At 32.6% G+C, this 144,179-nt stretch overlaps 8 protein-coding genes and 1 non-coding gene across 16 annotated transcripts; 6 read left to right on the top strand and 3 right to left on the bottom strand.

Annotated features, from left to right (window-relative positions):
• Positions 1-19,845: 19,845 nt before the first annotated feature.
• Positions 19,846-41,847, top strand: Cpr56F (Cuticular protein 56F). The gene is made up of 2 exons (XM_073990545.1): positions 19,846-19,966; positions 40,349-41,847. The coding sequence occupies exons 1-2, from the start codon at positions 19,961-19,963 to the stop codon at positions 40,970-40,972; spliced, it is 630 nt and encodes a 209-aa protein (XP_073846646.1). The 5' UTR covers positions 19,846-19,960; the 3' UTR covers positions 40,973-41,847.
• A 27,395-nt stretch (positions 41,848-69,242) lies between these two features.
• Positions 69,243-70,476, top strand: LOC141406414 (uncharacterized). Its single transcript, XM_073991773.1, has 2 exons — positions 69,243-69,309; positions 69,369-70,476. Exons 1-2 carry the CDS (start codon positions 69,298-69,300, stop codon positions 70,215-70,217), a joined length of 861 nt encoding a protein of 286 aa, XP_073847874.1. The 5' UTR covers positions 69,243-69,297; the 3' UTR covers positions 70,218-70,476.
• Positions 70,477-81,805: 11,329 nt separating this feature from the next.
• On the top strand, positions 81,806-97,389 carry LOC141405811 (VWFA and cache domain-containing protein CG16868). Of its 6 annotated transcripts, XM_073990544.1 has the most exons (7): positions 81,835-81,990; positions 85,684-85,910; positions 85,989-86,381; positions 86,446-87,661; positions 91,379-91,636; positions 91,699-93,732; positions 95,767-97,389. In XM_073990544.1, exons 2-7 carry the CDS (start codon positions 85,824-85,826, stop codon positions 96,576-96,578), a joined length of 4,800 nt encoding a protein of 1,599 aa, XP_073846645.1. In that variant the 5' UTR covers positions 81,835-81,990; positions 85,684-85,823; the 3' UTR covers positions 96,579-97,389. The 6 variants fall into 6 exon arrangements, with proteins under 6 accessions (XP_073846638.1, XP_073846639.1, XP_073846645.1 ...); XM_073990537.1 differs by having other exon boundaries at positions 81,806-81,990; positions 85,684-86,381; XM_073990538.1 differs by having other exon boundaries at positions 81,808-82,051; positions 85,684-86,381.
• Positions 97,390-105,393: 8,004 nt separating this feature from the next.
• Mpcp1 (Mitochondrial phosphate carrier protein 1) lies at positions 105,394-111,399 on the top strand. The gene is made up of 5 exons (XM_073990536.1): positions 105,394-105,632; positions 109,836-110,009; positions 110,070-110,646; positions 110,708-110,898; positions 110,960-111,399. Exons 2-5 carry the CDS (start codon positions 109,868-109,870, stop codon positions 111,118-111,120), a joined length of 1,071 nt encoding a protein of 356 aa, XP_073846637.1. The 5' UTR covers positions 105,394-105,632; positions 109,836-109,867; the 3' UTR covers positions 111,121-111,399.
• A 4,753-nt stretch (positions 111,400-116,152) lies between these two features.
• LOC141405808 (ATP-dependent RNA helicase DDX24) lies at positions 116,153-120,661 on the top strand. The gene is made up of 10 exons (XM_073990532.1): positions 116,153-116,512; positions 116,567-117,115; positions 117,890-118,337; positions 118,582-118,905; positions 118,963-119,082; positions 119,142-119,458; positions 119,516-119,651; positions 119,959-120,142; positions 120,220-120,348; positions 120,421-120,661. The coding sequence occupies exons 1-10, from the start codon at positions 116,327-116,329 to the stop codon at positions 120,575-120,577; spliced, it is 2,550 nt and encodes an 849-aa protein (XP_073846633.1). The 5' UTR covers positions 116,153-116,326; the 3' UTR covers positions 120,578-120,661.
• Positions 120,148-133,335, bottom strand: LOC141405809 (sister chromatid cohesion protein DCC1). 3 transcript variants are annotated; one of them, XM_073990533.1, is made up of 6 exons: positions 123,965-124,123; positions 123,423-123,504; positions 121,586-122,476; positions 120,812-120,975; positions 120,639-120,739; positions 120,148-120,503 (listed from the first exon to the last, which is right to left on the bottom strand). In XM_073990533.1, exons 1-5 carry the CDS (start codon positions 124,006-124,008, stop codon positions 120,640-120,642), a joined length of 1,281 nt encoding a protein of 426 aa, XP_073846634.1. In that variant the 5' UTR covers positions 124,009-124,123; the 3' UTR covers positions 120,148-120,503; position 120,639. The 3 variants fall into 3 exon arrangements, with proteins under 3 accessions (XP_073846634.1, XP_073846636.1, XP_073846635.1); XM_073990535.1 differs by lacking the exons at positions 123,423-123,504; positions 123,965-124,123 and adding an exon at positions 133,109-133,335 and having other exon boundaries at positions 120,353-120,503; XM_073990534.1 differs by lacking the exons at positions 120,148-120,503; positions 123,423-123,504; positions 123,965-124,123 and adding an exon at positions 122,533-122,633 and having other exon boundaries at positions 120,575-120,739.
• Positions 124,239-131,309, top strand: sced (scrambled). The gene is made up of 3 exons (XM_073990530.1): positions 124,239-124,907; positions 126,835-128,512; positions 130,062-131,309. The coding sequence occupies exons 1-3, from the start codon at positions 124,483-124,485 to the stop codon at positions 130,890-130,892; spliced, it is 2,934 nt and encodes a 977-aa protein (XP_073846631.1). The 5' UTR covers positions 124,239-124,482; the 3' UTR covers positions 130,893-131,309.
• On the bottom strand, positions 126,439-126,560 carry LOC141387867 (small nucleolar RNA SNORA11). The gene has a single exon (XR_012408682.1). It is a non-coding gene; the product is annotated as a small nucleolar RNA SNORA11 (small nucleolar RNA).
• A 7,533-nt stretch (positions 133,336-140,868) lies between the features above and the next one.
• On the bottom strand, positions 140,869-141,416 carry LOC141406556 (acyl-coenzyme A thioesterase 13-like). Its single transcript, XM_073992216.1, has one exon. It carries the CDS (start codon positions 141,376-141,378, stop codon positions 140,947-140,949), a length of 432 nt encoding a protein of 143 aa, XP_073848317.1. The 5' UTR covers positions 141,379-141,416; the 3' UTR covers positions 140,869-140,946.
• Positions 141,417-144,179: the final 2,763 nt, after the last annotated feature.

Below are 144,179 nucleotides of genomic sequence, written 5' to 3'. Positions count from 1 at the left end.
TTTTTGGGCAAACACCACAATGACACAAAATATATGGTTGCTCCAATATACAAAGGTATATTTTTATAAATTTATTTTGCTTTCAGATCAGGCATGCTTTAACAATACTCCTTTTCTTCGTTTGTGTTGTTTTGAGTACAGTGTTCCAAGATATGAAATAGATACTCTGGCCTTCCTATCTAAAGTAGATCCCATTATCCTACCCAACTTTGCCAAGCACTTAGTCTGAGATGGAAAAGGTCCTTAACTATTAAAATTGTTCTCTTCTGTCTACTTTCAGCAAAGCAATCAATGAACTATACGTCTACAATTTAGTAATCCACTCCACTTCACCTCTAAACCAACGTGCAATGACCAACCTTACTTTATAAACCTCATCATAATCTTACCACACCATAATTTCTTACAGGATGAACACAATGGACCAATGAACGCAATTAATCAATCCCACGGCAGCGGGTTCTCTCGTACCGAATTGACCCTAAACCACAGTGTTTCGGCCAAGCGCTGCCAACCCAACATTAAACCTATGCTGCTACAACAACAACAACATGAACGCAATGGACCGAGTGAAGCCGTCACCTATAATATTAGATGTCGACGCATTAGTTTGGGGCGATTTTAACATCTTAAGGAGCGGGTCTCGTTTCTGATTCTTGGGATTGTGCTGAGCAAGTATGAGACCATACATCTACGGTGAAAGTCGACTTTCCAGATTTTGACTTCAATAACTAGATGTCGTTTTGTAGGCCAAAATTCAATATTACTCTTAATGTATTTGTTCCTCCATTATAGGATTTTGAATTTTACAAAGTCAAAATTACAATGATCTTTGGATGAATGAAATCGATGAAAAATTATAAAAGTTAGAAGTCAATCATTAAAAGTGCTACTGAAATAAGGTGAATTAATACTAGTCATACGCTAGGGGGTACCATAAATAAAATAATTTTTATGAATCATACGCCGGTGGTGATACAATTTTAGAATTTTATATATATATATATATGAAAATAAAACAAGTAAAAAAGTATCAGTCGGCTTTGCCGACAGATATATACCCTCAGCCTGTGCAAATTGAAACACTTTTTTCACAAAAAACTTATGTATTTAGGGGATTTCAAAATTTTGGTCCTATGAACCGACAAAAATGTTGATTAGGATTAGAGTTCAAAAATTTTGCGGAAAACGTACTTAAAGGAATGGACCGACATAGACCATGGGGGTGCCATAGGGGGTTTTTACACCCTTCGGGCTGTTTTCTCAAGAAGTATGGACTTGCCCCTGAAATAACTTTTACCATCGTAATTGAGGCAGCGAATGTAAGTTGCTTCAACAAAAATCAAAGTGATTCAATAGCACGTCTTAAAGTGAACTTATCCAAAAGTTTGTGTGGGAGGTACGAGATGGAGTGGACAAATATAGTCCATATTCGAACCTGATTTATATCTGGTAGATATTATGAGAATGTGTAAAGTATGGACCATATCACATCAAGAGTTATCGTGCGCACAATTTTTCCGAATATTTTTGAACTTTTGTGGGGTAGGTACCTGAAGGAGTGGACCGATATGGCTTATCTACGAACTTAAACTAAGTTTGGAAACAATATTACGAAGGCCAAATTTTGGCCGGAATGGGCATTTCTGTTTGAGAATTATCTTGCGCTTCCACCCATAAACATGGTGTCATAGGGTTTGTTTTTCAACTTTCAGGCTATTTTTCAGGAAGTATGGACTTGCCCCTGAGGAAACTTGTACCTTCGTATAGGGGACAGTGAATACAAGATGTTACAACAAAAACCAAGGCGATTCGTGAGCAGGTCCTAAACTGAACTTTTCCGAAATTTTGTGTGGGAGGTACTCGAAGGAGTTTACCGATTGAGTCCATATTGGAACCTCATCTAAGTCTGGTAGAAATTTCATAATGTGCGAAGTAATGACCAAATCGGTAACTTCCTTCAAGAGTTATCTGACGCACAAATTTTCCGAACATTTTTGAACTTTTGTGGGGGAGGTACCGGAAGGAGTGGACCGATATAATCCATCTTTGAACTTGAACTAAGTTTGGACAAAATATTACGAAAGCCAAATTTTGGACCGAATCGGCAGATCCGTTCGAGGGTTATCTTGCGCTCCAACCATTACACACGGTGTTATAGGGCTTTTTGTAACTTTCAGGCTATTTCCTCAGGAAGTATGGACTTGCCCCTAGTGAAACTTACAGCGTCGTATAGAGGAGAGCGAATACAATTTGCGCAAACAAAAATCAAAGCGATTCGAGACCAGGTCCTAAACTGAACTTTTCCGAAATTTTGTGTGGGAGGTACCCGAAGGTGTGGACCGATTGAGTCCATATTGAAACCTCATCTAAGTTTGGTAGAAATTACACGATGTGCAAAGTATGGACCAAATCGGTTATTCCCTACAAGAGTTATCGTGCGCACAAGTTTTGAGACAATTTTTGAACATTTGTGGGGGAGGTACCTGAACGAGTGGACCTATATGGCCCATCTTCGAACTTAAATCGAATCTGGACAAAATAATTCGATACCCAAAATTTGAACCGAATCGATTGATCCGTTCGAGAGTTATCGTGCGCACCAGCCAGCCAGACAGACAGACAGACGGACAGACAGACAGACAGACGGACGGACATTGCTAGATCTACTCAAAATTGTCTGAAACGGATATCGTACAAACATACTTGGGGTCTAAAACCATTATTGCGATGAGGCACATTTTTGGTCGTATCAAAGTGTAAATACCCTCTTTAGCCTAAAGGCTGAGGGTATAAAAATCTTTAAAAAAATTGACGTTTATGGGCCTCTGAATATACTTTAAATTTTTTTTAAAAAAATTGACGTTTATGGGCCTCTGAATATACTTTAAATTTTTTTTAAAAAAATTGACGTTTATGGGCCTCTGAATATACTTTAAATTTTTTTTAAAAAATCTACGTTTATGGGCCTCTGAATATACTTTAATTTTTTTTTAAAAAATCCACGTTTATGGGCCTCTGAATATACTTTAACAAATCTTTAAAAAATCCACGTTTATGGGCCTCTGAATATACTTTAAAATTCTTTAAAAAATCCACGTTTATAGGCCTCTGCATATACTTTGAAAATTCTTAAAAAAAATCCAAGTTTACGGGCCTCTGAATATACTTTAAAAATTCTTTAAAAAACCCACGTTTATGGGCCTATGAGTATACTTTAAAAATTCTTTAAAAAATCCACGTTTATGAGCCTCTGAATATACTTTAAAAATTCTTTAAAAAATCCACGTTTATGGGCCTCTGAATATACTTTAAAAATTCTTTAAAAAAATTCACGTTTATGGGCCTCTGAATATACTTTGAAAATTCTTTACAAAAAATTTACGTTTGAAAAATCCTCTAAATATGCTTTAAAATTTTTTTAAAAAATTCACGTTTATGGGTCTCTGAATATACTTTAAGATGTGAATACCTTTGTTTAATAGGTCTTCTTTAATAGAAGACCTGGAGGTCTTCTTGAATAGAACGCTGAAAAGGCTTCCTCATACAAGTCTTGAAGATTTGGAGATCTTTTTCAAAACTAACTAAAAAATCGTGGATATATTTTTCAAATATATAATCTTTTTTACATTTTTTAAAATTTGAAAAAAAAAATCAAAATTGGGGATTTTTTTAAAGAATAATTTGTCAAAAATCGTGAATTTTTTCAAGAATATTTTTTCAAAAATCGTGCATTTGGTTAACGAATATTTTTCCGAAATCGTAAATTTTTTAAAGAATATTTTTTTAAAAATCGTGGAAGTTTTATAGAATATTTTTTCAGAAATCGTGAATTTTTAAAGAATATTTTTTCAATAATCGTGGATTTTTTAAAGAATACTTTTTCCATAATCGTGGATTTTTTAAAGAATATTTTTTCAATAATCGTGGATTTTTTAAAGAACATTTTTCAATAATCGTGGATTTTTTAAAGAATATTTTTTCAAAAATCGTGAATTTTTTAAAGAAATTTTTTCAATAATTGTGTTTTTTTTTTTAATAATTTTTCAATAATCGTGAATTTTTAAAGAATATTTTTTCAAAAATCGTTGATTTCTTAAAGAATATTTTTTTCAAAAATCGTTGATTTCTTAAAGAATATTTTTTTCAAAAATCGTAGATTTTTTGAAGTATACTTTTTTTAAAAACGTGGATTTTTTAAAGAATATTTTTTTGAAAATTCTTGGATTTTTTAAAGAATATTTTTTTCAAAAAACGTGGATTTTTAAAGAATGTTTTTTTCAAAAAACGTGGATTTTTTAAAGAATATTTTTTTAAAAAATTGTGGATTTTTTACAGAATATTTTTTCAATAATAGTAGATTTCTTTAAGAATATTTTTTCAGAAATCGTGGATATTTTAAAGAATATTTTTTCAGAAATCGTGGATTTTTTCAAGGATATTTTTTAAAAATCGTAGATTTTTTAAGGGTTATTTTTTAAAAATCGTAGATTTTTTAAAATTTTTAAGAATAATTTTTCAAAAATCGTGGATGTTTTACGGAATATCTTTTTTTCATATTTTTCAAAAATAGTAATTTTTTAAGAAATTGTGGATATTTTAAAGAATAATTTTTCAAAAATCGTGGATTTTTTAAAGAACAATTTCCAAAAGTCGTAGATTTTTTTAAGATTATTTTTTTTTTCAAAAATCGTGAATTTTTAGAAGAATATTATTTTAAAAAAATATTGGATTTTTTAACGATAATTCGTAAATTTTTTAAAGATTTTTTTTAAATCTTTGAGTTTTTAGAGGATATTTTTTTCACAAATCGTGGATTTTTTAAAGAATATTTTTTTCAATAATTGTGTTTTTTTAAATATTTTTTCCACTATATTGAATTGTTTAAAGAACATGTTTTTTTCAAAAATCTTTGATTTCTTAAAGAATAATTTTTTCAATAATTGTGCTTTTTTTTAATATTTTTCCACAATATTGATTTTTTAAAGAATATTTTTTTAAAAATCGTGGATTTTTTAGAATATTTTTTTTAAAAATCGTGGATTTTTTAAAGAATATTTTATTCAAAAATCGTGGATTTTTTAAAGAATATTTTTGCAAAAATCGTGGATTTTTTAAAGAATATTTTTTCAAAAATCGTGGATTTTTTAAAGAATATTTTTTCAAAAATCGTGGATTTTTTAAAGAATATTTTTTCAAAAATCGTGGATTTTTTAAAGAATATTTTTTCAAAAATCGTGGATTTTTTAAAGAATATTTTTTCAAAAATCGTGGATTTTTTAAAGAATATTTTTTCAAAAATCGTGGATTTTTTAAAGAATATTTTTTCAAAAATCGTGGATTTTTTAAAGAATATTTTTTCAAAAATCGTGGATTTTTTAAAGAATATTTTTTCAAAAATCGTGGATTTTTTAAAGAATATTTTTTCAAAAATCGTGGATTTTTTAAAGAATAATTTTTCAAAAATCGTGGATTTTTTAAAGAATAATTTTTCAAAAATCGTGGATTTTTTAAAGAATAATTTTTCAAAAATCGTGGATTTTTTAAAGAATAATTTTTCAAAAATCGTGGATTTTTTAAAGAATAATTTTTCAAAAATCGTGGATTTTTTAAAATAATTTTTCAAAAATCGTGGATTTTTAAATAATATTTTTTCCATATTTTTCAAAAATCGTGGATTTTTTAAAATAATTTTTCAAAAATCGTGGATTTTTAAATAATATTTTTTCCATATTTTTCAAAAATAGAGAATTTTTTAAGAATATTTTTCTAAAATTGTGGATATTTTAAAGAATATTTGAATTTTTTAAGGAATATTTTTTTAAATTATGTATTTTTTAATGAATGTTTTTCAAAAATCGTAAATTTTTTAGAGAACAATTTCCAAAAGTCGTAGATTTTTTAAAGAGTATTTTTTACAAAATCGTAAATTTTTTAAGGAATATTTTAAAAAAATGGTGGATTTTTAAAGAATATTTTTTCAAAAATCTTGGATTTTTTAAGGAATATTTTTTCTATAATCGTGGATTTTTTAAAGAATATTTTTGTTTAAATCGTGGATTTTTTAAAGAATATTTTTGTTTAAATCGTGGATTTTTTAAAGAATATTTTTGTTTAAATCGTGGATTTTTTAAAGAATATTTTTGTTTAAATCGTGGATTTTTTAAAGAATATTTTTGTTTAAATCGTGGATTTTTTAAAGAATATTTTTGTTTAAATCGTGGATTTTTTAAAGAATATTTTTGTTTAAATCGTGGATTTTTTAAAGAATATTTTTGTTTAAATCGTGGATTTTTTAAAGAATATTTTTGTTTAAATCGTGGATTTTTTAAAGAATATTTTTGTTTAAATCGTGGATTTTTTAAAGAATATTTTTGTTTAAATCGTGGATTTTTTAAAGAATATTTTTGTTTAAATCGTGGATTTTTTAAAGAATATTTTTGTTTAAATCGTGGATTTTTTAAAGAATATTTTTGTTTAAATCGTGGATTTTTTAAAGAATATTTTTGTTTAAATCGTGGATTTTTTAAAGAATATTTTTGTTTAAATCGTGGATTTTTTAAAGAATATTTTTGTTTAAATCGTGGATTTTTTAAAGAATATTTTTGTTTAAATCGTGGATTTTTTAAAGAATATTTTTGTTTAAATCGTGGATTTTTTAAAGAATATTTTTGTTTAAATCGTGGATTTTTTAAAGAATATTTTTGTTTAAATCGTGGATTTTTTAAAGAATATTTTTGTTAATATCGTGGATTTTTTAAAGAATATTTTTGTTTAAATCGTGGATTTTTTAAAGAATATTTTTGTTTAAATCGTGGATTTTTTAAAGAATATTTTTGTTTAAATCGTGGATTTTTTAAAGAATATTTTTGTTTAAATCGTGGATTTTTTAGAGAATATTTTTGTTTAAATCGTGGATTTTTTAAAGAATATTTTTGTTTAAATCGTGGATTTTTTAGAGAATATTTTTTCAAAATCGTGGATTTTTTAAAGAATATTTTTTCAAAATCGTGGATTTTTTAAAGAATATTTTTTCAAAATCGTAGATTTTTTAAAGAATATTTTTGTTTAAATCGTGGATTTTTAAACAATATTTTTGTTTAAATCGTGGATTTTTTAAACAATATTTTTGTTTAAATCGTGGATTTTTTAAAGAATATTTTTTCAAATCGTGGATTTTTTAAAGAATATTTTTGTTTAAATCGTGGATTTTTTAGAGAATATTTTTTCAAAATCGTGGATTTTTTAAAGAATATTTTTTCAAAATCGTGGATTTTTTAAAAGAATATTTTTTCAAAAATCGTGGATTTTTTAAAGAATATTTTTTTCAAAAATCTTGGATTTTTTAAAGAATATTTTTTTAAAAATCGTGGAAATTTTAAAGAATATTTTTTTTCTAAAATCGTGGATTTTTAAAGAATATTTTTTCCAAAATCGTGAATTTTTTAAAGAATATTTTTTCAAAAATCGTGGATTTTTTAAAGAATATTTTTTCAAAAATCGTGGATTTTTTAAAGAATATTTTTTCAAAAATCGTGGATTGTTTGAAGAATATTTTTTCAAAAATCGTGGATTTTTAAATAATATTTTTTCAAAAATCGTGATTTTTTTAAAGACTATTTTTTCAAAAATCGTGATTTTTTTAAAGAATATTTTTTCAAAAATCGTGAATTTTTTAAAGAATATTTTTACAAAAATCGTGGATTTTTAAAGAATATTTTTTCAAAAATCGTGGATTTTTTAAAGAATATATTTTTCAAAAATCGTGGATTTTTAAAGAATATTTTTTCAAAAATCGTGGATTGTTTGAAGAATATTTTTTCAAAAATCGTGGATTTTTAAAGAATATTTTTTCAAAAATCGTGGATTTTTTAAAGGAAAATTTTTCAAAAACCTTGGATTTTTTTAAAGAATATATGTTCCAAAATCGTGGATTTTTTAAAGGAATATTTTTCAAAAATCGTGGATTTTTTAAAGGAATATTTTTCAAAAATCGTGGATTTTTTAAAGGAATATTTTTCAAAAATCGTGGATTTTTTAAAGGAATATTTTTCAAAAATCGTGGATTTTTTAAAGGAATATTTTTCAAAAATCGTGGATTTTTTAAAGGAATATTTTTCAAAAATCGTGGATTTTTTAAAGGAATATTTTTCAAAAATCGTGGATTTTTTAAAGGAATATTTTTCAAAAATCGTGGATTTTTTAAAGAATATTTTTCAATAATTGTGTTTTTTAAATATTTTTTCCATAATCGTGAATTTTTTAGAGAATATTTTTTTCAAAAATCTTTGATTTCTTAAAGAATATTTTTTTCAAAAATCGTGGATTTTCTGAAGAATATTTTTTCAAAAATCGTGGGTTTTTTTAAAGAATATTTTTTTCAAAAATCGTGAATTTTTTGAACAATCGTGATTTTTTTCAAAAATCTTGGATTTTTTAAAGAACAATTTCCAAAAGTCGTGGATTTTGGAAGAATTTTTTTTTCAGAAATCGTGGATTTTTTAACGAATATTTTTTCATAAATCGTGGATTTTTTAAAGAATATGTTTTTCAAAGATCGTGAATTTTTTAAAGAATTGTTTTCAAAAATCGTGGACTTTTTGAAGATAATTTTTAATAATCGAAGATTTTTAAAGAATAATTTTTCAATAATCGTGGATTTTTTAAAGAATATTTGTTCCAAAATCGTGGATTTTTAAAAGAATATTTTTTCAATAATAGTGTTTTTTAAATATTTTTTCCATAACCATGAATTTTTTTGAGAATATTTTTTTCAAAAATCGTTGATTTAAAAATCGTGGATTTTTTTGAATATTATTTTTTCAAAAATCGTGGATTTTTTAAAGAATATTTTCTTTTCAAAAATCGTGAATTTTTTAAAGAATATTTTTTTCAAAAATCGTGGATTTTCTGAAGATTATTTTTTAATAATCGTAGATTTTTTAAAGAATATTTTTTCAATAATCGTGGATTTTTTTAAAAATTTTTTTTTTCCAAAATCGTGGATTTTTTAAAGAATATTTTTTTCAAAAATCGAGAAATCGTGGATATTTTAAAGAATATTTTTTCAAAAATCGAGAAATCGTGGATATTTTAAAGAATATTTTTTCAAAAATCGAGAAATCGTGGATATTTTAAAGAATATTTTTTCAAAAATCGAGAAATCGTGGATATTTTAAAGAATGTTTTTTAAAAATTTGAAGAATGTTTTCCATCGTGGATTTGTTGTAGAATATTTTTTTAAAAGTTGTTGATTTTTAAAGAATATTTTTCAAAAACTTTGAATTTTTATAAGTAAATTTAAAAAAAGAATCAAATCAGTCTCAATTTTGGTAAATTTAAGAATTTTAATAATTTTTTAATAATTTGGATTTTTGGAATGGGTACATTCCAGTCCTGTCCACCTATAGTCCCTTTTAATTTGTTTTCATTACCCTATGAGGAAAGAAATGTTTTGGACAGACAGTATTACGATTTTTTTCACTTTTGAAAAGGTTTTCTGTTTATTGCTTAGTATCTGAGGATCGTATACTGGTTATCATCCAAATTTGTTTCCTCTCAATTCCGCCCATATTTACTTGTCACTTTTAAACACTTTCGTCCCTCACAGTTACATATGTCTAATTGGTCTCCGGAATATAGCGAATACTTTTTTATAAACAAATAACTTCCCATAATTATATTTTAATTTTTCACATTCGCACGAATAAAAATTTCAACCTATATGACTGTTAAAGCTTTCATTCACATTTAAAGACCATAAATTGTATTCCCTTTTACATAAAGGACAAAAGACTTAAGACACAAACTCGTAGTTTGAAAAAAATACACACGAAAAAAACATCCTAAACCACTTCATTGAAACCAAACATCATCCGTTACGATTTCTTCCGTTTAATGTGCGGCGAATGAATGAAGATGCGTGCCATGATTTGCATTATGCGAAGCGGTATTTCAACGAACCACAACAAATACCATTCATAAAAAAAACAAATATTGTCCTCTATAAAAAATCTAGCTGAGAATAAGCAACGCTCTCCTTTCATTTTCAATACAATTCAAATACTTAAAATGCTCTTGAATTTTGAAAAAAAAAACCAACAACACCAATTGTTTACGTCATAGCGAACAAATCTCAGAGATCACACTCCAAAGAGATGATGAACCAACACAACGGACCAAACAAGAAAAGCAAAAGTGCTGCAGCAGCAAATGCTCCTCCAACGGCAACAACAATTAACCATAAATGTTTAACTGAACTAATTCCTCTCACCTGTAATGGGGATTTTTTCTCAATAAAAATTAAAACTCCTACTCTCTTGGAATATTAACTCCCACACCCCCACTTTATTGAGATGAGAGACTATTAACCTCTCAACGAACAAAGGTGAGAATTATTAATTTAATTAAAACCAAAACAACAACAAAAACCGAAAGGGAAAACAAAAAACTCCAGAGTAGGGAAGGTGTTACAACCAGGTTGGTTGTAAGAACTGTTGACATGGTGGGCCTGTGTTGTTGTAGGTTTTTATTTGAAAGGCATAAAAGAGTTTCTTATTTTTTGAGACAAAACGGTTATTGCAGTTACTGAAAAAAAAAACACACAACGAAACACAAGTAACGAGAGCACCATCGTCATCATCATCGCCTTCTTCCACCAGCCACAGCCACCATCAATGGCCAATGGCAACTGTAAAATCTCATCATGCCTCAATGTTTGTTATTGTTTTTGGTCTTTGTTATTGTTGTTCGACAGACAAAAAATCAAACCAAATGGTAGTCAGCAATAATGTTGGTACACATGTTTTATGTTATAGTGATGTTTAAATTACTCCCGCATTGCTCATTTGTTTTATTAAGTCGCGGTTCATTTTTTTGTTTGTCGGAATAGATGGTTGTTTTTGTGTGTGTGTGAGTTCCCTAAGGGGGGAATTTATACGAGGTTAGGTTGGGGAATTTTATTATAAGGGGAGGAAAAATTAAATGAAAATTTTGTACATTATTCTTGGAAAAATATTCTTCAAAAAATCCAGGACTTTTGAGAAAATATTCTTTAAAAATCCAGGGTTTTTGAAAAAAAAAATATTCTTTAAAAATCCAGGGTTTTTGAAAAAAAATATTCTTTAAAAATCCAGAATATTCTTTAAAAAATCCACGATTTAAACAAAAATATTCTTTAAAAAATCCACGATTTAAACAAAAATATTCTTTAAAAAATCCACGATTTAAACAAAAATATTCTTTAAAAAATCCACGATTTAACCAAAAATATTCTTTAAAAAATCCACGATTTAAACAAAAATATTCTTTAAAAAATCCACGATTTAAACAAAAATATTCTTTAAAAAATCCACGATTTAAACAAAAATATTCTTTAAAAAATCCACGATTTAAACAAAAATATTCTTTAAAAAATCCACGATTTAAACAAAAATATTCTTTAAAAAATCCACGATTTAAACAAAAATATTCTTTAAAAAATCCACGATTTAAACAAAAATATTCTTTAAAAAATCCACGATTTAAACAAAAATATTCTTTAAAAAATCCACGATTTAAACAAAAATATTCTTTAAAAAATCCACGATTTAAACAAAAATATTATTTAAAAAATCCACGATTTAAACAAAAATATTCTTTAAAAAATCCACGATTTAAACAAAAATATTCTTTAAAAAATCCACGATTTAAACAAAAATATTCTTTAAAAAATCCACGATTTAAACAAAAATATTCTTTAAAAAATCCACGATTTAAACAAAAATATTCTTTAAAAAATCCACGATTTAAACAAAAATATTCTTTAAAAAATCCACGATTTAAACAAAAATATTCTTTAAAAAATCCACGATTTAAACAAAAATATTCTTTAAAAAATCCACGATTTAAACAAAAATATTCTTTAAAAAATCCACGATTTAAACAAAAATATTCTTTAAAAAATCCACGATTTAAACAAAAATATTCTTTAAAAAATCCACGATTTAAACAAAAATATTCTTTAAAAAATCCACGATTTAAACAAAAATATTCTTTAAAAAATCCACGATTTAAACAAAAATATTCTTTAAAAAATCCACGATTTAAACAAAAATATTCTTTAAAAAATCCACGATTTAAACAAAAATATTCTTTAAAAAATCCACGATTTAAACAAAAATATTCTTTAAAAAATCCACGATTTAAACAAAAATATTCTTTAAAAAATCCACGATTTAAACAAAAATATTCTTTAAAAAATCCACGATTTAAACAAAAATATTCTTTAAAAAATCCACGATTTAAACAAAAATATTCTTTAAAAAATCCACGATTTAAACAAAAATATTCTTTAAAAAATCCACGATTTAAACAAAAATATTCTTTAAAAAATCCACGATTTAAACAAAAATATTCTTTAAAAAATCCACGATTTAAACAAAAATATTCTTTAAAAAATCCACGATTTAAACAAAAATATTCTTTAAAAAATCCACGATTTAAACAAAAATATTCTTTAAAAAATCCACGATTTAAACAAAAATATTCTTTAAAAAATCCACGATTTAAACAAAAATATTCTTTAAAAAATCCACGATTTAAACAAAAATATTCTTTAAAAAATCCACGATTTAAACAAAAATATTCTTTAAAAAATCCACGATTTAAACAAAAATATTCTTTAAAAAATCCACGATTTAAACAAAAATATTCTTTAAAAAATCCACGATTTAAACAAAAATATTCTTTAAAAAATCCACGATTTAAACAAAAATATTCTTTAAAAAATCCACGATTTAAACAAAAATATTCTTTAAAAAATCCACGATTTAAACAAAAATATTCTTTAAAAAATCCACGATTTAAACAAAAATATTCTTTAAAAAATCCACGATTTAAACAAAAATATTCTTTAAAAAATCCACGATTTAAACAAAAATATTCTTTAAAAAATCCACGATTTAAACAAAAATATTCTTTAAAAAATCCACGATTTAAACAAAAATATTCTTTAAAAAATCCACGATTTAAACAAAAATATTCTTTAAAAAATCCACGATTTAAACAAAAATATTCTTTAAAAAATCCACGATTTAAACAAAAATATTCTTTAAAAAATCCACGATTTAAACAAAAATATTCTTTAAAAAATCCACGATTTAAACAAAAATATTCTTTAAAAAATCCACGATTTAAACAAAAATATTCTTTAAAAAATCCACGATTTAAACAAAAATATTCTTTAAAAAATCCACGATTTAAACAAAAATATTCTTTAAAAAATCCACGATTTAAACAAAAATATTCTTTAAAAAATCCACGATTTAAACAAAAATATTCTTTAAAAAATCCACGATTTAAACAAAAATATTCTTTAAAAAATCCACGATTTAAACAAAAATATTCTTTAAAAAATCCACGATTTAAACAAAAATATTCTTTAAAAAATCCACGATTTAAACAAAAATATTCTTTAAAAAATCCACGATTTAAACAAAAATATTCTTTAAAAAATCCACGATTTAAACAAAAATATTCTTTAAAAAATCCACGATTTAAACAAAAATATTCTTTAAAAAATCCACGATTTAAACAAAAATATTCTTTAAAAAATCCACGATTTAAACAAAAATATTCTTTAAAAAATCCACGATTTAAACAAAAATATTCTTTAAAAAATCCACGATTTAAACAAAAATATTCTTTAAAAAATCCACGATTTAAACAAAAATATTCTTTAAAAAATCCACGATTTAAACAAAAATATTCTTTAAAAAATCCACGATTTAAACAAAAATATTCTTTAAAAAATCCACGATTTAAACAAAAATATTCTTTAAAAAATCCACGATTTAAACAAAAATATTCTTTAAAAAATCCACGATTTAAACAAAAATATTCTTTAAAAAATCCACGATTTAAACAAAAATATTCTTTAAAAAATCCACGATTTAAACAAAAATATTCTTTAAAAAATCCACGATTTAAACAAAAATATTCTTTAAAAAATCCACGATTTAAACAAAAATATTCTTTAAAAAATCCACGATTTAAACAAAAATATTCTTTAAAAAATCCACGATTTAAACAAAAATATTCTTTAAAAAATCCACGATTTAAACAAAAATATTCTTTAAAAAATCCACGATTTAAACAAAAATATTCTTTAAAAAATCCACGATTTAAACAAAAATATTCTTTAAAAAATCCACGATTTAAACAAAAATATTCTTTAAAAAATCCACGATTTAAACAAAAATATTCTTTAAAAAATCCACGATTTAAACAAAAATATTCTTTAAAAAATCCACGATTTAAACAAAAATATTCTTTAAAAAATCCACGATTTAAACAAAAATATTCTTTAAAAAATCCACGATTTAAACAAAAATATTCTTTAAAAAATCCACGATTTAAACAAAAATATTCTTTAAAAAATCCACGATTTAAACAAAAATATTCTTTAAAAAATCCACGATTTAAACAAAAATATTCTTTAAAAAATCCACGATTTAAACAAAAATATTCTTTAAAAAATCCACGATTTAAACAAAAATATTCTTTAAAAAATCCACGATTTAAACAAAAATATTCTTTAAAAAATCCACGATTTAAACAAAAATATTCTTTAAAAAATCCACGATTTAAACAAAAATATTCTTTAAAAAATCCACGATTTAAACAAAAATATTCTTTAAAAAATCCACGATTTAAACAAAAATATTCTTTAAAAAATCCACGATTTAAACAAAAATATTCTTTAAAAAATCCACGATTTAAACAAAAATATTCTTTAAAAAATCCACGATTTAAACAAAAATATTCTTTAAAAAATCCACGATTTAAACAAAAATATTCTTTAAAAAATCCACGATTTAAACAAAAATATTCTTTAAAAAATCCACGATTTAAACAAAAATATTCTTTAAAAAATCCACGATTTAAACAAAAATATTCTTTAAAAAATCCACGATTTAAACAAAAATATTCTTTAAAAAATCCACGATTTAAACAAAAATATTCTTTAAAAAATCCACGATTTAAACAAAAATATTCTTTAAAAAATCCACGATTTAAACAAAAATATTCTTTAAAAAATCCACGATTTAAACAAAAATATTCTTTAAAAAATCCACGATTTAAACAAAAATATTCTTTAAAAAATCCACGATTTAAACAAAAATATTCTTTAAAAAATCCACGATTTAAACAAAAATATTCTTTAAAAAATCCACGATTTAAACAAAAATATTCTTTAAAAAATCCACGATTTAAACAAAAATATTCTTTAAAAAATCCACGATTTAAACAAAAATATTCTTTAAAAAAATCCACGATTTAAACAAAAATATTCTTTAAAAAATCCACGATTTAAACAAAAATATTCTTTAAAAAATCCACGATTTAAACAAAAATATTCTTTAAAAAATCCACGATTTAAACAAAAATATTCTTTAAAAAATCCACGATTTAAACAAAAATATTCTTTAAAAAATCCACGATTTAAACAAAAATATTCTTTAAAAAATCCACGATTTAAACAAAAATATTCTTTAAAAAATCCACGATTTAAACAAAAATATTCTTTAAAAAATCCACGATTTAAACAAAAATATTCTTTAAAAAATCCACGATTTAAACAAAAATATTCTTTAAAAAATCCACGATTTAAACAAAAATATTCTTTAAAAAATCCACGATTTAAACAAAAATATTCTTTAAAAAATCCACGATTTAAACAAAAATATTCTTTAAAAAATCCACGATTTAAACAAAAATATTCTTTAAAAAATCCACGATTTAAACAAAAATATTCTTTAAAAAATCCACGATTTAAACAAAAATATTCTTTAAAAAATCCACGATTTAAACAAAAATATTCTTTAAAAAATCCACGATTTAAACAAAAATATTCTTTAAAAAATCCACGATTTAAACAAAAATATTCTTTAAAAAATCCACGATTTAAACAAAAATATTCTTTAAAAAATCCACGATTTAAACAAAAATATTCTTTAAAAAATCCACGATTTAAACAAAAATATTCTTTAAAAAATCCACGATTTAAACAAAAATATTCTTTAAAAAATCCACGATTTAAACAAAAATATTCTTTAAAAAATCCACGATTTAAACAAAAATATTCTTTAAAAAATCCACGATTTAAACAAAAATATTCTTTAAAAAATCCACGATTTAAACAAAAATATTCTTTAAAAAATCCACGATTTAAACAAAAATATTCTTTAAAAAATCCACGATTTAAACAAAAATATTCTTTAAAAAATCCACGATTTAAACAAAAATATTCTTTAAAAAATCCACGATTTAAACAAAAATATTCTTTAAAAAATCCACGATTTAAACAAAAATATTCTTTAAAAAATCCACGATTTAAACAAAAATATTCTTTAAAAAATCCACGATTTAAACAAAAATATTCTTTAAAAAATCCACGATTTAAACAAAAATATTCTTTAAAGAAATCCACGATTTAAACAAAAATATTCTTTAAAAAATCCACGATTTAAACAAAAATATTCTTTAAAGAAATCCACGATTTAAACAAAAATATTCTTTAAAAAATCCACGAGTTAAACAAAAATATTCTTTAAAAAATCCACGAGTTAAACAAAAATATTCTTTAAAAAATCCACGATTTAAACAAAAATATTCTTTAAAAAATCCACGATTTAAACAAAAATATTCTTTAAAAAATCCACGTTTATGGAAAAAATATTCTTTAAAAAATCCACGATTTTTGGAAAAATATTCTTTAAAAAATCCACGTTTATGGAAAAAATATTCTTTAAAAAATCCACGATTTTTGGAAAAATATTCCTTAAAAAATCCACGTTTGTGGAAAAAATATTCTTTAAAAAATCCACGTTTGTGGAAAAAATATTCTTTAAAAAAATCCACGTTTGTGGAAAAAATATTCTTTAAAAAATCCACGTTTGTGGAAAAAATATTCTTTAAAAAAATCCACGTTTGTGGAAAAAATATTCTTTAAAAAATCCACGTTTATGGAAAAAATATTCTTTAAAAAATCCACGTTTATGGAAAAAATATTCTTTAAAAAATCCACGATTTAAACAAAAATATTCTTTAAAAAATCCACGTTTATGGAAAAAATATTGTTTAAAAAATCCACGTTTATGGAAAAATATTGTTTAAAAAATCCACGTTTATGGAAAACATATTCTTTAAAAAATCCACATTTATGGAAAAAATATTCTTTAAAAAATCCACGTTTATGGAAAAAATATTCTTTAAAAAATCCACGTTTATGGAAAAAATATTCTTTAAAAAATCCACGTTTATGGAAAAAATATTCTTTAAAAAATCCAGGTTTATGGAAAAAATATTGTTTAAAAAATCCACGTTTATGGAAAAAATATTGTTTAAAAAATCCACATTTATGGAAAAAATATTCTTTAAAAAATCCACGTTTATGGAAAAAATATTGTTTAAAAAATCCACGTTTATGGAAAAAATATTCTTTAAAAAATCCACGTTTGTGGAAAAAATATTCTTTAAAAAATCCACGTTTGTGGAAAAAAAATTCTTTAAAAAATCCACGTTTGTGGAAAAAATATTCTTTAAAAAATCCACGTTTGTGGAAAAAATATTCTTTAAAAAATCCACGTGTGTGGAAAAAATATGCTTTAAAAAATCCACGTTATTGGAAAAAATATTCTTTAAAAAATCCACGTTTGTGGAAAAAAATATTCTTTAAAAAATCCACGTTATTGGAAAAAATATTCTTTAAAAAATCCACGTTTGTGGAAAAAAATATTCTTTAAAAAATCCACGTTATTGGAAAAAATATTCTTTAAAAAATCCACGTTTGTGGAAAAAATATTCTTTAAAAAATCCACGTTTTTGGAAAAAATATTCTTTAAAAAATCCACGTTTGTGGAAAAAATATTCTTTAAAAAATCCACGTTATTGGAAAAAATATTCTTTAAAAAAATCACGATTTTTGGACAAATATTCTTTAAAAAATCCACGTTTATGGAAAAAATATTCTTTAAAAAATCCACGTTTATGGAAAAAATATTCTTTAAAAAATCCACGTTTATGGAAAAAATATTCTTTAAAAAATCCACGTTTATGGGAAAAATATTCTTTAAAAAATCCACGTTTATGGAAAAAATATTCTATAAAAAATCCACGTTTATGGAAAAAATATTCTTTAAAAAATCCACGTTTATGGAAAAAATATTCTTTAAAAAATCCACGTTTATGGAAAAAATATTCTTTAAAAAATCCACGTTTATGGAAAAAATATTCTTTAAAAAATCCACGTTTATGGAAGAAATATTCTTTAAAAAATCCACGTTTATGGAAAAAATATTCTTTAAAAAAATCACGATTTTTGGAAAAATATTCTTAAAAAATCCAGTTTTTGGAAAAATATTCTTTAAAAAATCCACGATTTTTGCAAAAAATATTCTTTAAAAGATCCACGTTTATGGAAAAAATATTCTTTAAAAAATCCACGTTAAGGGAAAAAATATTCTTTAAAAAATCCCCGTTTATGGAAAAAATATTCTTTAAAAAATCCCCGTTTATTGAAAAAATATTCTTTAAAAAATCCACGTTAAGGGAAAAAATATTCTTTAAAAAATCCCCGTTTATGGAAAAAATATTCTTTAAAAAATCCACGTTTATGGAAAAAATATTGTTTAAAAAATCCACGTTTATGGAAAAAATATTGTTTAAAAAATCCACGTTTATGGAAAAAATATTTTTTAAAAAATCCACGTTTATGGAAAAAATATTGTTTAAAAAATCCCCGTTTATGGAAAAAATATTCTTTAAAAAAACCACGTTTATGGAAAAAATATTGTTTAAAAACTCCACGTTTATGGAAAAAATATTGTTTAAAAACTCCACGTTTATGGAAAAAATATTGTTTAAAAAATCCACGTTTATGGAAAAAATATTCTTTAAAAAATCCACGTTTCTGAAAAAAAAATATTCTTTAAAAAATCCACGTTTATGGAAAAAATATTCTTAAAAATCCACGATTTTTGCAAAATTTTATTGAAATATCAAAAGTTTTTGTAGAAATATTCCTTGAAAAATCAACAATTTGTTTTAAAAAAAAAATTTACTAAAAAACACATTCCTTAAAAAATCCAGATGGTCTGGATGGTAAAATATTTGGAATCGTATTGTTTCTTTCTTTTATTTTTAGACGCGTATTTTAGATTAAAATAATTCCAAAAAGGGCTTCTCCCATTTGACCCAACTTTGACCAAAGCTGAAATAAAACTAAACACCATGCACGTTAAAGACCAAGCAGTGATTCTCCAATTCTTTCCTCCAAGGCATCAATATTAAGTGAGTATTTGCCTGCATCGTCGTACTCACAATGATTTACTTTAATATTATGGATGCTATTGTTGCCAGCAATTTGACTCTACTTTGAGAGTTTTGAAACAAACAGAAAATAAAGTTCTCTTTGCAATACAAAATAAAAAAACACAAAAAAAAAACATTATTCGAATTTGGCGCGAATTTTTGGTCATTAAGTTTTTGTTACTATTTTGTGGTTGCCAACGTTGTTGTTGCTTGCTGTTGTTATTACAATAACAAATACTAGACAAAAATGTGATGGTTTTCTTCTTCTTCGTCAGCATAACTGAATGCTTGCTATAATGTTGAGTGCTTAAAGCATATCTATGAGTGAGTGTGTGTTTGTATGTTTGCATCCAACAACATAAGTGTATACGTAATAAGTACGTTCATCTTCTCTGATGATGGTGATGATGTTGTGTTTCAGTTTCTGCTTTTCTTAACATTAGAGTTTTACTCGATTCAAATATAAATAGCAGCCTACAAAATTGTTACAGTATCAAATCCCATTCAACCTTCTTCACAAGAAGTACCAGAAACCAAAAAAAACTAAAACACTTTAAACTCCTTTTTTGTGTGTGATCCTTAAAACCTAAGCTTTGAATATACAACAATGAAGGTATATCAATTTTAATAATTTATTATAAAAAAAAAACAAAATAGAAAAAAGAACTTTATAAAACTCTATAAAAAGGACATCAAAAATAATTGTGAACAAAGAAAACTAAAACTACAAAAATAGTGTCAAAAAAGTCTTGAAAAATATCGTGTGAATTTGTCACAAAACAATGTTTGTGCCTTAAGTCTTTTGTTCCATAGTGCTAATTGCTCCCCTGCAAAATTTGTGTCTTAAATCGTTTCATTTGATATTGCAAAAGAGCTCAAATGGTTTGAATTTGTTTCTTAAGTCTTTTCCATAGTGATGAGTGGTAGTGTTAGTTGCAAAGAGAGAAAGTGTGAAAGAAAGTATAAGAGAAAAAGTATTTATGTCCATTGAAATGAAAGCGATTGAGACCTGTGGCATTTCCCGTGCTTGTTTCTTAAGTTTTTTGTTTATTTCCTTTAATTTCTCTACAATCATAACTTGTTGTAAAGAGAAAAAAATATGAGAGCAACAGGTGTGAGAGTGAAAGTAATTGAGTATCTTGCATTGCCAAATGTCTGTTTCCTAAGTCTTATTCATTTCCATTAGTTTCTCCTTAATAATTACCTATGGTGAGAACATGTGTGAGAAAGAGCAATAGCAATGAGAGTGAAAGTATTTCAGACCCCTTTCACTATCAGCACTTGTTTCCTAAGTCTTTTAGTTATTACAGTTAGTTACTCTTCATGGGTTATTTGTTGATTTTAATTCAAAGAGAGAGATATCATAGGAGAAAGAGGAAAGTATTTAATTGCAATCTCTTGACATATTTGTGCTTGTTTCTTAAGTCTTTTGATTTATTTGATTTAACTGCCTAGAACTGGTTATTTTGTTAAGAAAATTAAAATAAAATTTAAAAAATTATAAAAAATCAGAAAGAAATATTTAAAAATTACAAAATTTTAAAATTCTAATATAAATAAAAATAATAAATTTTTAAATAACAATTACAATTGTAAAAAAAATTGAAAAAAATCAGAATAAATATTTAATGATTACAAATATTTAATTTAATTAAAATGTTAATGTTTTGCAAAAATGAGTTAAATCAAACTTAATTAAATTTTTAAAGATTTAATTCTTCTTCGTTCTTTCTTTTTTTCTAAAATAGTAGAAATAACTTTTCTTCATAGTAAATCGTAAAATCGTAGATTTTTTAAATATTTTTTTAAATGTCGTGGATTTTTTAAGCAATGTTTTTTCAAAAATCGTGGCTTTCTTACAGCATATTTTTTCAAAAATCGTGGATTTTTTAAAGAATATTTTTGTTTAAATCGTGGATTTTTTAAAGAATATTTTTGTTTAAATCGTGGATTTTTTAAAGAATATTTTTGTTTAAATCGTGGATTTTTTAAAGAATATTTTTGTTTAAATCGTGGATTTTTTAAAGAATATTTTTTCAAAAATCGTGGATTTTTTAAAGGATAATTTTACAAAAATCGTGGATTTTTTAAAGAGTATTTTTACAAAAATCGTGGATTTTTTAAAGAGTATTTTTACAAAAATCGTGGATTTTTTAAAGAGTATTTTTACAAAAATCGTGGATTTTTTAAAGTATATTTGTACAAAAATCGTGGATTTTTTAAAGTATATTTGTACAAAAATCGTGGCTTTTTTTAAAGAATATTTTTTTCAAAAATCGTAGATTTTTTAAAGAGTATTTTTGTTTAAATCGTGGATTTTTTAAAGAATATTTTTGTTTAAATCGTGGATTTTTTTAAAAGAATATTTTTTCAAAAATCGTGGATTTTTTAAAAAGAATATTTTTCAAAAATCGTGGATTTTTTAAAGAATATTTTTGTTTAAATCATGGATTTTTTAAAGAATATTTTTGTTTAAATCGTGGATTTTTTAAAGAATATTTTTGTTTAAATCGTGGATTTTTAAAGATTATTTTTGTTTAAATCGTGGATTTTTAAAGATTATTTTTGTTTAAATCGTGGATTTTTTAAAGAATATTTTTGTTTAAATCGTGGATTTTTTAAAGAATATTTTTGTTTAAAACGTGGATTTTTTAAAGAATATTTTTAAAATAATCGTGGATTTTTTAAAGAATATTTTTAAAATAATCGTGGATTTTTTACAGAATATTTTTACAAAAATCGTGACTTTTTTAAAGATTTTTTTTAAATTTTTACAAAAATCGTGGATTTTTTAAAGAATATTTTTTCAAAAATCTTGGATTTTTTAAAGAATATTTTTTCACAAATCGTGGACTTTTTAAAGAATATTTTTTCAAAAGTCTTGGATTTTTTAAAGAATATTTTTTTTGAAAAATCGTGGATTTTTTAAACAATATTATTTGAAAAATCGTGGATTTTTAAAGAATATTTTTTAAAATCGTGGATTTTCTTGAAGAATATTCTTTAAAAAATCGTGGATATTTTTCGAGAATTTTTTTTGAATATTTTTCAAACATTTTTATTTAAATTTTATTTCAATTTTATTTCAAAAACCTTCTTTTTTTTAATGTACAATTTTATTCCAAATTCGCTGATTTTTTAAAAAATATTTTTTCAAAATCGTGAATTGTTGAAGAATATTTTTTTGAAAATCGTGGATGTTTAAGAATATTCTTTCAAAAATCTTAAATTTTTAAACATTTTTAAAAAAATATTTTGCTCAAGAATTTAACTTTTTTTAATATTTTTTCAAATATACATTTTTATGATTTTTTTAAATCTTACGTTTTTTAAGAATATTTTTTTTTCGAAAGTTGTGAACTTTTTAAGAATTATTTTTTTACGTCGAAAATTTCAATATTTTTTGTGATATTTTTAAAGAATATTTGTCACAAAAATCGACGATTTTTTAAAAAACGTTTTTCAAAAATCGTGAATTTTTGTAAGAATTTTTTCATATATCGTGTATATTTTTTTTTAAATCATGATATTTTAAATTTTTTTCATACTTTTAATTTAATTACAATTTTATTTAAGAAAACCATCCAATCAATGCCAAAAAAATTTTACTTTTCCTCTTTGTAACAAATAGTAATAAAAATATCTCTTTTCGTGATTTTTTAATATTTTTCAATCTTTTTCTCATTTCAATTTTATTTTAAAAATCTTGAATTTTTTTAAAAAAAATATTATTTCAAAATCGCGGATTTTTAAATTTTTTTTAAATAATATTTTTTGAGAATCGTGTATGTTTAAAGAATATTCTTTCAAAAATCTTACAGTTTTTAAACATTTAAAAAAAATATTTATTTCAAGAATTTAAAATTGTTTAATATTTTTTTTTTTCAAAAATCATACATTTTTATGATTTTTTTTAAATCGTACATTTTTTAAGATCTTTTTTTTTTGAAGATTGTGAACTTTTTAAAAAATATTTTTCTTATATCGAAAATTTCAATATTTTTTGCTATATTTTTAAAGAGTAGTTGTCACAAAAATCGATGATTTTTTAAATAACGTTTTTCAAAAATAGTGAAATTTTTAAAGAATATTTTTCCAAAATTTTTGGATCTTTCACAGAATATTTTTTGTTTTTCAAAAAATCGTGAATTTTTTTTAAGAATATTTTTTTTCAAATATCTTGTATTTTTAACAATTTTTTTTAAATCATGATTTTTTAAATTTTTGCATAATTTTAATTTAATTAAAATTTTAGTCAACCCAAAAAAACCCATCTTAACACTGCCAAAAAAATTTACCTTTCCTTTTGCAACAAATCGTAATAAAAATATCTCTGTCGCCTCCGATATATCATATTTATTATGATTTATTTCCCCCCAACACCTTGACACAAAATAGTTAATATTTGTTAACTTTTCCTTGATTCTATCATTTTTGGAAGTGAAACAAAATAAATCACCCTTACTCTCCATTAGAGTTGTTTAATGTGTCAATTATAAATCACACGAAGACTAAAAGGAAACAATCTCCTAGCCTTTCTACAATTTCTTCCTTTGTTGTTTCTCTTTTCTTCCTCTACTGTTACACCTTTTTATTGAAGTCATTCATTCAATTTTGTGTTTGTTATTGTTTACTTTATTAACTTCATTTTTTCGCTGTGTGATCTCTAATGCCATTATAAATTATGATGGCTGGCGTCTAAGGTTGCCTTTTGTTATGCGCCAGCAATTCATTCAGTCATCCATTCAATTTGTTTAGCCATCCATTGTGGGTTAATAATAGAATCGTGACTTGAGTTTGCGTACACCAAATTGGGCGTAATTTAAGCGGTTCAAACATTTTGGCTTGTTACAGTAACAAGTTAAATTTTGCAAGTAGTTAATTCAAAATTGTTCAAGGAAATAAATGCACACATTTATATAAATATGGAGCAATTGCAACAAAAATAAATTAAATTTAATGACTTTTTAAGGAATATCGTAACCTAATTGAAGAGATTTTAGGATATATTTTAAAATATAAAATAGTTTATTAAAAGATAATGTATGAAATCTCCATCACTGTATCTCTTCTATTTTCCTTCAATATCACATTGTAATGTTTATGTCTTAAGTCTTTTGTTCAAAGAGAAAATGAGCCATTGAATTCCCACAGAGAGAGTGGAGAAATTTCTATTAAATTTCAAAAATCGTGTGATTTTGAAGATGGGTTTTTTCAAAAATGTTGAATTTTCTAAGGAATATTTTTTTAAAAATCTTAACTTTTTTAGAAAATATTTTTTTCAAAAATCCTGAATTTTTACAGACCATTTTTTCAAAAATTGTGGATTTTTTTTTAAAGATTTTTTTTCAAAAATCGTGGATTTTTAAATAATATTTTTTTAAATATCGTGGATTTTTTAAATAATATTTTTTTAAATATCGTGGATTTTTTAAATAATATTTTTTTTAAATATCGTGGATTTTTTAAATAATATTTGTTTAAATATCGTGGACTTTTCAATATTTTTTTTAATATCGTGGACTTTTTAAATATTTTTTTAAATATCGTGGAGTTTTTAAATATTTTTTTTTTTAAATATCGTGGACTTTTTAAATATTTTTTTTTAAATATCGTGGACTTTTTAAATATTTTTTTTTAAAATCGTTGATTTTTTAAAAAAAGGTTTTTTTTCAAAAATCTTGGATTTTTTAAAAAAAGGTTTTTTTTCAAAAATCTTGGATTTTTTAAAAAAAGGTTTTTTTTCAAAAATCTTGGATTTTTTAAAGAATATTTTTCTAAAAATCGTGGATTTTTAAAAAAAATATTTTTTCAAATCTTGGATTTTTTAAAGAATTTTTTTTCAAATCTTGGATTTTATATTTTATATTTTTTAAATCATGGATTTTTTAAAGAATATTTTTCTAAAAAATCGTGGACAATTTAAAGAAATTTTTTGAAATAAATGGTTTTTTAAATAACATGTTTTCAAAAATCGTGGATTTTTTAAAGAATATTTTTTAAAAAGTCGTTAGTATCAAGTTTATTTCTTAAGTCTTTCCTTTGGAGCTCTTGTGAGAGAGAGAATTATTATTTGATTTGTATAACAGTTCAGTTCACACAACCTGTGAGAGCATGATAATATTGATGACGGCCTTATATTTGGGTTTGTGTCTTAAGTCGTTTGTTTGAAATTGCTTTGTTTACTGGATTAATGGTATGAGCAATAGGAGAGAGAGAGAGAGAGAGAGTGAGTGTTAGGACGTAAGTATAATTTCCATTGTAATGTTTGTGTTCTTTTGTTCTTTTAAAGGGGATTCTCACTATGGTGAGAGTAAATAATGCAATGTGAGAGTGAGTGAGGCCTATTAATAATTAATGTTTAATAATTAATAGACCTCAGTCACTCTCATATTGCATTATTTACTCTCAACATAATAAGAATTCCCTTTACAAGAACAAAAGACTTAAGACACAAACATTGCAGTGTGATTTCTCACTACGTGAATTAATAATTAATATCATATGGGGAGAAATCACAAAGTTTTAATGCTTGTGTCGTAAATCTTTTGTATAATTTTTATTGGTTTATGATAAAAATTAGAAAAAAGTAATATTTTATATGGAAGATTGCAAAGAAAAAATGTTTCTTTACACAAAAAAATTCAATGCGTTTTAAATGACATAATGGGAATATAAATAACAAAAAAAAAATTAAATAAATAAAAAATAATATTTTATATGGAAGATTGCAAAGAAAATATATTTCTTTACATAAAAAAAATCAATGCGTTTTAAATTGCAAAAAAATTAAATAAATAAAAATATCTCACATGTTTCCTTTAAATTGAATTTTGCCCAATTAAATACAAAATTCAAATTGTTCTCATTTCTTAATTAATTATTTATTCAAATATGTAACCTTAACATACATATATTTGCCAAGTATATCTTGAATATTTGTAAACCCGAAAAAAACAAAACAAATTTCCCCCCACAATTTATAGCATTTTTTGACCTTATCAAAAAAAAACCAATATAGCAATTTAGCAATACCAGTTTTCTCTAAGAGATATTTTATTATTTTGAAATTCCTTGAAATACATAAAACAAGACATGCCGCCCGACTCACCATTATGCATAATGATAAGTTACAAATTCCCCACTACATTTCTTATACAAAAAATAAATACATACGAGTATATTAAAATTCAAATATTATAAATATAATCTTGTTTAAAAATAAACACCATCGTCATCATCATTAATGCAAAAAACAAGATTTATGTTTTACAAATTATTATGGCCATCTCTAGTTCAAGTTCATGAATGCACAGATTTTTTGCCAAAGACTCACGCATATTTAAAATTGTTAATGCCATTAAAATTTTAGACATTTTCATATTAATCTTTTTCCCTAAAAATATAAATATAAAAAATATAATTTGTCTTCCACCAAAAAAAGGTCAATCGATAGTTGGAATATTTATTTTTTTATTAATTTTAATTTTTTATGTTTTTTTTTTAATTTAAAAATAGTTGAAATATTTTATTTTCTTATTAATTTTCGTTGTAGTTTAGAAATCGTTTTTTGTGTTTTTTTTTTTTAATTTTAAAAAATTAATTTAAATTTTAACGCCTTAATTGGATTTACAAAATGTGTATAAATTGAAAAATTTCTTCCATGTTTGACTCTTTATTTGAATAAATAAATAACTGTGCATAAGCTTTGAAAGGCTGTGAAAGAAGCAGTAGCCGTTTGTCTTTAACCAAAAAAAAATAAAACACAAAAAACTGAAAAACAAATCTTTTAGCCATGTTTTGTTATGCCTCGCATTCACCAGTAGCATAATTTAAAACAACCCAAAGATTTTAGACCAAGCCATTTTTTACATCTTCTCTTTTGAATACCTTCTCTTTAGTCTTTTTCTTCTTCAGGCCATTAATTAATAATAAATTCCTCTAAATAAACATGTTTACAGGGCTTATCTCCTTTTTTATATCTGAATATTTTAGTTTTGGAAATTTTGACAAATTATTTTATGTTAATCTCTGCTTGTCATCAACTATGTCTGACTGTTGTCATAATATTTCTCACCTTTTTTTGTTGTTGATCGTAAGAGAGAGAGATATGAAGACCTAAGGTGTTAATTTATTATTAAATTAATCAAAATTTAGAGTAGATTATAGATTAGTGATTTATTTGGGCCACAATTTGTCATAAAAATGTTTTTATGGTAAACAAAATAAAGAAAAAAATGTGTGGGCTATAAAAAACAGACAAATATCGGAATCTTTAATGCATCATGAGCATTGGGTGCAATAAATCAAAGACTACTCATGGATTTTTATAAATTTTGAAAATTTAGCTACAAATAAAATAAGGAAAAAAGATCGTCTTTATTAAGTCCACATTCAAACATTCACGTGATATATGGCGAAAATGACAAACTTACCCTCGAAGAGGTACCATATTTTCCAATAGGCATCCCCAATAATAATTTCTGGGAACGTTTCTCAATCGCATTACTTGTCTATTTCTTATGCAGTTTTGCTGCTAAAAAAATTTATTTATCATAGGATTATTTTTAATTCTTTTGAGAAGAATACTTTTTAGTATTTTTAAAAGATTTTTTTTCACAAATCGTGGATTTTTTAAACAACATTTTTCAAAAATCCTGGATTTTTTAAAGAACAATATTTCAAAAAATAGTGGATTTTTTTTAAGAATATCTTTTCAACAATCGTGGATTTTATAAAGAGCATTTTTTCAAAAATCGTGGATTTTTTTAAGAATATTTTTTCAAAAATCGTGGTTTTTTTAAAGAATATTTTTTCAAAAATCGTGGATTTTTTAAAGAATATTTTTTCAAAAATCGTGGATTTTTTAAAGAATATTTTTTTCAAAAATCGTGGATTTTTTAAAGAATATTTTTTCAAAAATCATGGATTTTTAAAAGAATATTTTTTCAAAAATCATGGATTTTTAAAAGAATATTTTTTCAAAAATCGTGGATTTTTTAAAGAACATTATTTCAAAAATCGTGGATTTTTAAATTTTTTTTTTTTCAAAAATCGTGGATTTTTAAATTTATTTTTTTCAAAAATCGTTGATTTTTTAAAGATTTTTTTTTTCAAAAATCGTAGATTTTTTAAAGAACATTTTTTTTCAAAAATCGCGGATTTTTTAAAGAACATTTTTTCAAAAATCGAGGATTTTTTAAAGAATATTTTTTCAAAAAACGTGGATTTTTTAAAGAACATTTTTTTCAAAAATCGCGGATTTTTTAAAGAACATTATTTCAAAAATCGTGGATTTTATTAAGAATATTTTTTCAAAAATCGTGGATCTTTTTAAAGAATATCTTTTCAAAAATCGTGGATTTTTTTAAAGAATATTTTTTCAAAAATCGTGTATTTTTTAAAGAACATTATTTCAAAAAATCGTGGATTTTTTAAAGAACATTATTTCAAAAATCGCGGATTTTTTAAAGAATATTATTTCAAAAATCGTGGATTTTTTAAAGAATATTTTTTCAAAAATCGTGGATTTTTTAAAGAATATTTTTTCAAAAATCGTGGATTTTTTAAAGAATATTTTTTCAAAAAACGTGGATTTTTAAAATTTCTTTTTCAAAAATCGTGGAATTTTAAAATTTCTTTTTCAAAAATCGTGGAATTTTAAAATTTCTTTTTCAAAAATCGTGGATTTTTAAAATTTCTTTTTCAAAAATCGTGGATTTTTTAAAGAATATTTTTCAAAAATCGTCGATTTTTTAAAGAATATTTTTTCAAAAAATCGTGGATTTTTTAAGGAATATTTTTTCAAAAATCGTGGATTTTTTAAAGAATATTTTTTCAAAAATCGTGGATTTTTTAAAGAATATTTTTTCAAAAATCGTGGATTTTTTTAAAGAATATTTTTTCAAAAATCGTGGATTTTTTTAAAGAATATTTTTTCAAAAATCGTGGATTTTTTTAAAGAACATTATTTCAAAAAATCGTGGATTTTTTAAAGAACATTATTTCAAAAAATCGTGGATTTTTTAAAGAACATTATTTCAAAAATCGTGGATTTTTTAAAGAACATTGTTTCAAAAAATCGTGGATTTTTTAAAGAACATTATTTCAAAAATCGTGGATTTTTTAAAGAACATTATTTCAAAAAATCGTGGATTTTTTAAAGAACATTATTTCAAAAATCGTGGATTTTTTAAAGAACATTATTTCAAAAATCGTGGATTTTTTTAAAGAATATTTTTTTCAAAAATCGTGGATTTTTTAAAGAATATTTTTTTCAAAAATCGTGGATTTTTTAAAGAATATTTTTTTCAAAAATCGTGGATTTTTTAAAAGAATATTTTTTCAAAAATCGTGGATTTTATAAAGAATATTTTTTCAAAAATCGTGGATTTTTTAAAGAATATATTTTCAAATATCGTGGATTTTATAAAGAATATTTTTTCAAAAATCGTGGATTTTTTTTAAGAATATTTTTCACAAATCGTGGATTTTTTAAAGAATATCTTTTCAAAAATCGTGGATTTTTTTTAAAGAATATTTTTCTATAAAATCGTGGACTATTTAAAGAATATTTTTTTAAATCGTGGATTTTTTAAAGAATATGTTTTCGAAACTCGTGGATTTTTTAAAGAATATTTTTTAAAAATTCGTGGATTTTTTAAAGAATATATTTCGTGGATTTTTTAAAGAATATTTTTTAAAAATTTGTGGATTTTTTAAAGAATATTTTTTAAACATTCGTGGATTTTTTAAAGAATATATTTCGTGGATTTTTTAAAGAATATTTTTAAAAAAATCGTGGATTTTTAAAGAATATTTTTAAAAAATTCGTGGATTTTTTAAAGAATATTTTTTAAAAATTCGTGGATTTTTTAAAGAAAATTTTTTAAAAATTCGTGGATTTTTAAAAGAATATATTTCGTGGATTTTTTAAAGAATATTTTTTAAAAAATCGTGGATTTTTTAAAGAATATTTTTAAAAAATATCGTGGATTTTTTAAAGAATATTTTTTAAAAATTCGTAGATTTTTTAAAGAATATTTTTTAAAAATACGTAGATTTTTTAAAGAATATTTTTTAAAAATTCGTAGATTTTTTAAAGAATATTTTTTTAAAAATTCGTAGATTTTTTAAAGAATATTTTTTAAAAATTCAAAGATTTTTTAAAGAATATTTTTTAAAAATTCGTGGATTTTTTAAAGAATATTTTTTAAAAATTTTTTAAAGAATACTTTTTTTCAAAAATCGTGTATCTTTGTAAAGAATATTTTTTCAAAAATCGTGTATCTTTGTAAAGAATATTTTTTTTTAAAAATCGTGGATTTTTCAAAAAATATTTTTTAATGCAAATTATTTTTTAACCTCCTTTTTCTTTCCAAAACAAGCATTTAATTTGTTCAGAACATCGAATTACAATGCAAATTATTTTTTAACCCCCTCTTTCTTTCCAAGACAAGTATTTTGTTTTTTTACTAAAAGTTGCAAAAAAATTATATCACACATTTCACTTTAATTGTTTCATAATAATCCGCTGTCACATAAAATTAATTTATTACCCAGCATAAGAACCAGTTAAATAAATTATAGATTAGTTTTTTTTTTCTATCGATAAAATGTTCTAAATTTGCATAATGTTATTTAAAGTGTTTTTATGGGTCTTCTTTTGTGTATGTTTTAAGTAGTCATAATACCATAAAAATCTTGTTAGTATTGAGAGACCATAAATTGCAATTATGAATACGTTTTCACATCGAACAAATCATAAATATTTTTTTCGCTTAGCCAGAACATGAACTGGAGAAAGTAGATTGAGTATTAATATTATGTAGCCCCCCCCTAGTTTGTGTCTAAAGTCTTTTGAAATGACTCAGCAATGAAAAGGCTGTTTTTTTAATTGAACTCTTCTTTATTCATTTTCTGTTTTTTTTTTTTTTTGTTTTCTTCAAAAAAAATAAAAAAAAATAAAATAAATAAATTAACATTTAATTTTGTACGCTGCTTCCATTTCCATTTGACACAAGAACATCATAATGCCTGCCAAATGAAACCTCCTCATCCCATCAGTTATAACAATGTATTCTCTCATCTTTATTTTTTCTCCATTAATAAAAAAACAATAGTGTTTGTGACTTAAGTCTTTTGAATTTTCATGGAAAATATTTGTAGACAGCTTAAGAAGCTTTCTTGTGGTGATTTAAAATCCATATGTACGGTGCTTCCATTAAACGTGAAAATTCTTCCTCTCTCATTATGTTTGTTTCTTAAGTCTTTTGTTTCCTTAAATGAAAATTGCTTTAATTTTATAAAGTTTGTGTCTTAAATCTTTCTTATGCACAAAAATAATATCAACAGAGCAAGAGATTGAGAGCAACAGCTTTGTTTTACTATGCCCTTGTGAGGTTTGGGTCTTAAGTCTTTCAATACAAAAGCATAAACCAAGAGAGGGAGAGATAGAGAGAGAGATTGGTTTGTGGTTGATTTGTATAACAGTTTAATACCACATTTATTTTTTTCTCCATTAATAAAAAAACAATAGTGTATGTGCCTTAAGTCTTTTGAATTTTCATGGAAAATATTTGTAGACAGCTTAAGAAACTTTCTTGTGGTGATTTAAAACCCATATGTTCAATACTTCCATTAAATGTGAAAGTTTTTCCTCTCTCATCATGTTCGTTACTTAAGTCTTTTGTTTCCTTAAATGAAAATTTCTTTAATTTTATAAAGTTTGTGTCTTAAATCTTTCTTGTGCACTTAAATAATATCAAAAGAGCAAGAGCCATGTTTTACTATGCCCTTGTGAGGTTTGGGTCTTAAGTCTTTCAATACACAAACATAAACCCAGAGAGGGAGTGATAGAGAGAGATTGGTTTGTGGTTGCTTTTTATAACAGTTTAATACAGCCAAGATCACCCATATACGTTAACGTGACTACAACAACAACATATGTTCTCATTTTTTCTCATTTGCCGTGGTTTAGCAAAGGAATGACTCGCTCAGAGAGACTAATGAACAAAATATTTTGAGCATCAATGGTTTAATACCACATTTCTTTGGGTAATAAAAATTTATAGAGAAACTGAGAGAGTCAAAGAGAAACAAAATTAAGCAGGAAGGTTTGTGGCTTAAGTCTTTTGTTTAAAATGATGTTAACTAAGACTTTGTGAGGAAAATAAATACAAAGCCAACCTATATCTCTGCTTGTGGCCAAAAATATGAAATATTATTTTCGGATTTTGGAAGGCAAACTAATATATTCAACGAAACGTTGATTATTTTAAATTCAATATTCAGAGACTAAAAATTGCTACATATTCTTTTATTAGTTACAAATTAATGAACCTTTAATACTATTTCATATTGCAATAAATATACAAATTGATAAAAATTACAAGTGCAAACTACGTAAAATGCCATGTTAAGCTGAAAATTAAAAGCTTTCTCAAGTTAATCCCAAAAGTTAGTCCTCTAAACATATTTTCAATTCCAATAAACATAAAAAATTAATAAAATTTTTTTCGTTTTTTGGAATGTTGTTTTGAATAACTTACCAACAAATATTAACCGTTAATCGAAATATTTTCAAAACATATGCGACCTTCTTTGCAAGTTTTGTAATATTTTTATAATATTTTTTTTTTTTTTGTGTCAAACAAACGACTTTCAAATCGAACGCCACCATCGCATGCCATATGACAACAGACCACCTCAGCGCTGCAATTACTGTAATAACATGTTAAACATTTGTTAAGAGAATAGAAATAAATTATTATAGAACACACACAATGCCGACAAGATAAAAAAATTGCAATAAATTTCAAAAACAAACATTAAAAAAATAAGTTACATTTTCAAACTTTGAAGACATCAAAATAAAATACCTCTTTAGCCAAATATCCTCAAATTTTGATGGTCTAAATAAATTATAAAATTTAGATGGTATAGTAAATTATTGGAGAACACATTAAATTTTTTCAATTTCCTCTTTAAAAAGACTGAAATTTTGATGGTCTAGGAAAATAAAAATCATGAAATAATAACCCAAAAATTTTAGTATAACATTTAAAAAAATCACCAATTTTTTTTAAAAATAAATTTAAAAATGGTTCCTTTTTTAAATTTTTTCCACGATTATAATATATTTTAATTTATTTTATATTTTATATATTTTTTTTATTTTGATATTTTGTATTTTTGAAAATCAATTTGATATTTTTTTATTTTTTCCACATTTTTCAAAAAATTTACAAAATTTTTTGAAAAATAAATTTAAAATTTTTTCCATTTTTTTAAATTTTTTCCACGATATATTTTTTATTCATTTATATATATTTTTGAACATTTTATAACATTTTTCAAAAAAATCTCGAAATTTTTTGAGAAATAAATTTTAAAATTTTACATTTTTTAAAATTTTTTTTGATTAATTTTTTATTAATTTTCAAAATGATTTTTCGAAATTTATTATGATATAAATTTTTTCTAATTTTGATATTTTTTATTTTTGAAAATTTATTAAACAAATCAATTTGATATTTTTCAATATTTTTCTTATTGTTTATTCATTATTTTTCGAAAATCAAATAATATTAAAAAATCAACTGTTGTTACTAAATCATGTTTGTGTCTTAAGTCTTTTCTTTTTCTCTATTAATTTGATAAATTTTGTGTCTTAAATCATTCATAAACATCATACTTTATCAAGAAATATGGAGAAAATGAGAGAGCTAATGAGTAGCAAAGTAGAGGGAGGCAGGTTTGTGCCTTAAGTCTTTCGTTTAATATGGTTTTAACTATAGCATTGTGAGGAAAATTAATTAAATTGAATGAGACAAGTTTAAAATCAATAAGATAGAGAGAAGATCCCAAACAGAATTTTCAGAATTTTTTTAAAAATCAATTTTAAAATTTTAAATTTTTTTGAAAAAAAAAAAATCCTTATTTTTAATTTTTTTCCATGATTAATTCATTCATTCATTAATTTTCAATATCATTTTTCGAAATTTAATATAATACTTTTTTTATTTTTGAAAATTTATTAAACAATTTGATATTTTTCAATATTTTTTATTTTGTCCACTATTAATTTTTTAAAAATAAATTTTAAAATTTTACATTTTTTTTGAAAATAAAAATCATCAAATTTTTGAAATATAAATTTTCAAAAAAAAAATTAAAAATAAATTTTCATAAAAATTATAAAATATAAAATTTTTTAAAAAAAATAAAAAAAATTTTTGAAAATAAATTAATATAAAAATTTTTGAAAAATAAAGGTCTGTGCCTTAAGTCTTTCGTTTAATATGGTTTTAACTAAAGCATTGTGAGGAAAATTAATTAAAATGAATGAGACAAGTTTAAAATCAATAAGATAGAGAGAAGATCCCAACCAGAATTTCAAAATTTTTTTTAAATAAATTTTAAAATTTTGCATTTTTTAAAAAAAATCATCATAAGAATTATAAAATTTACAATTTTTTGAAAAAAAAATTGAAAATAAATTAATATAAAAGAAATATGGAGAAAATGAGAGAGTCAATGAGCAACAAAATAGAGGGAGAAAGGTTTGTGCCTTAAGTCTTTCGTTTAATATGGTTTTAACTAAAGCGTTGTGAGGAAAATTAATTAAAATTAATGAGACAAGCTTAAAATCAATAAGATAGCGAGAAGATTCCAAGCAGAATTTCCACAGTTTTTAAAAATAAATTTTAAATTTTTTTGAAAAAAAAAATCAACAAATTTTTTAAAATATAACATTTTTTGAAAAAAAAAAAATTGAAAATAAATTAATATAAAAATTTTTGAGAAATAAAGGTTTGTGCCTTAAGTCTTTTGTTTAATATGGTTTCAACTAAAGCATTGTGAGGAAAATTAATTAAAATTTTTTAAAAATAAATGTTAAAATTTTACATTTTTTTGAAAAAAATAAAATTTTTGAAATATAAATATTCAAAAAAAAAATTAAATAAATTTTCATAAAAATTATAAAATATAAAATTTTTTGAAAAAATATAATAAACATTTTTGGGAATAAATATAAATCATAACATTTTTCGAAAACAAATTTTCATAAAAATATTTAAAAAATAAATTATCATAAAAATTTTTAAAAATTAAGTTTTCCAAAAATTGGAAAAAATATATTTTTACAAAAAAATTTCATAAGATTTTTTGGAAATTAAATTTTTGTTTTATGAAATTAAATTTTCATAAAATTTCAAGTTTTTAAAAAATATATTTTCATAAAAATTTTGGGAAAAAAATTTTCGTAAAAATTAAAAAAAAATTAATAAAAACTTTTGAAAATAAATTAAAATTTTTGAAAAATTAATTTTCATTCGATTTTTATATGAATAAATTTGCATAAAAATAAAAAATGCTTTAAAAGCAAATTTTTAGATTTTTTTAAAAATAAATAAATTCATAAAAATTTTAAAAAAGCAATTAAATTAAAAAATTAAGATAAACTTAATATTTGGAAAGTGTAATTTTTTAAGAAGAAACAATTTTTATAAATGTCCCCATTATTGTCCGTCAATAATAAAAAATCCATATTTTTCAATTACTGTGGCATTTTTCAAAAAAAAAAATAAATAAATTAAAAAAAAATCATAAAATAATTGTAGTTGAGTATTTGAAGTTTTTATGTTTTTTTTTTATTGTGCCATGTAGAGCATCTCTACAATTAATGTTTTTTTCTGTTAAGTTAAATATTCTGATATTCGGACTTGAAATAGGAAAGAATAAAAAAATTAAATTAAAGAAAAAAAATTATAAAATTTGTTGCAAAAAATCATAAAATTGTTTTAAAAATAAATTTTCGCTAAATTTTATGAAAAAAATTTTCATCGAATTTTCGAGAAATAAATTTTCATTTCAATGTTTTCCTAAAATATACAAATTTTGAACTACTATCTTAAACAATAAACAAATTAAATTAAAAATTAAAATTTTTTGAAAGAAAAAAATTATAAAATTTGTTGAAAAAAAATCATAAAAATTGTTGAAAAATCAATTTACGGTAAATTTTTCGAAAAATAAACGTTCATAAAATTTTTGAAAAATAAATTTTCATTTCAATATTTTCTTGAAATATAAAAAATTTAGAATTTGTATCCCAAAACTCTACAAAACCATACCTTCCTATATGCCCTTTTTTGCCAATTCTGTGACATTTTCACAAAACAATTTTTGTTAATCTAGTTTAATTACTATGTTAAATGCATAAAAAATGAACAAAAACAACAACAAACCCCCAAGCCTCAATTGCAATTATCAACAAACAAAAAAATAGACAATCTCTTTTTGTCATGGTGACATGATTGCCAACTAATTAACATATTTAGACAACATCAACCAAAAAAAAGTCACACAATTTACAAACAACAACAAAATTCTTTAAAAAAAATCTCAACAAAAATATCTGAGGCATAATAATAAACTGTTGTCTGAACTGATTAACAATGTGCTAACAGCTTGTACAAAAAAAGAAGATGAAAAAGAATCTGATGCTGATGCTGGTGGCATCAATCAACCATAATCTAAAGACATCAACAAGTGATTTACAAAGCATCAACATGCTTCTTAAGATCTTTATCTTCTAGACAGTTAGGCAGACGGATGGGATGTGTGTGTGTGTCTTCTATTTGTTTGCCTTTCGCTAATAACTTTACATTAGCAACATTGGGGTTTGTTATAGTTTTTTTTTTTATACTTTTGACATTTTTGTATTTGTTGTTTTTATTTCTTCTTATCTTTATCTGTTTGTTTTTTGTGTTAGGAGCAATTTTGTGAACTGATATAAATCATGAATATTTTAACAATTCTATTATGGCAAACAATTTATGTTTTTTTTTTATTTGTTTTTCCAAAAAATGTCATCAAATGAAACTTTATTGCATTTGTTGTGCAACATTATTTGACAAATTCGTTTATTTTTTTGTTTTCTGGCTCATCCAATTTGTTTATCTTAGATTAGCATAAAATTTAAACATTAAAAGATTTAATCAAGTTAAACTGTGACCAGATGATAATTAATGGCATCCATAAATTTACCATAGATTTCATAATAAATTTGCGATGCAATTTTGAATGCAAAATAATGCAGTGTAAATTGAAAAAAAAAAAAAATAATTAATCAAAAGTGATCGAAATAAATAAGGCAATTTGTACGAATAAATCTATTTTGGAATAGTTTTGGGAATTTTTATTTTGAGTTTTTTGTTTTCGTAAACAGTATAAAGCTGCTCTATATTTTTTAATTGCTAGAAAAATTTTAAATTTTTTGATCTCAACACTTGTTCTCTAGTCAAGTTTGTGTCTTAATTCTTTTGTTTTATTCATGATTTTTTTTTATTTATTTATTTTTTTTATACAATTTTTTAAAAAATAAATTTCATAATTTTTTTCATAACATGAATGTTCATTAAAATTGAAAATTATGTATTCATAATTTTTTTCGAAAAAAATGTCCATAAAAATGTTTGTAATACAAAATTTGCTAAAATTATTTTAATAAAATATCAACATTTTTGGAAAATAAATTTTCATAAAAATTTAAAAAAATAAATTTTCATAAAAATGTAAAAAAAATAAATTTTCAAAAAAATTTAAAAAATAAATTTTTTATAAAAAATTTTAAAAACTAAATGTTCGTAAACATTTGTAAAAAATAAATTTTCATAAACATTTTTTAAAAAATACATTTTTATAAAAATAATTGCAAAATAAAATTTTATAAAATTGTTTAAAAAAACTTAAAATTTTTGGAAAAAGAAATTTTCATAAAAAAATTTTATAAAATAAATAAGCATAATTTTTTAAGAATACATTTTAATAAAAATTTTTTAAAAATAAATTTTCATAAATTTTAAAGAAAATAAATTTTCATAAAATTTTTTAAAAAATAAATGTTCATTAAAGTTTTTACAAAATACAGTTTTATAAAATTTCATAAAAAAACAAACATTTTTAAAAATAAATTTCAATAAATTTTTTTACAAAACACATTTTCATAAAAATGAAAGAACAATTTATTGCAAATTAAATGTTCATACAAAAATAAATTTTCATAGAAATTTTGGAAAAACTCATTTTCAGAAAAATTTTGGAAAAATCATTTTTTAAAAAATAAATAAACATTTTTATAAATATTAAAGAAAAATATGTATAAAATTTCTTGCAAATTAAAATTTCATAAAAAACACATTTTTATAAAAATGTTTGCAAAATAAAATTTTATAAAATTGTTTTGAAAAAACTTAAAATTTTTGGAAAAGAAATTTTCATAAAAATTTTTATAAAAAAACAAGCATAATTTTTTTAAGAAATTTTCAAATTTTCATAAAAAAAATTAAAAAATAAATTTTCATAACAATTTAAAAAAAAATTCATAAAACATAAGGCAAAATATATATTCAATTCAATTTGAAAATTTATTGGAAATTTAATTTTCATAAAAATTTCTAAAAAAAAATCATACAATTTCTAAAAAATACATTTTTGGGAAAAGTTAATTTGCATAAAAATTTTTGAAAATTTAATTTTGATAAAAACTTTTGAAAAAACAATTTATAAAATTTTTTGAAAAAAAAAAATCATAAAAATTTTTGAAAATAAACAAAATTTTTATTTGAAAATTTTGCCTTTCTTAGGCAAAAATATTTTTTAGTATTAATTTATAATTAATTTCTCGTTGGAATCGACCTTGATGATCAATCAATAATGCAAATGAAAAAGGAAAGCCGACGATTCGAACCCCCACACCCACCACTATGTGACATGACATGTTTCGCCTTTGGTAAAGGCTCCTCAGAGATATCGGATGTGGAGCGGCTTCGCTGTCCTCGAACTTTTCTTCTTTCAAATGCACTTTTATTTTGTTTTTTACAACAACAATGGGGATGTTCCCATTTAGTTGTGCTTTCATGACAAACGCTTAGCGCTGCCTTTGAAAGTAATGAGTTTGGCTCTGAACAAAATTTTATTTTTAAAAGTTTCAATAACAAAATCTATTGTTGCATTTAATCTTTTATTTTTTATTTCTGATATTTCCTAATTGTTTTCAATACATGTTTGTGTCTTAAGTCTTTTTTATTATTTTGTATAAATTATTTTTTCGCAATAAATAATAAATAGTTTTGTACTATTTTTATAAAATGATATTTAAAAAAATATATTCACAACTCATGTTTGTGTTTGAGGATTTTTAATTTTTATTATTATTTTAATTTTTTTTCTATTACATTTTATTATTATTTTAATTTGGTTTTTTTTCCTTTTTAAATTTAAAATAAGTCATTTCGAATTTTTTTATATTAAAAGAGTATTTAAATCGAAAGTTATTTTTAAATATTTTTTTAAATAATAAGTCATTTTTATTATGTATTACTTCGTTTTTATTTTATGTATTATTTTTAAATTTTCAATCTTTTTTACAAATATTTTTGTTTTTATTTTTTTATTGTATTATATTTATTTTATTTTTTTAACTTACAAAAATACTTAAATCAATAGTTTTTTTTTCAATTCAAGTTTGTGCCTTAATTTTTTTTTTAAATTCTGCTCTCAAATTATATCCTATTCCATTGCAAATTTTCCATTATTAAGTCTTTAAATTCTCTAAATTACTCCCATTGCTCAAGTTCGTGTCTTAATGGTGCAGGTTTGTGTTCCAAGTCTTTTGTTTTCATTAACACAGCAATACAACCCTGATTCCATCAGCTGAGTTAACAGAAAACGAGAGAAATGGGGAAAGAGAAAAATTCTCTCACTTCTCACAAACCCATGCGTGTTTGTGTCATAAGTTTTTTATTTTCTTCAATGGAAATACATCATTTCACAACAACATTTTGAGACACTCTCTCTCTCTCTCTTCCTCTCTCTCTCTTTAGAAATAGAACTTTTATAATTTTTTTCACAAATATATATTTTTTTAATTTTCCCTAAAAAAAATAATTTCTAACTTGCTTTCTCCCCTCTTCCTTTCTCTTTGCAGTGCTTTACCACAATTGCTTTCTTGGTCTGCTTGGCCGTCGTAGTCTCAGCTGAACCTCCAGTATCCAATAACTATTTGCCAACCAATCAACAGCCCTCCAACAACTATTTGCCACCCCAAAACAGTTATCAGGCTCCCAACAGCAACTATTTGCCTCCTCAACGTGGTGGTGCTGGTGCCGGTAGTGTTGCTGCTCCCTCAAATAGTTATGGTGCTCCCGCTTTGACCTCAGCCATTTTCCCCAAACAAGGTGGCGCTGCTCCCTCTTCCCAATACGGAGTTCCCGGAGCTGCTGGTTATGGTGCTGGCGCTGGTGCTGAAGAAAACTACGGTCCCGCCAAATACGAATTCAAATACGATGTTCAAGACTACGAATCTGGCAATGATTTCGGCCACATGGAAGCTCGTGATGGTGATTTCACCACTGGCCGTTACTATGTTTTGTTGCCCGATGGTCGTAAACAAATCGTAGAATACGAAGCTGATCAAAATGGTTATCGTCCATCCATTCGTTATGAACAAGTCAATGGTGGTCAACAGGCTGGTGGACGTGGTGGCAATTATAACGGTGGTTATGATAGCAATGCACAACAACAACAAGGCAAATTCGGTGGTTATCAATAAGGCTCAAATGGAAAGGTGAAACAAATTAGGCTTAAACAAACTCAGTTAACGTAGGAAAAATGATGATGAAGAAGAAACAGGAGAGACATTCATTTTAGTCGTTTAAATAATTTTAGTTCTTAGAAGAAGATAAAGAAGAAGAAGCAGAAATGCCAGCTTAATCAATGTGGAGAGCTTCAACTGTTAAGGCTTTCATTGTAACTCCTTAATTTTCTACCTCTCTCAAAAAAGCTCTCGCTCTCTCTCTTTAAAGCCACTTTCTTTAAAACCGAATTTGTTTTCTCATTCTCTCTCACATTTCACAAAAAGCCTTAGCCTTTAAGCCTTATAACCGACAACTTGCCATAAAGCTTTTACAGGTCACCGGGGTTATTTCTTTCACCCTGGCAAAGAAATTTAATTCCATTGACCTGTCTCAGCTTTTTTTGTTGTGTATATTTTTAAATAATTTTTTGTTTATTGTTATTATGCGCTACTCGTATTATCACCGTTTCGTTAAGTGCTTTCATTGTTCTCTATTGTATATTTCAAACCCACTTTTATTGCTTACACACACAAGCAATAACACACACACAATTTCTCCCCCCTCATACATACAATCACATATGTATAATACTCTCCCCCCCACCCCATATACATACATGATTTTAATCAATCAATCTTTCACATGCATACACACATTCGCATTAATATATACACACCCACATATAAATACCATGTAAACTTATTTTATAATACTCATTATTTTTATAAAGAAACAACAACAAAATATTTGTTTGTAATTCATAGCAATTCATAAAAAAATCATGTAAAAAAATGTTGATGTAAAACAAATAAAATAAATAAATGCAATTTTTGTATAAAACAAAGTAAAATTTTTGAAAATATTTTAGTTTATTGGGAAGTTGTTAAGAAAAAAGAACTATGGGAAATGTTCATAGTATAGGACACATATTAAAGGTTATCTAAGTATAGAAGATCTACTGACGTTTTTTTTTTTGTATAAATGGCTTATACCTATACCAATATTTAAAAAAAAACAAAAATTTATTAAAAAATGTTTTTCTTCCAAATCCAAATTTTATAAAAAACTCGTTAAGGAAAATTTAAAAAAAATCAATTTTAGAAAAAAAAATTCTTTAAAAAAGTTTAGATTTTTCTAAAACTCCCACGTTTAGTATTTTTTAAAAAATACACGTTTATAAATTAAAAAAAAACACTTCAAAAATTGTTTTTTTTTTAAATCCATGTTTAGAAATTTTTTTCAAAGAAAATCCACGCTTAGAGATTTTCCACGTTTCGAATTTTTTTTTTAAATCAACGTTTCGAATATGTTTTTTTTTAAATCCACGTTTCAAATATTTTTTAAAAAATCCACGTTTCGAAAATGTTTTTTTTTTAAATCCACGTTTCAAATATTTTTTTAAAAAATACACGTTTCGAATTTTTTTTTAAATCCACGTTTCGAATATTTTTTTTTTAAATCCACGTTCCGAATATATCGAATATGTTCTTTAAAAAATCCACGTTTCGATTTTTTTTTTAAATCTACGATTCGAATATTTTTTTTCCAAGTTTCGAATACTTTTTTTTTAAATCCACGTTTCGAATATTTTTTTTTAAACCCACGTTTCGAATATTTTTTAATCAATCAACGCTTCGATTTTTTTTTTAAATCCACATCAAATATTTAAAAAAAATCAACTATTCAAATATTTGTGTTTAAAAACCAAGTTTAATTTTTTTTAAATTCATGTTTAGAATTTAAATCTACGATTCGAATATTTTTTTTCCAAGTTTCGAATACTTTTTTTTTAAATCCACGTTTCGAATATTTTTTTTTAAACCCACGTTTCGAATATTTTTTAATCAATCAACGCTTCGATTTTTTTTTAAATCCACATCAAATATTTAAAAAAAATCAACTATTCAAATATTTGTGTTTAAAAACCAAGTTTAATTTTTTTAAATTCATGTTTAGAATTTGTTTGTTTTTAAAAATCGACGTTTAGAATTATTTTTAAATCCACGTTTTGAAAAAATATTTTAAAAAATCGACGTAGAATTTTTTGTTAAATCGACTTAGATTTTTTTTCAAAAATTCACGCTCAGAATTTTTTTTAAATCCACGTTTTGAAAACATTTTTTTTAAAAACACGTTTTGAACTTTTTTAAATCCACGTTTTTTACGCGTTTCGAATATTTTTTTTAATCCAAGTTTAGATTTTTTTTTTAAACATTCACGTTTAGTATTTTTAAAAAAAAATCATGTTTAGAAATTAAAAAAACACTTTTTCCCACTAATAAATTATAATTGTTTTAATAAAATATTAAAACAACGACTATGGGATTAACCCTGACTATTTTGAAAAAAAAAAACACATTAAAATTTGTTTAACAAAAAAAATCCACCTTTAGAATTTTTTTTTTTTCAAAAAAATCCACTTTTAGATATTTTTCCACGTTTCGAATATTTTTTAAAAAAATCCAAGTTTCGAATATTTTTTTTAATCCAAGTTTCAAATACAGTCGGACCTCGATTATCCGTGATGGTCGGGACCGGAGGCATTACGGATAATCGATTTTCCCGGATAATGGAGTCAATGCTTTTATGCAGTATTTGAGCATATTTTTAAGTAAAAATGACATAATATTGGACAATAATATGAAAATCAGCATTTTTAATTAAATTTGTTACGGTAAACCACCAAATTTTAAAAGGATGCATAATGTCATCATCACCAGATTCATCTGAATTGTCTTTGTCCCATGGTTTTCGTGATACCATAAATACAAAAATTGTGTAATAGGGGAGAATTTCCAGTTTTCGTTTGTTTACCTTTTGTTTGCTTAATCAGATTAATTGGACAGTGTGTTTTTACTCCCGGAGAATGAAGTTTATAACGAATAATAGAAGAAATGGAAAAAGTCCAAAATGTCTTTTCTATCACGGATAATGGAGGTTCCCGGATAATCGATTCACGGATAATCGAGGTTCAACTGTATGTTTTTTAAAAAAAATCCATTTGTCGAACATGTTTTTTTTAAATCCACGTTTCGAATATGTTCTTTACAAAACCAACGTTTCGAATAGTTTTTAAAAAAATCCACGATTCGAATATGTTTTTTTTAAAAGAAACAACGTTTCGAATAGTTATTAAAAAAATCCACGATTCGAATATGTTTTTTTAAAAGAATCCACGTTTCAAATATTTTTTTAAAAGTTCCACGTTTCAAATATTTTTTTTAAATCCACGTTTCGAATATTTTTTTTAAATCCACGTTTCGAATATATTTTTTTAAATCCACGTTTCGAATATTTTTTTTTAAATCCACGTTTCGAATATTTTTTAAATCCACGTTTCGAATATTTTTTTAAATCCACGCTTCGAATATTTTTTAAATCCACGTTTCGAATATTTCGAATATTTTTTAAATCCACGTTCCGAATATATCGAATATGTTCTTTAAAAAATCCACATTTCGATTTTTTTAATCTACGATTCGAATACTTTTTTTAATCCAAGTTTCGAATATTTTTTTAAAAAATCAACGCTTCGAATGTTTTTTTTTAAATCCACCTCAAATATTTAAAAAAATCAACTGTTCGAATATTTATTTTTAAAAACCAAGTTTAGTTTGAAAAAATATTTTAAAAAATTGACGTTTAGAATTTTTTGTTAAATCGACTTTTGGATTTTTTAATGCACGCTTAGAATTTTTTTTCAAAAATCCACGCTCACAATTTTTTTTAATCCACGTTTTGAAAACATTTTTTTAATCCACGTTTTGAAAACATTTTTTTTAAATCAACGTTTCGAATATTTTTAAATGCACGTTTCGAATATTTTTAAATCCACGTTTCGAATATTTTTAAATCCACGTTTCGAATATTTTTAAATCCACGTTTCGAATATATCGAATATGTTCTTTAAAAAATCCACCAATCCTCCAAAGCTTCGAATGTTTTTAATTTTTAAATCCACCTCAAATATTTAACAAAATCAACTATTCGAATATTTATTTTTAAAAACCAAGTTTAGTTCTTTTAAATTCATGTTTAGAATTTTTTTAAATCCACATTTAGTATTTCTTTAATTCCCTTTTAGATGTTTATCCACGTTTAGAAATATTTTCTTAAATCCTCGTTTAGAAAAAATATTTTTAAAAATCGACGTTTAGAATTATTTTTAAATCCACGTTTTGAATTTTTAAAGGGGACTTAAAAAAATATTTTAAACGTGGATTTAAAAAAAAAAATTAATGTTGTATTAAAAAAATTGTTTAACGTGGATTTTTAAAAAAATAATTTAAACGTGGATTTTAAAAAAGAAAAATATTTTAAACGTGTATTTTAAAAAAAGAAAAATATTTTAAAATTGGATTTTAAAAAAAGAAAAATATTTTAAACGTTTAAAAACTTCTTTAAAAATCCACGTTTACATTTTTTATATCCACATATAGAAAATTTGAAAAAAATCCGCGTTTACAATTTTTTTAAAAAAAATACGCGATTACAAAAATTTCTTTAAAAAATTTACGTTATAGAAAAATATTTTTAAAAATCTAATTTTTTTAAACTTATTTTTAATGCGATTTTTTAAGAATACTATTTTTAAATTGGAATGAAAAAAAAAAATATTTTGAACGAGGAGTTTTTTTTTTAATATTTTTAATGCTGAATTTTTTAATATATAACGTAGATTTTTTTAAACTATCTTTAACACGGATTTTGTTAAAATATTTTAACGTGCATTTAAACGTGGATATAAAGTAAAAATATTTCAAACGTTTAAAAAATTCTTTAAAAATCTGCATTTACAATTTTTTTTTAAATCCACATATACAAAATTTGGAAAAAAACATCCACGTTTACATTTTAAAAACACGCGATTACAAAACGTCTTATAAAAGTTCACGTTTTAGATTTTTTTTTCAAAATAGTCTGGCTAATCTCATTGTTGTTGTTTTATTATTTTAAAACAACTTATTTGGGATTAAGCCAGACTGTTTTGAAAAAAAACGAAATTGTATTAGCTATCCCAAAAAAAAACCGACGACAATGTTCGAAATTTTTTTTACAAATCTAATGTTTTTAACGTATCTTTTAATGTTTTGGCGGTGTCCGGATTATCAAATTGTCCGGATTACCGAGTAATAACAAAAAGATATAATTTTGTAAATTTAAATAATTATAGCCTTTTAGTATGTAATAACCTGATATATAAGGTAACCAAATGCATATTATGCAATTATCACATTTTGCAACAATTTTAAGATTGGGAGCAGCTTCCCGGGCTACCAAATTTACTTCTTCTATTCCTCCAGCGTAATTTAGGTGACATTTGCTGATTATTTTTATACCCTCAGCCTTTAGGCTATGAAGGGTATATGGTAAATTTCAAATTTGCTTTACAATTACATAGAAAAAAAATTAAAAACTTTTTTGGCGAGCACATCCGCCATTTTTGGTACATGGGTTACGAAAAAAATCGTGGTTTCAAATCTGTTCGCGTTCACAAAATTGGATGCTGCACTCAAAAGTTATATGCGGTTTTACTCTCTTGTAAAGAAAAAATATATAAAAATTCCTATTGTGTTGTAATATGAACATGTATATATGAATCGTTAGCAGCATTTGATATCTAATATGCTAAAATAGTTGCTAAATTTATTTTTATTTTCGCGGAAAATCAAAAAATATTGAAGAAATCTTGGAATAAATTTTATTTATTCTAAATCAGAGTCCAAAAAATCTCTAAAAAAAATAATTTAAAAATACCTACAGAATCTAGACAACGCGTAGAAAAATGTGAGACCAAAATTATAAAGATCGCGTTTATAACTTGCATATTACAGCAACAACAAAGAACGGAAACTTATTGTTGGAAATTATTTCAAAAATATATTTTTGGTTAAATACGAAAAATTTGAAAAATAAATGTTGGGAGTTATTGTATTATTTCGCTAAATTTCGATCCAAATCCTGAAGTATTTTGCTTAAACTTCTACGGGAAAAGTGATTAGTCATCGTGAAAGTATATTTGCTTTCTGTGATAAGCAATAGAAATAAGAAGTAGAGAGTAATATTGAAATTACAATCAAAGAAAACACATAGAAGTTAAAAACCGTATAATTCGCGAATTGGTTTAAATCGGTTGAGGTGCATGTGCTTTTCGGATACAGGGAGTCCATGTCTATCAATATGCATGGATTTTCCCATGTTTCATTCAGCGGCCAAAGTGTGCCATCAGTTGCATCTTACTATTCAAAAAACCTTCAAGTGGGCAAAAATTACGCGATGTGCATATGATTATAAGGTGCATCCGATTTCAATGGCCCCCTATTAAAAATACGCCAATATAAATTATTTTAGACAGATTCGTCAAGAACTGCGGATGTGCCACCGCATTCTATTTTGGGATAAATAGGGATATTACTCCTGAATCTTTGTAATTTGTGACACACCTTTTTGGCAAATATTATAATCGCGTATAAAGGATTACATTTATGCAAAAATAATCAAAGAAAATCGCGGTTAAGTTCGCGGAATTGTCAAAATATATTTTTGCAGATTTTCCTACTTTCAAGGTATCTATATCCGCCGTTTTAGTGAATGGATTCGACCGCGGAAGAGCTCATTAAATCCGGCACGTAAAAAAACTAAAATCACGCGGGGTTCAGGGCTACCTGTACGACAGTTGTAAATTTTAATGCCAAAAAATAGGTTTTTTCAGAAAATTTACGCACCAAATTTTCGCCTTTCGCTGTACGGAGCACACTCATGAGATATACATCAAACGACGTGGAATCACGAGTTTTACAATCCTATAAACTAGTTTGGTTTATTATCTAGTTGCACCCTATAATTATAAGAAAAATTCGAAAAACACTGAAATCAAAACTTCAAAATGTCAGCATCGATTTTAGGGGGATGCAGTGTATATATCGAAAAGTCATACACTACAACCATGTTGCCCAAGGGGTATTCTTTAGTTCTCTCTTTGAGCACAGGTTTGAGTTTTGCGTGGATTGGCCAGAAATCAAGAAAGAACACAAAAAAACTTGTTTACTTCAACACATTTTTCCCATTTTTTTATATTACCACCAACGCAGCTTCCACGAAAATTATTTGTTATGGTCCATATTATGAGATCGTGGCTAAAACACTTCAATTAATATAAATATATTTATATTTCAACGATTGCAAAACTTTTTTGAATATTACCATATACCCTCCTTAGCCTAAAGGCTGAGGGTATAAAAAAACGCGTTTAGAACAAATTTAAAAAATCCATGTTTAGAAAAAATTTCTTCAAAAAATCCATGTTTAAAAAAAGTTTTAAAAGTCCAAGTTTAGATTGTTTCTGTTTTTTAAAAAATCCAGGTTTAGACTTTTTTTCAAAAAAATCCACGTTTCGAATATTTTTTTATACCCTCCACCATAGGATGGGGGTATATTAAGTTTGTCACTACGTTTGTAACTACTCGAAATAATCAATGTAGACCCCACAAACTATATATATTCTTGATCAGCGTGCAATTCTACATCGATATAGCCATGTCCGTCCGTCTGTCTGTCTGTCCGTCTGTCCGTCTGTGGAAATCACTCCAGCGTTCGAACGGATTGACGTAGGTGGATGAAATTTTGGGAAAATCTAATATATTTACGTAGGACTTTTGGTATTGAAATGTAGGTCCACGCTTTCGTATAGCCCCCATACAAAATGACGCGTGACGCGTCGTCGTTTTAAGGAGTTTTTAAGATATTTGTCCCATTTTACCACCGAATTGGTTGTAATTTGGTATTTTGTGTCGCCAGAGGACAAAAAACATTCCTACCAAAGTTGGTTTATATAGGTCCACGTTTTGGTATTACCCCCATATAAAGTACGCGTCATTTTAATATATTTTTAATGTATTAGTCCCATTTGACAACAGAATCGGTTGTAACTTTGTTTTTTGCATTTCCAGAGGCTAAGAAACATTTCTACCATAAAATGTTTATATAGTCCACATTTTGATATAGCCCCCATAGCACGATATCTCCCGATTTTAGGTATTTTAAAGGTTTTGGCCTCATTATCACACCGAGATGGCTGAAATTTGGTATGTAGTCTTCGTTTGGGGTATAAAACTTTCTCCCAGAAATTCGTAGGTATAGGTCCACGCCATCATATAGCCCCCATAGAGCAGTACCTTCCGATTTTCGGTATTTTGAAGATTGTGGGTATAAAAAGTTCGGCCCGACCGAACTTAACGCTCTTCCTACTTGTTTAAATCTACGATTCGAATTGTTTTAATCCAAGTTTCGAATATTTTTTTAAACAAACAACGCTTCGAATGTTTTTTTAAATCCAGTTTAAATATTAAAAAAAATCAACTGATTTTTAAAAACCAAGTTTAATTTTTTTTAAATTCATTTTGAATTTTTGTTTTTTTTTTTTTGAATCCACGTTCAGTATTTTTTTAATTCCTTTTAGATTTTTTTTAAATTCATGTTTAGAAATATTTTTTTAAATCCTCGTTTAGAAAAAATATTTTTTAAAAATCGACATTTAGAATTATTTTTATTAAATCCACGTTTTGAAAAAATATTTTAAAAAATCGACGTTTAGAATTCTTTGTTAAATCGACTTTGGATTTCTTTTAATGCAAGATTAGAATTTTTTTTCAGAAATCCACGCTCAGAATTTTTTTAAATCCACGTTTAGAAAAACTTTTTTATAAAAAACGCGTTAAAGGGAACTGATGAAGTTGTTTGGTGACAACTGAAACTATAGTATTCCCTACCCTTCGCCCGCAACTAATCAATTTCATATCCACTTTAAAATATTTTGTTGTTATTCAAACAATTGAATTACAACAAAATATGGACTTAAGCTGAAATAAACACAAAGATGTAAAATTCTGCAGTCCAACAATAAAAAAAGCCAACAACGTTAAGAAAAAATTTAAAAAAAAAATCAAGTTAAGAAACAATTTCTTCAAAAAATTCATTTTTAAAAAACGTTTTGAAAGTCCTAGTTTCGAATTGTTCTGTTTTTTAAATTTGTTTTTTAAAAAAATCCATGTTTAGAATTTTTTTTCAAAAAAAATCCACTTTTAGATACATATGTATTTTTCCACGTTTCGAATATTTTTTGAAAAAATCCAAGTTTTGAATATTTTTTAATCCAAGTTTCAAATATATTTTTTAAAAAAAATCCAAGTGTCGAATATTTTTTTAAACCACGTTTCGAATATGTTTTTTAAAAAATCCACGTTGCGAATATGTTTTTAAAAAATCTACGTTTCAATTTTTTTTTAACCATGTTTCGAAAATTTTTTAAATCTACATTTCGAATATGTTCTTTACAAAATCAACGTTTCGAATAGTTTTTAAAAAAATCCACGATTCGAATATTTTTTTAAAAAATCCACGTTTCGAATATTTTTGTTTAAATCCACCTCAAATATTTGAAAAAAAATCAACTATTCGAATATTTTTTTTTAAATCCACATCCATCCATAAAAAAAATCAACTCTTCGAAATTTTTTTTTAAATTCATGTTTAGAAATATTTTTTAATCCACGCTTAGAAATATTTTTTTAATGCCTAGTTTAGTATTTTTTTTAAATCCTGCTTTAGAAATAAATTTTTTAAATCCACTTTTAGATTTCTTTTAAATCCACGTTTAGAAATTTTTTTTTCAAATCCTCGTTTAGAAAAAATGTTTTAAAAAATCGACGTTTAGAAATTTTTTAAATCCACGTTTTGAAAAAATATTTTAAGAAAGCGACTTTTAAAATTATTTTTGTTTTTTAATTTTTATAGTTCACCTTTGTACTGTTTAAACTTATGCTTATTTGTTTGGCTTTAGGTCAGAATAATTAAAAAAAAAAAACAATTTTAGTTTTCTTTTTTATTTACCTTTTTATTATTTTTATTTTTAAAGCACGCTTAGATTTTTTAAAATCCACGCTCAGAATTTTTTTAAATCCAAGTTTTGAAAACATTTTTTTAATCCACGTCTAGATTTTTTAAAATCTACGTTTTGAAATTTTATTTTAAATCCACGTTTAGATTCTTTTTTTAAATCCACGTTTTAAAGTTTTATTTTAAATCCACGTTTAGAATTTTTTTTTTTTTAAATCCACGCTTAGAAATATATTTTTTTTCATGTATAAATTAAAGAAAATATTTAAAAACATCTACGTTTAGATTTAAAAAAAATCTACGTTTTTTAAATCCACGTTTCGAATATTTTCCTTAAAAATTCACGTTTCGAATATTAAAAAAAATCTACTTTTCGAATATTTTTTTTAAATCCACGTTTCGAATATTTTCCTTAAAAAATCTACGTCAGAAATTAAAAAAAAATAAAATATTCCAATATTTTTTTTTTTAATCCACGTTTAAATTTTATTTTTTTCAATTTTTATAGTTACCCTTGGACTGTTTAAACTTAGGCTTTTTTGTTTGACTTTAGGTCAGAATAATTAAAAAAAAACAATTTTGGTTTTGTTTTTTATTTACTTTTTTATTATTATTAAAAACACGCTTAGATTTTTATAAAATACACGCTCAGAATTTTTTTAAAACCACGTTTTAAAAACATTTTTTTAGTCCACGTTTAGATTTGTTTTAAACGCACGTTTTAAAATTTTATTATACCCTCCACCATAGGATATTAAGTTTGTCACTACGTTTGTAACTACTCGAAATAATCATTGTAGACCCCACAAAGTATATATATTCTTGATCAGCGTGCAATTCTACATCGATATAGCCATGTCCGTCCGTCTGTCCGTCTGTGGAAATCACTCTAGCGTCCGAACGGATTGACGTAGGTTGATGAAATTTTGGGAAAATATGTTATATTTACGTAGGACTTTTGGTATTGAAAGTGGGCTATGTAGGTCCACGCTTTCGTATAGCCCCCATACAAAATGACGCGTGACGCGTCGTCGTTTTGAGGAATTTTTAAGATATTTGGCCCATTTTACCACCGAATTGGTTGTAATTTGGTACTTTGGGTCTCCAGAGGCCAACAAATATTCCTACCAAAGTTGGGTTATATAGGTCCACGTTTTGGTATAGCCCCCATATAAGGCCCCATATAAAGTACGCGTCATTTTAATATATTTTGAATGTATTAGACCCATTTGACCACAGAATTGGTTGCAATTTGGTATTTTGTGTTTCTAGAGGCTAAGAAACATTTCTACCATAAAATGTTTATATAGGTCCACGTGTTGATATAGCCCCCATAATACAATATCTCCCGATTGTGGATATTTTGAACGTTTTAGCCTCATTATCACACCGAGATGGCTGAAATTTGGTATTTAGTCTTCTTTAGGCGTAAAAAACTTTCCCCCAGAAATTTGTAGGTATAGGTCCACGCCATCATATAGCCCCCATAGAACGGTACCTTCCGAATTTCGGTATTTTGAAGGTTGTGGCCACATTAATCCACCGAAATGGCTGAAATTTGTGGTGGAGGGTATAAAAAGTTCGGCCCGACCGAACTTAACGCTTTTCTTACTTGTTTTAAATCTACGTTTTGAAATTTTATTTTATATTCACGTTTAGAAAAACTTTTTTAAACAACCACGCTTAAAAATATATTTTGTTTTAATCCACGATTTAATTAAAGAAAGTATTTAAAAAAATCTACGTTAAGATTTGAAAAAATTACGTTTTTTAAATCCACGTTTCGAATATTTTCCTTAAAAAATCCACGTTTCGAATATTTAAAAATAAATTCACTTTTCGAATATTTTTTTTAACTCCACGTTTCGAATATTTTCTTAAAAAAATCCACGTCATATATTTAAAAAAATCAACTATTCCAATATTTTTTTTAAATCCACGTTTAGATATGTTTTTTTTTCTAAATCCTCGTTTAGAAAAAATATTTTAAAAAACGACGTTTAGAATTTGTTTTAAATCGACTTTTAGAAATTATTTTTTTTTTTTAATTTTTATAGTTCACTTTTGGACTATTTAAACTTATGCTTTTTGTTTGGCTTTAGGTCAGAATAATTAAAAAACAATTATGGTTTTGTTTTTTATTTACATTTTTATTATTTTAAAATCCACGCTCAGAATGTTTTTAAAGCCACTTTTTGAAAAAAAAAATTTTAATCCACGTTTAGATTTGTTTTAAACGCACGTTTTGAAATTTTATTTAAAATCTACGTTTAAATTTGTTTAAATCCACGTTTTGAAATTTTATTTTAAATCCACGTTTAGAAAAACTTTTTTAAAAATCCGCGCTTAGAAATATATATTTTTAATCCACGTTTTAATTAAAGAAAATATTTAAAAAATCTACGTTTAGAAAACCTGTTTTAAAAATTCCACGATTAGAAAACGTTTTTAAATCCTTTTAAAAATGTTATTTAAAAACTAAATTTTTATAAAACATTTTTATTGAAACTACATTTATTTTTTAAGAAATCCACCTTTAGGAATATTTAACAAAAATTAAAGTTAGAATTAAAAAAAAATTTAAATTTATTTTTTTAATTTTAACACCTCGTTTTTTTAACCCACGTTTAGAAATTTTCTTTAAAAAAATCTCGTTTTTTTAATTTAAGTTTAGAATTTTTTTTAATCCACTTTAAGAATTATTTTTTAAATCCACTTTTAGAAAATATTGTCGTTTACATTAAACATAATTCTTTTATTTAATTAATTCTCTTTCGAGTTGAGCTGTAAGGCCTTTAGAGATATATTGAAAAATTAGGAGTCTACCGAAGTCCCACGCATCCAACCATTACACTACGTTTCACGGGTGGTAAAGCCGATCTTCATGTGTATTAGGTATGTATTAGGTGTATATATTTTTAACGTGGATTTAAAAAAAATATTTCAAACGTGGATTCAAAGAAAAAATATTTTAAGCGTGGATCTGAAGAAAAAATATTTTTACAAAAATATTTTAAACGTTTAAAAAAATTCTTTAAAAATCTACGTTTACATGTTTTTTAAATCCACATATACAAAATTTGGAAAAACATCCACGTTTACAATTCTTTTTAAAAATACGCGATTACAAAACGTCTCTAAAAAATTCACGTTTTCGATTTTTTTAATCGAATGTTTTAAAAGTATTTTTTAATGTGATTTTTAAGGCGGAAATTAAAAATCGAGGAGTTTTTTTTAAATATTTTTAATGGTGATTTTTTAATATATAACGTATTTTTTTAAAATATCTTTAACGCGGTTTTTTTTTTTAAATATTTTTAACGTGGATTTAAAACTAGTAAAAAATTATCAGTCGGCTTTGCCGACAGAGATATACCCTCAGCCTGTGTGAATTGAAACTTTCATCTATTCACAATATCAAATATAATATCGGCTGTACATTTCCAAATGATCTGCGAACAGATCCTAAACTGCCCTTAAAAAATGTTGAGCTTTTGTGGATGAAGACCGATATGGGCCATTTCTGAAGTAAAACTACCTTCTGACAAAATGTTAGGAGATCCAAAGTTTGTACGGTTGCTCCGTTCAACAGATATAGCGCGAAGCTTTTTAGTGAATTTTTTTTTAGCTTTCGGTGCGGGGAGGTTCCGGTAGTTGCGCATTGATAGTGCCCATCTTCGAAATTAAACAAAGCTTGGAAAAATATTACGGAAGCCAAATTTTGGACCGAATCAGCTGATCCGATCGAGAGTTGAAGCCCATGATAACTCACGATAACAACTTTACATGGTTCCATAGGGGTTTTTATAACTTTAGGGATATTTTCTCAGGACGAATGGATGTGCGCCCTAAAAAACTTCTACTATCGTAATGGCGGCAGCGAATGCAATTTATTACAACAAAGATCAAAGTAATTCGAGAGAAGGCCGTAAACTGCATTGTTTTGAAATTTTGTGCGGGAGGTGCCCGAAGGAGTAGACATATGCAGTCCATTTTCGAACCTGATCTATGTCTTGTAGAAATATTACGATGTTCAAAGTACGGACCAAATCGGATACTCTCCTCCAGAGTTATCGTGCGCACAAGTTTACCGAACATTTTTGAACTTTTGTGGGGGAGGTACCGGAAGGAGTGGACCGATTTAACTTATCTTCGAACCTAAACTAAATTTGGACAAAATATTACGAAGGCCAAATTTTGGACCGAATCGACAGATCCGTTCGAGAGTTATCTTGCGCTCCACCCACGGTGTCAAAGGGATTTTTTGAAACTTTCTGGTTATTTTTTCAGGAAGTATGGACTTGCCCCCGATGAAACTTGTACCGTCGTATGGGGGCAGTGAATACAAGTTGTTACAACAAAAATCAAAGTGAATCGAGAGCAGGCCCTAAACTGAACTTATCCGAAATTTTGTGTGGGAGGTCCTCGAAGGAGTTTACCGATTGAGTCCATATTGAAACCTCAGCTAAGTCTGGTAGAACTTTCATAATATGCAAAGTATGGACCAAATCGGTTACTCCCTTCAAGAGTTATCGTACGCACAAATTTTCCGAACATTTTTGAACTTTTGTGGGGGAGGTACCGGAAGGAGTGGACCGATTTAACTTATCTTCGAACCTAAACTAAATTTGGACAAAATATTACGAAGGCCAAATTTTGGACAGAATCGACAGATCCGTTCGAGAGTTATCTTGCGCTCCACCCACGGTGTCAAAGGGATTTTTTGAAACTTTCTGGTTATTTTTTCAGGAAGTATGGACTTGCCCCCGATGAAACTTGTACCGTCGTAAGGGGGGCAGTGAATACAAGTTGTTACAACAAAAATCAAAGTGAATAGAGAGCAGGCCCTAAACTGAACTTATCCGAAATTTTGTGTGGAAGGTACCCGAAGGTGTGGAACGATTGAGTCCATATTGGAACCTTATCTAAGTCTGGTAGACGTTTCACGATTTGCAAAATATGGACCAAATCGGTTGCTCCCTTCAAGAGTTATCGTACGCACAAATTTTCCGAACATTTTCGAACTTTTGTGGGGGAGGTACCGGATTGAGTCCGTATTGGAAACTCATCTAAGTCTGATAGAAGTTTCACGATGTTCAATGTATGGACCAAGTCGATTACTCCCTTCAAAACTTATCGTGCGCACAAATTTTTCCGAACAATTCCGAACTTTTGTGGGGGAGGTACCGGAAGGAGTGGACCGATATAACCCATCTTCGAACTTAAACTAAGTTTGGACAAAATATTACGAAAGCCAAATTTTGGACCGAATCAGTTGATCCATTCGAGAGTTATCGTGCGCACCAGCCAGACAGACGGACAGACGGACGGACATTGCTAAATTGACTCCAAATTGTCAGAAACACATTTCGTCGATGAGGGACATTTTGCCCGTATGAAAGTGTATATACCCTCGTTAGCATAAATGCTGAGGGTATAAAAAAGAATTAATTGAACAAATATAGGTATGATAAGTCTCTAAGTCTCTTTTTTCCTTATATAAAAATTGTTATAATAAAATATTACCTATCCAAATTAAGGGCAGTAGTACATCAGAGAGCAAAGGAGAGAGATAATTACTCAGAGAATTGCTATTTGAAATTACATAAATTTTTATAATGGCTTAAAAAAAATGTGCCATGAAATTGCTATTCAATTAAAATAGTAAAATTATTAATTTTCATTTTTGTTGTATTAATAAATTATTAAATTTAATAATAGACCACATAAATCTTATAATGAATATAAACTTATCAAACAAAAAATAACAACTGTTTTGACAGCCATAATAAATTTTGTCTGCTTGACAGTGATGTTTTGATTGCACTTGTTGTTTCATAAACTTGAGATCTGCTCAGCAACAATTGGCATATTTATTAGGGGGGGGGGGGGGGATTAACAACTAAATAAATATATTTTGTAATTAACAGAGGAGCATGGAATGCCAATTAAGAAATGCTCAGACCTATTTATATGTTGAGCAAACATTGGAGCATTTAATCAACCCAACTTTATTATTTCATGGCAATGCCACTTTCCTCTTGACAATGAATGACTAAAGAGAAAAACAAACATTCAAAAAATCTCAAGAACTACAAATTGTTTAAATCACTTCAATTAAAATGTGAAGGTGCTGAAGATCACTGAACCAGAAGGCAAATTGAAAAAATAAACCATTGATACGTTTAACGACATTGGCAAGCATTCTTTAAACTAGAGTGCTATCTGCTCTTCGATGATCTCAGAGACATTGGTTTGCTAGAAGTTTGGAGAGTTCATTGAAGATGACTTTTTCAAAAAATTAAACAATTGTTTTTTGGTCATGTTATAGCTCTGACTACAATTCACGGTCAGTTTCCAATAAGACCGACCGTTACCAATCCTTCTACGCAACTAATATTACCATATTCTAAATCATTTTTCCCATGCTTTAATTTTTTCTTAAACAAATAATTGTTGATCATGAGCAAGTGTTCATCATTTGCTGCATCATTTCAAGATTTATTTCATGATAGAGCCACAGCATTAGCACAGCAATGATGTAGCAACAACAAGGCGTGATTTTTTCTTCTTTTGGCAGAATTGTTACCATAAAGTTCATGTTACAGCAAAGCCCTTGAATTTGAGCTGAAACGTGAACTAGTGCTTCAAATTATTTCCTTTTTGTGTGGTTTTGGTTTGATTCTTTAACTGTTATTTTTGGTTTACACGCTTCTGGTATATCAAATTTGCATTTAAACAGAATCATAATACTATTCAAATGAATACTCATGTTAAGTGATCACTGATCATACATAGATGTTAAAATTTATTCATTATTCTCTAAGGGCGGATTGTAGTTCATTACTATTGTTGGAAATTGTGGTTTATCGGGTATACAGACCATTCTCTGAGAATTTGTAATTCTTTTTAATATCTCATGAAAGGATGAATAGGATTTTTAAAGTGGAATTTTAAAGATTTGTTAAAGAAACATCTGGACTTTTTTAAAAATGTCTTTAATGTGGATTTTGTAAAAAATATTTTAAGTGATTTTTAAAATATTTTCAAAAAATTTAATTAACGTGGGCTTAAAGCAAAATAAAGTTGATTTAAAAAAAATTTTGAACGTGGATTTTTTAATATTTTTAACGTGGATTATTTTAATTTTACATTGATTAGAAAATTTGTATTTTTTACGATTTTTCCATGTTAAAAATATTTTAAAAAAACCCCACGTTAGACATTTTTTTACAAAAAATCCTCGTTAAATATTTTTTACAAAAAAATTAAAATCTAAGAAAATCCACGTTAAAAATATTAAATATTTTTGAAATAAAACACATTAAAAATATTTTAAAACATATTTACGTTAAATTTTTTCTAAATAAAATCCAAGTTAAAAAAATACATATAATTTTTTTAATATTTGAAAAAATAACGAGATTTGTTTTATATTTATTAAGCAATATAAAGTACAAGTTATGCGAAATTTAAATTCACGTCACAAATATATATTTTTTTTAAATCCACAAACATTTAAAAAAAAACAAAGAATTTTTTTTAAAATCCAGATTAAAAATATTTTTTATACCCTCCACCCTAGTATGGAGGGTATATTAAGTTTGTTTTTCCGTTTGTAACGCATTGAAATACTCATTTGCGACCCTATAAAGTATATATATTCTTGATCAGGGTAAAATTCTGAGCCGATCTGTGCACGTCCGTCCGTCCGTCTGTGGTAATCACTCTAGCATCCACATAAATGGAGATAGGACGCTGAAATTTTGGGAAAATGCGTCTTTTGTTTGCAGGCAGGTCAAGTTCGATGATGGGCTATATCGGTCCACGTTTTGGTATAGCCCCCACATAACGGTACCCCCCTATTTACGGTATTTTGACGTTTTTAGCTACATTTTCAGACCGATTTACCTATAATTTGACATTTAGGGTTCTTAAGTGTCAATAAACTTATATAACAAAACTAGTGGACATAGGTCCATGTTTTGGAATAGCCCCCATATAACGTTATCCCCCGATTTCAGGTAGGTCTTCTCTGTAGAGAAGATGGCCTCCGGAGGTCTTCGCTGTAGAGAAAAAGGCCTCAGGAGGTCTTCTCTGTAGAGAAGATGGCCTCCGGAGGTCTTCTCTGTAGAGAAGATGGCCTCCGGAGGTCTTCTCTGTAGAGAAGATGGCCTCCGGAGGTCTTCTCTGTAGAGAAGAAGGCCACAGGAGGACTTCTCTGTAGAGAAGATGGCCTCAGGAGGTCTTCTTTGTAGGAAGAAGGCCTCAGGAGGTCTTCTCTGTAGAGAAGAAGGGCTCAGGGCGTCTTCTCTGTAGAGAAAAAGGCCTCAGGGGGGTCTTCTCTGTAGAGAAGATGGCCTCAGGAGGTTTTCTCTGTAGAGAAGATGGCCTCAGGAGGTCTTCTCTGTATAGAAGAAGGCCTCAGGAGGTCTTCTCTGTAAAGAAGAAAACCTCAGGACGTCTTCTCTGTAGAGAAGAAGGCCTCAGGAGGTCTTCTCTGTAGAAAAGAAGGCCTCAGGAGCTCTTCTCCGTAAAAAAGAAGGCCTCAGGAGGTCTTCTCTGTAGAGAAGAAGGCCTCCAGAGGTCTTCTTTGTAGAGAAGATGACCTCAGGAGGTCTTCTCTGTAGAGAATAAGGCCTCAGGAGGAATTCTCTGTAGAGAAGAAGGTCTCAGGAGGTCTTCTCTGTAGAGAAGAAGGCCTCAGGAGGTCTGTTCTGTAGAGAAGAAGGCCTCAGGAGGTCTTCTCTGTAGGAAGAAGGCCTCAGGAGGTCTTCTCTGTAGAGAAGAAGGCCACAGGAGGTCTTTTCTGTAGAGAAGAAGGCCACAGGAGGTCTTCTCTGTAGAAAAGAAGGCCACAGGAGGTCTTCTCCTTAGAAAAGAAGGCCTCAAGAGATTTTCTCTGTAGAGAAGAAGGCCACAGGAGGTCTTTTCTGTAGAGAAGAAGGCCACAGGAGGTCTTCTCTGTAAAGAAAAAGGCCACAGGAGGTCTTCTCTGTAAGGAAGAAGGCCACAGGAGGTCTTCTCTGTAAAGAAGAAGGCCACAGGAGGTCTTCTCAGTAGAGAAGAAGGCCTCAGGAGGTCTTCTCTGTCGAGAAGAAGGCCTCAGGAGGTCTTCTGTGTAGAGAAGATGGCCTCAGGAGTTCTTCTCTGTAGATAAGAAGGCCACAGGAGGTCTTCTCAGTAGAGAAGAAGGCCTCAGAAGGTCTTCTCTGTAGAGAAGATGGCCTCAGGAGTTCTTCTCTGTAGATAAGAAGGCCACAGGAAGTCTTCTCTGTAGAGAAGAAGGACACAGGAGGTCTTCTCTGTAGAGAAGAAGGCCTCAGGAGGTCTTCTCTGTAGAGAAGAAGGCCACAGGAGGTCTTCTCTGTAGAGAAGAAAGCCTCAGGAGGTCTTCACTGTAGAGAAGAAGGCCACAGGAGGTCTTCTCTGTAGAGCAGAAGGCCTCAGGAGGTCTTCTCTATAGAGAAGAAGGCCTCAGGAGGTCTTCTCTGCAGAGAAGAAGACCACAGGAGGTCTTCTCTGTAGAGAATAAAGCCATAGGAGGTCTTCTCTGTAGAGAAGAAAGCCTCAGGAGGTCTTCTCTGTAGAGAAGAAGGCCTCAGGGAGTCTTCTCTGTAGAGAAGAAGGCCTCAGGAGGTTTTCTCTGTAGAGAAGAAGGCCTCATGAGGTCTTCTCTGTTGAGAAGGAGGCCTTAGGGAGTCTTCTCTGTAGAGAAGAAGGCCTCAGGAGGTCTTCTCTGTTGAGAAGAAGGCATCAGGAGGTCTTCTCTGTTGAGAAGAAGGCCTCAGGAGGTCTTCTCTGTAGAGAAGAAGGCCTCAGGAGGTCTTCTCTGTAGAGAAGAAGGCCTCAGGAGGTCTTCTCTGTAGAGAAGAAGGCCTCAGGAGGTCTTCTCTGTAGAGAAGAAGGCCTCAGGAGGTCTTCACTGTAGATAAGAAGGCCTCAGGAGGTCTTCTCTGCAGAGAAGAAGGCCTCAGGAGGTCTTCTCTGTAGAAAAGATGTCCTCAGGAGCTCTCCTCTGTAGAAAAGAAGGCCTCACGAGGTCTTCTCTGGAGAAAAGACGCCCTCAGGAGGTCTTCTCTGTAGAAAAGATGTCCTCAGGAGCTCTCCTCTGTAGAAAAGAAGGCCTCACGAGGTGTTCTCGGTAGAAAAGATGTCCTCAGGAGGTCTTCTCTGTAGAGAAGAAGGCCTCAGGACGTCTTCTCTGTAGAGAAGAAGGCCTCAGGAGGTCTTCTCTGTGAGTAGAAAACCTCAGGACGTCTTCTCTGTAGAGAAGAAGGCCTCAGGAGGTCTTCTCTGGAGAAAAGAAGGCCTCAGGAGGTCTTCTCTGTAGAAAAGATGTCCTCAGGAGTTCTCCTCTGTAGAAAAGAAGGCCTCACGAGGTCTTCTCTGTAGAGAATGAGGCCTCAGGAGGTCTTCTCTGTAGAGAAGAAGGCCACAGGAAGTCTTCTCTGTAGAGAAGATGGCCTCAGGAGGTCTTCTCTGTAGAGAAGAAGGCCTCAGGAGGTCTTCTCTGTAGAGAAGAAGGCCTCAGGAGGTATTCTCTGTAGAGAAGAAGGTCTCAGGAGGTCTTCTCTGGAGAAAAGAAGGTCTCAGGAGGTCTTCTCTGGAGAAAAGAAGGCCTCAGGAGGTATTCTCTGTAGAGAAGAAGGCCGCAGGAGGTCTTCTCTGTAGAATAGAATGTCTTAGGAGATCTTCTCTGTAGAGAAGAAGATCTCAAGTGGTCTTCCTGTAGAGAAGAATACCTTAAGTGGCTTTCTGTGTATAAATGAATACCTCTGGTGGTCTTATCTTATTTCCTTTTCAAAAACATTTTTGATGATAACCTTGAAAAGTCCTTCGCAGTTCCAGTTTTTTTTTAGATTTTAGCGAATTTTGTGAGAGTGAAAGTTTTAATCATAAAATAAGCTGTGCTATATTTTCTCTAAGAATTTAATTACTGTTTCCCATGCCATTGGGCCCCAAGAACAAGCACAAAAGTGAAACCAAAAACCAGAACCTACCATATTTCACAATCATTCAGAAAAACCTCAAATAACACTGAATTTTTACTGTTATAAGCGTGTAATTTTTTTTCAAAAACCGTTTGCCAAAAAAATATGTTTTTTTTTGTGAAATTGAAATTCAAAACCATGTTAAGGTGTGATGATGACTGTGTTAATGATTCATGGCGGTGGTGGTGGTGTCATTTGGTGGCAGAACTTGGCGAAGATCCAATCAGTCAGTCAGTCGGTTGTCGGTGGTGGTGGGTCAATGTTAGATAAAATAAACAGACTAGGCCACCTAGACCACGACCACGACAAGTAAAAGATGGGAAACTCTGATATGATAATGTTATTTATTTAATGTTTTGGTGTTGTTGTTGTTTGTTAGTGCAACAATACAACAATAAATAAAAACAAATAAAAAGTTTGTTAGTTTTGAAATAGAAATGAAACAAGAAGAAGCTCCAATCTACTTTTGTTTTCTTTTGAGTTGTTTTTATTGTTGCTGGTTTTATTATTTTGTGGTGTTTTTACGGTAATTTCACGATTTTTATGTTAATTTTATATGCATGCTGCTTGGCTAGCTTGTGCACAGCAGTACGGAGTGGGTCAGGAGTGTGTCAAAAACCCTTGGATAAAAAAGCGAAGAAAAAATAGAAATCAAATTAAATATTTATTTTTAAAAAAACTCCAATAATTGCCTTATTTTTTACATAACCCCCTTTTGACATGTGTTTCAGCGATAATAGCCCCCCAATCCATAAAAGCGTTAAGTACATAAAAATCATCAGTACCATCCGTATTGACCCATCATCACCTCATTAATGCCATAATCATTAGGTTGCCACTTTAGAAGCGAAAACAAAATGAAAAAAAAAACAATTCCCCTCTCACTTTTTTTTTAAATTTAGTTGATGTCAGCTCTTCATTTTGGTGTGACACTTGACACCAATAACAAGTGTAGAAAACACAACAAAAATATGCTACAATTTCATCCACTTTATCTTCTTCTCTCCTTCTCCCATACCCCCAACAAAATCTATAACTCACAATATTGTTAAACAATTGCTACTTCAAATTCCTTTTTCAAGTTGTTTTTTGTTTTTCTCAGCTGTCATTTAATGTCAAATCAAGTGTGGCATTTGATAAAAGGGCTGAAAGAAAAACAAAAACAAACAAAAAATCTATCATAGGCCTAGTAACAAACACACAAATAGACACACTATGCCAACCACACACACACCAACACACAAAGCCCTAAACTTTGTCAAGCCACAACTTCCAACTTGGTTTCAAATGCGGCAGGTTTTTTGTCAAAGGTCTTTTTGAAATTCCGCAACAAAAACATTTATGTTTGTGGTTCATTTAAATTTCCCATGTGACAAAAATTAACGGTATCATAGATGTTGCTTTACATAATTATTGCGTAATTAAATGAATCAGAATGTCGGTAATACATCAAGTTTATGTTCCAAGTCTTGGTTCGATCTCACATTACAAGTGCAAGGTGCGACTGTGTATTCAAAGCAGTTTGTGGTTCTGGTGATGAGAAAACGAACAACAGACCGCAAATGTTTGGAATTTCTATATTCTTATATTCTGTAAAGAGGTCTTGAGGTAATTTATTCTATATAGAACACCTCCTGAGGTCTTGTACTCTGTAGAGAAGTCCTCCCGATGTCTTGCATAGAGAAAACTTCCTGAGGTCTTCTACTCTATAAAGAAGACCTCTGAGGTCTTCTACTCTATAGGGAAGACTTATCGAGGTCTTCTATTCTATAGAGAAGACTTCCATAAGTCACCTACTCTACAGAGAAGACCTCCCGAGGTTTTCTAGTCTATAGAAAAAGCCTCCCGAGGTGTTATATTCTATAGAGAAGACCTCCCGAGGCCTTCTACTCTATAGAGAAGACTTCCCGAGGTCTTCTATTCTATAGAGAAGACGTCCCGAATTCTTCTACTCTATAGAGAAGACCTCCCGAGGTCTTCTACTCTATAGAGAAGACCCCCGAGGTCTTCTATTATATAGAGAGGACCTCACGAGGCCTTCTACTCTATAAAGAAGACCTCTGAGGTCTTCTACTCTATAGGGGAGACTTACCGAAGTTTTCTATTCTATAGAGAAGACTTCCATAAGTCATCTGCTCTACAGAGAATACCTCCCGAGGTTTTCTAGTCTATAGAAAAAGCCTCCCGAGGTCTTCTATTCTATAGAGAGGACTTCCCGAGGTATTCTATTCTATAGAAAAGACATCCCGAGGTCTTCTATTCTATAGAGAAGACCTCCATAAGTCTTCTACTCTACTGAGAAGACCTCCCGGGTTTTTCTACTCTAAAGAGAAGACCTCCCGAGGTATTCTATTCTATAAAGAAGACTTCCCGAGGCCTTCTACTCTATAAAGAAGAACTCTGAGGTCTTCTACTCTATAGAGAAGACTTCTCGAGGTCCTCTATTCTATAGAGAAGACGTCCCGAAATCTTCTACTCTATAGAGAAGACCTCCCGAGGCCTTCTACTCTACATAGAAGACCTCCCGAGGTTTTCAACTCTATAGAGAAAACCTCCCGAGGTCTTCTATTCTATTGAGAAGACCTCTGAAGTCTTCTACTCTATAGAGAAGGTTTCCCGAGGTCTTCTATTCTATAGAGAAGTCGTCTACTCTATAAAGAAGACCTCCTGAGGTCTTCTACTCCATAGAGAAGACTCTCCGAGGTCTTCTACTCTAAAAGAAGACGAGTTCTTCTACTCTATAGAGAAGACCTCCCGAGGTCTTCTAGTCTATAGAGAAGACGTCCCAAAGTCTTCTACTGTATAGAGAAGACGTCCCAAAGTCTTCTACTGTATAGAGAAGACCTCCCGAGGTCTTCTACTCTATAAAGAAGACCTCTCGAGGTCTTCTACTCTGTAGAGAAGACCTCCCGACTCTACAGAAAATACCTCCCGAGGTTTTCTACTCTATAGAGAAAACCTCTCGAGATCTTCTATCCTATAGAGAAGAGCTCCCGAGCCCTTCTACTCTATAAAGAAGACCTCTGAGGTCTTCTACTCTATAGAGAAGACTTCCCGAGGCCCTATATTCTATAGCGAAGACGTCCCGAAGTCTTCTACTCTACAGAGAATACCTCCCAAGGTCTACTACTCTATAGAGAAGACCTTCCGAGGTCTTTTACTCTATAGAGAAGACCTCCCGAGGTCTTTTACTCTATAGAGAAGACCTTCCGAGGTCTTTTACTCTATAGAGAAGACCTCCCGAGGTCTTTTACTCTATAGAGAAGACCTTCCGAGGTCTTTTACTCTATAGAGAAGACCTCCCGAGGTCTTTTACTCTATAGAGAAGACCTCCTGAGGTCTTTTACTCTATAGAGAAGATCTTCCGAGGTCTTCTGTTCTAAAGAGAAGCCTCCCGATGTCTCCTACTCTATAGAGAAGACCTCCCGATGTCTTCTACTCTATAGAGAAGACCATCCGAGGTCTCCTACTCTATAGAGAAGACCTCCCGAGGTCTCCTACTCTATAGAGAAGACCTCAATAGATATTCTACTCTAAAGCGAAGACCTCCATAGGTCGTTTACTCTATAGAGAAGACCTCCCGAGGACGTTTACTTTATAGAGAAGACACCCCGAATCTTCTACTCTATAGAGAAGACCTCCCGACGCCTTCTACTCTACAGAGAAGACCTCCCGACGCCTTCTACTCTACAGAGAATACCTCCCGAGGCTTCTACTCTATAAAGAAGACCTCTGAGGTCTTCTACTCTACAGAGAAGACTTCCCGAGGTCTTCTATTCAGAGAAGACTTCCAGATGTCTTCTACTCTATAGATAAGACTTCCCGAGGACTTCTACTCTATAGAGAAGACCTCCCGAGGTATTTTACTCTATATAGAAGACCTCCCGAGGTCTTTTACTCTATAGAGAAGACCTCCCGAGATCTTTTACTCTATAGAGAAGACCTCCCGATGTCTTCTACTCTATAGAAAAGACCTCAAGAGATATTCTACTCTAGAGCGAAGACCTCCCTAGGTCGTTTACTCTATACAGAAGACCTCCCGAGGTCTTGTACTCTATTGAGAAAACCTGCCGAGATATTCTATTCTATAAAGAATACATCCCGAGGTCTTCTACTCTATAGAGAAGACCACCCGAGGTCTTCTACTCTATAGAAAAGACACCCCGAAGTCTTTTACTCTATAGAGAAGACCTCCCGACGCCTTCTACTCTACAGAGAAGACCTCCCGAGGTCTTCTATTGTATAGAGAAGACCACCCGAGGCTTTCTACTCTATAAAAAAGACCTCTGAGGTCTTCTACTCTACAGAGAAGACTTCCGAGGTCTTCTATTCTATAATGAAGACGTCCCGAAGTCTTCTACTCTATAAAGAAGACCTCCTGAGGTCTTCTACTCTACAGAGATGACCTCCCGAGGTCTTATACTCTGTAAAGAAGACCTTCCGAGGTCTTATACTCTATAAAGAAGACCTCCCGAGGTCTTCTACTCTATTGAAAAGACCTCCCGAGGTATTCTATTCTACAAAGAATACATCCCGAGGTATTCTATTCTATAGGGAAGACCACCCGAGGTCTTCTATTATATAGAGAAGAGGTATTCTATTCTACAAAGAATACATCCCGAGGTATTCTATTCTATAGGGAAGACCACCCGAGGTCTTCTATTATATAGAGAAGACAACCCGAGGTCTCCTACTCTATAGATAAGACCTCAAGAGATATTCTACTCTAGAGCGAAGACCTCCCTAGTTATTTTACTCTATAGAGAAGACCTCCCGAAGTCGTTTACTTTATAGAGAAGACCTCAAGAGATATTCTATTCTACAGAGAAGACCCCCAGAGTCTTCTGTTCTATAGGGAAGGCCTCCTAATGTCTTCTGTTCTATAGAGAAGGTTTCGTGAGAGAAGACCTTCAGCGATGACCACTTGAGGTCTTCTACCCTACAGAGAAGAACTTTTGAGGTCTTCTTCGCCACAGATAAAACTTCTGACGTCTTCTACTCTACAGAATACCTTTCTAGGGGTCCTACGCTACAGAGAAGACTTTCAGGGGTCTTCTACGCTGCAGAGAAGATCTTCTGAGGTCCTCTACGCCACCGAGAAGACCTTCTGAGGTCCACTACGCTACCTTCTGAGGTTTTCTGCGCTACATAGAACACATTCTTGGGTCTTCTACGCTACAGAGAAGACCTCCTGAAATCCTCTACGCTACAGAGAAGACCTTCTGAGGACTTCTGCGCTACAGAGAAGACCTTCTGAGGTGTTCTACGCTACAAAGAATACCTATCTAGGGGTCCTACGCTACAGCGAAGACCTCCTGAAATCGTCTACGCTACAGAGAAGACCTTCTGAGGTCCACTACGCTACCGAGAAGACCTTCTGAGGTCTTCTACGCTACAGAGAAGACCTTCTGGGGTCTTATACGCTACAGAGAAGGCATTCTGAGGTGTTCTACGCTACAAAGAATACCTTTCTAGCGATCCTACGCTACAGAGAAGACCTCCTGAAGTCGCTACAGAGAAGTTTTTCTGGGGTATTCTATGCAACCGAGAAGGCCTTCTGAGGTCCACTACGCTACCGAGAAGACCTTCTGAGGTCTTCTAATCTACAGAGAAGACCTTCTGGGGTCTTATACGCCACAGAGAAGACCTCGTGAAATCGTCTACGCTACAGAGAGGACCTTCTGAGGACTTCTGCGCTACAGAGAAGACCTTCTGAGGTGTTCTACGCTACAAAGAATACCTTTCTAGGGGTCCTACGCTACAGAGAAGACCTCCTGAAATCGTCTACGCTACAGAGAAGACCTTCTGAGGTCCACTGCGCTACCGAGAAGGCCTTCTGAGGTCCACTGCGCTACCGAGAAGACCTTCTGAGGTCCACTACGCTACCGAGAAGACCTTCTGAGGTCTTCTACGCTACAGAGAAGACCTTCTGGGGACTTCTACGCTACAGAGAAGACCTGCTGAAATCGTGTACGCTACAGAGAAGACCTCCTGAAATCGTCTACGCTACAGAGAAGACCTTCTGAGGTCCACTACGCTACCGAGAAGACCTTCTGGGGTCTTCTACGCTAGAGAGATTAAATTCGGAGGTCTTCTACTCCACCCTCCTGAGGGCATTTTCACCACATAGAAGATTTCCTGAGAACTCATGATGATCCCTACACCCCCCTGATGATATACCTTCAGATATAAGACCTCCTGAGGCCATTTTCACCACATAGGTAACCTGCTGAGACCCATACACTTCACTGAGGACCTCATGGAGCCTTTTACTCCACATGAGAAACCTCCTGAGGTCTTCTTCGCCACATAGAAGTTCAGTTGAAGACCTTCTGGAGTCGTCTACTCTACATAGAAGACCTCCTGAGACCTTCTTCACCACATTAAAGTTCACCTGAGGTCTTGTGCTCTACATAGAAAATCACCTGAGGTCTACTATTCTACAGAGAAGACCTACTGAAGTTGTATATTCCGTAGAGAAGACCTCTATAGCGGAGAGTTTCAGTAAATGCGAATATCTTTTCAATGAAATCTGCGACATTTAAGTTTCTATGTTTCTTTTCAATATCTCTCTTTATTTCTATTAAAATGTGTGTGGATCATTTATATGTAAATGACCCAAATTGGCGGCTAATTAACTAAATATGTGCCTCTCCCTCACAACACACAACTTGTGAAATAATCGCTGATTATTTGTAAGAAATGGGTCAATACAAGTTTCTGCCTTAAGTCTTTTGTATTGATAAGGCAATTTCAAACCAGGAATGCCCATTACAGATAAGCAAATTAATTAATTAAAACTGTTACTAATGTGCCCCAATATGCGGCACTTTTAAAGGGGAAATTTTGTTAATAAAAATATTTCTTTAAAGCTGCTGCCATGGCAAGATGTTAACACACATTTTAACCAAAACATTTGAATAAAATCTGCATAAAATAACAAAGCTGAGAAAAACGCTGGCATTGAACTTGAAATTTTCCAAAACCATTTGAGGTATTTTTTGTTGTTTTAAAACTTTCTGAGGAAAACGCTGCAGTGTTGTAATGTTTTCAAAATAGTGAATGACTTCATTGTTGTTATGCAAAAAATAACAACAAATAATTACAGTTCAATAAACATATTTAGACGTGCTGTTCATATTAAATGATTTTGAGTTTAAAGAATATTTTGTGCGTAAACGCTGAATTTTTTGGCGAAGATGTGTTTTTTTCTGATTTTTCGTTTTTTGGCAGACACCCTGATGGGGGCTTAATGCAATCTTGATGCACTGCCGCATGTTTAGAATATTAAATAGCTTTTTTGGAAACAATAGTGTAGGAGGTAGTTCGTATAAATATGCCTTTAATCTAGAATAATGATAACAGTTGCCTAATAAGTCGAAGATAAGCAGCTACATTCAGGATCTCCAACAATGATGTTTAAAGTAATTTTTCTAAAGTTTTTTTAAAGAAAATTGAGTTTAAAATAAATTTTCTTTTTAAGGTTTTATTAATAGCCTCTATAGCCTATGCTGCCGCAGAAGCCCCCTTTGCCCAGCATCATAAGGCGCCATATGCACCTGCTGGATTCCGTCCCGATATACCCTTTAATTTGCCCGGTGAATATTTGCCACCAACCAGTTTTGATGATGATACCGCAGCTGAACAACAATATGCCGACAATCAAGGTTATCAATTTGAAATTTCCAAACAACGTGTAGATTTCGCCGGGCAGGAGGTGCAATATGTACCCGTCAGTGAACCCCACAGGCAATATGGCCCTCCACCCAGTAACCAACAACCAGGAACAAACACCAATGGTGGTGGTGGTGTTAGACCCAATAGACGTCCCTTTAACAGACGTCCCTCATTCCCCGGAAATCGTGGACAACCCAATTTCCCCCAACAACCCCAGGCCGGTTCCTTCAATCCACCACAACGTCTACCCAATCCTCAAACCGATGAACGTTTTGAACCCCAACAAATTCCCCACCAACAACCTGCTGCCCAATATGGTGCCCCCATTAACGTAGATCCTCGCAGCCAAGCAGCCTATGACCATCACGAGGATGAAGATGCCAAACATTTTGCTTTGGATGCCTTAAATGCTGCCATTGAAAATTATAATCGTTTGCAGGAAAATCATTCCGACAGAATCTCCCAAGGACAATATTTTGTTGTGAATCCTGATCAGTCGATACAAAAGGTACAATTTACCACCAAACAATCGGAAGCTGAAGCCAAAGATAATGATTTTACTGCCCAGCTGAAATATACCAAAGTCGGAGAACTTCACGATCCTTTGTATAAATATAATGCCGCAGGACAATTGGTGAGAATTGTTAAGAAGTAAAGTGGAAGGAGGAAGAAGTAACTTAAAAGGAACAAAAATATGTGAGAGTATAATAAGTCCATATTTACATTAGGCAATTTTCCTTGCGGCAGTTGTCAGTTTGTTGGTGAGAGAGGGTGTTGAGAGGCAAAGGGTTACCATATGCCTCACCTCTCTCACCTTCAAACTGACAATTGCCGCAAGGAAAATTGCCTAATGTAAATATGGACTAAATATGGGAAATCCTTAATTTTTTAGACATACGAAAATAAAATAAATGGTCTGTTCCAGTACTGCAAGCATCTACTAATTTTTACTATTTTTTCCGATAACATAAAGGAAAAAATGTTATCGTAGTAAAAAATAGTAGCTTCTCGCAGGTTCTGGAACAAAGCAAAAGTAAAAAATTTTGAGAAAATATTTGGTCTGTTCCCGAACTGCTAGGACCTACACATTTTTACTATTTTCTTTTTTTTTCGATAAGATAAATGAAAAATTGTTATCGTAGTAAAAATGTGTAGATTCTTACAGGTTCTGGAACAGAGCAATTGTAAATCCGACTTCGATAACTTTCGATAAATAAAAATTTATTATTTGAAATATTTTTATTTTTGTTTATTAAATAAATTGATTATTTTTCAAAGAAAACAATGTTAATTTCATTTCTCAGATCATCTTTTCCACATAAAAGTCTTCCTGAGGTAACCTAGCCCACATATAAGGCTTTCAGAGGTCTTTTGTTTCACAAAGAGTAGATCTTCTGAGGTCTTCTACTCCGCATAAGAGACCTTTAAGGTGTTCTGTTCCACAAAGAAGGCCTTCTGAGATATTCTAGCCCATATAGAATACCTTCTGATGTCTTCCCCATACACCTTCTGAGGTATCCTAGCTCACATAGATGGCATTGTGAAGCCTTCTAATCCACATAGATGACTTTCTGAAGCCTTCTAATCCACATAGAAGACCTTCTGAGGTCTCCTACCTCAAATAGAAGAATTTCTGAAGTCTCTATACCATAAAAGAAATATCTGAAGATTTCTATTCAACATAGAAGACATTCTCAGCTATCCTAGTCCATATAGGCGATCTTATGAGGTCTTCTATTCTACATAGAAAACCTACTGATGTACCGAGTCAACACAGAAAACCTTCTGTGTTCATCTGTTCCACATAGCAGACCTTCTGAGGCCTTTTATTCCAATTAAAAGTTCTTCTGAAGTCATCTATTCCACAAAGAAATTCTTCTGAGGTCTTCTATGGGAAATAGAAGAACTTCTTATGTATCCTATACCAACAAGAAGAATTTCGGAGTTCTTCTATTCCATAAAAAGAACTATCCGACGTTTTCTACTCCACATAGAAGATCTTCTGAGGTATCTTAGTCCACTTAGTAGATCTTCTGAGGTCTTCTATTCCACGAAAAAGACTTTTAGAGGTATCCTAAAAATAACATATTCTGATGTCTTCTTTTCCCGAAAGAACAACTTCTGAAATCTTGAAAACCTTGTATTCCCCATAGAAGACTTTCTGACGTATGCTTGTCCACATCGATGACCTTTTTGAAGTCTTCTATTTAACATAGAAGTCATTCTGAGGTCTTCTATTTAACATAGAAGACGTTCGGAGGTCTTCTAATCCACTTAGAAGACCTCCTGAGATCTTATATTCCCCATAGAACTCCTTATGACATATCCTAGCCCACAAAGATGACCTTCTGAAGTCTACTAATCCACATAGAAGACTTTCTGAGGTATTTCATTCCACATTGAATATGTTCTGAGGTATTCTGTTTCACCTAGAATACTTTTTGAGGACTTCTTTTCCACATTAAAGACTTTCTGAGGTCTTCTATTTCCCACAGAAGACCTTGTGAGTTAACCTAGTCTTCAAAATAACATAGAACACCTGCTGAGGTATCATAGCCCACAGAGAAGAATTTCTGAGATGCTATATTTCACATAGAATAACTTCTGAAGTCTCCTAGTCCACATGGAAGATCTTCAGAGGTCTTCTATTTTACATAAAATACCATCTGAAGTATCCTGGTCCACATAGAAGAGCTTCTGAGGTGTTCTATTCCTCTTCTGTGTGGACCTTCTGATGTTTTCCATTCCCCATAGAAGACCTTCTGAGGTCTTCTATCCCGCATAGAATATCTTCTGAGGTATCTTAGTCCACTTAGCAGACTTTCTGAGGTCTTCTATTCCACATAGAAGGCTTTCTGATGTCTTGCTTTCCACATTAAAGACCTTCTGATGTATTCTATTCCACATAGAATATATTCTGAGGTCTTCTGTTTCACCTAGAATACCTTTTGAAGTCTCTTTTCCGCATTAAAGACTTTCCGAGGCCTTTTATTTCCCACAGAAGACCTTGTGAGTTATCCTAGTCCACTTAGGAGACCGTCTGAAGTCTTCAAAATAACATAGAACACCTCCTGAGGTATCATAGGCCACATAGAAGAATTTCTGAGATGTTATATTTCACATAGAATACCTTCTGATGTATCCTAGTCCACGTGGAAGATCTTCAGAGGTCATCTATTTTACATAAAAGACCATCTGAAGTATCCTGGTCGACTTAGAAGACCTTCTGAGCTGTTCTATTCCACACAGGAAACCTTCTGATGTGTTCCATTCCCCATATTCCACATAGAATATATTCTGAGGTCTTCTGTTTCAACTAGAATACCTTTTGAAGTCTTCTTTTCCACATTAAAGACTTTCTGAGACCTTCTATTTCCCAGAGAAGACCTTGTGAGTTATCCTATTCCACATAGGAGACCGTCTGAAGTCTTCACAATAACGTAGAAAACTTCCTGAGGTATCATAGGCCACATAGAAGAATTTCTGAGATGTTATATTTCACATAGAAGATCTTCTGAAGTCTCCTAGTCCACATGGAAGATCTTCTGAGGTCATCTATTTTACATAACAGACCATCTGAAGTATCCTGGTCCACATAGAAGACCTTCTGAGGTGTTCTATTCCACACAGGAAACCTTCTGATGTTTTCCATTCCCCATAGAAGACCTTCTGAGTTCTTCTATCCCGAATAGAATACCTTCTGAGGTATCCTAGTCCACTTAGAAGACCTTCTGAGGTCTTGTTTTCCATATAGAATACCTTTCGAAGTCTTCTTTTCCTTCTACTTCCCACAGATGGCCTTGTGAGTTATCCTAGTCCACATAGGACATATTTTGAATTCATCAAAATAACATAGAACACCTCCTGAGGTATCATAGCCAACATAGAGGTCCGAGGTCTTCTATTTTACCTGGAAGATCTTCTGAGGTCTTCTATTTTACTTAAAATACCTTCTGAAGTCTTCTAGTCCACATGAAAGATCTTCTGAGGTCCTCTATTCTACACAGGAGACATTCTAATGTTTTCCATTCCCCATAGAAGACCTTCTGAGGTCTTCTATTCCGCATAGAATACCTCCTGATGTATCCTAGTCCACTTAGAAGACCTTATTAGGTCTTGTTTTCCACATAAAAGACCTTCTGAGGTTTTCTATTCCATATAGAATATCTTCTTAGGCATTATATTCTTTCTGAGACCTTCTATACCCCACAGATGACCTTATGATTTGTCCTAGCTTACATAGAGGACATTCCAAAGTCTTCAAATAAACATAGAAGACCTTCTGAGAACTTATTTTCACATGGAAGAGCTGCTGAGGTCTGTTATTCCCCATAAAAGACCTTCCGAGGTTTTCCATTCCACATAGAAGACATTCTGATGTCTTCTTTTTCACATACAAAATCTTCAGAGGTCTACTTGCTATACAAACGACTTTCTGAGTTCTTCTATTCCGCAAAGAGGCCTTTTATTCTACAAAGATATTTTGTATTCAACATTGAAGACCTTCTGCTGAAGTATTCTTTTCCTCATAGTAGACCTTTTGAGCTCTTCATTATATATAAAATACTTACTGAGGTCTTCTATTGCACATAGACGACCTTCTAAGGTATTCTATTTCCCATAAACGACATTCAGGTTTCCATTCCACATAGAAGACCTCCTGAGATCTTATACTCCACTTAGAAGACCTTCTGAGGTCTATTCTACATAGAAGACATTCTTGTGTATTCTATTCAACATAGAAGACAGTCTATTCCAGATAGAAGACTATCTGATGTATTCTGGTCCGCATAAAATACCTTCTGAGTTCTGCTTTTCCACATCGAAGATGAGGTCTTCTATTCTACATAGAAGACTATCTGAAGTATTCTAGTTTACCAAAACAACCTTCTCGTAGCAAATGAGCGTCGTCATAACCCCAGTGACCTCAGAACCAGGAAGCTAACATGGAAGTTAACAGGTTGATCGGTGAGCATAAGCGGTGGCGTCATTATAGCCGGAATAGGTGAATTGTGGGCAACGATAAAGTCACTCTCGAACACTGGAAATAAGGAAGATAGTACCTCAGTCACGTTTGGCGACGTTGCGCTGACTAACCTGAAGAAGTGTTCAAGTTATTTTAATCGGCAGTTTGTTGAGTATCCCGGTGGTAACGTGTCGAAGAGAATAGTACTGCGTCCCAATAGATCTCTTCCTGCCGGGGATGAACGACTACAATTTACAATGGATGATGTTGCGAATGTCATCAGGAAGGCTAAATCATCCAAAGCGTTGGATCCTGATAGAATCTCCATGATAATGCTGTAACAGCTGGATGAGCCGGGAGTCGAATATATCACTAAAGTTCTCAACCTCTCGCTAGCCAGGCCTATCGTTACCGAATTCTGGCAAATCGGCAGGATGATGTCGCTACTGAAACCAAGGCAAGGATGCCAACAAACGTGAAGCGTACAGACCAATTTTGCTTTTGTCTCCCATAGTCTATAGTCCAGCATCAGAAATAGCTAGCCAGTTGCTGATCATCAGCAAAGCACTACAACAGCGCTGAACGACATCTCCACACATATTAGTCAAGGACTCTCAACCGGAGCAAGCCGTGTGATAGAACAGTGATGGTAACGCTCGACTTATCAAAATCCGTTGCTACAGTCAAGCCCTCCAATCCTTTTGAGGACATCGAGCAAACTGCCTTCTACAAAATTTGAAACGTTGGATAGGTTAGGTTAGGTTTAGGATGCGTAACTGCCGTGCCGGCAGCCACTCCACTCGGAGACCTTGAGGTCCATTGTGATCATCCTGACTATTGAAATGTATGTGCTGTGGAGATGATGATGATGTTACTGTGATTCGATGATGTATGGTTGGTTATTGATTTGTAGATGAAGAATGTGGCTATGTGTATTGTTGAAGAGGTGTACCGGTTTTGGATTTGATGGTTAATGGGGGAGATGAGGACAATCATGGAATAGCCCTCCACTACCATGACTAGGGCTGAAATACTCTCTGAGGTGCCCAGGTATCAAGCGAGGCTTCGTTCTAATACAGTTGGTACCCTAACTGCAAAACTTGGTCGCATTACACCCAGGTGTTAGGGGATTTCACCATTACTTTGGTAGGAGATCGCTACCAAATATATGTCACTCAGTCCAGAGATGCACTATGAGTTTCTAGTGCCCTGTGTTGGTGCGTGACAGAGAGTGGATAACCTTTGATCGACCACAGCCTCCCAGTTCAACACTGCAAGAAGTTAAATGAGAGGATTGTGACGTCTAGCGCCCGCATCGCGCCAAGATTGTTATCCCCGGCGGGGGATAATCAGTTGTATGTATGGACGCTTCTCGTACGAGGAATTCCAAGCCCTGTAGAGTAAAACCATGATATCTCCAGAATTATTTAACCTTTATCTTTACAGTACTCTACAACCTCCAGACGGCATTGAGATCGTAACGTATGCGGATCATTGTACGATCTTGGCATCTAGTACCTTCCCCGATGTCATTTGTAAAAGGCTGAACTCCTATTTGATTGATCTTACTACCTTTTTTCACGCGAGGATATGCAAATATGCGTCACTAAATCTACGGCCACTTTCTTTACCGCATAGACTGTAGAGGTGTTCACTGAGATTCTAGGCGTCACATTCAACAGCATGTTCGCGTATGCCACATTATCTGCGACAAACTGAGGTGTAAGAACAAGTTCCTCAAGTCCCTAGCCGGCAGCACTTGGAGTGCAGATATAGAAACCTTGTTGACCACATATAACGCGATATGTCGGTCTGTGGTTAGCTGTCCGGCGTCAGTGTGGCCCCCGAATATAAATGTTTCTACGTAGGTTTTATGCTGCTACAACTATAAAAACGAATATAAATGCAACCCGATGGAAAAATACTCAAATCTGTCAGAAGGCCACCCTAAAAACTGCAAAAGTGTGCCTCCTCATGGCTTCAGTGGAACAACACCTACATGAGGAGACAAAGATTTTTCCAATACAGCAACACAATGGCATGCTTTCGTTGGGGCAAGGCGAATTTAACAAGGTGATCCAATAGTTGACGTTAGGTTGTAGTCTTCATTTGCTGTCAAATTTTTTTTTGCGCGAAATATCCACAAAAGTTAGAAGAAAACGTTAAAATATTATTCGCGAAGCTTAAACAAAGATGTTGTACACAGATATTTTTTATAGAAGCGAAATATTTGTTATTTATTTTTGATTAAAAATATGTTTTGACAGCAAATGAAGACATAGGTTGCTATTATTGTATCACCTTCTTTCTTACACCATGCGTTGGGGTAATTGCTTGGGTGCTACCATGAGTGCCATCCTATTCACTGTATGGTGGATAGGACTCCCCGATCCAGGCATGTCAAGATGTCCAACGTTACAAGAGAGAAACCCTAAATCAATAAACCTATCAATCAGGTTTAACCCTGCGTATACACATGACAGGACAGTTGAGTACATGTATTGATTGTCAAAACCCCAAAACTTGCCCGTGTGACGTAGGCGTCCAGAAAACTGTAAAAATAGTTGTAGAATTATGAATGCAAAATCGTTGATTTCTTTTTCTTTTCCGTTCAAATATTTTGTTTTTGTTCATTTTCTTTTGTTTTCAACACATTTAAATTATTATCTCACTTATTTTTACAGAAAATGTCAAAAATTTGTTAACCCTATTGTCTGTGAAAAAATTATGGACAGCTGGGAGACAGCCGACAAATGTATGTATGTATGTGTTAGTAAATCAGAGTTGTATTTGCAGACAGACTGTCTTGTGTAAACGCCTACCCAGCAAAATGTTTGCATCCGCGGATGCAGTTAAATCTCTAGAACAATTGCCGCTGGAGTACATCTTTTCCTATGAATTTTACAAGAGATAATTTGCGTCTCGTGAATTACAGCAATGTTCATAACTTTAGTTTGTATTTCTTTATTTTTTATAAAACTAATTCTTAGAATTTTAAACACTCTTTCTTGTGTTCAGAAAAAAAGACTGTAGGGATCAAAAAATTGGCTTGCTTGGCTAGGGATCTTTAAGCGAGTGCTTCCAAAATGTATCGAGCGCAGTGCATTTTCATAACTCCGTGTGGACTGCATCGAAAGATGTATTGAAATCATAACTCTGCATTGCACTACTTCCAAACTTTTTTGCTGGATAGTAAATAGCATTCAACTATCATGTGAATGCAGTCGGAGAACATCTCCAATCTATAGCAGCTGAGGAGCATCAGCTGTCACGTGAAAAACATCTGCCCAGCATGATGTTTCAAAAACAAAAGATTGAAACAGCTTGTCCTTTTTTAATGAATTTTCAGCGATCCCAAACATTTTTGCAAGAAGTCTACTATCTGTGAGAAATTATGCATTTAGTGGAATGATATGGAAACATTCAAATTGAAAATGTAACGATTTTTGATTCATGCTCCTGTTCCAACATATTCAATCAAATGTAAAAAATTATTAGTTTTTTAAATTCCAATAAATGTATAAATGAAATGTATATCATTTCCTTGTTTTGTTTACATATACCGATGACACTAACATTACAAACAAAAACAAATTTCTATAGCTTTGTTCCTTTACTTTTTTAATGGTAAGGGTGGTAAAAGAGAAAAGTGTCAAAATTGCTCAAAATTGCTCTCTCATGAACATTTTTACCAGAAAAGTAAAGGAACGGAAAAATGGTAGATCTGGCAGCAATGTCAAAAAGAAACATAAAAAAATCAATTTTCGTCTTTTATTTCACAGTTTTTAATTTAGTTTTGTCAGCGTTCGACCTTTTCTTCTGTTTTTCGTCCATTTTCTTTTTCATTGTGAAATAATCGTCAAACAAAAGTCGAAAAATCAGTTCTGCCATTTTTTGCCTGTAGAAATTTTGCTGGTAGCCTGTGGTAGAAGAGAAAGCCATTGTCGCTCTCTCTCCACTCTCACTCTCTTAAAAATTGCTTCCAGTTTTGCCACTTTTCGGGGTTAAGGAACGCTTTGCAGGTTAAAAATGGTAACCTCAGGTAAGTAAAGGAACAAAGCTTATGTGGTTGTTGTTGAGTTGTATTTGTTGTAGTATTTACTTTACCTTGTTTGTTCTACCATGGCATTTCGAGGTCTAAAGCCATGTTTATATTAGAGCTTTTTGACAGATTGAGGTGAACGCAATGGATTTGACAATTCAAACAAGCTTGATTAACTAAATCCATATGTGAACTTACTGTAATGTTTTCTATTCTAAATAGAAAATCTAAGATTTTCTATTCTATAGTCCCGGTCCACACTAGAGTGATTTCATTAAAAAATTGCATGAAATTATGCGTCTCTAGATCAACCTCCATAGTCCCGGTCCACATTAGCGTGAATTTCAATAAAAAATTTCATGAAATTAGGCGTTCTTAAATCGAATTCCCCACTACAGCAATTTTATGATTTTACCCTACTATGGAAGTCGAGTTATGGACGCATAATTTCATGCAATTTTTTCAATGAAATCACTCTAGTGTGGACCGGGAAATAGTAAAGTATCAGTTCTGCCATTTTTTGCCTGTAGAAATTTTGCTGGTAGCCTGTGGTAGAAGAGAAAGCCATTGTCGCTCTCTCTCCACTCTCACTCTCTTAAAAATTGCTTCCAGTTTTGCCACTTTTGGGGGTTAAGGAACGCTTTGCAGGTTAAAAATGGTAAAAATGGTAACCTCAGGTAAGTAAAGGAACAAAGCTTATGTGGTTGTTGTTGAGTTGTATTTGTTGTAGTATTTACTTTACCTTGTTTGTTCTACCATGGCCTTTCGAGGTCTAAAGCCATGTTTATATTAGAGCTTTTTGACAGATTGAGGTGAACGCAATGGATTTGACAATTCAAACAAGCTTGATTAACTAAATCCATATGTGAACTTACTGTAATGTTTTCTATTCTAAATAGAAAATCTAAGATTTTCTATTCTATAGTCCCGGTCCACACTAGAGTGATTTCATTAAAAAATTGCATGAAATTATGCGTCTCTAGATCAACCTCCATAGTCCCGGTCCACATTAGCGTGAATTTCAATAAAAAATTTCATGAAATTAGGCGTTCTTAAATCGAATTCCCCACTACAGCAATTTTATGATTTTACCCTACTATGGAAGTCGAGTTATGGACGCATAATTTCATGCAATTTTTTCAATGAAATCACTCTAGTGTGGACCGGGAAATAGTAAAGTATCAGTTCTGCCATTTTTTGCCTGTAGAAATTTTGCTGGTAGCCTGTGGTAGAAGAGAAAGCCATTGCCGCTCTCTCTCCACTCTCACTCTCTTAAAAATTGCTTCCAGTTTTGCCACTTTTGGGGGTTAAGGAACGCTTTGCAGGTTAAAAATGGTAACCTCAGGTAAGTAAAGGAACAAAGCTTATGTGGTTGTTGTTGAGTTGTATTTGTTGTAGTATTTACTTTACCTTGTTTGTTCTACCATGGCCTTTCGAGGTCTAAAGCCATGTTTATATTAGAGCTTTTTGACAGATTAAGGTGAACGCAATGGATTTGACAATTCAAACAAGCTTGATTAACTAAATCCATATGTGAACTTACTGTAATGTTTTCTATTCTAAATAGAAAATCTAAGATTTTCTATTCTATAGTCCCGGTCCACACTAGAGTGATTTCATTAAAAAATTGCATGAAATTATGTGTCTCTAGATCAACCTCCATAGTCCCGGTCCACATTAGCGTGAATTTCAATAAAAAATTTCATGAAATTAGGCGTTCTTAAATCGAATTCCCCACTACAGCAATTTTATGATTTTACCCTACTATGGAAGTCGAGTTATGGACGCATAATTTCATGCAATTTTTTCAATGAAATCACTCTAGTGTGGACCGGGAAATAGTAAAGTATCAGTTCTGCCATTTTTTGCCTGTAGAAATTTTGCTGGTAGCCTGTGGTAGAAGAGAAAGCCATTGTCGCTCTCTCTCCACTCTCACTCTCTTAAAAATTGCTTCCAGTTTTGCCACTTTTCGGGGTTAAGGAACGCTTTGCAGGTTAAAAATGGTAAAAATGGTAACCTCAGGTAAGTAAAGGAACAAAGCTTATGTGGTTGTTGTTGAGTTGTATTTGTTGTAGTATTTACTTTACCCTGTTTGTTCTACCATGGCCTTTCGAGGTCTAAAGCCATGTTTATATTAGAGCTTTTTGACAGATTAAGGTGAACGCAATGGATTTGACAATTCAAACAAGCTTGATTAACTAAATCCATATGTGAACTTACTGTAATGTTTTCTATTCTAAATAGAAAATCTAAGATTTTCTATTCTATAGTCCCGGTCCACACTAGAGAGATTTCATTAAAAAATTGCATGAAATTATGCGTCTCTAGATCAACCTCCATAGTCCCGGTCCACATTAGCGTGAATTTCAATAAAAAATTTCATGAAATTAGGCGTTCTTAAATCGAATTCCCCACTACAGCAATTTTATGATTTTACCCTACTATGGAAGTCGAGTTATGGACGCATAATTTCATGCAATTTTTTCAATGAAATCACTCTAGTGTGGACCGGGAAATAGTAAAGTAAAATCATAAAATTGCTGTAGTGGGGAATTCGATTTAAGAACACCTAATTTCATGAAATTTTTTAATGAAATTCACGCTAGTGTGTACCTGGACATACCAAATTTGTACAAAATTTTCTTTTATAAAATATATATATTTTTCATAATATCCTTAAAAATAATTAATATTACATATTTCATTAATTTTTCCTTTTTTACACATTTCAATTTATTTAATTCTCACATTTCTCATTTACTTTAAAAATAACGGCACATTTATTCCTTCAGTTTTACTTTTACGCTATACGCCAAACAAATCAATTTACCACCAGAAGCGCCATCTTTACACCCACCACATAAACTAAGCCACAACTGTCAAATATTTTGTCAACCACTCTCTCAGTCTGAGAACGAAGCCGTCGAGCAGCCGCCGATATGTTTCAAGAGATGTGAGCCGCCGCCGATGTAAGCGACTTTCAACGGCTGTAATTTTTAGTCGACTACATCCGCGTAGTCGCTATATTATGGTATATTGTCAGCATAAAAAATCGTGGAATCACTTTTGTAAAAAATTAGAGCATTTGAAAGTGTATTTCTATTTATGAAATATAAATGCGATATAAAATAACTTAAAAACTTTATAAATAACATGAAATTAAAAGCGGTATAAAGTTTTTTTTTTTTATACGGCCGATTATTTCAGTCGACTTTTAGCCGCCGCCGAATGTTTTGTAACCATCGGCTTCGTTCTCTGCTCTCAGTGGCATTTTTTGTATCGTTGATGGTTGTTATAGATTTTTTTATTTTTCTATTCTAACAAAGAAACGCGAAAATAATTAACAAAAATGTTAAAAACTGAGTGAATTTATCAAAAAGAATATCTGGAAAATGCTGTTTAATTCATAACCAATAAAAGGTATAACAATTCAGTGGATTTGTCGAAGAAATTTATGAATTGAGAAAAAATATGGATAGTGGTTTGTGTGTGTGTGTGTGCAAGCAACTGTGTGGTGGCATGTGTAAAAAATATGGTCGGTGGAGTATCTGTGAGGAGGTTGTTTTCAGTATTTTTTGTTGTGTGTGGTTTTTTTCGGGCGGCAAACAACAAAGCAAACGTAGAAAAACAACGATTGTAAATAAACAAAAAAAAAGATATGAGAATGATGATGTACTGTGGGTTTGGAAAAAATCAGGCAAAACAAAAAAATTAACTGCAACAAAACGAACAAAAAAATTATGTGGAACAAAAAATTCATTCAAAAACAAAAAATGTGGTTGCATTTCCATTTTATAAAACACCTACAACAACAATGTATCAGTGAGTGCTGGAATGTTGTTTTTTGCCAAGTGTTGCGAGAGAAGGGCGGACGGGTGAGAGATTTGTAGGGGTAGTCGCTGTATTTTCTTTGATGTTCACGCACTTTTATGGTATTTTTTTTTTGCTCTGCTTCTTCCAAGAAATCCTTTGTTGCCCTTCATTTTGTTATCGATGAAAACTTGTTTTGTGTCTATTTAGATCAAAGTTTATTTTTTGCCAAAGGAAGGATGATACATTAACCAATTTGATGCTGTATAATATCAAAAAGTAAAGATGATCCGTGACGTGACCAAATATCATCATCAGTTAAGAGGCTAAAAACGTGAAAAAACTTGTTTTCCTTTGTAAAGGAAGATAAACGTGTGGTTATGCCTTTAGAAAGGAAAGATATTTCCAAAAATAATAATTTTGTATGCTATGCTTAGAAGACATATGGCGGATCATAGTTCTTAGCTGCTTTAGAATAAAATTAGTTGTTGTCCATAAAAAACTCTTGGTGAGTATCGAATGTATTTGACTAGCACATGTAAAGGATTAATTTAAGTCTGTATTTTAGGAAGCAAATGGAAGAGCAACGCCAGCTCATAGTTTTACAGTTCTCGAGATTGTTTTCAATTCGAGTTTTTTTTTTGCTTAAATCTAGAAAACAAGTGTCGTTTAGGTACACCTCATGGATAGGCCTGAAATTCTTACTATAGGGGCACCCCTTGAATCGGCTTAAAATGTTCAGACCGATCCGAGAGGTGCCCATAAACATCGTAATGGGGTTAAAGTAAGACATTTCCGAAATGTCAAGGCCCAAATCATTTCAAACGTCAAATAAATCCTTTCAGTGGGTTAACCCGACAAAAAACTGCAAGTGTAACCGTACTACTACTGTCCCAACCCATAACTGCAGTCAATTTCGAAGCCGAACCCAAACCAGAAAAGAATGAAGAAGGCTAAGGAGTCTACCCCTAAACTAGACGACATCCGTAAAGGAGAAGGGTAAAGCTAAGAAAAATAGGGTCTAGGACCTCCTCAGACTGTAAAGATGTCAAAGTGCTTAGGCCATACACCATCTATCCAGATGCACTTGCCCAGAAAGCCAAGGAGAATAAGCCCAATACCGAGAAAGCTACCGCCTCCTCGAAACAAGCTACCTTCAAAACACGTTGACAACGGTTACGTTATTCAGGTTGTTAATGACCTTGGTGAACTATGGGAAGGGGCTAATTTTGTTGCGCTCTCTATATCTGAAATATCACCCATTAAGGTGTTTCCAGCATGGGTGCCACCACCTGCCATTAACATCAAGCTCATACTGAAAATTCTGGAGCTTCAGAATCCAGATCTCCTTACGTCTGGCTGAGCTATTACTAGACTAACCCTTTGTAAGGAAAATGGAAGGATGGATATTAGGGTTGATGTAGACTACACAGGGGAGGGATATTTAATGAAGCGTGCGGGAAAGTCGAATTTGATAGATCAGAAGTATGTCTCATCGAAATAAAAGTTTTAGTTCCGTTTCAGACAATCTGCAGTTGATTGAACACGGCCCGATCGCATCAACCGACTTGGTTTAAATTTTGCCACTCGTAATATTTTGTCCAAACTTAGATCAGGTTCGAAGATGGACCTTATAAAACAACTCCTTCTGGTTCCTTCCCAACAAAACGTAAACTTTTTTAATGCGGACTTTTGATGTCCCTAAAAATCTTTAAAAAGATACATGTTTATTGCGGATTTTGATGCTCCTAAAAATCATTAAAAAATCCACATTTATTGCGGACTTTGATGCTGCTAAAAATCTTTAAAAATCCAAGTTTATCGCGGACTTTGGATGCTTCTAAAAATCTTTAAAAAATCTACGCTTATTGTAGACTTTGGTTGCTTCTAAAAATTTTTAAAAAATCCAAATTTATTTTGGTTGCTTTTGAAAATGTTCAAAATATCATTGCCTATTGAAGGCGGTGGTTGCTTCTAAAATTTTTTGAAAAATCCACGTTTATTGTAGACTTGGGTGGTTTCTAAAAATCTTAAAAAAAAAAAAAAATCACGTTTATTGTGGACTTCGGTTGATTCTTTAAAAAATCCTGTTTTATTGTGTACTTTGGTTGCTTCTAAAAGTCTTTAAAAAAATCCTCGTTTATTGAGGGCTTTTGTGGGTCATAAAAATCTTTAAAAAATCCACGTTTATTGACAGTAGTCGGTCAAAAAATTCTTTAAAAAATCCACGTTTGGTGAGGACCTTTGTTGGTCCTATAAATATTTAAAAAATCCACGTTCACTGAGGTCTTTTATGAATCTTTAAAAACCACGTTTATTGAGGACTTTTGTGGGTAATAAAAATCTTTAAAAAAATCCAACGTTTATTGTGGACTTTGGTTGCTCCTAAAAATCTTTAAAAAATCCATGTTTATTGAAGAATTTTGTGGGTCGTAAAAATCTTTAAAAAATCCACGTTTAATCAGGACTTTTGTAGGTCATAGAAAAAAATCCATGTCTAATGAGGGCTTTTGTAGGTCATAGAAATCTTTAAAAAAATCCACGTTTAATAAGGACTTTTGTGGGTCATGAAAATCTTTAAAAAATCCACATTTATTGAGGACTTTTGTGGGTCACAAAAATCTTTAAAAAATCCACGTTTATTGAAGACTTTTGTGGGTCGTAAAAATATTTAAAAATGCACGTTTATTCAAGACTTTTGTGGGTCGTACAAATCTTTAAAAAATCCACGTTTAATAAAGACTTTTGTGGGTCGTAAAAATCTTTAAAAATTCCACGTTTATTGAAGACTTTTGTGGGTCGTAAAAATCTTTAGAAATCCATAAAAAAAATCCACATTTAATAAAGACTTTTGTGGGTCGTAAAAATCTTTACAAAAATCCAGGTTTATTGAGGACATTTGCGGGTGACAAAAGTCTTTAAAAAATCCATGTTTATTGAGGACTTTTGTGGGCCACAAAATCTTTAAAAAAAGACTTTTGTTGGTCGCAAAAATCTTTATAAAATCCACGTTTTTTTTTGTGGACTTTTTTTGCTTCTAAAAACGTTTAAAAATCCACGTTTGTTGTGGACTTAGGTTGCTTCTAAAAATCATTAAAAAATCCACGTTTTTTGTGGACTTTTGTTGTTTCTAAAAATCTTTAATTGGTTCTAAAAATCCCCGTCTATTGAGGGCCTTTGTTGGTGGTCCTTAAAATCTCTAAAAAAGTCCACCTTTATGGAGGCCACATTGTTGTTCCTAAAAATCTTTATAAAAATCCATTCTAATTTGACCTTTTATTTATTTTATTACCTTTCCTTTAGCAAAACAAAAATACCAAAAAATTACTCACGAGAAAAGAAGTTACTACTTTGCCATAACAAAGGAAGCCAAGAAATCAAATCTAAATGCTCCTCATAAAAGAAGAAGAACCAACAATTGACAACAAAATAGGACAAGAAAAATGCCCACATCTGCTAGATATTCCTTCTTACAATGGCAATATGTTGTGATTTGTTTGATTTTGATAGCAACAACAACAAGAAACACGGTATTAACATATCAAACCACCAATTCAAATACAATACTACAACAACAAAATGTTCCTTTAACACCAACTATACTACAGCAACAACATGGAGATGCAGCGGCGGCAGGAGGAACAGCAACAGGTGGTGCCTCTGGGCCAAATGTGGTTAAACAAATAAAAGTGCCTTTACACTATAATAATGCAACGATTGAATTGGTACCAGCAGCAATAGCATCCATGAATGGAATGGCGGCGGCAGCAACATCTAGTGCAGGATCAACGCCGTTATCATCTTCTTCAGTGATAATAAACAGTAACAATATTGCAGGCCAACAGCTACAGCAGCAGCAGCAGCAGCAATTCCTTCAAACTCCAGCCAATGTTTTCTTTACCAACTATAATAGTCAACAAAATGTGCGCCAGCTGCTACGGAATATGGATGAAAGATTCAAGAATATGCGTAATGTGGAAATGAGAGTGGCCACCATACAGGTATGTATCTTCTTTACGGCATTCGGTCTCACATATAATTCAATTTTTCTTTTTTCGCTTTCAGGAAATTTTTGATTCAATGCATTTCTCCAGTTCCTCAGCCTTCACCTTTAACAAAAATCTCTCCATAAACGGTGATCGCATACCCCTGGCCCTCTTGGATTATAAACTACAGCAAGATCTGCAACATTTTAGCAAGCGGTTGGCAGAAAAAATCGAAAAAGCTCTACACATTGTCCGAGAATTAAGGGATTTCTTTCAAACCAACATCACACAAATTGTCCAGTTTACTGCAGAATATGAAGAAGATTTGGAGGAAGATGATTCAGATGTAGAACCTGAATTCGATATGGAATTAAATGACATAGAACGTCCATCGTTGAGTCCTCACATAAAACCCCTGTATTTGAATACCTTTATACAATCCTGTTATGATGTCGATTCCACAAGTTTTAATGCCCTGCCAGAAAATTACAACAAACAACAGATACAAATCCTCAATTATGATAAGACTGATTATGCTCCGTTAATGAAAAATTACATAGACACCTCTTTGCTCAATGAAAAAAGTGAACTAACTATGGAGGCCAACTCTTATATCAAGGAAAAAATCAAATCCCTAAAGCAATCACTGTTAAAGAATGACAAATCACCATGGAATCTAGAGAAATCCCATGTGGTGGGTAATCACATCAAACACATTTACTTTTTATCACGCAGTGATGATGCCAGCGATTCCTTTAATAGTTTTTATCACGATGCCCACTTTCGTTATTTGTTTACCTCGGCCATACAAAAGAAATATGTCTTCCTTTTACTCGATGTGGGTTCGGCAATGAGTGGTGAACTTTTGGAGTTGGCAAAAACTTACATATCAAATATTTTACAATTACTATCGCCGAATGATCTTATATCGCTTGTATGTGTATCGGATGAAGTGGAGAATATGCTGTTGCTAGATGCCTCTGATACAGATGCTGCAAATGGCTTGTATTTAAGTACAAGAGAACGAAAAGAAGAGATTATAAATTACGTTAGCAGTTTGTCGCTGAGTCGAGCTTTGACAAATCATTCGCTGGGTTTTGAGTATGCTTTTAAAATGTTATCGCGCCTAGAGAATGCAAGTCTTATTGGTGCCCAAACACCGATTGAATTTGTTTATATTACAAGGGGATTGCTGACAAATTTCTCCGATGCCATGCATGTTTTAAGTGTGGTGGCAAGGGGTCAAAAGTTGCTGCAAAAGCCAATTGTTATCAATGCCTGTGGTGTGGTTTTGGGTAAGTTATGGGAATCTTTATGTGAAAAATTATAAAAACCCTATGTTTATTGGGACAAACTCGAGACTTCTGAAAATCTTTAAAAAATTCAAGCAGACAAATAGACCTAAAAAAATCTATGCTTATTGAAAAATGGGCCCTCCTAAAAATCGTAAAAAGCATTTATTATAAAAAATAATGCTTCTAAAAATCTTAAAAAGTCCAAATCTACTGGGGCAATTAAGCGCTCTTTGAAAAATTATCGTTTATTGAGGACCTTTGTTAGTCCAAAAAATCTTTAAAAAACCCACTTTTTTTTTTTTTTTTTTGATGACCTTTGTTGGTCAAAAAATCATTAAAAATTCACGTTTTTTATGACCTTTGTTGGTCAAAAAATCTTTAAAAAATCCAAGTTTATTGAGGACCTTTGTTGGTCCTAAAAATCTTTAAAAATCCCAGGTTTATTGTGGAGTTTTGCGACTCCTAAAATCTTAAAAAATCCACGTATATTTGGTGCTTTGGTTGCTCCTAAAAATCTTTAAAAATTCACGTCTATTTGGCGCTTTAGTTGATCCTAAAAATCTTTGAAAAATTCAAGTTTATGAGCCACTTTGTTTAAAAAAAAAACAGGCTTATGTGCCACTTTTATTTGGCGCTTTGGTTGCTCCTAAAAATCTTTAAAAAATCCACGTTTATTTGGCGCTTTGGTTGCTCCTAAAAATCTTTAAAAAATCCAAGTTTATTTGGCGCTTTGGTTGCTCCTAAAAATCTTTAAAAAATCCACGTTTATTTGGCGCTTTGGTTGCTCCTAAAAATCTTTAAAAAATCCACGTTTTTTTGGCGCTTTGGTTGCTCCTAAAAATCTTTAAAAAATCCACGTTTATTTGGCGCTTTGGTTGCTCCTAAAAATCTTTAAAAAATCCACGTTTATTTGGCGCTTTGGTTGCTCCTAAAAATCTTTAAAAAATCCACGTTTATTTGGCGCTTTGGTTGCTCCTAAAAATCTTTAAAAAATCCACGTTTATTTGGCGCTTTGGTTGCTCCTAAAAATCTTTAAAAAATCCACGTTTATTTGGCGCTTTGGTTGCTCCTAAAAATCTTTAAAAAATCCACGTTTATTTGGCGCTTTGGTTGCTCCTAAAAATCTTAAAAAAATCCACGTTTATTTGGCGCTTTGGTTGCTCCTAAAAATCTTTAAAAAATCCACGTTTATTTGGCGCTTTGGTTGCTCCTAAAAATCTTTAAAAAATCCACGTTTATTTGGCGCTTTGGTTGCTCCTAAAAATCTTTAAAAAATCCACGTTTATTTGGCGCTTTGGTTGCTCCTAAAAATCTTTAAAAAATCCACGTTTATTTGGCGCTTTGGTTGCTCCTAAAAATCTTTAAAAAATCCACGTTTATTTGGCGCTTTGGTTGCTCCTAAAAATCTTTAAAAAATCCACGTTTTTTTGGCGCTTTGGTTGCTCCTAAAAATCTTTAAAAAATCCACGTTTATTTGGCGCTTTGGTTGCTCCTAAAAATCTTTAAAAAATCCACGTTTATTTGGCGCTTTGGTTGCTCCTAAAAATCTTTAAAAAATCCACGTTTATTTGGCGCTTTGGTTGCTCCTAAAAATCTTTAAAAAATCCACGTTTATTTGGCGCTTTGGTTGCTCCTAAAAATCTTTAAAAAATCCACGTTTATTTGGCGCTTTGGTTGCTCCTAAAAATCTTTAAAAAATCCACGTTTATTTGGCGCTTTGGTTGCTCCTAAAAATCTTTAAAAAATCCACGTTTATTTGGCGCTTTGGTTGCTCCTAAAAATCTTTAAAAAATCCACGTTTATTTGGCGCTTTGGTTGCTCCTAAAAATCTTTAAAAAATCCACGTTTATTTGGCGCTTTGGTTGCTCCTAAAAATCTTTAAAAAATCCACGTTTATTTGGCGCTTTGGTTGCTCCTAAAAATCTTTAAAAAATCCACGTTTATTTGGCGCTTTGGTTGCTCCTAAAAATCTTTAAAAAATCCACGTTTATTTGGCGCTTTGGTTGCTCCTAAAAATCTTTAAAAAATCCACGTTTATTTGGCGCTTTGGTTGCTCCTAAAAATCTTTAAAAAATCCACGTTTATTTGGCGCTTTGGTTGCTCCTAAAAATCTTTAAAAAATCCACGTTTATTTGGCGCTTTGGTTGCTCCTAAAAATCTTTAAAAAATCCACGTTTATTTGGCGCTTTGGTTGCTCCTAAAAATCTTTAAAAAATCCACGTTTATTTGGCGCTTTGGTTGCTCCTAAAAATCTTTAAAAAATCCACGTTTATTTGGCGCTTTGGTTGCTCCTAAAAATCTTTAAAAAATCCACGTTTATTTGGCGCTTTGGTTGCTCCTAAAAATCTTTAAAAAATCCACGTTTATTTGGCGCTTTGGTTGCTCCTAAAAATCTTTAAAAAATCCACGTTTATTTGGCGCTTTGGTTGCTCCTAAAAATCTTTAAAAAATCCACGTTTATTTGGCGCTTTGGTTGCTCCTAAAAATCTTTAAAAAATCCACGTTTATTTGGCGCTTTGGTTGCTCCTAAAAATTTTTAAAAAATCCACGTTTATTTGGCGCTTTGGTTGCTCCTAAAAATCTTTAAAAAATCTACGTTTATTTGGCGCTTTGGTTGCTCCTAAAAATCTTTAAAAAATCCACGTTTATTTGGCGCTTTGGTTGCTCCTAAAAATCTTTAAAAAATCCACGTTTATTTGGCGCTTTGGTTGCTCCTAAAAATCTTTAAAAAATCCACGTTTATTTGGCGCTTTGGTTGCTCCTAAAAATCTTTAAAAAATCCACGTTTATTTGGCGCTTTGGTTGCTCCTAAAAATCTTTAAAAAATCCACGTTTATTTGGCGCTTTGGTTGCTCCTAAAAATCTTTAAAAAATCCACGTTTATTTGGCGCTTTGGTTGCTCCTAAAAATCTTTAAAAAATCCACATTTATTTGGCGCTTTGGTTGCTCCTAAAAATCTTTAAAGATTCCACGTTAATGAGCCACTTTGATGGCTCCTAAAAAACTTTAAAAAAATCCCCGTCTATTTTGGGCTTTGGTTGCTCCAAAAAATCTTTAAAAAATCCGCGTCTATTTGGGGCTTTGGTTGCTCCTAAAAATCTTTAAAAAATAGTCACTTTGATGCCTTCTAAAATTCTTTGAAAGATCCACGTTTAAGAGCCACTTTGGTGAGCCATTTTGGAGGCTCCTAAAAATCTTTAAAAAATCCAAGTTTATTTGGCGCTTTGGTTGCTCCTAAAAATTTTTAAAAATCCACGTTTATGGGGGCAAATGGGACCTCCTAAAAATCTTTAAAAAATCCACGTTTATGGGGGCAAATGGGACCTCCCAAAAATCTTTAAAAAATCCACGTTTATGGGGGCAAATGGGACTTCCTAAAATATTTAAAAAATCCACGTTTATTGGGGCAAATGGGACCTTCCAAAAACCTTTAAAAAAGCCACGTATATTGAGCAAATGAGACCTCCTAAAAATCTTTAAAAAATCCACGTTTATTGGGGTAAATTGGACCTCCTAAAAATCTTAAAAAAATACACGTTTATTGAGGACCTTTATTGGTCTTAAAAAAATCTTAAAAAAACTACTTTATTGAGGACCTTTGATGGTCCTAAGAATCTTTAAAAAAATGTGGGTACCTCTTAAAAAACTTTTATAATCCTTAGAAGGTCTTTAAAGAACCCCCTCCTTTTTAATCACAAATAATTATTATTTTTTCAGATGAAAAACGCATTATGTATGAAAGACAATTTTTGACAGACATAACCTCACAAAATTACACCAAATATGATATTGATGTAAAGGATTGGTACAAAGGAGACCTGCAACAGCTGAAGGGAAATTTATTTTTCCTCACAAAAATGCAACAGGATACAATAATACGCACGGCAACTGCCATTTTTCAAAAAGATTTTCAAGATCCCTATCTAGTAAGGACATGGCAGGTGCATCCACCCATTGTCGATAGTAGCAGTAAGGGTAAGATAAACACAAAATGTCCCCAAACAACATTAAAACTAATAATATCCTTCACTTTACAGATAGCATTGTTTCCATCACGCATGCTGTGGCACCCTTCGGCGTGGTTGGTGTCAACTTATATTTATCCGATTTAATCGAGGATGTCAACAGCTATCACTATCAACAACAACAGTTTGCCATGAGCAACAAGGGAGACAACTCTTATGCATTTCTAATTGAGACAAATGGCAATACTCTAACACATCCTGCTTTTCCTCGGCCGGTGACCCTAAATCAAACTCCCTTTCCTGTGGATATACAATATTTAGAAAATTCCACTGATTTTGCCGAAATACGTCAACGTATGCTGAGTGAAGAAAATGGCAATGTCACCACCACGATTTATTTGACGAAAAATCGCAAGCAAGAGAAATATCTACGCTCCTATCAATGGCACAACATATTGGGTTTCTATGTGCTGTGTATGGTTAACACTAGGAGAACAGAAGATCCCAACATCTCCTCCTCCACGACAAACAAAAATTCTGATTTGAAATTAAATTTACAACTGCCACCAGCGGCATTGCCATTAACCCTCAAACATTTTGCCTCAAAAAACAACATACCCATGTATCCTCCGCCACACACGGAAGACTATGAACAATATTTTACCACCATTGATTTGATTTATCATCGTTTGGATTTGCTGCCATCGGCGGGATCCACAAATCTATGCCGTTATTTTCGACAAATATCCACCATGGATGCTGCCACATTGTTTTTAAGTTCATTGGCCTTTGAGTCGCCATTTACTTTTCTCCACAACAATCGTGTCAGTTCGTCGCAAACCCAGCTGAAAACAATTTCGGAGAGTATTATTGCTTATCTTAAAGATTCCACAGGGCTATTGGCCAATCCTGGCCTCAGACCACAAATAAGGCAAGAGGTAAATGCTCTCTACACCGCCATGCAACATTTGAAGAAGAGGCATCAAGATGCCAGGGGATCATTGAAGAATTTCATTATACGCCGTTACATAGCCTCTGTAAATGGTGTGCTACAAGTATATCCTGGTTGTTTGTTGAATAACCTTTTTGATCCCTCACAACGCACCTGGTATCGCAAAGCCATACAAAATCCCGGTCGTTTGGTAGTTACCGAACCATATTTAGATGCTGCCGGGGCAGGGTATATTATTACCATAGCCCACACCATATTTGAGGGCAAATCAAATGCTTTACATTCCATAGAACGAGATCAACCGGTGGCTATTGTGGCCATGGATGTCCCCTATGCATATCTTTACAAGATAATATTGGACTCCACACCGTTGTGTTTAATGCACAACATAAAATGTCTGCTCTTCGAAAATGAAGGCTATTTGGTGGCCCATCCCTCAATGATGGAGGCAAAGACTGCAACAAGAAATCAACGACGCCCCCATGAACACATAACCCACAAAGAATCCTACCTGGCCAATGACATACTAAATCACAAAAGTTTAGTGCGTAAATTGGCTTGTGCCAACTATCAAAATCGGACACTGCAACGTTACTATGTCTTCAATACATCGCTCAATGAGATACTCACCAATGTGGTACATGGTGAGAGAACTAAATATGCCATTGCTCTGATAAAAGGTTCCAACATATTTGCTGCGGTGCTCAATTCCACATGTGATGGTGGTGCCTTTTGTCCATGCAGTACCATAGATCGGCAATGTCTAAATTGTAAACGTATGGATCAGTCAGATTGTGAGTGTCCATGTGAATGTCCCATGACCGTGGCCACAAATGGTGTTGGCGTGGATTCTGTAACCTCTTTGCTTGAAGCAGAAGAAGAAGGCGACGTTGTGGATGTAAATTTGTCATATTTAAACATAACCAAACAATATCCATATTGTGAACCACCCTATGAATCGTATACCATGGAATCGTCACAGCTTATGCACGAACAAATGCTTGCCCTACCCTCCTGTGTCAACATAAATTGTGACGTTTATAATACGCAGCGCGAATGTTTGGGTGTTATGGGTTGTGAATGGTGTCAACAGGATGTCGATGGTAATGGATTTGCGGCGGCATTTTGTAGTGCCCAATCGACGTGTTATAATGGTGAGTATGGGGGAAAATCGGAAGGAGATGTGAACATTGAAAAAAATATGCACGGTAGTGAATGAAATTATCCACGGCAGTGAACAAAATTATCCACTTTGGTGGATAAAATTATTCACGATGGTGGATTAAATTATCAACTTTGGTGGATAACACATTGGAGGATAAAATTATTTACGATGGTGGGTAAAACTATCCACAGCCTTGGATAAATTATCCACTATGGTGGATAAAATTATTCACGGTAGTGGATAGAATTATCCACGGAGGTGAATAAAACTATCCACGGTGGTGTACAAGTTTGTTCACTCTTGTGGATAACATTTTCCACTTCGGATAAAATTATCCACGGTGGTGAATAAAATTATCAAGGGTGCTGGATAAAATTATCCTCGGTTGTGGATAAAATTATCCACGAAGGTGGATAAAATTATCCACGGTGGTTGATAAAATTTTCCAATTCCGTGGCTAAAATAATAAACGGAGGTGGATAAAATTATCCTCGGAGGTGGATAACATTATGCACGGCTTTGGATAAAATTGTCCACTCTTGTGGATAAAATTGTCCACTCTTGTGGATAAAATTTTCCACTTCGGTGGATAAAATTATACACAGTGGTGGATAAGTTTGTTCACTCCTGTGGATAACATTTTCCACTTCGGATAAAATTATCCACGGTGGCGGATAAAATTATCAAGGGTGGTGGATAAAATTATCCTCGGTTGTGGATAAAATTATCCACGAAGGTGGATAAAATTATCCACGGTGGTTGATAAAATTTTCCAATTCCGTGGCTAAAATAATAAACGGAGGTGGATAAAATTATCCTCGGAGGTGGATAACATTATGCACGGCTTTGGATAAAATTGTCCACTCTTGTGGATAAAATGTTCCACTTCGGAGGATAAAATTATCCACTATGGTGGATAAAATTATTCACGGTAGTGGATAAAATTATCCATGGAGGTGGATAAAACTATCCACGGTGGTGTACAAGTTTGTTCACTCTTGTGGATAACATTTTCCACTTCGGATAAAATTATCCACGGTGGTGGATAAAATTATCCACTGTGGTTGATAAAAATTTCCAATTCCGTGGCTAAAATAATAAACGGAGGTGGATAAAATTATCCTCGGAGGTGGATAACATTATGCACGGCTTTGGATAAAATTGTCCACTCTTGTGGATAAAATTGTCCACTCTTGTGGATAAAATTTTCCACTTCGGTGGATAAAATTATACACAGTGGTGGATAATATTATCCACGGTGGTGAATAAAATGATCCACGGTGGTGGATAAAATTATTCACGGTGGTGGATAAAATTATCCACGGTGGTGGATAAGTTTGTTCACTCCTCTGGATAACATTTTCCACTTCGGATAAAATTATCCACGGTGGCGGATAAAATTATCAAGGGTGGTGGATAAAATTATCCACGATAGTGGATAAAATTATACATGGAGATGGATAAAATTGTCCACTCTTGTGGATAAAATTTTCCACTTCGGTGGATAAAATTATACGCAGTGGTGGATAATATTATCCATGGTGGCGGATACGGTTATCCTAATTGGTGGATAAAATTATTCACGGAGGTGAATAAAATTGTCAACTTCGGTGGGGAAAATTATGCACGGTGCTGTATAAAATTATCCACGGTTGTGGATAAAATTATCCACGGTGCTGGATAAAATTATCCACGGTGCTGGATAAAATTATCCACATTGCTCGATAAAATTATCCGCTTTGATGGATCAAATGAAATTATCCAAATTGGTGGATAAAATTATCCACATTGGTGAATAAAATAATCTTGGGGGATAAAATTGTCCACGTTGGTGGATAAAATTATCAATTTGGAGGATAAAAGTAACTGCCTTGGTGAATAAAACTGTCCTGTTTGGTGGATAAAATTTACCACTTCGGTGAATAGAACTACCCACTATGTTGATGGATAAAAATTATTCCTTTTATTTGAATAAAAATGGTGCCCTCGGATTAATAGTTTATTTCCTCTCCTCCCGTTTCAGGTGTTCTCGCCAGCCTATCCCCCTATGGCGATTTAGATGATGATGATCTTTTGGCTGCCCATGGTTATAATCCCTCCCAGAAGCCCAATAACTATTCCGCCTTCGGCCCGGTAGGTGGAGCCATAATTGTTCTGGCTATTGTAATCGGTTTCGCCATCTATTGTTATCGTCACAATGTGGACAGTTCCTCGCAAGAACAATTCTATATGGATTCCATGCAGGAGGAAAATTATGGTCTACCATTGTCACGATTCAATTTTGATGACTGCCAAGCAGATGATCCACCTGGAGGTGGTGGGGTTAGTGGGGGTTATGATCACACGGCGGCACAACGCAGTCTAATGAATGCTGCCGATATATCACCATATCACATGAGTACCGGTAGTAGCTACAGAAGGCCACCAAATGGTGAATCCGATCATGGCTACTCCACAATGACACCACATGAAGATTCCTCAGATCATCAGTGTTTTACATTGGCTGAACCATTATTGCTCAATGATAAACGTCACAGTAAATCAGATACAATGTCCATATCAACATCCATATCATCGCCCACAAATCGTCAGCAGCAGCAACAACAATCATCACATTATGGATTCCCCTCGAAGGAGTCACGCTACAATTTAACATCACCGAAAAAATATTCTCATTCGCCCAGCCGTGGTGTTTATGAGCCAACCACAATACCCCTGCAAAGTTCTTTGGCAGGGGGTGATGATGGCGGCGGTGGCGGCTCTGTGCCTGGAGCCACACATCTGATTTTAGCTCCTGTTACCGTACACAGACACATGGAAACTTCCGAATCATAGCCATAATTTGTAATTATTGTTTATATTTTTTATGTAGATTTTAATTTTTCTTTGCTAAGTTAAGAACATTTATTCCAACTTAACAAAAAACCCACAATTGATTGCCAATATTAGTTTTTAAGTTTTAATTCAACCGAACCAACCAATCAAGCATTTAATTTATAAGACATAACATGAAAATGAAAACTTCTTTTTTCCTCCATATGTAGTTTAACTATACAAAGAGAAAGGAGAAAGAGTAACTAACGTTTAATAAGGTCCTTCCTCATGACCCACATTTTACGGTCATGACACGTATGTGATGACCACTAATCCAAGTTGTTGTAACTAAATTGCATGCATTTTTAATGCTTAAATATGTTTACGTTAAGATTGTTTAATAATAAATTGAGTATTATATTTTTTATATACTATAAATGTTCATTAAAAAAAGAAATAAAAACAAAAATAATTAAGCTAAAAAACCATAACAGCCGTACAAGGTGCTGCACACACAGAACAATTAAGAGAAGAACGTGCGTCACCATGTATTGCCGCCCCATAACCCCCTCCCCTAAACGCCCCTCACTCATGTCCATTTAAATTATAAATAAAATCGTACTTATTTGAAAGTATTATTGCTTTACATAACTACTGCAACAACAACCACAAAAACATAACATACCATAACAAAAACAAAACAACTAAAAAATCAAAATAAATTTTTGTATACTATACTGCGTTAAGCGTTAAGATATCGAAATCATAAAAACAAACAAAAAAAAACATATAAATAAAAATAAAATAAATTAAAATTATTTTTAAAAATTAATACTGAATTAGATTACTTTAATTGGGCTTAGGAAAAGAAAGAGTACTTCTAAAGACCATTTCCAAAGGAAAGGGTGATTCGATAGATCCTTTCCAAACGAAAGGATGCTTCGTTAGACCCTTTTCAAAAGAAAGGGTGCTTCGTTAGACCCTCTTCAAAGGAAAAGGCGTTTCGTAAGACCCTTTTCAATGGAAAGGGTACTTCGTAAGACCCTTTTCAATGGAAATGGTGCTTCGTAAGACCCTTTTCAAGTGAAAGGGTGCTTCGTATGACCCTTTTTAAGGGAAAGGGTGCTTCGTAAGACCCTTTTCAAGGGAAAGGGTGCCTCGTAAGACACTTTTCAAGGGAAAGGGTGCCTCGTAAGACACTTTTCAAGGGAAAGGGTGCTTCGTAATACCCTTTTCAATGGAAAGGGTGCTTCGTAATACCCTTTTCAATGGAAAGGGTGCTTCGTAAGACCCTTTTCAAGGGAAAGGGTGCTTCGTAAGACCCTTTTCAATGGAAAGGGTGCTTCGTAAGACCCTTTTCAAGGGAAAGAGTGCTTTGTAAGATCCTTTTCAAAGGAAAGGGTGCTTCGTTAGACCCTTTTCAAAGGAAAGGGTGCTTCTTTAGACCCTTTTCAAAGGAAAGGGTGCTTCGTTAGACCCTTTCCAAAGGAAAGGGTGCTTCGTAAGACCCTTTTCAAGGGAAAGGGTGCTTCGTTAGACTCTTTTCAAAGGAAAGGGTGCTTCGTAAGACCCTTTTCAAGGGAAAGGGTGCTTAGTAAGACCCCTTTCAAGGGAAAGGGTGCTTCGTAAGACCCTTTTCAAGGGAAAGGGTGCTTCGTAACACCCTTTTCAAGGGAAAGGGTGCTTCGTAATACCCTTTTCAAGGGAAAGGGTGCTTCGTAATACCCTTTTCAAGGGAAAGGGTGCTTCGTAAGACCCTTTTCAAGGGAAAGGGTGCTTCGTAAGACCCTTTTCAAGGGAAAGGGTGCTTCGTAAGACCCTTTTCAAGGGAAAGGGTGCTTCGTAAGACCCTTTTCAAGGGAAAGAGTGCTTTGTAAGATCCTTTTCAAAGGAAAGGGTGCTTCGTTAGACCCTTTTCAAAGGAAAGGGTGCTTCTTTAGACCCTTTTCAAAGGAAAGGGTGCTTCGTTAGACCCTTTCCAAAGGAAAGGGTGCTTAGTAAGACCCCTTTCAAGGGAAAGGGTGCTTCGTAAGACCCTTTTCAAGGGAAAGGGTGCTTCGTAACACCCTTTTCAAGGGAAAGGGTGCTTCGTAATACCCTTTTCAAGGGAAAGGGTGCTTCGTAAGACCCTTTTCGAGGGAAAGGGTGTTTCGTAAGACCCTTTTCAAGGGAAAGGGTGCTTCGTAAGACCCTTTACAAGGTAAAGGGTGCTTCGTACGGGTGCTTCGTAAGACCCTTTTCAAGGGAAAGGGTGCTTCGTAAGACCATTTTCAAGGGAAAGGGTGCTTCGTAAAACCCTTTTCAAGGGAAAGGATGCTTCGTAAGACCCTTTACAAGGGAAAGGGTGCTTCGTAAGACCCTTTTCATGGGAAAGGGTTCTTTGTAAGACCCTTTTCATGGGAAAGGGTTCTTTGTAAGACCCTTTTCATGGGAAAGGGTTCTTTGTAAGACCCTTTTCATGGGAAAGGGTTCTTTGTAAGACCTTTTCATGGGAAAGGGTTCTTTGTAAGACCCTTTTCATGGGAAAGGGTTCTTTGTAAGACCCTTTTCATGGGAAAGGGTTCTTTGTAAGACCCTTTTCATGGGAAAGGGTTCTTTGTAAGACCCTTTTCATGGGAAAGGGTTCTTTGTAAGACCCTTTTCATGGGAAAGGTGCTTCATAGAACCCGATCCAAGGGAAAGGGTGCTTCGTAAGACCCTTTTCAAGGGAAAGGGTGCTTCGTAAGACCCTTTCCAAGGGAAAGGGTGCTTCGTAAGACCCTTTCCAAGGGAAAGGGTGCTTCGTAAGACCCTTTTCAAGGGAAAGGGTGCTTCGTAAGACCCTTTTCAAGGGAAAGGGTGCTTCGTAAGACCCTTTTCAAGGGAAAGGGTGCTTCGTAAGACCCTTTCCAAGGGAAAGGGTGCTTCGTAAGACCCTTTTCAAGGGAAAGGGTGCTTCGTAAGACCATTTTCAAGTGAAAGTGTGCTTCGTAAGACCCTCTTCAAGGGAAAGTGTGCTTCGTAAGACCCTCTTCAAGGGAAAGGGTGCTTCGTAAGACCCTTTTCCAGGGAAAGGGTGCTTCGTAAGACCCTTTTCAAGGGAAAGGGTGCTTCGTAAGACCCTTTTCAAGGGAAAGGGTGCTTCGTAAGACCATTTTCAACGAAGAGGGTGCTTCGTAAGACCCTCTTCAAGGGAAAGGGTGCTTCGTAAGACCCTTTTCTAGGGAAAGGGTGCTTCGTAAGACCCTTTCCAAGGGAAAGGGTGCTTCGTAAGACCCTTTCCAAGGGAAAGGGTGCTTCGTAAGACCCTTTCCAAGGGAAAGGGTGCTTCGTAAGACCCTTTCCAAGGGAAAGGGTGCTTCGTAAGACCCTTTTCAAGGGAAAGGGTGCTTCGTAAGACCCTTTTCAAGGGAAAGGGTGCTTCGTAAGACCCTTTTCAAGGGAAATGGTGCTTCGTAAGACCCTTTTCAAGGGAAAGGGTGCTTCGTAAGACCCTTTTCAAGGGAAAGGGTGCTTCGTAAGACCCTTTTCAAGGGAAAGGGTGCTTCGTAAGACCCTTTTCAAGGGAAAGGGTGCTTCGTAAGACCCTTTTCAAGGGAAAGGGTGCTTCGTAAGACCCTTTTCAAGGGAAAGGGTGCTTCGTAAGAGCCTTTGCAAGGGAAAGGGTGCTTCGTAAGACCCTTTCCAAGGAAGAGGGTGCTTCGTAAGACCCCTTCGAAGGGAAAGGGTGCTTCGTAAGACCCTCTTCAAGGGAAAGGGTGCTTCGTAAGACCCTCTTCAAGGGAAAGGGTGCTTCTTAAGCCCCTTTCCAAGGAAGAGGGTGCATCGTAAGACCCTTTCCAATGAAGAGGGTGCTTCGTAAGACCCTTTCCAAGCGAAAGGGTGCTTCGTAAGACCCTTTCCAAGCGAAAGGGTGCTTCGTAAGACCCTTTCCAAGGTAAAGGGTGCCTTGTAAGACCCTTTCCAAGGTAAAGAGTGCTTCGTAAGACCCTTTCCAAGGGAAAGGATGCTTCGTAAAACCCTTTCCAAGGGAAAGGACGCTTCGTAAAACCCTTTTCAAGGGAAAGGGTGCTTCGTAAGACCCTTTTCAAGGGAAAGGGTGCTTCGTAAGACCCTTTTCAAGGGAAAGGGTGCTTCGTAAGACCCTTTTCAAGGGAAAGGGTGCTTCGTAAGACCATTTTCAAGGGAAAGGGTGCTTCGTAAGACCCTCTTCAAGGGAAAGGGTGCTTCGTAAGACCCTTTTCAAGGGAAAGGGTGCTTCGTAAGACCCTTTCCAAGGGAAAGGGTGCTTCGTAAGACCCTTTTCAAGGGAAAGGGTGCTTCTTAAGCCCCTTTCCAAGGAAGAGGGTGCATCGTAAGACCCTTTCCAAGGAAGAAGGTGCTTCGTAAGACCCTTTCCAAGCGAAAGGGTGCTTCGTAAGACCCTTTCCAAGCGAAAGGGTGCTTCGTAAGACCCTTTCCAAGCGAAAGGGTGCTTCGTAAGACCCTTTCAAAGGGAAAGGGAGCTTCGTAAGACCCTTTCAAAGGGAAAGGGTGCTTCGTAAGACCCTTTCAAAGGGAAAGGGTGCTTCGTAAGACCCTTTTCAAGGGAAAGGGTGCTTCGTAAGACCCTTTTCAAGGGAAAGGGTGCTTCGTAAGACCCTTTTCAAGGGAAAGGGTGCTTCGTAAGACCATTTTCAAGGGAAAGGGTGCTTCGTAAGACCCTCTTCAAGGGAAAGGGTGCTTCGTAAGACCCTTTTCAAGGGAAAGGGTGCTTCGTAAGACCCTTTCCAAGGGAAAGGGTGCTTCGTAAGACCCTTTTCAAGGGAAAGGGTGCTTCTTAAGCCCCTTTCCAAGGAAGAGGGTGCATCGTAAGACCCTTTCCAAGGAAGAAGGTGCTTCGTAAGACCCTTTCCAAGCGAAAGGGTGCTTCGTAAGACCCTTTCCAAGCGAAAGGGTGCTTCGTAAGACCCTTTCCAAGCGAAAGGGTGCTTCGTAAGACCCTTTCAAAGGGAAAGGGTGCTTCGTAAGACCCTTTCAAAGGGAAAGGGAGCTTCGTAAGACCCTTTCAAAGGGAAAGGGTGCTTCGTAAGACCCTTTCAAAGGGAAAGGGTGCTTCGTAAGACCCTTTCAAAGGGAAAGGGTGCTTCGTAGGACCTTTCCAAAGGAAAGAGTGCTTCGTAGGACCCTTTCCAAAGGAAAGAGTGCTTCGTAGGACCCTTTCCAAGGAAAAAAAACTTCGTAAGCTCCTTTGCAAGAGAAATGGTGCTTCATAAGACCCTTTCCAAGGGAAAGTGTGCTTCGTAAGACCCTTTCCAAGGGAAAGGATGTTTCGTGAAACCCTTTCCAAGGGAAAGGATGCTTCGTAAGACCCTTTTCAAGGGAAAGGGTGCTTCGTAAGACCCTTTTCAAGGGAAAGGGTGCTTCGAAAGACCCTTTTCAAGGGAAAGGGTGCTTCGAAAGACCCTTTCCAAGGGAAAGGGTGCTTCGTAAGACCCTTTCCAAGGGAAAGGGTGCTTCGTAAGACCCTTTTCAAGGAAAAGGGTGCTTCGTAAGACCCTTTTCAAGGGAAAGGGTGCTTCGTAAGACCCTTTTCAAGGGAAAGGGTGCTTCGTAAGACCCTTTACAAGGGAAAGGGCGCTTCGTAAGACCCTTTACAAGAGAAAGGGCGCTTCGTAAGACCCTTTCCAAGGGAAAGGGTGCTTCGTAAGACCCTTTCCAAGGGAAAGGGTGCTTCGTAAGACCCTTTCCAAGGGAAAGGGTGCTTCGTAAGACCCTTTCCAAGGTAAAGGGTGCCTTGTAAGACCCTTTCCAAGGTAAAGAGTGCTTCGTAAGACCCTTTCCAAGGTAAAGGGTGCTTCGTAAGACCCTTTCCAAGGGAAAGGATGCTTCGTAAGACCCTTTCCAAGGGAAAGGATGCTTCATAAAACCCTTTCCAAGGGAAAGGATGCTTCATAAAACCCTTTCCAAGGGATAGGGTACTTCGTAAAACCCTTTCCAAGGGAAAGGGTGCATCGTAAGACCCTTTCCAAGGAAGAGGGTGCTTCGTAAGACCCTTTCCAAGCGAAAGGGTGCTTCGTAAGACTTTGTTCAAGGGAAAGGGTGCTCTTAAGCCCCTTTCCAAGGAAGAGGGTGCATCGTAAGACCCTTTCCAAGGAAGAGGGTGCTTCGTAAGACCCTTTCCAAGCGAAAGGGTGCTTCGTAAGACCCTTTCCAAGCGAAAGGGTGCTTCGTAAAACCCTTTCAAAGGGAAAGGGTGCTTCGTAAGACCCTTTCAAAGGGAGAGGGTGCTTCGTAAGACCCTTTTAAAGGGAAAGGGTGCTTCGTAAGACCCTTTCAAAGGGAAAGGGTGCTTCGTAAGACCCTTTCCAAGGGAAAGGGTGCTTCGTATAACCATTTCCAAGGGAAAGGATGTTTCGTAAAACCCTTTCCAAAAGAAAGGATGCTTCGTAAAACCCTTTCCAAGGGAAAGGATGCTTCGTAAAACCCTTTCCAAGGGAAAGGGTGCTTCGTAAGCCCCTTTCCTCGGGAAATGGTGCTTCTTAAGCCCCTTTCCAAGAAAGAGGGTGCATCGTAAGACCCTTTCCAAGGAAGAGGGTGCTTCGTAAGACCCTTTCCAAGCGAAAGGGTGCTTCGTAAGACCCTTTCCAAGCGAAAGGGTGCTTCGTAAAACCCTTTCAAAGGGAAAGGGTGCTTCGTAAGACCCTTTCAAAGGGAGAGGGTGCTTCGTAAGACCCTTTTAAAGGGAAAGGGTGCTTCGTAAGACCCTTTCAAAGGGAAAGGGTGCTTCGTAAGACCCTTTCCAAGGGAAAGGGTGCTTCGTAAGACCCTTTCCAAGGGAAAGGGTGCTTCGTAAGACCCTTTCCAAGGGAAAGGGTGCTTCGTAAGACCCTTTCCAAGGGAAAGGGTGCTTCGTAAGACCCTTTCCAAGGGAAAGGGTGCTTCGTAAGACCCTTTCCAAGGGAAAGGGTGCTTCGTAAGACCCTTTCCAAGGGAAAGGGTGCTTCGTAAGACCCTTTCCAAGGGAAAGGGTGCTTCGTAAGACCCTTTCCAAGGGAAAGGGTGCTTCGTAAGACCCTTTCCAAGGGAAAGGGTGCTTCGTAAGACCCTTTCCAAGGGAAAGCCCCTTTCTTAAGCCCCTTTCCAAGGGAAAGGGTGCTTCTTAAGCCCCTTTCCAAGGAAGAGGGTGCATCGTAAGACCCTTTCCAAGGAAGAGGGTGCTTCGTAAGACCCTTTCCAAGGGAAAGGGTGCTTCGTATAACCCTTTCCAAGGGAAAGGATGTTTCGTAAAACCCTTTCCAAAAGAAAGGATGCTTCGTAAAACCCTTTCCAAGGGAAAGGATGCTTCGTAAAACCCTTTCTTCGTAAGCCCCTTTCCACGGGAAATGGTGCTTCTTAAGCCCCTTTCCAAGGAAGAGGGTGCATCGTGAGACCCTTTCCAAGGAAGAGGGTGCTTCGTAAGACCCTTTCCAAGCGAAAGGGTGCTTCGTAAGACCCTTTCCAAGCGAAAGGGTGCTTCGTAAAACCCTTTCAAAGGGAAAGGGTGCTTCGTAAGACCCTTTCAAAGGGAGAGGGTGCTTCGTAAGACCCTTTCAAAGGGAAAGGGTGCTTCGTAAGACCCTTTCAAAGGGAAAGGGTGCTTCGTAAGACCCTTTCCAAGGGAAAGGGTGCTTCGTAAGACCCTTTCCAAGGGAAAGGGTGCTTCGTAAGACCCTTTCCAAACGAAAGGGTGCTTCGTAAGACCCTTTCCAAGCGAAAGGGTGCTTCGTAAAACCCTTTCAAAGGGAAAGGGTGCTTCGTAAGACCCTTTCAAAGGGAGAGGGTGCTTCGTAAGACCCTTTCAAAGGGAAAGGGTTCTTCGTAAGACCCTTTCAAAGGGAAAGGGTGCTTCGTAAGACCCTTTCCAAGGGAAAGGGTGTTTCGTAAGACCCTTTCCAAGGGAAAGGGTGCTTCGTAAGACCCTTTCCAAGGGAAAGGGTGCTTCGTAAGACCCTTTCCAAGGGAAAGGGTGCTTCGTAAGACCCTTTCTGAAAGAAAGTGTGCTTCAATGGACCCTTTCTGAAAGAAACGTTGCTTCTATGGACCCTTTCTGAAAGAAAGGCTGCTTCTATAGGCCCTTTCTGAAAGAAAGGCTGCTTCTATAGGCCCTTTCTGAAAGAAAGGCTGCTTCTGTAGGCCCTTTCTGAAAGAAAAGCAGCGGAAAATACCCTTTCTAAAAGAAAGGCTGGTTCTATAGACCCTTTATGAATGAAAGGCTGCTTCCATAGATCCTTTCTGAAAGAAACTGTGCTTCTTTAGACTCTTTCTGAAAGAAACGGTGCTTCTATAGACCCTTTCTAAAAGAAAGGGTGCTCCAATAGACCCTTTCCAAAAGAAAGAGTGCTTCTAAATTGTTATAAAGAGAATCCAATACACCAATAATATTGTTTTCTCTTTGCCAATTCTTTAAAGCAAAGACAAAAATCTCTTAATATTGCATAAATACTAATCGGCCTTGTATTTGGGAACATCTTTCAGATTGGTAATGAAATTTATTTTTAAATCTTTTCTGTTGTGATTGTTTTTTTGTAAGCAACAAAGAATGGGAGAACAGTGCACTCACGCATTTTTCATTTGTGGTGGTCTTAAACCATCTGGGACCACAACAGGATAAACTTATATGTGTTTAAATAGCCATGTTGTCAAAGCAAGATCGATCTAAAATTAAAATAAAAAAGTTACATTTGGAAGCTTTGGTTTGGAAGAATAGGTGGAAAATGCATAACATTTGAAAATACAAATTCTAACCTTTTCTTATCTAATCTTATAAACCATTTTTCCTGTCGTATCCGTTTCCGTTGCAAATGGGTTAAAATAGAGCAATAGAAATGCACTCTGAGTACCATTTTGCAATTACTCAGAGTGCGGAATATTTACATTTTTGCATTTACATCCTGAATGCAAACTAAAAATCTCATTAGATTTTCTAAATAAATTTGAAAACTATTTCAGTTGTTGGGTGTTTAACGAACGCGTAGCATACGCCAATTTCAAAACCGTAACATTAAAAAAACGAAATTTATACTTTTTTAGGATAAATTTCGTTTGGAAATAATCGAATTTTGTTTATTTTATAAAGTGAGTTAATAAAATAAAACATAAACAAATAATTTAACTACTTGAAAAAAAAAATAAAATTTTAAAATACCACAAAACATTTATTCGAAAAAGTGCAAACTATAAGAAGAAATGGTTATGTAATATGTATTGAAAAATGAATAAATTTCGAAAGGTTTATAGTATAGATGTGACATTTTTAAAGAAAATATATATAAATATGTGCATATTTATATGTAAAATTGAACAAGTGGAAAGTAGAACTTTGTGAAAAATTTAAATTTTGAACAAAAATAAATAAATAGAAATGTTAAAAAAAAAAATATTTTAAAATACCACAAAACAATAATAATAACAATAAGAAAAAAATCATTAATTAATTGCCACACAAAAGTAATATTGTAATTCTCTCAGCTGAAAAAATTTTTTGAAATTATGTCCTCCACTTTTTATTGAACAGATTATGTCAATGATTATGCATAATTTATGGTCAAACTCGTGTTAATGACCTTCTATTGCACGCGAATTTACAATTTGCAAAAGAAAAAAAAAACTAAACAAAAAAGTTACATCATTTTTGGCATATTACAACAGATGATCATGCCTAACCTCAAATGGCAAAAAAAAAAAAAAAACACTGTCTGATTAGGCAAATTGTAAACAACAAGGTTTTTTCCGAAATAGAAAAATCATGTTCAATGACGCAATGAACCCTTGAACTTGCAAGCTTGAAATTTTGCCCATCAATCGAACATTGAAAACGGAAATTGAAAGAGCAGTTTTTCGTGCCAAAAGTTTCCGAAATAGAAATAACATTGAAATACAAAGCAAGTAAAAGAAACTTAACATTGAATTTGGAAAAGGCCAAAGGTAGCGGAAGGTTTTCAATTCTTTGTACAATATCATTAGGTCGAAAATCCCTAAAATTATAGTTAAACATTTTAATGGCTTTAAATTAGCAATTACCAATTGAGAATTTATTTTTTTTTTTTTTGTTCATATAGAAAAGTTTCAATAGCAAAGTTCATAGGCAATAAATATTTCTATAGAAAAGTACTTGGCGATGAATATTTCTATAGAACAGTTCAACGGCGATGATTGTTTCGATAGAAAAGTTCAACGGCGATGAAAATTTCTATAGAAAAATTTATCGATAATGAATTTACTTTAGAAGGGTTTTCCTATAGAAAAGTTCATCGATGATGATTTTTTCTATAGAAAAGTTCATCCATGATGAATTTTTGTATAGAAAAGTTCATCCATCATGAATTTTTCTATAGAAAAGTTCATCCATCATGAATTTTTCTATAGAAAAGTCCATCCATTATGAATTTTTCTATAGAAAAGTCCATCCATGATGAATTTTTCTATAGAAAAGTCCATCCATGATAAATTTTTCTATAGAAACGTTCATCCATGATAAATTTTTCTATAGAAACGTTCATCCATCATGAATTTTTCTATAGAAAAGTTCATCCATGAAGAATTTTTCTATAGAAAAGTTCATCCATGATGAATTTTTCTATAGAAAAGTTCATCCATGATGAATTTTCCTATAGAAAAGTTCATCCATGATGAATTTTTCTATAGAAAAGTTCATCCATGATGAATTTTTCTATAGAAAAGTTCATCCATGATGAATTTTTCTATAGAAAAGTTCATCCAAGATGAATTCTTCTATAGAAAAGTTCATCCAAGATGAATTCTTCTATAGAAACGTTCATCCATGATGAATTTTTCTATAGAAACGTTCATCCATGGTGAATTTTTCTATAGAAAAGTTCATCCAAGATGAATTTTTCTATAGAAACGTTCATCCATGATGAATTTTTCTATAGAAAAGTTCATCCATGATGAATTTTTCTATAGAAAAGTTCATCCATGATGAATTTTTCTATAGAAAAGTTCATCCATGATGAATTTTTCTATAGAAAAGTTCATCCATGATGAATTTTTCTATAGAAAAGTGATGAATTTTTCTATAGAAAAGTGATGAATTTTTCTATAGAAAAGTTCATCCATGATGATTTTTTCTATAGAAAAGTTCATCCATGATGATTTTTTCTATAGAAAAGTTCATCCATGATGATTTTTTCTATAGAAAAGTTCATCCATGATGATTTTTTCTTTAGAAAAGTTCATCCATGATGATTTTTTCTATAGAAAAGTTCATCCATGATGATTTGTTCTATAGAAAAGTTCATCCATGATGATTTGTTCTATAGAAAAGTTCATCCATGATGATTTTTTCTATAGAAAAGTTCATCCATGATGAATTTTTCTATACAAAGGTTCATCGATGAACTTTACAATGGAAAAATTAATCATCGACTTTTCTCTTTTCTATTGATAAATACGTCGATGATGAATTTTCCTATTGAAAAATTCATCAATGATGAATTTTCCTATTAAAAAATTCATCGATGGTGAATTTTCCTATTGAAAAATTCATCGATAATGAATTTTCCTATTGAAAAATTCATCGATGGTGAATTTTCCTATTGAAAAATTCATCGATGATGAATTTTCCTATTGAAAAATTCATCGATGATGACTTTTCCTATTGAAAAATTAATGGGGGGGAATTTTCCTTTAGAAAAATTCATCGATGATGACTTTTCCTATTGAAAAATTCATCGATGGTGAATTTTCCTTTTGAAAAATTCATCGATGGTGAATTTTCCTATTAAAAAATTCACCGATGACGAATTTTCCTATTGAAAAAATCATCGATGGTGAATTTTCCTATTGAAAAATTCATCGATGGTGAATTTTCCTATTGAAAAATTCATCGATGGTGAATTTTCCTTTTGAAAAATTCATCGATGGTGAATTTTCCTATTGAAAAATTCATCGATGATGAATTTTCCTATTGAAAAATTCGTCGATGATTCCTATTGAAAAATTCATCGATGATGAATTTTCCTATTGAAAAATTCATCGATGGTGTATTTTCCTATTGAAAAATTCATCGATGGTGTATTTTCCTATTGAAAAATTCATCGATGATGATTTTTCCTATTGAAAAATTCATCGATGGTGAATTTTCCTATTGAAAAATTCATCGATGCCGTCATCATTTTTCTATAGGAAAGTTTATTAATGATGAGTTTTCCTCTACAAAAGTTCATTGATGATTAGTTTTCTCATAGAAAAGTTCATCAATGATGACTTTCACATAAAAAAGTTCATCCATGGTGACTTTTCCAGCAGAAGAGTTCATTCATGATGACTTTTCATATACGTGATGGCTTTTCTCATAGAAAAGTTCATCCGTGATGACTTTTCTCATAGGAATGTTCATCCGTGATGACTTTTCTCATAGAAAAGTTCATTTGTGATGACTATTCTCATAGAAAAGTTCATCCGTGATGACTTTTCTCATTGAAAAGTTCATCCGTGATGACTTTTCTCATAGAAAGGTTCATCCGTGATGACTTTTCTCAAAGAAAAGTTTATCCGTGATGACTCTTCTCATAGAAAAGTTCATCCATGATGACTTTTCTCATAGAAAAGTTCATCCGTGATGACTTTTCTCATAGAAAAGTTCATCCGTGATGACTTTTCTCAAAGAAAAGTTCATCCGTCATGACTTTGCTCATAGAAAAGTTCATCCGTGATGACTTTTCTCATAGAAAAATTTATCCGTGATGAATTTTCTCATAGAAAAGTTCATTTGTGATGACTATTCTCATAGAAAAGTTCATCCGTGATGACTTTTCTCATTGAAAAGTTCATCCGTGATGACTTTTCTCATAGGAATGTTCATCCGTGATGACTTTTCTCATAGAAAAGTTCATTTGTGATGACTATTCTCATAGAAAAGTTCATCCGTGATGACTTTTCTCATTGAAAAGTTCATCCGTGATGACTTTTCTCATAGAAAAGTTCATCCGTGATAACTTTTCTCATAGAAAAGTTCATCAGTGATGACTTTTCTCATAGAAAAGTTCATCCGTTATGACTTTTCTCATAGAAAAGTTCATCCGTGATGACTTTTCTTATAGAAAAGTTCATCCATAATGACTTTTTTATAGAAAAGTTCATCCATAATGACTTTCTTATAGAGAAGATTATTCATGACGACTTTTCTTCTAAATATGTACATCCATGATACTTTTTTTATAGATAAGTTCATCGGTGATAACTTTTCCGTTTTGATCGCGGACGACTCACCTTATATGACTTCTCATCTAATAAAATACTTTTCTTCATCTCTTTCAGTTGTTCCCTTTTAACAAAAACCCAACATCATCATGTTGTTCACCTCAATGATTGAGGCTGCTCAAAATTCGCCTTTCAAAAAGCCTTTCACCACAGCCAGCTGTGAACCAGCCATGGAAAAAGGTCAATTGACCGAAAATCATCATATCCAGGCTGCTGCAGCTGCTGAAGGAGGTGAGTCCTTACACACACCTTTATTTTAATACAACTAATATGTAATCTTTCTTCCTTTAGATTCTTGTGAATTTGGTTCCAATTTATATTTTGCCCTTTGCGGTTTGGGTGGTATTATTTCCTGTGGTACAACACATACAATGGTCGTACCATTGGATTTGGTCAAGTGTCGTCTGCAAGTCGATCCTGCCAAATATAAGAGTGTGTTCAATGGTTTCCGTGTAACATTGGCCGAGGATGGTTTCAAGGGTTTGTCCAAGGGTTGGGCACCCACTTTCTTTGGCTATTCTGCCCAGGGTTTGTGCAAATTCGGTCTCTATGAAGTATTCAAAGTTTTCTATTCCAATGCCATTGGTGAGGAGAACTCCTATTTGTACAGAACTTCATTGTATTTGGCTGCTTCTGCTTCGGCTGAATTCTTTGCTGATATTGCTTTGGCTCCCATGGAAGCTGCCAAGGTAAAGATTCAAACTACACCCGGTTTTGCCAACACTTTGCGGGAGGCTTTGCCCAAGATGTCGGCCCAAGAGGGTATGGGCGCTTTCTACAAGGGTTTGGTGCCATTGTGGATGCGTCAAATTCCATATACCATGATGAAGTTTGCCTGCTTTGAAAGAACTTTGGAATTGTTGTATGCGTAAGTATCAAAGGGAGATATTAAAACGGGGCTTGTCTTACCATTTTGTTATGTTTTTCAGTTATGTTGTACCCAAACCACGTCAAGAATGCACCAAGGGTGAACAATTGGTTGTCACATTTGCTGCCGGTTATATTGCTGGTGTATTTTGTGCTATTGTTTCACATCCTGCTGATACTGTTGTTTCCAAATTGAATCAAGCCGCCAAGGGTGCCTCAGCCTTTGATGTTGCCAAGGCCTTGGGCTGGAGCGGTAAGTACTGAAATAAGTTTATTTTAGAAACACAACATCTAAATTGTTTTGTCTTTACCAGGTTTGTGGGGTGGCTTAGTACCCAGAATTGTAATGATTGGTACCCTAACGGCTGCCCAATGGTTTATCTATGATGCTGTCAAAGTATACTTGCGTATGCCCAGACCACCACCACCAGAAATGCCCGAATCATTGAAAAAGAAGTTGGGCCTTACACAGTAAAAAAAAAAACAAAACAAAAACAACAAGATATACCTAAATTTTAGCTAATACTAATTGTAAATTTAATAAATTCATTTGAATGAAAAAATAATACGTTGTACGTTTGGATGCATGTTTGTGTTTGCATTAACTGAAATCGCATCCCAAAATCTGCACAAAAACAAAATGACATAATGCCATAAAATCAGTGATAATGTATTTAAAAATTGTTAAACGATTGATAGATGAAAGAAACGACGATATACCGTAAAATAAAGAGAGAAAAAAGTAGTAATAAAATGTGTTTGTATTTTGGGGTATATATGGTCCAAAATCTAGACCGTGGGGAGCTTCAAGGAGGAAATCCCAGGTGAAAACAAAATGTAATAAAAAATGCAGCCAATAGCACCATAAAGAAACACATTGATGTTCATGGACAACTTTTAACAGCTGATACCTATGTTTTATATTTTGAGGCACAATAGACATACAGCACGTGGGACTCCTGGGGATATACCGATTAAACATCGGATTTGTCTTAAAATATCCAATATTTATTTAATTATCCCCCATCTATAGAACAGCTGAGAGTGGTTTCATTTATAAACCAATCTCTCTGCTAAAACTGAGAGATTTTCTTTTTTCTGAGAAACAAACGGGAAAAGATTTATTTTTTCTTCACTTCATTTTAATTTTACATATCTTGTCACATTGCTTAAAAAATATGCAGTAAATTTATGCATTTTTTTAATAACGGTCAATGACGAAAGCATACCGTTTTTCATGTACCAATGCAACACACCAACAAAATAATACTCTACAATACAACACTGAACGATTTTCTTTGCATGGCAACACTCTGTTCTCTCAGTATTAGGGATCCGTAAACATGGTCAAAAATCAATGTTGCGATCCCTAAACCAAATCATAACAAAGATGTCAATATTATAAGATAGGAAAAGTCAATTGTGAAAAATTAACCTCTGTTGCTACGACATCATAGCAACATTCTGTTAAACAAAAACTGTTATTCATTGGAATATTGACAAGAAAAACATTAAAACTCAAATTTTACGGCGTTGACTTTTGTTTTTTTATTAAATAAAAAATAAAAAATAGTGAAGAAATAAATTTCAGCCACAAAACACGACGATAATGTTTTCTGCCGCGAGAAATAAGAATCAAAAACGATTGGCATTGCTGTTATCAATTCCAGTGAGTTGTGTAGCCATCTGTAACCAAAATGTGTAACTATTAGCATATGTTTTTGGAAAATGCATTTGTTCGAGTCTTTATTGCTATACGTCTTTGATCATTTTTTTGGATTGGAGCTTTGTTAAAAAGAAAAAAAAAAAAAAAAAAAAAAAAAAACAAAATTCCAATAAACAACCTCACAGGCAACTGTGTTGGTGTTCTTTTCAACTCACAGAATTCGAAGAATTCTTAGTTGATACGTGCTGACATGTTGCAAAATATTTTGATTTTGGTGTTTCTTTGGAAAAGCCGAAAAGTGAGTGTGATTCTCATTCATATGAGAATACTAGACACTTAAAGAGTTCGGTTTTTCGCTAAAAAGGCATCATTTCAAAAACTGAGAAGCCAATTGATAATTCCCTTCGCCGGGATGAAATCATGATATTGGTAGCGATCAGTAAAATTTTGCAACACTGTCAGTTCGTTTTGAAAAACATTACTCTCTGTAATAGAGGGTAATAAATGAAGTTGAGCCAATGGGGGAATACTCCACTCAAACAATCGAAAATGAGATTGAACTTCAACAATAAACAAAACAAACAAAAAACAGCCGAGGCACGGGCGGATTGGAGCTTTGTTAAAAAGAAAAAAAAAAAAAACAAAATTCCAATAAACAACCTCACAGGCAACTGTGTTGGTGTTCTTTTCAACTCACAGAATTCGAAGAATTCTTAGTTGATACGTGCTGACATGTTGCAAAATATTTTGATTTTGGTGTTTCTTTGGAAAAGCCGAAAAGTGAGTGTGATTCTCATTCATATGAGAATACTAGACACTTAAAGAGTTCGGTTTTTCGCTAAAAAGGCATCATTTCAAAAACTGAGAAGCCAATTGATAATTCCCTTCGCCGGGATGAAATCATGATATTGGTAGCGATCAGTAAAATTTTGCAACACTGTCAGTTCGTTTTGAAAAACATTACTCTCTGTAATAGAGGGTAATAAATGAAGTTGAGCCAATGGGGGAATACTCCACTCAAACAATCGAAAATGAGATTGAACTTCAACAATAAACAAAACAAACAATCTGAAGAAATTATTTTTGTTTTGATAATTTATTGTGAATTCAACATTTTATTTATTATCTGGAGACATCGTAAAGAAAACCAGTTAACTAAATAAATTAATATATCCTTTGGAATCCTGTGCTCTAAGGATAATTGTTAAACACCAAGGTTTTATTCGATATTTAATAGTCTAGAGTCCAGATTAGAGTCCCGGAACTTTCTATATGAATTTAGATTATTATAGATGATTGCATCCGATAAGAACTTAAGCATATTTTCAAAAAATTACTAGTTTTACGTGGTTATATATATGTTTAGAAGCGGTATTATGCCAAAACATTCTGTTATACGACAATTCTGGAGTGTACATGGTGAGATTTTGACATGCTACCTGTCCTGTTAGTTCTTGGATCTGATAAATATCTCGACCTCATATATCCTGTACCATTTCTGTCCATAAAAATACCTCCAGGGCAATATAAAACACCTTCTACATTTTGGGTCAACTTTTTCGTATAAGGGACTAATATGCCATTTAGATATGACACCATTAGCCGGATTTAGCGCATTATCAGGTTTTATTTGCTAAATCCAGCCAAAATCTACCAGATTTCCCATACAAAAATAAATCCTCCTATTGAGTGGATTTGTTTTAAATCTGGCATAAATCCTCGTATACAACTCTGTTTTTTGCAACATGTTGCTAGAAAATACAAAAAGTTGCAAGCTGGCACAAGAAACAAGGTAGATGCATCGGTGAATTGCTACACTAAAAATAATTTAAAATGTAAAAATTTGTAAACAAGGCGGAAAAATTAAATTTGTTTTGATGTACAAAGTTAATTTTAATCAACCAAGACTAATATTTATGATGTCTAAACGATAAAATAATTCGCATATATATTTTAGATGGGCAAACTGCGATAAAATAAATCTTTATTTGCTCTTTAGTTAGCATTAGTATCATAATGTGCTAACATTTTCAGTATTAAACTATACATTTGTAATTTGACGTATGTTTTTTGAGGCGAATTCAATTTACAAAAAATTCTTTTGACGTTTCACATTCGTTCAGATGGGCTGATGCATCTACCTTGGTAATTGTGCTATGAACAAAAATCAGCTGACTGCCATTTAAATCCTCAAAAATGTATATCTAAATGCAATGAGATTTGTACTGGATTTATTAAATCCAGTCGAGGATTTGTGGCTAGTCTAAATGAGCTATAATTCTATTATCTTTCGTTCTGGTGATCAATCAAATTTTTTCAAGTCATATAACTTAAATATTGATTTATATCGAGGAGAAGTACTCGGTTTCACTACTCCAATAATATAACCACACATTTTTTGAATAATTTCTATGAAAAATTCCATTTTTCCTGGAAATTACTGTTTTCCCAAAATTTGCCTATTTTGGTGTACCGGTGTCTTTGGTATGTATCGGAGGAGTTTGTATAGATTTTTCGGTGTCAAGTCTTTTTTTAACATCTGTTGATGACCTCTGAGAGATCTGCTTAATAATTCGTATAATTTGTTGATCATCCCCTGCAGTAGATGTTGTTGTCCTTGCATCTCCTTTCCATCTTATGGCGATTTTAGTTCTTTTTACGCGGTATCCAGCTCTGTTTTAGATATTGTTTTGTTCCTATGTTTATTTTTGGACCTCGTTGGTTCCACAATTTTGTAAAAATTACCGTTTTAGCAAAGCGTTGATAAAAATTTCTGGTCATAATTTAAGTTTTTCTTAAAAAATTGGACATGTCTTGTTTTCGGCATACTTGTCTATCAAAAGTAAACATATGTGGGATAAAATGTACTCCTAATGAAAGCTTTTTGCCCCCTTCTTCTGATTAAATTCAATTTGATGTCAATCAATACAAAAAATTCGTCAAAAATTAACTAATAGATATTCGTAACACGGAGATGCAAATGTTTTGAGCAGGCAAAAACATGTGTTCCTCCGATATTTCACACATTTTTTAAACATAAGTGTTCATAACTGAATAATGTTTTTTAAATCTTGAAAATATGGTCAATTAAAAATCAAATAACAAAAACAAACATATTTCAAAACTCAAAATGTCCCTAAAAATAGACTGACTGTGATATAGGCATCTGAGTTGCAAATGTTTTGAGCAGCACTGTACATGTATTCATGGTATAAGTAAAGAGGTAGATTTAAATGAAAACAATCTATAGAGCCCTTGTTTTTCCTGAATTCCTAAAACGTCAAAATTAGTAAACACAAAAGCAACAAGTGGGTTTGTTTACAATACCATTTGTGAGCATTACAAAAAAATCGCGAAAAATGAATGAAGTGTCAAGGTCTTCCCACATAATCGAGTTGTGGATATGATAAAATGTTTGTTTCAATGCAAAGCTGACAAATTTCTTCCATACAAATGTTCTAAAATCAATTTTAAAAATCATTGAATTCGATTGTTTTTAAAATTGTTTGGCATATTATTCAAACAGATTGTGTATATTGTTTTGACGTTTTAAGAACAGTTGAAAGAAAAAAATTGAATTGGCAGAAAGCTTTGGCTAACCTTTCTTATTAAACCATGCATGTATTTGTTTTTGTTTTCAATTTGAAATACATGTATTTTGTTTTTGTATTTTTTTACGCAACACGCAGTTAATTAGGTAAAGGCTTAATGCATTTTTTAATAACGGTCAATGACGAAGCATACCGTTTTTCATGTACCAACGCAACACAGCAACAAAATAATACTATACAATACAACTCTGAACGATTTTCTTTGCATGGCAACACTCTGCTCTCTCAGCATTAGGGATCCGTAAACATGGTCAAAAATCAATGTTGCGATCCCTAAACCAAATCATAACAAAACAAAACACGTGCAAAGCCGGAGAATAGTGAGAATAGTTGTGTTTTGTGCTTTGTGGGACAGGCAGGAATAAACAATTTCACGATAAAATATTAGAAAATAAAACTCCATTATGGTGCAAAATAAACAGAAGGGCGGTCCTAAGGCCAAACTTCCCAGAATTAATAAAAAAGATGTCAATTGGGAGAAGGTAAAGTTAAAGGGAAATGTTATCTCTGAGGAAGGTGTCGGCCTCGAAGGTTTAATTGGTTTGGAGGTGTTGGAAGACTATGATCCTGCATTGGTGGAGATATCTAAGGTAGGTACAGCATACTTAAACCAAAGTCATCATTTCAAAGTTCCATAATTTCAGCCAAAATCAACACGCAAAGAGAAACGCCTGGAACGTAAAAAGGGCAAGAAACCAAAGAAAGATGGTGAAGAAAATGATGATGAGGACGGCAAAGAAGATAGTGAAGATGCTTTATCAGACTCCGAAGATGATAGTGAGGATGATGATGATAATGTTGGTGGAAAGAAAGGCAAAAAAGCTTCCTACAAGGAACGCTTGGCATTAAAATTACAAAAACGTAAAGAACGAAGGGAACAAAGGAAATTGCAACGCAAATTGGCTAAGAAAGGAGGTGGTGCTGCTGCTGCCCCAGCTTCCAATGATTCTAAAAGTGATAAGAAGAAAGCCAAGTTGAATAAAAAGAACAAAAAACAAGTTCAAGCTGAAAGCGATGAGGATGAAGAAGAGCATAATGAAGATCGTTTCAAGTTACTGAGACCTCCAAAGGAAATTGAGGAAGAGCAGCAAAATGTTGGAAACGATAGCGCTGACGAAGATGATGACAGTGATGATGGCGAAAATGCTCCTGAATTGGTGGATAGCAAAGCCATTAGCATAGATGATTTGGTGGTAAGTATTCACTACGTACATTTTCAAAAGGAAACAAACTCGTATGTCATCCAGTGAAATATTTCATAAATAATTTTGAGTTTTTCGGGAAAAGTGCTGGAGATGGAGGAGTCCATTCATCTTCGCTTACTCCCATAAACTCCAAAATTGCTGATGAAATATTTCACAGTATGACCAATTAGAACGTAAAATTAATTGCGAGAAGCTAAAAGTCTAGGAATAGCCGGAGAGAGCAAATTTTCTTTAGCGGCATCTGGCGTATGATGATGATGATGAATTTTCCTATCGAAAAGTTCACCACCCATAGAGAAGTTGATCGCTGATGAATTTTCCCGAAGAAAAGTTCATCTATGATCACTTCACTTACTCCCATATACTCGAAAATTACTGATGAAATAGCCTGGGAGAGCGAATCTCCTTTACCGGCATCTGGCACACAAATTATTCTTAAACCCAAGTCTCGACTAAGTAGTCGGTCTTGGGCTGATCTTTATGACTCTCTCAACATTTCTTTACCTAAAACGTTCATCCAAACTACAGCCGCAAATAAGGTTTCCATAACTTGGAAAGTATACATTTCCAGGAGAAAATTTGTACCGATGGAATCAGAAGAAAAGATAAGCTTATTTCGAGTTTAGCCTAATTTATTTTTTCAATCAAATTTGAAAGTTTTTATAGGGATCCGAGTAGATTTTTTTCAAAATCTTAGAGGTCCCCTAATTTTCCCGATTCTTAATAGAGTTCTGAGTAAAATTGTTGTTTTTTTATTTCCAGGGTTGGAATGGTCTTGGTGTTCCCCAGTGTATATTGAAAGCTTTGGCTGAGAAAGGTTTCAAATCACCCACTGAAATACAATCGAGAACATTGGCAGCTGCTATTTTGGGCAAGAAAGATATACTGGGTGCTGCCGAAACTGGTAGTGGTAAAACATTGGCATTTGGTATACCTCTATTGGCTGGTATTATGGAATTGAAAAAGAAAAATTCAAAAACTGGTATACGAAAACCTCTAACAAAGGCCAAAGAAAAGCAAACTGAAGAAGATGAAGAATTACAACATGAAAAGGAGGAGGAAATACCAATGGATGTTGATGAAAGCGAAGCGGAGGATAGTGGGGAAGAAGATGAAAATCAAAGTCCACTCTATGCATTGGTTTTAACACCCACCAGAGAATTGGCTGTGCAGGTTAAAAATCATATTGAGGCAGCGGCAAAATATACAGGTGAGGCAGCAGATTACTTGAAGCGACTATGGGGAGTTGTGTGCTATTCGCAATGACATCGGAGATATGAGTTTATACTGCTTACGCTTGGCAGCCATGAAAATGAAAACACAAAAAGTTTCTTTGGGCGAGTGGAAAACTCCCATCGGTGTTTGCTGTCCAAGCAAAAGTACTTGGCAATTTTAACCAATCCCAATTAACCCAATTAATATAGCTAATGAAATTCATTCTCCTTCTTTTTTAGGTATCAAAGTGGCTGCCATTTTTGGTGGCTTGGCTGTGGCCAAACAAGAGCGTGTCTTGAAGAAATGCCCCGAAATTGTTGTTGCCACACCTGGTAGATTTTGGGAACTTTATCAACAAGATAATAAACATTTAAGGCACTTGGAGGATATTAGTTTCCTAGTCATTGATGAAACTGATCGTATGGTTGAAAAAGGTCATTTTGAGGAACTGAGACAAATTTTGAAACTTATCAATGATAATGAACAGAAGAAACAGTCCAGGCAAAACTTTGTGTTCTCTGCCACACTGACATTGGTCCATGATTTGCCGGAACATATGCAAAGTAAGTTGAAAAAGTGAAGCCAAAAAGAAATTCTTTTAAATTTTGTCGAATTTCCAGAACGCAACTATGGCAAGAAACCGAAATTTGTAAAACAAACAGCCGAAGATAAAATACAAAATCTTATTGAGGAATTGGGTATATCACAACCCAAAATTGTGGACATCACTAGGTCACAACGTAAGTAATTTGGAAAGGAAATTTGGATTTGAATTTAATCTGTATACTCTCCTCCTTAGAAACTGCCCAAAATCTAACGGAATGTCGTTTAATTTGTCCCTTGGAACAAAAGGATTATTATTTGTATTATTTTGTACAAAGGCATCCAGGACGTACCATAGTATTTTGCAATTCCATTGATTGTGTTAAGCGTTTGGCTAATCTCTTTGGTCTTTTGAAATGTGAGCCATTGCCTTTACACGCGAATATGATACAAAAACAACGTCTGAAGAATTTGGAACGTTTTCGTGATAATCCCTGTGGCCTGTTAATTGCTACAGATGTGGCTGCTCGTGGTTTGGATATTCCCAATGTTGAACATGTTATACATTATCAGGTGGGTAACTGACAATTATGTAACTGAGTATTTGATTTAATTGTGAAATACTTTTAGGTACCCCGCACCAGTGAAAATTATGTCCACCGTTCCGGTAGAACTGCCAGAGCCAATAAGGATGGTATTACAGTTATGTTTATGGAGCCCGGAGAAGTGAAAAACTATGTCAAACTTTACAAAACTTTGGAGAGAAGTATGTTTCTTTTTGTGAACTCGGAAGTAGGGAGGGGCGCTTGTCACTTCCAAGAGATCATTAGAAATGCCACGACACAGAGCACAAGACGATAGGCACCCTTCTCTACTAGAAAGATCAAACTCAGAAAACTTCTGGAAATTTAAACTGAGTTTACGGATATTGAGGGAGATGTTAGAGACGAAAATGTTCTGGACCCTCCTCTCCAAAAGCTCAGTTTTCTTCATAAAATATTTCGTGTCTGAATTATTAATTATTATTAATTTACTTACCTTATTAATTTTTTTTTTTTTTTTTTTGATTGCAGCTGAAGATTTACCTCTATTCCCTGTGTCTGAACGTTATCTGGCCGCTGTAAGGGAACGTGTAGATTTGGCACGAGAAGTTGATCGCCAAGAATTGAAATTGAAACGTGTACAAAGTGAAATGGGTTGGATGAAGAAAACTGCTGAGGAAATGGATATGGTTATTGAGGGTTACAATGATGAGTCGTAAGTTCTTGTAACTGATTTTAATTATTTCTATGATTTATTTAATTACTTGATTTCCAAATTCGTTTCATTTTCAGTGGCAGTGATCAAGATGAGGATGCTTTTATCATTGAAAAACGTCGCAATCGCATCCACTTGGCCAATGTAAGGCAACAATTGAAAACGTTATTGTCAACACCAATATTCCCGCGAGGCTTTAGTTTCAAGTACGGTCATTCATGATTTAATTTGAATTTTTTTATTATTTTAATTAAATTTTGTTTTCTTTTTCTTCTTAGATATCCAACTGCCACAGGTGGTCTACAAATGCCGGAGATATCTGCAGGCCCTGTACACGATATAGATCACAAGCCCAACACCGCTGTAAAAGCAATGCAGGACGCCATTGAAGATATGAAAAAAGCCAAGAAAATGCGTAATAAAAAGAAAAAATAATTTAGTTCTAATGTAAATAATCCTTTTGTTTTAGTTAATAATAAACTTAAATTGTAGTTACTTTAATGTTTAGTAACATAATAACGAACACCATTTTCCATAAGAGAGCGGGCATGTTTGGCCATTAGAGTGGATACCGAAAGGATGGGGGTAGAAAAACATCTGAAAAAATAGAGAAAATGAAAAGTTATTTCAGAAAGCTAATTTAGGAAAATTTGGAAACAATCTACTTACTCAATGTAGGGTTCAATTTCATCTAAGGTCCACTTGGGTTTAGTTTTGAACAACAAACGCATTCTATCATGAATATTTAAGGGTAAGTTTTCTTCCGACAAAGAACGTATACAGGGCACAGCCCCCTCCTTATCGAATATTCCCAAGCCACGTAAATATTTTTCCTAAAAAATATGATAATAAAATGATAATTTTTTTAAAGGAATAGGTTAAATATTGGATCTTTATCATTCATCTATAGATACATTATACTTTAGTGAACCCGAAATAGAAAAAATCTTCGATGGTCCTTTATATGAAAATGAAGTTAATTCCAATAATACATAATAAAAAAAAACAAATCCAATTGACCTACAATATATAGAAGATCCTTTCAATGGCTAAAAATCTTAAAACGGGCGATCAGCTACCCTTGAATGGGCCTCCTATAAAAAGAAGATATTTTCAATGTTCTTCTGGCAGAGAGAACCCTTCTTTAATCTTCCACAGATTCCTTTATAACCAGAAATAATCTTCCATAAATGGAATACACCTTCAGCTTTTTTAAAATACAATACCAAGGTTTATTTAGATGAAAGGGCCCCATAGAAGCCCCCTTTCTTACAGAAAGGCACTAAAGAAGCACCGTTTCTTTCAGAAAGGGTCTATAGAACCACACTTTCTTTCAAAAAGGGTCTATAGAAGCACCATTTCTTTTAGAAATGGTTAATAAAGGTTTTCCCTAATGGAAAAACGCAACTAAATCCAAACATAAATCAAAACCAAACCACTTACATCACACTTCATTCCCTCGGGTACAGCCTCTTGCCACGTGCTTAAAAACTCATCAACACGAAATTTAAGTCCTGGCTGTAAAATATTCTGTGCGACAATTCGTGCAACCAATTCTTCTTTATATGTGTAACGATTCTCTTTCCCCTCCGTTGGCACCGTATAAACATCAAATAGCCCTTCGACAATTTGTTTAGGTGCAATACCCTCCAATGCATTAATGGTTTCTTCACGTTCTACCTCATCAAGAGGCCAAGAATTTTCCGCAATCAATCCTACCATTAAATTAACAATACGATATTCATATTCACATTCCAAAACACGCATCCATCCTTCAAATTCCATGGCACGATATTGCCTGAGGCCTTCAACAAATTCTTTACGACTACATTGTATTGTATCCAATAATTGATCAAATGTAAATAATAATTTGCGATCAATCGACTCTTCATGTTCGGGTCCTGAGTAACGGGTCAATTGCAAAAGATCACCCAATTTACGAAATTTTGGTCTTATTTCACGACATTCAAAGTATTCATGGAATATTTTTAAAATTTTACGTTGCTCCAAGGTGCGTTCCATTAGCAAGTCATCATCAGCACTATCATTAAGGCTGCGTTCCAAGCTGGTATTATTGGCCGTCCGTGGACTTTTGAGTGGTGAAGTACTTGTGGCAGCAGCAAATTTTAAATCTGGTATCAACAGTAGACTGTTAGAGATTTCTGCTGCCTTTACATCATAGGTTTTTTCATCGGTACATAGGACGACTTTTTCGTTATGGCCACCTTTGAAAAACAATGATTGTCCTTCGTGAATTTGCTTAATCATGTGGTCATCTAGCTCTAGAAGTTTTAGGTTATCGCTGACAATTTCAGCGGAGGGATAGTAAATAGCCTGAAATGAAAAGGATATGAATAATGAGATTCTTATAGTGCATTTGACTATATAACCGGATTTAATAAAACCACCGAGTTTTAAGTGTCAATTCCATTCCACTCTTTGAGTAAATATCGCTCAAAATAATCCTCAATCAAAATAATCCTCACAAAAAAGATAAATGGGGAAAAAGCTCCAAATCAATTTCACCAATGTCTATATTCGTTTAAATTCAAAACCCGACTATAAATGACAAAAGAAAAATTCGCCGGAATGAACGTTGAAGTGTTACTTTTGTCGTTAAGATCGAATGTATTACCAAAAAATAACGCTCAATATTTTCTCACTGACAAATATTTTGAATATTCTTTCTTCAAAAACTGTTTGTATTGGAAAAACAGGAAGTTACAATAGCTATCAATAATAATCTTAAATCAATAATAATCTTACCACTATCTTCCGATGTTATCGTTAGCTTTTAAAAACTTCAAATTTGTTTGTTTTATCCCTTCCAATAACGAAAGGATGAAAGGTAGGCATACTTTTAGGGGGTTATTCTGAACGAAAATTACCCGTGAGTTTTTTTCTTTCCGCTCTTCCAACTTAGGTGTCGATTATGGATAGCAACCCAACTCCAGTTGCGTTGCCTACAGCAAATTTAGTAATATAATTTTCTATTTCTGCATTAAAATTTATACTTTTTTAAAATTAAATTAATAGCTGAAGGTTCAAAACACTGATATTGATTGAGTTTGACAAACATTTCCGTCTTTTTACTCATTTTAATTGGATGATTTTCTCTTCTGGCAACGCAACTACAGTTGAGTTGCTATCCATAATCGACCCCTTAAGGAAGACAGTGAAAAACTCACGCGGATTTTTTCGTTCAGAATAACCCCATTAATAATTGTCCATACTTAGTGTTTCATAGTTAAAAGTTGTAAAAGTTTACGCACTTATCTACCTGTGTAATATGTGTAAGATTACGTTCATCCAGTTTTGCATGCTTGATTATGCCCTTTACATCATCTAAGTTTCTGACATACCTAGAAAGAGGAGAGAGCAGAGCAGACCCATTCATGATTGAATTAATTTCACAAAAACGATATTTCAAACTTAGGAGGATTGTCCTTTTTTGGGGATTACGACTTCTATATTGCTTTTAATATTGTATTAAAACAACTTTAGTTTATTTGTGGGAAAGAACTGGCGATGTTTACCAAGGGGTAAGGCGGGGAAGACTATAGACTATAGTTTCGGATCTCGCCACAGATCTTTATCAGTTCCCTTGTTTTTCAACAATAGATAGTGCCAAAGAAATTCTCGATCAGAGTTTTTATTTGGACACGTATCTATTTGAGCGGACAATTGACACTTGGGTATAAAAAGTTTCTTGTTGAAAAACAAGGGAACTGATGAAGATCTGTGGCGAGATCCGAAACTATAGTCGATAGTCTTCCCCGCCTTACCCCTTGGTAAACATCTAAATTTTTAAAATATACTTACAGTCCCTCTGGTTCCTCAACTTCCATATATGATTCCTCTTCCATTTTACTAAATTAATGGATTAATTAATTGTTTAAACAATAAAAACTTAAACAGTGAAAGAAAGCAAAAACTACACAAGGTAAACAAATCGATTTTCCATTAACCCGCCAAAATGGTGAACAGCTGTTTTACATTTGTACTTGATATCATTTCTGAGTGATTAGCTTACCCCGCGTCATTATTTCCTTTTGATTAGCTGACATCTCTCTCTCCCACAACCAAAAAATGCATCACTGCGTTTCTCTCTCTCGCATATTCCTTTATTTGGTCCTGTTATGTTTGTTGTAGTACACAATAAGAACCACACAGTAGAAGGGAAAGGAAAAAATTAGTTTTTAGGAGAATATGTTAGTCATTTAATACTTGTTTTTTTGTTGAAATTTTTTATAAAAAGAAAATATTATTATTTCCAACTAAAAATATACTTTAAAAGTTGTTCGTTGTTGAGTTCAATTATCCTGCCTGCGCCATTCATTATGGAGTCGAATGAAATTTGCATGGAAACAGATATTAAATTGGATATCTATGAAAAACGCCCATTATCTCTCGAGTTTAAAGCGTGGACAAAGTGTGAAGTGAAAATTGAAGCGATTAAATGTTTACCGTGTTTCCTGCGTATCACAATAAAATCTCTGGAATCACCAGCCCAATTATGTGTATCGGTGTATGTGCCAGGTCTTAGTATTAGTTTGGCAACATCACGTACAAAACAATTTTCTTATGGAATATTTTGGACACACAATCGTCGTGATTGTTTTATCTACTTTGCTGCTGACACCGAATCCACCTGTCGGAAACACATGAAATGGATAAAGAAATCTATCAAAAATTTAGAAGTATATCGACAAGTGTTCTTGGAACAACGCCGCAGTAGTAGGGCGGGTACTAAAACTGAATTGAGGTAAGTTTTCAATGTATAAATGTTAACATATTGTATCTTTTAGGGCGGGTCTGTCGGGTGTGTTTGAGATGCGCTATACATCTAAGTAAGGCTTAATGTAAAACATTAGGGGGCCATCACTAGGTTTGCTACAGAAGACGAATGCGTTCAATGGGTCTTCTACATAGAAAAGGCACCTTCAAAGGTTCTTCTATATAGAAAATACCTCTTCAATGGGTCTTCTATATTGAGAAGACCCTCCATATAGACAAGGCCACTTCAATCTACATAGAGAAGACACCTTTAATTGGTCTTCTATATAGAGAAGTCCCCTTCTATGGGTCTTCTATATAGAGAATACCTCCTTGGTCTTCTATTTAAGGAAGACATTTTCAATTGATCTTTATAGGGAAGACCCGTTCAATTGGTCTTCTATATAGAAAGGACCACTTCAATGGGTCTTTGGTATAAAGAAGGCTCCTTCAATTTGTCTTCTGCATAGAGAAGACCCCTGCAATCGATCTTCTATATAGAGATCTTACAGCCAGTTTCTGTATTTCGAAAGAAGAATGTGTGCGAATGAAACACGCCCGAACTTTAGTTTTCGAAATAATTTTACCTTTGCTTTTGCTTCAAAACAAAAAAACAAATTTGAAAAACACACAAGAGTTTGGACATGTTTCTTTCGCACACATTCTTCTTTCGACATACAGAAACTGGCTGTTAATGTGTCTTCTACATAGAGAAGATCCCTGTGAGTCGTCTACATAGAGAACTTCACTTCAATAGGTCTTCTATAAAGATAAGACCCCTTCCATGGATCTTCTATATAGAGAAGACCCCTTCAAGAGTCTTCCACACAGAAAATATCTCTTCAATGAATCTTCCGTATAGAGATGACCCCTATTATGGGTCATCAATATAGAGAAGACCCCTTTAATGGGTCTTCTATATAGAGAAGACACCTTATGGGTTATTCCATATAGAGAAGACCCCTTTAGTGGGTCTTCAGTTCAATGGGTCTCCGATGTAGAGAAGACCCTGGGCATTTAATATAGAGCAGACCCCTTTAATGTGTTTTCCATATAGGGAAGACCTCTTCAATGAGTCTTCCACATAGAGAAGACCCCTTCAACGGGTCTTCTACACAGAGAAGATCCCTTCTACATTGAGAAGACCTCTTCAATAGGTCTTCTACATTAAGACCCCTTTAATGGGTCTTCTATTTTGAGAAGACCTCTTCAATGGATTTTCTATATAGAAAAGAAACCTTCAATGGATCTTCTGCATAGAGAATACCTCTTCAATGGGTATTCTATACCAAGAAGACCAGTTCATAGGATCTTCTATATAGGAAAGACCCCTTCAATGTGTCTTCCATATATAGAAGACACCTTCAATATGTCTTCCATATAGAGAAGACACCTTCAATGTGTCTTCCATATAGAGAAGACACCTTCAATGGGTCTTCTGCATAGAGAATACCTCTTCAATGGGTATTCTATACCAAGAAGACCAGTTCATAGGATCTTCTATATAGGAAAGACCCCTTCAATGTGTCTTCCATATAGAAAAGACACCTTCAATGTGTCTTCCATATAGAGAAGACACCTTCAATGGGTCTTCTGCATAGAGAAGACCTCTTCAATTGGTCCTCTATATAGAGAAGACCCTATCAATGGGTCTTCTATATAGAGGAGACCCCTTCTTAAATAGGTTCATAGAATGCCCCATTAATGAGTCTTGCCCGGGTTTATATGCATCCATTTCATCAGGCTTCTTTCTGTAAAGAGAAGACCCAATGGATATTCTTTAGATGGACGGTTTATTCCATAGATTATAGATTCTTTCCAAGTATTCCAAGTTAAATATGCACATTCTGCAGCCCTTTATATAGGAATTTGCTACCTCAACCTAACCTCAATTTGTTGTAATTTTCATTTTGCAGCGCCGTAAAAGATGCTCTGGCAGCCCTTGGTCCCTTACCACAAATTCCCGTTTCAAATAACAGCATTAATTGGTCTACTGGTGGTCGTTTATCACGTGCTTCCGAAATCTATGAAGAAATATTTGAAGGTAACGTACCGCCACGTCTATCACGAAGGCTATCACGAGCCTCAATTGCTTCGGGTATCTATGAGGAGATGAAACCATGTTCTCAAAGCATCATAAATGCCATAATGGAAGAACATTTAGATTGTCCACCACCATTACCTCCGCTGCCGCCACATCGCAAACGTATAAATACATTGGAAAGTGAAAGCTCCAGCTCACTCAATGATATACCACGTTCCAACACCAATCCTGAGGTAGATTTGGCAAAAAAGAAAAAATATAAAAATGTTTTAGACAACATTTTCGGTACGGGACGTTCCAAACGTGCTGAAAGTGTTAGTGAATCTCAGGCCTGTACTATGGAAGATATTATTAATGGTGGTGGTAGTGACCATGATGGCAAAGACGATTTTGGTAATCCTTTGTACGCCAATGAAATTCTTAAAAGGCCTGAGGTGGCTGCCTTAAGCAATAGTAAACGCAATAGCTTTTCAAGTCCCGACTTATCCAAAATTAACTTTTTGGATACATTTGATGAAGAGAAAATTGCCGCATTGTTATTGCTACAATCATCATCCAATGATGCATTGGAAGATGATCATGAGTTTGTTGAATTTGCAGAGGCTGATGTCCACAACTACAGCTCCCTGAGTTTAGATGATTCTTCCATTGGTCACTACAATTCAAGAGCAGTACTTAAACGCATACGTGCCATGAAATCCAAAAGTGGGTCATTGGAAAGTCTCAATATATCAGAGCAGTTACCACAAAACTTTAATTTTTCGGCATGCAACACCTCATCCATTAATTTGGTGGGTGCCAGTGGTGCTGTACCTTCAATACAAAATTTGAAACGTAATAAAATTGTTATTGAAGATGATTTGACGGGCTATTGTATTATGGCTCCCATACAAAATAAAAATACTGAAACTGTCCATACAGCCACATCATCCACAACCTCATCCACTTCATCGGGCTATTCAACCGGATCATATTGTTCAACCACATCTTCTTCCTCATCGAACTCGGAACCAAATAAGGAGGAAAGAAATGGCCAACCAAACGGCGAACCTATACTACCAGTGAAATTAAAGAAATCCCAACAAACCCAAGATGAAAGTGATTATGATATGGTGCCACTGAGAAAGACCCCCATTCCGGTAAATGAAAGTAACATCTATGAAAATATGCAAGTTGGTTCGCCACTAAATGCCAGTATAATCTTAAAACCCCATGAACAAACACCTCCTCTGAATAAGGATTTCAGTGGTAATCTCTATGAGAATTTATTGACCATAAAAGCGGCACAAGAATTGGAACAACCGATGCCGGCAATTATTTGCACCAGCACACCAACAGATTCAGCTTCTGAAAAGGATTCACCCGCTGTCACAAATGAGGAACAAGAGAATTATTATCAAACTCCACGCAAATCTTTAATTAGCATTGATGATAAGATTCCATCGTATTACCCGAACAGTTGCGATACAATGAAAACGAAACGGGGTTCAATAAGTCCTTCTAAACATAACTCTACCCCACCAGCTGCACCTAAGTCGGACGACAAGGAGGTAAGTAGTAATTTTATCTACAGATGTGTGTAAATTTTTTCACCAACGTGGATAATTTTATCCACCAAAGTGGATAATTTTATACTCCAACAATTTTGCCCATCAACGTTGATAATTTTGTCTAAAAAAGTGGATAATTTTATCCACCAACGTTGATAACTTTATCCACCTTGGGGATTTTTATACACCTTATAGATAATTTTTATCCACAATTTGGATAATTTTTGTCCATCTTGTGGATAATTTTTATCCACCTAGTGGATAATTTTTATCCACCAAGTGGATAATTTTTATCCACCTTGTGGATAATTTTTATCCACCTTGTGGATAATTTTTATACACCTTGTGGATAATTTTTATCCACTTTTTGGATAATTTTTATCCACTTTGTGTATAATTTTTATTCACCTTGTGGATAATTTTTATCTATCTTGTGCATAATTTTTATTCACCTTGCAGATAATTTTTATCTACCTTGTGGATAATTTTGTCCACCAACGTAGATAACTTTATCCACCTACGTGGATAACTTTATCCACCAACGTGGATAACTTTATCCACCTTATGGATAATTTTTATCCACCATGTGGATAATTTTTGTCCATCTTGTGCATAATTTTTATCCACCTTGTGGATAATTTTATCCACCTTGTGGATAATTTTATCCATCAACGGATAATTTTATCCGCCAACGTGAATAATTTTATCCACCAACGTGGATAATTTTTAATAATTACCAACTTGGATAAAATGTTATCCATTAACGTGGTCTTCCTAAGCTATAACTTTCTAGCTTATACCCTAGACAGACGGCAGCGTTAATTTGCATTAACTGCCTTAATTCAAATTAATTCGTGCATTATCCACATTCTTAATGCACAAAATAAAAGGAAATTTAAACTGAATTTAGCAATTTCAATATGGCAATGCTGTTGAAAATCAATTGTCTTTTGTCAAATTTCCATGTTTAAGAAAATAAAAAAGGAAAGCAAATCAGCAATTTTCGCGTTTCTTCAAAATAAGTAGTGGTCTTTCGCGAGTAGAATAGCAGCTAATCGTTTTTAACGCCTTCTAACAAATCTCTTTTTAAAATTTTTATTTTCACAAAAAATTTCATTACCCACCATACCAATTCTATCGAAAATTATATCTTCTTCAAATGTTTTTTAAAGTTTTGCAATATTTTTATAATATTAAAAAGACTCAAAAATATCGCGAATAAATTAAATTTATTTTTTTCATCATCGTGGTGAAAAGGTCAATGGTAGAAAGTGTATTTGTTTCGCATATTTTGGCGAACTTTTGTAAAGCTTTATGAAATGGTCTGCTGGGTACAAACAAACAACACAAACAGCTGTTTCATAAATGCAGAAACTATCGTCTGTCAGGGTGAATATTTAATTCAAATTAGGAAATTTTTAATGCAAATTAACTCTGCCGTCTGTCTAGGGTATTATCTTCTAATAAGCCAAGGATAACCAATAAGATTTTCAACAGGATCACCTCCTTCATCGCCCTTTTTAAATACCATTGTGTTTTCCATTTCCAGAAAACCTCCCATAACCTTGGTCTCAAACATTTGGTAAATATTAAAATGCGGCGTGAACGCAAGGAAAATTTGTACATATCATCGCCACAAAAGATTATCGATCAGCGTAAAAAGTCTTCGACAACATCGGCGACACAAGGCACTGCAACCATACCTCGACGTGCACAAAATGCTCAAAAAATCTCTGAAAATGTTTACACGGTAAACATCAATAAACGGAGATCTCTGATGCTCAATACAAATAATAACAATAACAACAACAACAATACTGAAAAATCATCGTACAATGATATAACGGATACCGCCCAATTAAAAGAGAAATTACAAACTGAATTGCTACAATTAGCTTTATTGCAAAATATTGATTTTAAATTCGATGACACCACGGTAGACGGTAGCAGCAGCAGCTGCAGCCAAACGAATGATGAGAGTCATAAGGACTACAACAATACTACACCCAAACAAAGTGGTATACAACGTTTCGATGAAGCCGATTTGGAATATGAAAATTGTTATAAGGCGACAAAGGATGCTACACGTCTTCTGCATAAATATGCCACCTTGGCTCCGAAGCAATCGATGCGTATCAAACAACAGTTGCAGCAACATTTGAAAAATGGTGGCGCACACCAAAAAGATCTTATGACACAGTCGGCTAAATTGGAATCGCCAGCTGGCAATGGGGTAGGTGAGTTGTCAAGTTCGGCAACGGCTCAGGTAATGGCTTCGAAAAAGTTTGGTTCATTGCCTAGATTTAAGAAAATTGATTTTTCGCCGCTCAAATTTAAAATTAACAATGTTTTACAAAGAAATCAGCATAGTGAATATTGAGCATAGAAAATTTCGTTTTTTTTACTTTTTGTGATTTAGAAACCCCTTTTGTTTTCCTTTTATTTTAGTTTAATGTTTTCCTCCTCCCTTATCTTGTTTTGTAAGAATTTAAAGCTTTAATTTATTTATTTTCTTCTTTATAAGAATTTAAAAACAAGAAAAAAGAAAAGTACTTCCATCTTCCAAATCTCTCAAGCGTTTGCAAATACGTTGTTATTTATTTTAAGTTTTATTTAATAAAATGTACAATTAATTAGATTTTTTATTTAAAGAGCTTCATTTTTATGTAAAAATTATTATTATTAGTTTCGAATATACGGAAATAATACTCGTTTTAATTTTCTAATCTCATTTTTTGTGATCATCTATATATTTTTGAAATTTATTTAAAAAATAAAAGCTTAGTTTTGTAATTGATATTTTTTGTGTTTATTTTTCTTTGTTCTAAATATTAGATAGGTCAATTAACAAAAGACTTTTATTGCAAGCAAAAGTAATTCGATTATTATCAGTATTATAGATTATTATATAAACAAAAAAGTCTGCTGGCATTTTTTTAAGTATATAATGCTAGGATATATATTTTAGTTAGTTGATTTTTATAAAGGAAAAGAAACAAATAGATACAAATTCCTATGAATGTGCTTTTTTGAACATAACCTAAAATCTACTACAATTCCAAATATCATAATATTCATCATAGTTAATTATATTTAGATTCTGGAAATAATTTGAGATTTTAACTAGAAAAATAACAGGTTAAAGTTCAAGATATTAATTTTCGCGAGGGAAATGTTGCGACAATTTTTAAACACCCTACACTTATCAACCAAAAAAATACAATTTTTTTGGTTTCACCCTCACCGTATAGCTACAGAGGGTATACTGAGCAGGACGTAACCAGAAAAGCACCTCGAGACCACTTCGGAGGAGTCGAATGGACAAAATTTTAACTTTTGCGAGTAAAATATAAATTGTTTAAAAATACCATTATACCATACCTATCTACGTCAGTGGAGTACTGCTGTAGGGTATCAAAAAATTAGGGAATGACTAACCGATTTATTCCCAACTCTGAACATCTTAATATTTCTTCGGGTGCCACCGTGGTGCAATGGTATGCACGCCCGCCTTGCACGCTGAAGGTCGTGGATTCGATTCCCAGGCCAGGCAACATCATACATTTTTTCAGCGGTGACAAAATAACCCCTCAGTAATGTTGGCGACATTTCCTGAGTATTTCAGCCTTGAAAAACTTCTCCACAAGTGGTGTCTTAGGACACGCCGTTAGGTCTCGGCGATAAACTGTAGGTCACATGTCATTGAGCTAATTGATATGAGAGAAGTCTCCCTTGTCCTTTTTGGGATGTTTGTGGAACAATTATATAATATTTCTTCGGTGTTGGCCAATATCGTTAAAAAAATTAAGTGTTGTTTAAGGACATGTCACGGATAGTTTTGAATTTTTTTTGTATTAGGTTGTCCTCAAGCCCCAATTACGATGAGGTTTTTTTTTTAACAAGTCCTTATTTCCATAGAGAATACAATACACCCGACAGCAACAGAAATGAGTGATCCGCAAGGTAACTTACGAACTGAATATGCGATTTGGCAGAAACTTTGCAAATAAATCCTTAAATTTCATCCAAACATTCCTTAAGTCCCAAAAAGGTCTACCTGATTCGCAAAAGTTGTAAATTTCATGTGCAGTATAAGGGCTGTTCGAGGATCGTTTTGAAATTTTGATCGAAGATAGTGGGCGTAATCATGAACGGCAATTCCCCGTGAATTTTTTCACTTTCTCCCTTAAGTTGCAAAGGCGGAAAAACAAAACTCACGGGAAAATTTCATTCATGATAACCCCCAGTATTTGTGGTCCTGGTTACAACAATATAATTTTGTTCATGGTCAAGTCCATGCTTGCAAAATAGCAACTCCCCATGAGTTTTGTCTCTCTGCCGTTTCAACATAAAGGAGAAAGTGAGAAAACTCATAGATAGTTGATATTCATGATCGGGCTGAATGAATCTAAAAAATCCCACGGTGACAAACTAAAGTGGCTGATGGGCACGATAGCTATCGAAAGAAGTGACCGACATTGGCCCATGCGCAAATTCTTAACACGTTCGCGGACGCGTGCAAACAACTTCTGTCGAGAATTTTCTGAAAGTAGAGGACCAATAGGCAAAAGCCGTATTTGGGTTTTGTTTTCTTACCCTGCGTTTACAAATGACAGGACAGTTGACTTCATGTATTGATTGTCAAAATCCCACAACTTGTCTGTGTGACGTAGGCGTCCAGACAACTGCGAAAACAGTTGTAAAATTATGAATGAAAATCACCGATTTCTTTTTGTTTTCCGTTTACATATTTTGTTTTGTACGTATTCTTTTGTTTTCAGCACATTTGAATTATCATCTCACTTCTTTTTCACAAACATGTCAAAAATTTGTTAACCATTCTGTCTGTGAAAAACTGATGGACAGCTGAGAGACAAACGACAAATGTATGCATCATGGTATAATAAGAAAGGTATAGCAGAGCTCACAGCTGATTACAATTTTTTTTCTTTGGTGTCCGACTTGTGTCAAACCCATTTTGATATGTTTTGTTTTTAATGTTCCAATTATGACAAATTTCAATTTCATACATATAGAATTTGTATCATAATAAAAATAAAATTAAAAGAAAAGCCGTTACAATTAAAAAAAGGGAAGTTTCGTGTGATCTGAAAATATCCGCCACAACTCTGTTCAGCACATAGACGGCTGAAATTGGTATCCATAGAACATATTGGTCAATGACTCCGACCGATAACATCCCAAGATATTCGGTTTAAATTCCCATAGCATGTTTAAGTTGCCCGTGCATGCCACAGATCAAAAGCAGGACCAATGTCCTCAGATCGCTGGCAGGCAGAATAAAGAAACCTTGTAACCTCTTACAAAACAATAGGCCGATTTGTGGTAAACTATGCGGCGCCATCGTGGTATGCAAATGTTAGCTCTACGCAGTAGAAGAATATTCAAATGTGCTGACACTATTGAAGACGGAGACGAAGATTTTACCCTTGCATCAGCACAACAAAATGTCGATGCAGTACCTTATTGTGTGTTATCGTCGTGAGCATCATTGCAATGACATAGTGGACAGGCTTCCCTTGCCTATGCACGTCAGAAGATATCTTCATGATCTGGAAAAATAGGTATAAACGATGACCTCTTTATCAACGAACTTATCAGGCAGACTTGAAAAGCATTCATACTGATGCAGTTGCGCAGGCTGCACAATGCTTCAGTATGTATTGCGTATTCGGAGGCCACCACCACCCATCCATTGCAACAGTAGAACGCCAACAATCAATATAAAACTAGTGGCTTTAGCGGACGATGCAGTCGACTCAGTATCGGGCCCGAATTGATGCCACGATATCCAAGACATGCCCGGCATGTGAATTGGGACCACATGGCAACACCAACATCTCTGTAGGAGCAACATTTTTAGCAGATCCGCATAAAAATACATATGTATGTATTTGTTTTTCTTTATAATGTTCCATTTATTTTTTAAACATTTTATTAATTTTGAAAACAAAAAATAAACAAAAACAAAACTTGCAGTTTGTCACCATTGACAGTTTTGAAAGAAAGCGGGCATAGGTGTAGGGTTGATTTTCTATGGTTTTTTCGAACCTGTTCTACCTTCCTTATTCTACCATGGTATGCATGTGTTAGTAAATCAGAGTTGTATTTGAAGACAAACTGTGTGGTGTAAACGCCTAGTAAACGCCTAGTTAGATCAAGTTCGGATTTTATGGCGCCATCTAAACATGGTTAAATATCGGCTGTTTGACGCAAATCGGGGCTGTACCTCAGAAACCAATTCGAATTTTGTTTTGACCACTGCAGAACATTTATAGATAAGAGCAGGAAGAACATATGTGGAGGAATAATGAACTCGAAAAACTGCACTTATTGTCTCAAATTTTATAATATATCTAAAAATTCAATAATTAGTATATATTTCGCAGCCTATTTCCAAAAAATTTAAATTTTACTTAATGTTAACTTTGGGAAAAATATTCGCCGGAATGTAATACACAACTCTTCAAAAAATTTCATTGTTGTAAAAAGCTTATATCGACGCCTCCAAACAATAGTATGCTAAGTCGACTTAGCATGTTTTCAAGTTCTTTACATTTTTATATTTAACGTCCTTTAACTTAAATTCTGTCAAATTTTGGTAATGATCGGACAATCCGAACAGAAGTTAAAAACAAATATTTACTTAGCATAGTACTGAAGGTCAAAGAAATTTCCAAACTTTTAGAGCTTGTCCTGCAAAACTCGCTTTTCAGAATTAGCAAATTATTAGTTGGAGGTGTCGAACGTTCTTTAACTTAAATTCTGTCTAATTTTGGTAATGATCGGTCAATCCGAACAGAAGTTATAAACAAATATTGACTTAGCATAGTACTGAAGTTCAAAAAAATTTCCAAACTTTGAGAGCTTCTCCTGCAAAACTCACTTTTTAGACTTAAGGCCTGCGTACATAAGCTGCCTTGCCTGCTTACCTTGCTTACTTCTGATAAAAGAATAAAAAAGAAAAGGGCAACCCAGTTCGAAATTTCCTCGGCCTTCTTTATTCTTTTATTTTTATTATGTCAGAAATGAAGCAGGAAAGCAAGGCAATCAGGCAGAGCAGCTTATGTACGCAGGCCTTTACCATACTATTATTTGGAGGTGTCGATATGGCGTTCTTTCTAGCATAGTTTACAACTACAATTTGATAAATATTTCAAGCATGCATTAAAATCCCAAATATGCGAATAAACTGGCTGTGTGAACATTGTTTGAAATATGTTTTGTAGAAGGTATGTTATTAAATACCGCGTAAACCACGTGAAATAATCATTTTATAGTTTCAGAATGTTCTGAAGAATTGGTTTGTACATTATTTGCAATATTTTGCGAAAGGTTACTTGGTTCAAACCCCAACAGTTAAGCTGCTACTGTCCAGAATTCCAGAAATTGTGTAAACTTTTCTAGGCTTTAACGATTTTGATGCGCTAGATGCAGTCTCACTATGTACTTTCAGAAAATGTCCATTAGAAGTTGTTTGCATTTTCAGTGTTGCACAGTGTTATTATAATTTTTTATTTTTTGTATTATGGATGGTTAGGTTAGGTTAGGTTGATAAGAGGGGTGATACTAGATCACCACATGCCCATGTGGACATACACTTAAGCCATAAGTAGGCCTGTTGTGCGCTCTAATTTTGGGTTATGGAAGGATTATCCTTTTTTTTTGACTTAGTCTAGGATCTCTGTCCTATTTACATAGTCTCTGATCTTTTTGAACTCGATTGTCCTAATTTGGTCGAGTCCTGGTATAATGTCATTCCCTAGTAACTGGGTTCTCAGATTTGTGAAGGCTTGACAATGGCAGAGGTAATGTTCCAACGTTTCGTCGTCCTCTCCGCATGCTCTGCATTCACTGTTTTCTGCACAACCTATTTTGTGCAGGTGCGCTTTTAGACCTAGGTGACCTGTAAGGATTCCTGTCAGTCTACTAATATCTTTTTTACTTAGTAAAAGTAATTCTTTTGTTTTGTCCTCGTCTGGGTTTCCCCATAGGATTTTTGTGTTTTTTCCCTTCTCTCCACTACTCCAGAGGGATACATGTGCATTTTTTGCCCATGTCTTTAGTTCTAGTCGCGTAGCTTTAAACGGCTTAGCGTTTTCTAGACTTACCGTTGGTTGCTCCTTGGCTTGTTTTGCCAAGGAGTTTGCTATTTCATTACCCCTAATCCCGGTATGCCCTGGTACCCATATAATGTTTACCTTACCGTGTTGGGAGTAATTATTTATAGATTTAATACATTCCAAGACAGTTCTAGATTTCACTGTCTTGGTTGATATAGCTCTAATGGCTGCTTTGCTATCCGTAAGGATATTTACAGTGGTAGGCCTTGTGTGTGTATCAAACCAAAGCAGACACTCTGTTATCGCCCGGAGTTCCGCCTGCAGGATCGTGTTATGATCCGGCAGACGGAGGGAGATTTCCGTTTCCGGTTCCATTATATAAAGACCCAGTCCGGTTCTCCCCCCTAGCACAGCCCCATCCGTAAACCCACAGCTTCCAGCGGGAAACTGTGCTAGAGCTCCCTCGATCCACATGTCTCTGTCAGGTATTGACACTTCACACAAGGCTACTTCACTAGTTTCAGGTATACGGTCCGATACTACCTGATTTATAGATTCACCCGTTGTGACCTTTAATATGTTTTGGTGGTATGTTTGGTGGCTCTTTTCGATCCACTCGCTCATCGACTTTAGCCTTACAGCTGCGATGGCTGCCTCATACCTTACCTGAATCTCTATTGGGTGTACAAACAAAATTGTTTCTAGAGCCCTAGTCGGTGTGGTCCTCATTGCTCCGCTAATGCTTAGGCAGCATGTTCTTTGGACCTTTTGCAATATTTCCACATTGCATTTTTTGTCCATGGCTGTCCACCATACCACAGACGCGTAGGTTAGAATTGGTCTAATTACGCTTCTGTATAGCCAGTGTATCATCCTAGGATTGAACCCCCATTTTGAGCCTATCGCCCTTCTGCAGGTTGACCAACATATTTGGGCCTTGTTGGCCCTTTCTTGTATATGGTCTTTCCATTTAAGTTTCCTATCCAGAATTACTCCTAGATATTTAACTGTACAAGAGATATTTATTGTCTTATCTAGAAAAACTGGTTCCTCGTAGTGCCCCATTTTCGTTTTCCTAGTGAATAGACATAATTCTGTTTTTTCTGGGTTGACGTTCAGACCTCTCGGCCTGGCCCAGTTAAAAGCAATTTTTAGAGCCGTTTCTGCTCTACGACAGAGTTGATTCGGATTCTTTCCCCTCAGAAGTATTATAACGTCGTCTGCGTAGCAGACTGGGTCAAATCCTTCTTCGGTTAGGGTCCTCAAGAGACTGTTTATGGTGGTAACCCACAACAGAGGTGAAAGTATCCCTCCCTGTGGCGTTCCTTGTCCAACTTTGTCTCTTATTTTCACGTCGTATAGCCCGCAGCTTATCCATCTATTCCTTAGCATGTGGTTTATCCAGTTCCTTAAGGCCCTGTCTACCTGAAACTCGTCTAAGGAGTGGATAAGTGTCTCGGTGCTTACGTTATTGAAAGCGCCTTCGATGTCGATGCATACAGCAAGTGTGTACATTTTCATTTCGAAGGTTCTTTCTATGTGGTGTACTACCTCATGCAATGCGGTTTCCACTGATCTGCCTTTAACGTATGCATGTTGTTTGAATTTAAGCATATCGTTGGGGATCTTACTCTTTATCATGGTGTCGACTGTCCGTTCCATTGTTTTGAGTAAGAATGAAGTTAAACTTATCGGTCGATAAGATTTTGGTGTTGCATAACTTGCCTTGCCAGGTTTGGGTATAAAGACTACCCTTGCCTCCTGCCAGGCTATAGGAGTGTATGCAAGTTTTAAGCATGCATTGAAGATCCCGACCAGTTTGGACGCAATAAAGTCCACTTCCCTCTGTAATAAAGCCGGGAAGATCTGGTCTGGTCCAGCTGCTTTATATGGTGAATAGCTTAAAATGGCTTGTTGGACCATTAAGCTGTCGATCTTTGGTGCTTCTTCCGATGAGTTAATACATTCCGTCGATGCCTCAGTGTTAACCATGGTATTCTGCGGGAAGTGCGTTTTCATCAGAAGGCTTAGAGTTTCTTCTGTTGTTTCAATCCTTTTTCCATTTCCATCGACCAATTGCTCGGTCTGTGTATGGGTTTTAGATAGAAACTTTTTAATCTTTGAAACGTCATTTACACTATCCACCTGTTCGCAGAAAAGCTTCCAGGAGATTCGTTTGGCGTTTCTTGTTATTTTGTTGTATTCCTTTAATTTTGCCTGATAGTTGTCCCAGAATACAGCTGCTTTTTTACGTTTGGCCCTATTATAAAGTCTGCGGACCTCCTTGCCTTTATTCCGAATTTCCCCTGTCATCCAGGGTTTTTCGTAGGCGGATTTCCTCTCTCGAAGGGGACAACTTTCCTCGAAAGACTTTACTAGTGCCTCAGTTAACTTTAGGACATCTCTCTCTATGTCGTCCTTACTTAGGCATTCCTCATCTGGTTGCCCAAGTCTTTCTTTTACTCGTTTTCCGAACTTTGTCCAATTTGTTTTGGATTTGTTTCGGAAGGTTATCGGGTTAGGCGATGGCCTAGCTATTTTAAATCTAATATACTTATGGTCTGAGAAGGAGTGTTCCTCCAGGACCCTCCACTCGTGTACCTCGTTTATTAAATTTTCTGAACATATCGTTATATCTAGTACTTCCTCCCTAATTCTATTAACAAAGGTTGGCGTATTCCCGGTGTTAAGTGTAATTAGGTCGTTAGTATTTAAGTAATCTATAAGGGCTTGTCCCCTTTTGTTAATGTTAGTACTACCCCACGAGATGTGGTGAGAGTTAGCATCGCTACCTACTAGTACTTCGTTACCTGTTTGCTTTATCCTTCTCACCAGTTGCTGTAATTCCGACGAAGGTGGTAATGTCGGGGAGTCGAACGGCAGGTATAATGATGCTAGGTATATGTTACCATTCCCCTGCTTCAATACTGTAACGTCCGACGATGACAACTCTGGAGAAAAAAGAAAGCATAAGTTTTTGTGGCATATAATGCAGGTCCTCGGTCGGGATCCCGTATTTGCGTAAAAAAGTTGATAATTTATATGGTTAAGTCCAGAAACCTTGTTTTTTATGGTCCAAGGTTCTTGGATTAAACCAATATGTATATTACCTTTAGTTATTTTGTCCATCAGGGCTAGTGTTGCCGTTTCGCTCCGATGGAGGTTGATCTGGATGACCTCAATCATTGGTCCTCCAGAAGGTTGGCTTCTTGGGAGTCGCTAATTTCGTCTGCTCCTCCCTCCTGAAAGCCTTTTGGTAGGTTGACCTCTTGGTTATTTGGTTTGGCAATCTCCTCCTCACCAACTCTTGCCTTTCCAACTTTGAAGTAGACCGAGTTCGAGACGAAGAATGCCTTGCCCTTGGTTTTGACGAGCCCGGCTAGCGAGAGATCGTCGATCCCCATCACAAGGAGAGTGCCGTCTTCCTTCTCCTCCCTGTGGAAGACCTCCCATCTTTCCACCTTTAGGGCCTCGTTTTGTACGCCAAAGACCTCGAGCATGCGCTCCGTCTCGAGCTTGCAGCCATACCCCTTGACGTACACCGATGCTTTGGTTAGGTGAGGAATTTCGTCTTTCCTCACCAGTTTTAGTCTGCCACCTTCCCATGGAGTTGCTATACTGCTGACTACCTCCCCGAGAGCTGCAGAGTTTGCGTGTGAGTCCAGGTGGTACAATAGGAGGTCCCCCCTTGGCTCACAGCAGTTTATTTTTATTGAGACTCGTCCTTGCAGGATTTGTTCCAATATTTTATCGTTGATCGATTTCTCGATCTCCGGTAAGTACTCTTTGTGTAGCCTTCCAGATCCTTTACTAGTATCGATTACTGCGTAGCACAGCTCGTCCTTGTAGTATCTCTTGGCTACCTTGGCGTAAGTCGATGGCGGCTCCGTTCCGGTTTCAGCGTCCATCTTCCTCTTCTGGGTGGTAGTAGGCTTCTTTACTGAGTCCTTGGCCACCGCAGAAGATTCCGACGTCGCGCTCACCTTCTTTTTGTCAGAACTCGCCTCTTCAGTATCATTTGAAGGATCCTTTTGGCAGTCTCCTTGGCTTTTGTCCTGACGAGGTTTGTTCTGGGCAATTGAAGGTGGGAAGCCCTTTTTCTTCTTACTGGGTTTTGCCACGTTCTGCTCCTCAGGAGACCTTGTCCTCTTCGCCGCTTCCGAAGAAGTGGAGGGACTTTCTGTGGTAACCTTTGAAGCAGCCAGCTGTTTTTCCTTCTTTAGTTTTGCCTGGTTCCTCTTAAATTCCTTTTTTTTTGTTTTTTTTACATATTTTAAATATTTATTTAAAACGCACAATAACAATATCAACAACAAATATCGGCTTATTTTACAAAATTCTAAAACAATACTATTTCTTAAAATTTACATATTTCGTTTGTCCACCTTGAGCTATAATCGAGCCATTTGCTTTCTTCTTCAAAACACAATCAATAAAGGCCAGAGATTTTCCCACTTTTAGAGTGTTGGCATCGACAATTATCTCATCATCTTCTTTGGCTGGTGACATATAGCTAACACGTAAATCGACACTGGTTCCTGGGTGAGAATCGGTTGACATCAGGGCATAACTTGTAACATGATCGATTATTGTTGCAATAAATCCACCATGCAAGGTGCCGGCGGCATTTAAATGGGATTTAGCAACACGAAATTCACCAATGCAACGACCATCTCCACCACCTGTTACTTTAAACACACTAGTAAGACTATCATGTCCTCCAGCTTTTCCATAATGTTCAGCAACAGATTTCAAAAATTCCACTCCACGTTTAGCCGACATTATCAGATAACGAATTTAGTTCAAGCAATAACTTGTAATTAACTTCCTTTGGGCCCCAGACCACTGCGCTCTTTTCGTCGTGAGCTTTGCGATGCTCTCGCTCACTTCTTCTACCATCTTGTGGACTTCCTCTTTCATGGGATTTTCCACAACGGTGGTGTTTGTTTTGCCGCAGCTATCGGATTCGGAATCAGGGTCGCTACCATCATCAGATAGTTGGGTCAAGTTAATCCTCCCCCTGTGCTGCCCTTTATCCTCCTCCGTTTTTACACTAGGTTTTACACTAGGTTGTGTGCTTGTAGCATTACCTTCGACCACAGATGCCAAGGCACCCACATCTATGGGAGATTGCTCACGATGGCATGATATCGACGGGGTGTGACTCGTAGGCAGATCACTGGTCCCCGCCGGCACTGGGTTTATTAGGCCCTGCACCGTAACTTTTTCTTCTTTTTTTCCTTCCATATTTGTTTTTTGTTTTAGGGGAACACCCCCATAGTCAGTTTTTTGTCCGCGGGAAACTCAAGGTTTCCAGAGGTGGATAATCCCACCTCTCTGCCCCAGACCCACCATGCAATAGGTATTGGACAGAGTGGTACGACCATCCTCCTCCCCCTATCCGCCGGTGGGGACGCGCCCGGTAGGAGAACTAACAAACTCCCGCGGGTTGTATTATGGATAGTTGTCATGAAATCCGTCTTATTACTCTTGTGCCAGACACTGAAAATAACACATGAAAATATTTTAGCTTTTAGGAGAGAGCGGAGGTGAAGGTGCTCCATTCCTCCCTTCTTACTCATAAGCTCAAAATATTTTCATGAAAATTTTCATAGTCTGGCACAAGACTTACCCAACCTTTACACATGCCAGTGACAGTTCGAAAAATTCAATACATACACAATATTTTACTATCACAATTACATTTTTTGAATTGTCGACTCCACTGGCACTAGATTTTTCATGCCAGCAAAATTTTGAGCTGGCTGCCAGTGATATGTCGAAAATGAAAAAAGAATTGCCGAGACTATTTTTTAATCCATGTACATTTTTGTTTCTTTTAAGAATGCAAAGATTTAATGCATATTTTCAAAAAGATTAGGAAACACAAATAATACGTCTTGGTAGCTGCAATATATTATGCCAAGTTTACACCAGCGCTCCAAAATCCACTGGATTTCACGAAATCCTGAAATACACCCCGGAGTTTACACTTATTTTTTGTTGATTTCAAACATATCACAATGATCAAACATATCATATGCGCAGCTGATCGAACATAGATATTCAAAACAAGTTGTTGTAAATTGAATTAATCATCAAAAATATACGACAATATAGAACTTTACAACTTTATTTGGAAAATTATCGTAAAATTATCTACATATAGTATTAATTGTGTATATTACTAACAAATGAAAAAATAAAAAAAATGATTTTATCGTTAAGATATCATAATAATAAATTTTGATAGATAAAAGTTGAGCTCAGAACCTGCACAATATTAGTACTTGCAGTAGTTTTCCCGTTTAGTGCTAAAAATGCGTTCCCGTACTTCGAAATCTAGCAAGACTTGCACTTCTCTTTAATCAAAAATAGCGCCGAATAACACCCCCTTCTCCTGTTTTCTGCCATACAATTTTGGCCTAGTATAAACTAGCAGCAAGCTTGTTCATTGGCATCTAATATGATAGCTGATACGTTGATTTTGACATTTATGCTGGGGTTTTTGCAATTTCCGACATTTTTCCGTTCCCGTATTTTTTAAGAAATTTGTATGGGGAAGCAATTTTTGACAATTTGTCCTTTTTTCTAACATTACCATTAAAAAAGTACGGGAAAACAATGAAAAATAGCATTGTAACAAAGTAATTTAATATTTTTTCACATTGTTTACAAATTTTGATTCTAACATTTTTTTGTGGCAGCAATTGGCCATCTACCTTGTTTATTGTGATACATGAAAAGTGTTGCAACTTTTGGTACTTTTATAGGCAAAAGCAGGGTTGTATATCATGTGTACTGTGATTTCGATGTTGATTTCGCCGAAATCACGAAATGAGATGATTTCATTTTTGTATGCGAAATCATGATAAATTTTGCTTGATTCCGCGCGAAATCACGAAACGCCTTCGAAATCACGAAACGACGACGAATGTAAACCAAACATTAGTGTTAGTAAAGACATAATTTTGATGTTTTTCATGCATATATAGGTTGATAAATAATTTCCCCTCTGGGATTATACAATATTGAAAAGGCGGCAATACCAGATTCATTATGTTTATGGTTGAAAACAATCTTTTTAAAACGAAATAAAATAAAAAGTAATAAAATATGTTGTGAATTGTGTTTTAAGTCTGAAATATAATGCACTTTTGTGTGTTAATGCGGCTTAAAATAATTTTGAAATTGAACTTGCACTGGCATGTGTAAACACACAAGAAAACTGCATGCCAGTCGAACACTTTTTCGGCATTTTCGAGTATAATACATGTACTCAATTGGCACCAATTCACTGGCATGTGTAACGGAAGTGTTATGTACATTAATCACAAAAACATACGATTGTATATATATGACTTTGCATGTGAATGTGTCATTTTACGTCACCATGATGAAATGAATGCTATAGCATTCACTTCCGCGAACGTGTTAAACTTAAATCAGTTTCAAAGAGGGACAAGAAATTGAACAACTTCGAGTATCGCCCTCATAAAGGTTCAAAAAATTTCGATTAAGGGCAGTATATGAGCTTTTTGAGGGCCGTTTTAAAATGCTTATTAAAAGTAGTCCGCGTGATC

Source organism: Musca autumnalis, unplaced genomic scaffold (assembly GCF_047663935.1).
Source record: "Musca autumnalis isolate F117 unplaced genomic scaffold, ASM4766393v1 scaffold_5, whole genome shotgun sequence".
Classification (NCBI taxonomy): Eukaryota; Metazoa; Arthropoda; class Insecta; order Diptera; family Muscidae; genus Musca; species Musca autumnalis.
Note: the sequence above shows the minus strand (reverse complement) of the source record. Positions and strands in the feature narration are given on the sequence as shown.

What these genes read in the sequence shown, in the direction of transcription:
- LOC141405811 (XM_073990537.1), top strand. Translation starts at nt 85,824, where the DNA reads ATGCCCACATCTGCTAGATATTCCTTCTTACAATGGCAATATGTTGTG. An exon ending in TGCCTGTGGTGTGGTTTTGG is followed by an intron (nt 87,662 to 91,378) that starts GTAAGTTATGGG and finishes TTATTTTTTCAG; the next exon opens with ATGAAAAACGCATTATGTAT. An exon ending in CCAATCGACGTGTTATAATG is followed by an intron (nt 93,733 to 95,766) that starts GTGAGTATGGGG and finishes CTCCCGTTTCAG; the next exon opens with GTGTTCTCGCCAGCCTATCC.
- Mpcp1 (XM_073990536.1), top strand. Translation starts at nt 109,868, where the DNA reads ATGTTGTTCACCTCAATGATTGAGGCTGCTCAAAATTCGCCTTTCAAA. An exon ending in TGCTGCAGCTGCTGAAGGAG is followed by an intron (nt 110,010 to 110,069) that starts GTGAGTCCTTAC and finishes TTCTTCCTTTAG; the next exon opens with ATTCTTGTGAATTTGGTTCC. An exon ending in ACTTTGGAATTGTTGTATGC is followed by an intron (nt 110,647 to 110,707) that starts GTAAGTATCAAA and finishes TATGTTTTTCAG; the next exon opens with TTATGTTGTACCCAAACCAC.
- LOC141405808 (XM_073990532.1), top strand. Translation starts at nt 116,327, where the DNA reads ATGGTGCAAAATAAACAGAAGGGCGGTCCTAAGGCCAAACTTCCCAGA. An exon ending in AACATGTTATACATTATCAG is followed by an intron (nt 119,459 to 119,515) that starts GTGGGTAACTGA and finishes AAATACTTTTAG; the next exon opens with GTACCCCGCACCAGTGAAAA. An exon ending in CCGCGAGGCTTTAGTTTCAA is followed by an intron (nt 120,349 to 120,420) that starts GTACGGTCATTC and finishes TTTTCTTCTTAG; the next exon opens with ATATCCAACTGCCACAGGTG.
- LOC141405809 (XM_073990533.1), bottom strand. Translation starts at nt 124,008, where the DNA reads ATGGAAGAGGAATCATATATGGAAGTTGAGGAACCAGAGGGACT. An exon ending in GTTGAGGAACCAGAGGGACT is followed by an intron (nt 123,505 to 123,964) that starts GTAAGTATATTT and finishes TCCTCTTTCTAG; the next exon opens with GTATGTCAGAAACTTAGATG. An exon ending in GAAATTGAACCCTACATTGA is followed by an intron (nt 120,740 to 120,811) that starts GTAAGTAGATTG and finishes CTATTTTTTCAG; the next exon opens with ATGTTTTTCTACCCCCATCC.
- sced (XM_073990530.1), top strand. Translation starts at nt 124,483, where the DNA reads ATGGAGTCGAATGAAATTTGCATGGAAACAGATATTAAATTGGATATC. An exon ending in GGTACTAAAACTGAATTGAG is followed by an intron (nt 124,908 to 126,834) that starts GTAAGTTTTCAA and finishes TTCATTTTGCAG; the next exon opens with CGCCGTAAAAGATGCTCTGG. An exon ending in CTAAGTCGGACGACAAGGAG is followed by an intron (nt 128,513 to 130,061) that starts GTAAGTAGTAAT and finishes TTCCATTTCCAG; the next exon opens with AAAACCTCCCATAACCTTGG.
- LOC141406556 (XM_073992216.1), bottom strand. Translation starts at nt 141,378, where the DNA reads ATGTCGGCTAAACGTGGAGTGGAATTTTTGAAATCTGTTGCTGAACAT.